Source organism: Lichenostomus cassidix, chromosome 6, assembly GCF_008360975.1.
Source record: "Lichenostomus cassidix isolate B80296 chromosome 6, HeHo_3.0, whole genome shotgun sequence".
NCBI classification, from domain to species: domain Eukaryota; kingdom Metazoa; phylum Chordata; class Aves; order Passeriformes; family Meliphagidae; genus Lichenostomus; species Lichenostomus cassidix.
The window spans coordinates 15,790,245-15,909,454 of NC_139487.1; the positions used below are offsets into that span (position 1 = coordinate 15,790,245).

The 119,210-nt window shown below is 41.0% G+C and overlaps 5 protein-coding genes and 1 long non-coding RNA gene across 9 annotated transcripts; 5 read left to right on the plus strand and 1 right to left on the minus strand.

The window, feature by feature from the left end:
• The first annotated feature begins 1,584 nt into the window (after positions 1-1,584).
• Positions 1,585-2,507, plus strand: LOC146435323 (RNA-binding motif protein, X-linked 2-like). The gene has a single exon (XM_085065245.1). It carries the CDS (start codon positions 1,593-1,595, stop codon positions 2,481-2,483), a length of 891 nt encoding a protein of 296 aa, XP_084921371.1. The 5' UTR covers positions 1,585-1,592; the 3' UTR covers positions 2,484-2,507.
• A 3,552-nt stretch (positions 2,508-6,059) lies between these two features.
• On the plus strand, positions 6,060-10,475 carry LOC146435324 (D(1)-like dopamine receptor). 2 transcript variants are annotated; one of them, XM_085065247.1, is made up of 3 exons: positions 6,060-7,641; positions 8,747-8,907; positions 9,022-10,475. In XM_085065247.1, the coding sequence occupies exon 1, from the start codon at positions 6,214-6,216 to the stop codon at positions 7,579-7,581; it is 1,368 nt and encodes a 455-aa protein (XP_084921373.1). In that variant the 5' UTR covers positions 6,060-6,213; the 3' UTR covers positions 7,582-7,641; positions 8,747-8,907; positions 9,022-10,475. The 2 variants fall into 2 exon arrangements, with proteins under 2 accessions (XP_084921373.1, XP_084921372.1); XM_085065246.1 differs by having other exon boundaries at positions 8,747-10,475.
• An 11,231-nt stretch (positions 10,476-21,706) lies between these two features.
• Positions 21,707-22,901, plus strand: FGFBP3 (fibroblast growth factor binding protein 3). 2 transcript variants are annotated; one of them, XM_085064513.1, is made up of 2 exons: positions 21,707-21,880; positions 22,184-22,901. In XM_085064513.1, exon 2 carries the CDS (start codon positions 22,251-22,253, stop codon positions 22,749-22,751), a length of 501 nt encoding a protein of 166 aa, XP_084920639.1. In that variant the 5' UTR covers positions 21,707-21,880; positions 22,184-22,250; the 3' UTR covers positions 22,752-22,901. The 2 variants fall into 2 exon arrangements, with proteins under 2 accessions (XP_084920639.1, XP_084920640.1); XM_085064514.1 differs by having other exon boundaries at positions 21,707-21,846.
• A 13,897-nt stretch (positions 22,902-36,798) lies between these two features.
• TNKS2 (tankyrase 2) lies at positions 36,799-66,682 on the minus strand. 2 transcript variants are annotated; one of them, XM_085065248.1, is made up of 27 exons: positions 66,384-66,682; positions 61,070-61,294; positions 59,996-60,091; positions 59,303-59,339; positions 58,926-59,001; positions 57,549-57,643; positions 56,946-57,012; positions 55,103-55,289; positions 54,053-54,174; positions 53,477-53,568; positions 53,314-53,392; positions 52,205-52,376; positions 51,496-51,575; positions 50,373-50,518; positions 49,822-49,987; positions 49,312-49,531; positions 48,801-48,910; positions 47,928-48,116; positions 46,903-47,155; positions 46,202-46,284; positions 45,492-45,612; positions 43,507-43,604; positions 42,778-42,852; positions 41,647-41,752; positions 40,839-41,025; positions 39,319-39,475; positions 36,799-39,020 (listed from the first exon to the last, which is right to left on the minus strand). In XM_085065248.1, the coding sequence occupies exons 1-27, from the start codon at positions 66,586-66,588 to the stop codon at positions 38,958-38,960; spliced, it is 3,507 nt and encodes a 1,168-aa protein (XP_084921374.1). In that variant the 5' UTR covers positions 66,589-66,682; the 3' UTR covers positions 36,799-38,957. The 2 variants fall into 2 exon arrangements, with proteins under 2 accessions (XP_084921374.1, XP_084921377.1); XM_085065251.1 differs by lacking the exon at positions 66,384-66,682 and adding an exon at positions 62,620-62,737.
• A 23,231-nt stretch (positions 66,683-89,913) lies between these two features.
• PPP1R3C (protein phosphatase 1 regulatory subunit 3C) lies at positions 89,914-94,053 on the plus strand. Its single transcript, XM_085065252.1, has 2 exons — positions 89,914-90,049; positions 91,549-94,053. Exon 2 carries the CDS (start codon positions 91,550-91,552, stop codon positions 92,489-92,491), a length of 942 nt encoding a protein of 313 aa, XP_084921378.1. The 5' UTR covers positions 89,914-90,049; position 91,549; the 3' UTR covers positions 92,492-94,053.
• A 10,559-nt stretch (positions 94,054-104,612) lies between these two features.
• LOC146435328 (uncharacterized) lies at positions 104,613-115,691 on the plus strand. Its single transcript, XR_014853201.1, has 2 exons — positions 104,613-104,765; positions 115,171-115,691. It is a non-coding gene; the product is annotated as an uncharacterized LOC146435328 (long non-coding RNA).
• Positions 115,692-119,210: the final 3,519 nt, after the last annotated feature.

Below are 119,210 nucleotides of genomic sequence, written 5' to 3' on the forward strand. Positions count from 1 at the left end.
CTGAGTAACACTGAAGAGGCTTAACTATATTTGGATTCAAAGTCAATGGAATTTAAAATTGATTTCACTCTAACAAACTTAACTCTAACAGAATTTAAAACTTAACAAAATTCAAATTAATATCACTTGATATTACTTAACAGAATTTAACTTTAAGAGAATCTAAAACTTAATAGAATTTAAATTCAATATTACTTAACTCTAACAGAATCTATACTTAACCAAAGGCACTTAACAGGTAACTTAAACTATTCAGTAGAACTTTACTCATAGGTTTCATTCACACATCAAAACTCTCAAGAAATAAAAACCACACTCTCAGCAGTTACAGGTTTCATCTACACATTAAAACACTCAAAAAGTAAAACAACATTCTCAGCAGTTCAACACTTTCAGCAGTTCAACACTCTCAGCAGCTCAACACTTTCAGCAGGCCTGCAACATACTCACAAACACTATCTTAAGCAACACTTTAGCAAAATTCAGCTTTCGTTCAGGCTTTAGCAATCAAGGTGTTATTTTTTATCAGGATAATATCTTGGTACAATGCTTCTTTATTAGTAAAACACTGGAAACAAGTACAAACTTGTCCTAGGTTGCAATATAGATGTATTTAAGTATTCTATTACCACCAGCTGTGGGCCGTTAGCTGTTATCACCTGCTAATGACCCACTCCGGATGACAGGCAATGGGCCATCCGTTAGCTGTTACCAGCTGCTAATGACCCACCCCGCATGACAGGCAATGGGCCATCAGGGGCCCACCGTGTGACTCATGGACTTATCTCATCCCATTGTGAGATGCTCTGCCCAGGAGGGAGGAGCCAGGTGTTCCCACCTGGATATAAGCTGGCCTTGGAACTGCCTGAGCTAGCCCTGTCTACTGGGTTCCCAGAGGACCAGAGCTACCACTGGATCTTCAGCTGGAGACTAGACCTTCACAGGATCACCGCTTCAACTGGACTACTTCAGTTGGACTGCTACTACCACCCTAACAGGGTGTCAGGTTGTATCTGACTTTGTCAGTGCTTTTTCCTTGTATTATTTCAATCTTGACTTGTGATCTCCCACTGGTTTGTTTTTCAAACCAATACAAAACTATAACTTGTTTGCACTAATTAATGGGGTACTCTGAAAACATGGATGCAGTTGGTGTTAGCTTGTAGAAGGTGCTGACACTGGTAATAGGTGTTTCATCTGGCAAAGCGAATAATTAGAGGTTTTGGGGAGAACAGCTGGAGAATGTGTTCAAAGATCTGCATCTGCCGCTCTGATTCGGGTATTAGACTGCTGTTTTTGCTGGCAACGCTGCTGGTTAGTTCTGGTTCGCTGCTGAAGCTGTCAATCATTTCCTCATCCTTGGGGAGGAGTAGAGTTTAGGGTCTCACCACAGATGTCACAGTTGGGGTAGTGAAGGAGGCGTGGGTGGCTCGTGGCTCCGCCTACCGGGGCACCCTCTGCAACCTCTGCTTTCGTTGCCGTTCGACCAGAAACTACGGTTGGAGCAACTTCTGCCACAGGTCTCTCTGTGTGGCATTCAGGCGGCGTGCGGTGGAGGGCAAGGGCCGTTGCAGTGCTGCGTGGCCGCCGCCATGAACCTCCTGACAAAGGTGAAGCTGATCCATGAGCTGAACGCACGGGAGGCGGAGCTGGGCATGCAGGAGGCGGTGTCGTGGCACGCGGAGTACAAGGACAGCGCTTGGATCTTTGTAGGCGGACTGCACTACGAGCTGACGGAGGGCGATGTCATTTGCGTGTTCTCGCAGTACGGCGAGGTTGTCAACATCAACCTCGTGCGGGACAAGAAGACCGGGAAGTCCAAGGGCTTCTGTTTCCTGTGCTATGAGGACCAGAGAAGCACCATCCTGGCTGTGGACAACTTCAATGGCATCAAGATCAAGGGACGGACCATCCGCGTGGACCACGTGGCCACCTACAGACCCCCCAAGAAGTCCGAGGACTGGGATGATGTGACCAAAGCCCTCCATGCCAAGGGCTGCGGGGTCAAAACACCATCTGACACCTTGTCTGACTCCCTCTCAGAGGATGAGGATGTGCCCATGAAAAAGCAGAAAGAGAAGCAGCGGAGCAGAGCAGAACAGTCAAAGTCAAGCCTGCCAGCTGGGAAGCGGGTGAGCACGGAGGAGCCACATCCCAAGATCAAGATCAAGAAGGAGAAGGAGGATCCTGGGTATGAGCGCTATGCTGGTGGGAGCTCCGACAGAAACCCCGGGACCAGGGCGCGGCGGGATGAGGAGCATCAGCGGCACCAGCGGCACTCAGAGAGGAGGGGGGACAAGAAGTGCCATAAGCAGAGGGGCCAGGGTGGCTCCTGGGAAGAGCTGGAGACGAGGGAGGAGGCTGGCAGGACGGGTGATAGGAACAGCAGTCGGCAAGATGTGTCCCCAAAGGGAGGCCGATCCCGGGAGCCCCATTCCAGGCACAGGGAGCGGAGCTCTGGCAGAGACTCTGGCCGCTGCTGAGCCCTGGGTGAGCATTTGGGCAAGTATGGCAGGACAAACACCCCCCCCCCTCTCTCTCTCCCTGATTGCTGGCCGAGATCAATGGCTCAGATTAAGTCATTAGCTTAATCCAGACTATCAATGCTGGTGTCTGGAACTCAGAGTGAGACACTGAGAGAATGTGAAGAATTTTCAAGTGAAAGCAAATACACACTTTTTCCCTATAAAACACCACAAAAAACTCAGCAAAAGTAGAAGCTTTCTACATGGACATTGGAACGTGAAAAAGCCTTCTCCCCAGGGTCTGGACGCAGCCCTGGGATTGAGTGAGGAAGTCTTAATGTATTCCAGCTCCAAATTGAGTATTGGTAAGATCATTGAGTTTCCTAAATTGTATTATTCCGGCTAACTTATAGGTACCTTTCTTGACTTGCATTTCAGCTAGCTCAAGCAAGCATCTCTTAACTTGCATTATAGTTCAAGCAAGCATTTCTTACATTTTTGACTATTTTTATAGTTCAAGCAAGGTTTTACCCCATAATTGCATTTTTAACTATTGTAGTGTTGCAATTATGTATTCATTGTGTGTTTATGTGTGTCAATCTGTTCTATGTTTGTATGTTTGTTATGTTCTGTGTCAAATAAATGGTATTTTTAGACAAATCGGCCAGATATCAAAGAATCTTGCGAACAGGACTAAGTCTTGGGGAACTAGCTATCTTAAAGTCTGTCAAACTGCACAAACACATAAAACTCCTCTCTCCCATGCAAGACAGCAAGTGAGGCCCTGAGTCTGCCCAAACTTGCTCCAAGCTCTCAGGCTGCCATGGCTCAACCATTCACCTGGGAGCTTCCCCTTGCCTCTCATCTTGCCCTGGCCCAGAGCTCTCCACTCTGCCTGTGCTACTGGCCGGGACAGGGGTTTGTCCTTTGACCGTGGAGGGTGTCAAGAGGTGGAGGCTTGGAGCAGCAGAGTGCTCCCTTTCCCTAAATCCCTGTGGCAGTGTCCCCTCTCCCCTGGGGGAAGAGGCAGCTAGGTGTTTCATCTGGCAAAGCGAATAATTAGAGGTTTTGGGGAGAACAGCTGGAGAATGTGTTCAAAGATCTGCATCTGCTGCTCTGATTCGGGTATCAGACTGCTGTTTTTGCTGGCAACGCTGCTGGTTAGTTCTGGTTCGCTGCTGAAGCTGTCAATCATTTCCTCATCCTTGGGGAGGAGTAGAGTTTAGGGTCTCACCACAGACGTCACAGTTGGGGTAGTGAAGGAGGCGTGGATGGCTCGTGGCTCCCCCTACCAGGGTACCCTCTGCGACCTCTGCTTTCGTTGTCATTCGACCAGAAACTACGGTTGGAGCAACTTCTGCCACAGGTCTCTCTGTGTGGCATTCAGGTGGCGTGCGGTGGAGGGCAAGGGCCGTTGCTGCTGCGTGGCCGCCGGTCGCTTTATGTTTGTCTTTTTTGTTTTTACAAGCTTCTGTGCTGTGAGTATCTCTGTTGCAGTGGGAACACCAAACCTTTTTGTTACAATTTTTTCGTATGTGTTCTTTGCTGCCACACCGATAACAACGGAGTGATTTCTGGCTACTTTGATGCTTTGCCCGTGATACTTGAGCCCTCTCTAGCATCGTATTCAGTTGTTCTGGCAAAAATTCAACGGTGGCACTCTCAAACAAAGCAGCTAAGATGTTTTTTGTTGTAAAGTTGCTAAGTTCTATGATACATTGACACAAGAATATTTTTTTCATCCAATCGGGTAACCTTGTATTTTCAGCTACCAGCAGCGGTGCGGAGCCAACAGCCACAAAATTCTGAGGTAGAGCACTCGTAGATATGCACACAAAACATCATCCGCACATACACCCTCCTTTATACTGCATGCTAAAAAGGAGCTAGAGATATTCATAGAGCATAATGTGATCGTGGGAGCAGGAGATTTGCAGAGTTGTTTTAATATGGAGAATGCTGGCTACCTTGTGCTACAGAGCCCTGCAGCACTACAGTCTGCTGAATATGCAAAAGCATTGCTCTTTCCTTTTCAGTGCTGTATCGCCTTAGGTCCATCTACTGTCCCACTTACAATCCTTCACAAATATATTCTGTCCTTTGGGGTCATTTTATTGATTGCTAAATAAAATCAAATGTATCAAGTCAAATTAATAAGTGTGTAGATCATTCTTACAAACTAAAATTTAGTCCTTAGTATTGGAATGAGCATCAGAGACCTACTGTGGTTTGCAGATGTTGGTAAAATCCATGTACGTGGAGTTACAGATGGCTCCAAATAAAACACGAGTGGAGTTGGTTCTTATCTCACAGCCCATATTATTAGTTAACTCCTGCTTTAATAGGGTATATATTTAAATAGAGAAAATTCTAGAGCAATTGTTTGACTTATGAGTTAGTCTTACAGATAAACATGTTACAAGAAATGTATTCCAATTTTCAGTGTCACAGCAGTAATAACACAGTGGGCTGCATTATGAAGACTGTGATGTCCAAGGCATGAAGGAAATAGGATCTTAAAAAACAGGACCAAATGTTAACAATCTGTTATGAAATTGTACAATCCAACTAGTTTAGCTTAAATATCCTGATTTTTTTACAGGGTAAGCTGCCAGCTATGCTGTTCAAAATTTATTTTAAAAATTTCCACTCTCTCTACTGATTACCAGAAATATCATAACAGTACAATGGAAAGCAAATACTTACTGGCCTGAAAATTATCTGTATTGGAATTAATGGCTAGAGTTATTTTAATTAAGAGGCAAAGAAATAAAAAATACTTAATGCAAAAATAAATACCTGCTTCCCAAGTTAATTAGTTACATTAATTGATATTTTCTATTCCCATCCCAATCTCTTTTTTCTCAGGACAGGATTACCATATAAATTCTTTGAAAATGAAGGATTATACCCTATTTGCCTTAGGGTACTTTATTGAATGCAGGCTGTCAATATATGCTGCAAATATATACATTTACATGAAAACATGCATATTATTATAATAGTAAATAATAGACTGTTGAAATACATCAGAAGACATCTTTGGCTGAAAAATAAAGATGCAGGGTTTGGTTGCCTTGAATAACTTTCTGTCAAAATGCAACAGATTTAAACTAGAGGTCTTAGGTTTCTGTGCTTTTGGTTTCATTGCGTAAAATTTCAGAACAAAAAATAAAGGGCACAGCACTGTTTTGGTGCAAACAGGTTCTGACAGCCAGATCTGAGGGCATTCTCAGTATGTATAAACCGCCACGAAGTGCCATCCTGCTCTCTACCAAACCTGTAAGAGATCGCGGTCTCCAGTCGGGGACCCTTGGACCGCGGGGTCGTGCCGAGCTCTGACACTTGGGCAAGTTCAGGGTGAGCACCGGCAAAGGGCTCTTCCCAGGGCGATGCTGTGCGAACAGCTCCCTGCGCCCGCTCGGGAAAGGCGCTCGATCCCTGCCCGGCCGGTCCCCGATCTCTGGGCAGCTCGGGGTGCAGCCGAGCACACAGCCCGGGGCTGCCGCTGCTCTGTCCGGCGCTGCCCCGGCCCCGCTCCGCCCGACGGACGGACGGCTCCTCCCTCCAGCCCCCGGGAGCGGCGGCGGCCAGGCGGGAGGCGAGAGGAGGGACGAGAGAGGAGGGAGGCGAGGCCCCGGCAGCCGGCGGGTGAGTAGCCCGAGCGGGACAGCCCTTGCGGGACAGCCCGAGCGGCCGCGGGGAGGCTGAGCGCGGCGCGCAGAGATGCGCCGGGGCGGCGCCGCTGATGGGGAGCGGGGCGCCGGGCGTGCTGCGGGCACTCACCGGGTGCCTGCTGGGCGCCCTGGTGCTGAGCACGCTGCTGGGCAACGCGCTGGTGTGCCTGGCCGTCCTGCGCTTCCGCCACCTGCGCAACAAGGTCACCAACTGGTTCGTACTGTCGCTGGCCGTCTCGGACCTCTGCGTGGCCCTCCTGGTGATGCCCTGGAAGGCGGTCACTGAGGTGGCTGGAGGCTCCTGGCTCTTTGGCAGCCACTTTTGTGACACATGGGTGGCCTTCGACATCATGTGCTCCACGGCCTCCATCCTGCACCTCTGCATCATCAGCCTGGACCGGTACTGGGCCATCGCCAGCCCCTTCCGCTACGAGCGCAGGATGACACGGCGCCTTGCTTGTGCCATGATAGCCGTGGCCTGGGCTCTCTCCATCCTCATCTCCTTCATCCCGGTGCAGCTACGCTGGCATAAAGCCAAGGACAATAGAGATCCAGGCTCCTGGGATCACCTACGTGGGACACCCCACTGCGATGTCAGGTTGAACCGCACTTATGCCATCACCTCCTCCCTAATCAGCTTCTACATCCCCGTGGCAGTAATGATCATCACCTATACCAGGATCTACAGAATTGCCCAGGCCCAGATCCGCCGTATCTCCACCCTTGAGAGAGCAGGAGGGCAGTGGCCAGCTCATGGCAAGGAGCCCACCTCCTCTTTGCGGAGCTCCTTGCACAAGGAAACCAAGGTGCTGCAGACCCTCTCTGTCATAATGGGAGTATTTGTTTGCTGCTGGCTGCCCTTCTTCCTGCTCAACTGTGTGCTGCCTTTCTGCCAGCCCAGCCTCGAGAAAGACTCTGAAGGACAGTCATCCTGCGTGGGCCAAACCACCTTCAACATCTTTGTGTGGTTTGGCTGGGCCAACTCTTCAGTGAATCCAGTGATCTATGCTTTCAATGCAGACTTCAGGAGGGCTTTCAGCACCCTCTTGTGCTGCCGGTGCTGCTGCTGTGGCACACCCAAATCCCCCGTGGAAAGGGTCAACTTCAGCAATGAGCTGGTTTCCTACCACCATGACACCACCTGCCAGAAGGAAGGAGCTGTGCCATCATCAGTACCTCCTGCTGCCATCACTGCCTGGGTGCAGCCCATGCCCCGTGCCATAAGCCTCCAGGGAGAGGGCAGCAGTGAGGAGATGTCCATGGAGCAGAGGCTTGTGACTTCTCAGACACAGACTGCCACCAGCAGCAGCCCCAACAGTTACCAGGTGCCAGATATTTTGCAATTGGGTTGCAAGGCAAAGCTGTCCCTGGAGACTGTTGCCCCCTGTCCAGGACTTGGTCAGTTGGAGGGATCTCATTGCCTTGTTTCAGAGGGATAAGTGATCAAATGCTTCTCACACACACAGCCACCACACAGGGAGAGTTCTCTCTGTCTCCAGGTAAGCTACATCTGTCCTCAGTAACAAAAGTCCCATGCCAGAGGGATGACTGGCATATGAAGTCCATTCCAAAGGCACACAGCTGCCACACATTAACCTCTTCCCATGGCCACCTTCACCCTTTGCTCTCACCGCCATTAGACATCTCCCATGCATTTGTTCACTCCCACTCATAGCAAACTTGAGGTATGTCTTAAAAGTAGTGAGATAATTAGATCAAAATAAAAACAACTCATAATTCAAGACTCCACAATATAATCTTATTTAGATTAATTTATCTTCAATGTAGCTTCATTGCTAAAATGCATTTCTCCCCACCTCATAGTTTTACACATGTTCATAGTCCTGATCTTAAAGGTTTGTGGGTTTACTTTTGTGTTTATTTCAAAGCCGTGTGTCTGGATTTATACATCTGAATCTCTTTGGGTTCTTTGATAAAAATTGCTCTGTTAAAACATTGCTATCTTATACTGACACAAAAGAGTGCTCAAAACACTGGAAAATTAAATTGTTTTTATGTAGGACCTCAAACACGTTTTCAGGTGTCTAACTTTGGTATACAGGCTTAATGATATTGAGTGAGGATCTTCCTCATCCTCAAATGTTAGCTATATATTATTGTATTAAGCTGAAGTTGCAGAAGGATGGTGATTGAGAGTGGGATTTAAGCTGCTATCGGCTGATGCAGCTGTTATCCATCCTTTCTCCTACTAGTCCAGGCAGCCAAACCCTCCCAGAGGTAGAAAAATAATATGATCCACAAAATAAAAAGCCACCAGGTCATCTGTTTCAACCCATTTCACTACTTGTAGATATGAAGAGCAGCAAAAGGCAGAGCAAAAAGGTGCTGGGTGGTTTGCAGGAGAGAGAACACTGGGAAAATTTTATGGTCATTTTTATGTTTGTAAAAGGCTTCAGCAGATGTTAAGGGAATACAGTGGCACCTCACTGCCCTCTTCTTCTCTGTCCACTACTTAAAGTTCTGCTGCTGACCATTTAATACTGGGTTCCACTATTATTAGGTTATTATTAGGTTGGTTCCACTAACCTCCATCCTTCCCCATTTTTTTTGTCCTTTGCCTATGATGGATTTTCTTTATCTCAGGAAGATGATGAAGATGCAACTGTCCAAAAGGAGACATCAAGAATGCTTACACTGCAAGAGTTTTCTCGGGTATTCAGTCTCACAGATTGCACAACTGATATCTTTCAGAACAGTGATCCATGCTGAAAGGACAGCAGCAGAAGAGACAGACTCTCCTCCCAGTAATCCTGCTCCCTGTGATTTTAAACCATGTGTAGTTCTTAAGTCCCTGTATGCATTTTCCCCATTATTAATTCTTATGGGAAAATACGCTTTTGCCATCCTGCTCTTTTCAGGAATGTGTCCTTGGGGAATACTTGGGTGTGACTGCAATCTGTTCTTCATGGGCAACAGTAGCAGGACAAGAGGCTTTACTGCAAGAAAGACCAAGGCAAGAATTTGGAAAAGCTTTCTAAGATTAAGGGTAATTAAGCACTGGAGTAGATTGCCTAGGTAAGTTATGACATCTCTCTCAGTAAAACGGGATTGTAAACATCTGTCAGATATGACAGTGACAATGTTAATCCTGTCTTGGGGCAGAGACACAGTGTAATTGTCTCCTGAGATAATTTCTAGTCCTGATTCATTATGACAACATGAATCCTTCATGTTGTCATATCCATTGATATTAAGATGTTTGGTTGTGGGGTTTTTTGCATGCAACTATCTGTAGATATTTTCATGAAGGCAAAAAAGATACAGATAAGAACTCTGAGATGCCATTGGTATACTTCTTTTCTCTTAGTGATCACCCATTTTTCTTAGCATTCAACAAGTATAATTTAACATACCTATGCCTCCTCTGGAGAGCAACCATGAAATAAAACTGGTGTTTCCTTAAAAGAGATATGTGATATGTGGGCTTTTTGTTTTGATTCCTATTGAATACTTTCTAGGTGATCATCTATGAACTGTACATGGACTCAGACATTAAAGATTCAATCCTCATCCTGGGGTGTACTGATACATCTGAAAAGACACTACTCTGAAGTGTGACTCCCTCACTGCCTGCTACTCCTCTGTTTCTGTTGCACAAGCTTCAGCTGGCTCCATCCCTGGCAGAGTGAACTGTCCCTGTGCACACAACTCTCCAGCTCATGGGCAGGCATCCTTCTGGCAGTCGAGGCCACACATGAAATTATTATGCACAGGAGATTTTTTTTTTTAAGTATGGGCACAGTCTCATTATGAGTGATACAAGATGTTATTTAATGGAAGAGAAATATTTACTCTCTCACAAGGTTTGCCCTGCTATGGAGGCTGTCTCGTGCAGGAATTAGGCTGGACTTACTATTTAGAATGGTGATGAAAACAGTGTAGGGCAGAGTGGGCAGCAGAAATTAAGCAATGGATATATTTGAATAATGTTTTCTCTTAAGAACAATCAATCATGCATGGTAGCTTCAACCTAAGAAACTATATTTGCATCAAGAAGGGAAAAAGCTATTTGTGTCAGTGCTTGTGGCTATAGTTTAAATATGTTTCATTAATAGGTCAGATTGTACCTGAAAATAAATATTTATTTTCCTGAAGAGAAACTCCTGGTCTTTACTGAAGCTTTTTAAAGTGACAACTTGAAATTCCTTTTTGTAAGTGATGCTGGAAATAATTGTTTGTACCTAATTGATACTGGTTATTGCTGATGTGCAGATGATACTCATTACAGGAGTTTACAGCTGTAAGGTCTGTTACAGTAAGTGCAGTGTAATGTTCACGACTGCAATAAATTTCAGAAACTGCATATTATAAACTCTTTATTCTTAGTTTCAGTAGAAACTACACCACATAGCTATTCAGACTACATCCGCTGTTGCTGATTTAATAACATATAAATATTGATACTGTATGTGGTTTTATTTTCCTAGACTGGGAAGCATACTACAGACCACCCACTTCTGTGAATAGTAAATGAGCAAGACTCATTTTCCCCAATAACTTTTTGTAATGATTAACTGTGATTTCTGACTGACATTTTTCTCATGACAGGGCAAGCTGCTGTGTTAGATTACACAAGATTCAATTAATATTGTTAGGTTCAAGTGTGATAAGAGATATTAAAATTATTATAATAAGCCAAGATTTACTTCAGCAGGAATTAAGAGGCAGAATTATTTCCTATTTAGACTGTTGCAGCCACTCAAAACAAGTATCTTTCAAAGCAAAAACTTGGCAGCACTTTTTAATATATTTTTGAGTCACAACTTGCTTGGCTTGGCAGGGCAAAATGAATCACAAAGTTATTTTTTTAGGGATATCTATGGCTATTCCTCAAACACACTTTTTATAACTCAGGTCATCAAATCCACATATCTCTTTATGGATTCACCACAGTAAACGTGAGGTATTTCACTGACTAAAAGCGGTTCATTTCCCTGCCACATAGTACCACATTCACAATACCATTAATGTCACAGTGACCTAAAAGATAACTTCTAAATAGCTCTGGTGTCAAAACAGTGCAACCTCACAGATACCTTATCTAAACACTCATATTAGCCAGTGCCTAAACATCTGAATCAAAACACAGTTCTCTTCAGCAAAGTACAAGTGATGGGGTTTAAAATGTATATCAAATGCCTTTTCTGTTCAAATAATTCCCACTCTCTTTCCTTCTGTCAACCTACAGAGTTCTCAACCAGCTGCAGGTCCTGTTTCTTTGTTATTAAACTGAGATAAAAAAAATTCTTCTGGTCATACAAAAGCTCAAGTGGCTGAAGTTATGGTTATGTGCAACTTTAACAAATGCAGAATCCAGGGGAAATATCAATGTAAGGCAAACAAGATGACACCTGAAGTGTATGTATCACACCTCCATTTTTTCTTATCTCTCTTATTAGTAGCTGATGCTTTGACAGTTCTGTTAAGCTTTCAGAGAAGAACAGCTGATCTAGGTAGCAAAAAGAGAATCTGTTACACGACGTGGCTGTCAGAAGCATCTGTTGCTTTGCTTTTGCCAAAATCATGCTTCTTGTGTTGGATTTGAGATGAGGCACCTACACACACTGCATCAAGCATATTTCAGTCAGTTGAATATCAGTAAAAATTCTTTTGTGAAGACATCTCGATTCTTCATGAACTGTTTTTTTCCCTTAACTTGAGAGGCTGAAGTGACTTTCTGGGTATTAACCACTATCAGTCCAGTCCCCCTGGCTGCTGATGCACCTGAGTAGTTTCATCACCATGGTTACTCTCACCACATAACTTTATCTCATTGTAAAACTTTGACTCACTTTCCTGAAACCTCTTGCCCTTCCTACAGTAAAGAGACACACAGGAGGATGTACCCCCTGGGCATGGGCTATTCCCTAGATATCTAGTTCTCTTAAGAACCAATTTGCATTTACACCAAAGAAAGACATGAAGATGTTAGAGATGATTTTTTTTTCCCTAGCATATTTGGCTTGAAAAAACTTACTGTAGTCCTATTCTGGCCTTGTTATTCCTTCCCAGTCCCTACTTGTGTCTGATCATTGAAGACATTTTAGAAAACCCAGGGCTTATGAATGGATTTCACATTTTTTCTAAGCTGACTAGCTACGTAATAGGAAAACTGCCAATCAGTGGAAATACTGACAGCGCTTAATGAAGTGTGGACCTGTACCCAAGGTATTTCTATTTCATTCATTTAATACTATGTGCATAGTATTAAATGAATGAATATGCTATGGAAAATGTAGGTTTATCTTCATCAACCAGAGGAGAAGAATTTAATCTTGAGACAGTTTTAGTTTAGCTTAAGTAGTGAGAAGACATCTCCATTTGTAAAATTTGCAGAAATGGTTGCTAGGTTCCCTTTTTCCTTTAAAGAAAATTTTCATAGAGTTCAACATTTTAATGTATTTTTTACTAATTAAATTCATCTTTGCACCCACCCTTATTGAGAACACAACCCTTCATTTTCCTCTTTTCATATTTCAATCTGAACTGGCTGAATGGAGTCTGTATACACTGTTTCATGGGCTCACATCTTGTGATGACTTTTGCATGGAACATGTGAGCAAGTTGTCTGAGCTTCTGTTACAATCAGGGGACATTTAGGCCAAAGAGTCCAACATGTCTAGAGAATTTACTGAATCAAGTGAAGATACCTGCTTCAGGGTGAGAGGAAAAACTGGCTAGACTGACTAGCTGAGAGGGGAAAAAGCCAGTGATGGAGGATAGTCAGAGAAAGGGAATATCATGATCCAGTGTGCAAACAAACTAGTTGCAATTTTTTGCTGTTGGTAGCAAAGCTAGATCAGTTAGACATCGTACTAAAAACCCAACAAGACATAATGATCTTTACTACGTATGCAGAGGTGGATTTGCTCTTTTGTTTGATGGTCAGTCTGAAAAGTCTCTCTAGCCTTACGAGTCAGGAAATTAAAAAATGTAATCAAAGTAATATGAACAATCAATTTTCCAAATTACTTTAAATAAATGTGTGGATAAAAGAATGCAGGATATAGAGTATTTACTAATGCCTAAGTCAATGGTATAATCATCAGAGATGACATCATGATGAATGTTCTTGATGCACATTTGCTAACAGAAGGTGAGAAACACACAATAGAGCTGAGTTTCAAGAGACCAAACTGATAATTAGACATTGCTTCTTATGTTTTGGATTATAACAGAATATTAGTGTTGCCAAACTACATTGTGACAATAAATTAATGGACGGTGATGATTAATAACCATAATTTCCAGTCTAAGGATGTTTATCTTGTAGTATCAGTGCATCCAAGCCATGAATTAGTTTCACCAGACAGGTATTTTCTTGGTGTGCTGCCAGCCTACAGTTTTTAAGCTCTTCAGGAGTTTAAAAGTCCCAAACATCTGTTACCATCACAAGTAACATATCAAAGAGCTCTTACTGGGAACAATAGGGCTTTGGGGACATGGCAGTTCACTGCAGGCTTCTTTCAAAAAGGGGCTAGATTTTCACTGTACTGCTGATATCTTACGTTGCTGAAGAAGTATATAGTAGTTTGAAAGATGTTTGTAGGAGAAACCATTTCCTTGAAATGGGGTGAAAGTTGCTATGATGATCCTCAGAGGCACAACCTCAGCACAGCTGGGACTAGTCCAGGGATAGGGGAAGAAAGATAAAGCACAATGCTTTTTATGCTGAGCTGATATCTGACAATGCAAACTGATTTTATTTGCAGCACAGGTCACTGCACTCACTACTACCATCATTTTTGGTTCCAGAAAATGCTCAATAGTTGCTTATCAGAATATGCACTACATTTTAATTTTTTTTATAGAAACAGCATTTTATTTTGCTTCTGAATAGCCCCCTTTGTGAATTTAAGCCTAACTTTCAGTGACAGGCAAGCTAGACAGGCACAAAATTTGAATTGTAAATGCTTTCTTGAGCCTTGACTGTTGTTTAGTATGTCTTACTTCATGAAGCTGAAACGTGTAATTTTGGGGTGGCAGAAGCTGAGTTCAAACAATGCCTGAAGTCATATGCTTCCAAATTTATATTTTCTCCTTAAGTGTTGCTATGCTCCTGCTCCCCTGCAGTCCAGTCATGAGAGTCATTCCTGGGAAACACACTGACAGTGCAAGAAGGAAATCTATATCCAATTAAAAAAAAAAAAAAAAATATAACCTTGGAGGTAGAAGAGTAATACAGGGGAAAGTTTTCACATAATACCATTGAGTATAGACACTAATATTTTTGCATTACTTAGAAAAAAAATCACAATCTCCTTTCCAGAAATGCTCACTGCTGTCCCTGAGCCCAGCTGTAGTGTGTTTTCAATGAAACATGCAGCTTTTAGCACCATATGCTGACATGCTAGAGCATTTTAGAGGCAGAAGACCCATCAGTCTTGGCAAGGGCATCACATGTGGTAAGAAAGGAGAAAAGCCCTGCATGGCATATTTCCCCAGGAACAAAGACTGTAATTTCAGTCTAGTGATACAGGTAAACATGGAAAATACAAAGAATTTCAGCACCCCCAAAGGGTTAACTGGGGAGAACTGGATGTGCTGAGCAGGAGGTGTCATTGTGATTTTGATAGCCCTTGGGCTGAGCATCTCACCTCATGCAATTTTGTCCAACAAAACAGATTTTCCCTAAATTTCAGCCTGCCTGCATGCAATCCCACTGCTCTGTAGTGTCTGCTACCATGCATCTCCCAAGCACTGCAAGCAGTTCCTTCCCTGCCTGATGCTGTGGTATTTGCTATGATTCTGTTTCTGCCTCGTCCAGTAATCCTAAAGCTCTCATCATTATGTTCTTCTAATCAGTCAGGGTGTGGAAAAACTATTTTCCATTTCTAAATGAGCCTCTTAGGCCCAGAGAGGCCAGAATGCAGAAAGGAGAAAGCAACTTTAACTTGCTAACAGAAGAAAAGGCAAATCTGACCACATGGATGTGGAAACTCAGTAGCCTCTGTAGAGACAAGGCAAATACAAATGAGCAAGAGTACAATAGTCAACTGCCTTAAGGAATGTTGAATTCTTAGTTCTCCTTTATTCAGGGGTTTTTTTTAATATTCCTTTGTTATGGCATGTGGTTTTTTAATTTATTTGATAACCATGCAGATTATAGTTCTATTTAAGAAACACAATATCAAACTCGTTTGAATTCTGTAATCAAGAGCCATCAATTGTATGTTGTCAGATTACACAAGGGTTCGTATAGCCTGTGTATTTCTGCCTCGTAAAAATCACTATAATTTATAGGACAAGACCAGCTTCATTGTTTGCTTGTATCTAATACACCAGCATTCTCCCCGCTGCCTCAGAACTTTAGACAAAACCACTGTACAAATAAACATAATCCATTAAAAAAGGGATTCCTTAAGAAAAATATCCACCTTTTAGGTACATGACATCTTTCACAATTATCTCTTTTGACATTTACTTTTCATTGTTATAGCCTACATATCAGCTCACAACATGGAAAGCCAGTCTCCAGCCTTCAGCAAGTGGTAAAAGGATTCAGTCCAAATAAACTGACTGTGTGGGCAAGTCAAATGTCTGAACTTGCTCCAGCTTCAGGGGAGGTGTTTCAGTGTGGAGATATACAGAAAGCACAATCCATGCCACATTTTTCTCAATTACAAAAGAATGGACTATTTCTAATATTTTTTATGAAATTAAATACACCAGGAGAGTTTATTGTTATAAATTTTATAAATTTGCTATTTGTGTTTTCTGGAATTTTAATTGGAATCTGGTAGTTCAGACCTTCTGTTTTAGAAGTCTTTTTTAAAAAACTTGTATTCCTACAGGCAGCCTTTGTACTCGATTCACAAGATATTTAAAAGAACTCAGTCTTTTTTTTACAGCTTGGTTGTCAAATCATTAGGATTTGTTTCCTCATTAAAAAGCTTTACAATTCCATTTTGTTAATGGAATCCTCACAATTTCCATTTTCAGAATGTGAAGTCTCCTTGCACTTCATGAGATGAAAAGAAAGAAGCAATCCCAATCCTGTGAGTTATCTCAGTACAATATTTCCTCCCCTACCTGGTGAGCAGGGGTTCAGTTCATGCCTAGTCCCAGGTTAGACATCCCCAGCTGTCTGCTCTCCTCACACTGGCCCTGCTGCTTCTTCAATAGGAATGTGCTTTCACAGCATCTGATACAAGCCTTCTCTGATAACATTTTAATAGATAATCTCCTGCATCACTTTAGCTCCCCACATCCGTCTGCTCTTTGGCTACTCTTGTTAATTTATGAAATAAGCCTTTCCTGGCATGTTGGTCACCTCTACCACACTGCAGCCAGGAAATAGTGTCAAGATGCATTCATTGTGCTAATTTTAACTCTTCACATTTCTAGAAATGTTCAGATTAAATGAGTTCTTCCAGTCCTTCTGTCTGTGTCTAAAATAAGGGGACAAGAGCAATTCAAAAGAGAGCTGATTTTCATTCTACAATACTTGCATGGGGTTTCAATTACATGTAGGTCTGCATGCACATTGCTGCAGCAACGAGGAATGCATTTCCTGCTTCTTTAAACCAACCATAGGATGACCAGCCAGTTCTATGAAAGGAAATTATCTTGACATTCTAATGGAGTCCTCTGTTTAGTACTAGCTGAAATAAATTCCTTCTGTGATTTTCTTCACTATTATTTTGAACGAGCTTGAAGAACAGAAGAGACAAAGCTGAAGTTCAGCCTTTCACAAGACTTAAAGCTCTGATCAGCTGATAGAAAAGCCTGGAGTTGTAGGGGTTGTAGGGAGCAGCTCCCATGCTCAGCTCAACAAGGGGCATTGTCAACACCAAGGTCAGTCCATTCATTACCCAGAGAAGAATGAAGGTAGGAAATAGTGGTCATGTGGGTTCTCTGCTAATGGAGACAACAATGACTCTTTGACAAACATTTGAGAAGCAGAAATGAAAAAAAATTCTGAAGTATTTTATGAAGGTAAAATATAAGCATGGCAACCTTTACATGACTGATAAAGCAACATCCTCACAGTGAAAAGCAGATTTTAGAAGAAAACATTGAAGAGGTGGCATTTTAAATATAAAAAATTACGTGCTTAGAAATATTAGCATGTAGTTACGCATCTCTAATCAGAACTCAGCAATCTGAGTTGAGAATATACAAATCAACTAAAGAAAGGAAAATACACATGTTTCAAGGAACAAAGCAGTTCCTGTGGAGCAAAGGAACCACTACCAAAAACTCAGTTCTCTAAGATTTCCTGACCTGGGAGGAAACACAGCCTTGGAGAACACAAGGTAAATGACTCAGACCAGCTCATGAAAAAGCTTACAGGGAATGCAAGACTGAAGAGGTGGTGGAAATATATGTGGAACATTTTCTGTTAAAGTAAATGAATTGAGGAGAAAAACATATGCTGGGATGATTCTGAAGCCTGCAATGTCCTGGCTTCCAAGAGAACATTCATCAGCAGCATGATCTGTTGACTTAAGGATGGGCATATAGATAATTTCTGCAACATGAGAAATTGATTTATAAATCTCTTGATCAATACTATGCAGTTTCTTTAACTTTTCCATCAGTTTGCAAAAAGCTACCTTTTGAATCAAAGGCTGGCTTGAATTTCAGTGGCACTGTATTGGCAAGGAAAGAAAGAATCAACACCCAAACATGTCAAAAACCTGGACAAAAGCATCAGTCTGACTGTAGAGAAGTGCTTAAACAGGATCTAGAAGGTGATTGAGAAGGTCAGTCTATCTCCCTGTAAGCACATTTAATATGATGTTATTCTCTTGAGCCAGTACCAAGAAATTGGAAGACTGACAGCTCAAACAAGTAGGTTAAACACAGCTATGGTCTTATGTATTTAAAACAATTTCAGTTTATGAATCATAAACATTGTTTACATTACCCTCTTCTCTGAAAAGGAATTTATAATGACAGGGCTGGAAACTCTGACTACTTTCCACTTGTAAAGCAAAACTGTTTTGCAATCATTTACAGTTCTTCCTGCAATCCTAGAGGCTTGAATAAGAGAAATAAATATCATCCTTTATAGTGACTGAAGTTTTTATAAAATACAAATGTTTAATTCAACTGAATTGTCAAAGATCAAAACCCTGAAGTCAAAGCCCTAATACAGTTTCCTGTGCAATATCTGCAAAGTCAGCAGAGTGGCATATAAACAGAATAGAAGTTTCTCAGTTCAGAGTTAAAACCTAATAGGATAATTTATTCATTGACCAATAAAAAGTGTGATTAAGGCTATGATCTGAACTTCTTAAAAGTAAAGATGCATAAGGAGATAGCTTTAATCAGTGATTCAATTTTTACCATTTGCCTTCTCAGTTCTTTTCTTTGTTAGGTTAGCAAGCCCCTTGTTCAAATCACCTCATCATAAATCAAGTTCTCTGTGTCTGTGGTGCTCTCATTGCTCATTTACAGACTCAGTTCAGTTGATTTTTATCTTTTTTTGAAGAGCAATGCTTAAATTGGATACAACACCCCACTCAAAGCCTGGCTTTAGCCCATGCCTTATTTCCTGTGTCTTTTAGGTGACATCTTTATTTCTGTGTTTGACATTTTTGCAATACGACAACAGTTTTCTCACATTCAGCTTGTGGTTCACTATAGCCCTTCATGCTTTCCTGCAGGCATATTACTCCACCTGCATCCATCATCTTGGATTTGTGCAAGAGTTTCAGACCTGTATGTATCTTGCACTTGTCTCCACTGAACTGAATCCCATGCTTTAGACTGGTCCTGATAAAGCAGCATCCTCACATTAAGTTTGGTTTAGAATCTGAAATCCAAATTCCTTCCAACATGGTACATCTGTAATTCCTTTCAGCTCAGTCTCCTTGTAGGGCTCACATAAAAGCACACTCTTTATTTCACTTGCTCGGATGGACAGGCACATTAACTCCCCAGGGATTTGTTTCAGGCTCTCTGCAGAGACAAGGGGAGTATCTCTGCCACAGGGCACACTGATCATGTTTTCAAAGATAACTCCTTAACCAGCTACTTGTGGGACTATAAAGGTTATTCTAAGGTAAGGAGGACAGTAGGGGAAGAGCAGTCAAAACCCAGCTACAACAGTAACACAAACCAGATTATCCTACAAACACAGAACAAAAGGATACAGTGATTTTAGTAACATAAGGAAGATCTTCCCCCCCCATCCCCATCAAATCTAAGAGATAAAATTGTAGCATACACAGGAAAATTCATATAAAAGCAATGAGCATCAAAGACTAACACCTGCTTTACTGCAAACAATGAGTCACAATCATGGAGGGAAATGTGTGTTTAAATATAGGCTAAGAATATTAAGGAAGATTAATTGTTATATGGGGAGGCTAGACAAGTTTCATTCTGTTTCATTTTCTTTCCTTAATTCCTGAAGAGTGATAACTTGTAGGAGATTTAAAGTAAACCCTCCAAAAAGTATAACAGCAATGTGCTCATTAAAGCACACAGTAATATTTTCCACCAAAGCTGATACACTTAGGATAATCTACTATAAAAGTGATCTCAAACATATTAGACAACTCCATTTCAGACTGCATAAATGGCAGCAAGAATGTGAAAAAGGGGCAAAGATCTCAGTGTAATAATATACAACAATTACAGGTGGTCAGAACTTACTTTGAAAGCAACTCCAAGGTTTGGTGGGCTAATAAGCTAAGGCACATGATGTGCCTTGTGTTCACTGGAGCCATAGGAGGCTTTAAAAGTCACAATGAAGTCCTTTATGATGCCTCATGGTACCCACAGCCCTCAGTCAGATGCCAAGATTTCTTCTATAGCCCATGGGGAGCCCTCAGCACCCATGAAAGTGATATACACAATCTGGCATGCTGAGAAAGGAACCACACAGCCTTGTCCTTCAGAGGTAGTCATGTATGTAACTCCAGCCCAGGAGGAGATACCAGCTTCCTCTTGAGATTCTTGGTTGTAAACCCTCTCTTATGGTTTGTTGCCTAAGACATTTTATTTCCTTCTCTGCTGTTTTCCCCCACAACTCCAAACAACCAACTATGGAGAGCTGTAAGTATGCAATGCAGTTAGGAAGTGGGAGAGCTACCTGAAAATGTTCCCTCTCCCCTGAATTAGAGATAGGACTCTGCATCTCACCTCTCCTCCAGCAGCCATTCTCTCAGTATCTGCAGAAGTCTTTCCTTTTTAGAACTTATTGCACAGAAAGAGAAATGAGTCAATATCAGCCTTTCTCCTCAATTGAGCCTTATGAGTGAGAATGGATTGGATTGGGAGGGATGTTTAAAGGTCTCCTAGTTAACCCCCCTTCAATAAACAGGGACACCTTCAAACAGATCATGCTGCTCAGAGCCTCAGTTAGCCTGGCCTCAAATGTTTCCAGGGAAACATTCCCTCCCCAGGAAACCTCACCATGCTCATTGTAAAATATCCTTTCTTATATCTATTCTAAATCTGCTCTCTTTTAGTTTAAATCAGTTACTCCTTGTCCTATCACAACAGGCCCTGCTAAAAGTTTGTCCCCATCTTTCTTATACGCCTCCTGTAAGTACCAAAAAGGCTGCAATAAGGTTTCCCCAGAGCCTTCTTATCTCAGGCTGAACAACTTGCACCCTCTGAGTCTTTTCTCACAGGAGAAGAGTTCCAGCCCCCTGACTATTTTATTGGCTCTCCTCTAGACCCACCCCAACAGGTCCATTTCTGTCCTGTGCTGAGGACCTCAGAGCTGATGCAGCACTGCAGGTGGGGTTTCACCAGAGCAGAGCAGAGGCAGAATCCCTTCCCTCACGCTGCTGGTCACACTGTTTTGGATGCAGCCCAGGGCACGTTTGGCTCTCCGGGCTGTCAGTGCACGTTGCTGGGGCATCTCCAGCCTCTCCTCCATCAGCACCCCCAGTCCTTCCCGCAGGGCTGCTCTGCATCTGTCCATCTAACACTGTGAGGGCAGCCGGGAGCTGCTGGTAACTTGGGGACATCTTGTCTTAGAGTGACAGGGTCAGAACAGCAAGGAGTTGGGAACAGATGTGCAAAGTCACCACCCATGCAACAGAAGCACCGGTAGATTTTGAGAGCCTAATTCTGAAAAGAGATTTCTGAAACTGGTGTCTGATCTCCCATCCCCTAATGTGCAGCAACATAAAGGTTATATCTGCATTCTCTTGGAGCTTCTGGCATTTTTCAAAACACATCCTGCAGAGAAGACTCTCACCACGTTAAAACAAACAAACAAACAAACAAAAAAACCTCAAAGAACCCCATATGCTAAATAATCCACACTGATATTCTGCTTCCGAAATGAGACTCTTTTAACTCCATCAGTTGCAAAGGAAAGTAAATGAATCGATTCCCATCCACCAGGCACACACCCATACTCCCCACGCCCCCGCACGGTCCCCGCACAGCCGCTGTCCAGCTCGGCTCCCAGGCTCCCGCGCCACCTCGGAAGGATGCCGGGGTTCCGGGATGGCTTTGGGGTACCGGCGTGCGGTTTCCTGGAGCAAAACGTGCGGTTTTCCTCCAAAGTGTCGGGCGATCCCGCGCCGTCGGGGCACGGCTCTCCCGGCGTGTCCCCCGCTGTCCCCCCGCGGGTGGCGGCCGGGGAGGGGCGTCGGCGGGGGCAGTCCCCGAGCATTGATAACCCCGTGCCCGCCCCGCCGCGGGCAGCCGGGCAGCGCGGAGCCGCCGCGCACAGCTGTCCCGCAGCGCCACGCACCGCACAGCGCACCGTGAGTGCCTCGGGACGGGGCGGAGAGCTCCGGGGTGCGTGGGGAAACGGGGTGCGGGGGGAAAGGACGGGGAGAGGGCTGCCCGCAGCCGGGTCCGATGCCGCTGTAGCTGTGATGCCACACCCGGCGGGCGCAGGCTCCGGGTGCTGCTGTCCAGTTACGGCTTCCCGGCCGGGTGGTCCCGGGGCGGAGCTGGGAGGTGGACGGACACGAACTACAAGTTCCGGGGGTTACGAGCCTGGAGGGGCAAGCCCGCTCCGCGGCCGGCTCGGGCCAGCGCGACCCCGGGGCTGCGCTCCCGCCGGGGCACCGCCCGCCACGGTCCGTGTGTCCGCAGGGCGCGGAGGATGCGCCGGGAGCGCGGGATCCGCGCCGGGACGCCCCGTCGCTGAGGCGCGCCGAGGATGAGGCTGCCGCTGGCGCTGCTGGCCCTGGCCGCCCTGGGGGCCGCCGGCGCGGGCCGGGAGGCGGCGGAGGAGGCGCGGGCGGGCCGGTTCTCCACGCCGGAGCAGCACCGGTGCCGCTGGGAGCTGCTCTCGGCGGCGGGGGCCAGCGAGCTGCGGCTGAGCTGCCGGGCTGCGGGCGGCGGGGCGGCGCGGAGCTGCGCCTACCGCGGGGAGCCGCGGCGCTGCCCGGCCTTCGGCGCCCGCAGCCGGCAGTACTGGCGGCAGATCCTGTCCCGGCTGCGGCGGCGAAGCCACCCCTGCGCCCCGGGAGCGCCGCTCAGCGCTCGGCTCTGCGGCCCGGGCCGGGCACCGCCCGAGGCTCAGCTGCGCCTGCTGCCCGAGCCCGGCCCGGCCGCGCCTGTCCCCGCCGCGGAGCCCACCGAGGACCCTGCGCGCACCTACTGCGCCGAGCGCTGGCACTCGCTGTGCAGCTTCTTCGTCGGCTTCTGGGAGGGCTGAGCCGCCCCGGCCCGAGGGAGGGAGCGCGGCCGCCCGGCCCCCGCACCAGGACACTGCCGGCCTCGCCTGCCCTCAGCTGCCAGTGCCCCCCGACTCTGTCCCCTCTCCTCTTTTACTCCCCAATAAAGCGGTAACTATTTTGTGACAAGAGCCTCGCGTAATTCTTTGTCTCGTCAAAGCCCTGTAACACCTGCAGCACTGTAACGCTGCCGAACAGTGTGTGTGACTGACCCGGGCGAGAGCACCTAGGCACAGCTCTCGCGTTCAAGCACATTAACGTTTTTCGAAGGACATAAATATGAAGAGATGGTCGTTCCCTCCCCAAAATAAATTCCTACGAGCCTAAAGTTTAAAGTTACTCTGTAATCACCCAACTAGAAAACCATACATTTATATCAGAATAAGAAACAACTGAGACCTCACTAAGCAATAAGTCCTAGAAAAACTTTTCCTGCTGACAGAGATTTCACCAGCTACATGAATCAGTCCTGTCCTGTTTCCCACAGAACAGCTGGTCAACCGACTGTCTCCAAACAGGAACTTGGACAGAGTGAAAGCTGTGAAAAGAAAGGTTGAGACACTCAGAAGCATCTAAGTACACGAACTGGATTTATGATATTTCACCCAGCTAATGGCTGGGTGTTGAAGTAGGCAAGTTGTTTTACCAAGGCAGAAGAGGTGTTTGAGATGTTAAATACTTTATCCACACAAAACGTGGTACATTTTGATAAGGAAAGCTAACATTTTCCTTGGCTGCCTGGGGTCCTACACAGCCCCAGACACCTGCCCATGACCAGGAACAGTTGCAGACTCTTTCTGTACACTTTTAATTATGGCCACCAAGAAGTAATAAGGGTCTGCCCAGGGACTCTAAGGAGGATCTGGACTGTTTTATGCATCTCACAGTGCCAAGGTTATTTCCTTTACAGCAAGTAGCTGGATAATGCTCATCAGCACTGTGCAATAGCTTCATCATCACTGTGTGTGACTTGGATGACTATTTTTTTAACGACTACTCACTTTTCCTTCATGTGCCTGCCACCCAAGCAGCCCCAGAGCATGCTGGCTGCTGGCCAGAGCATTGCACAGTACCTTGCAATAATGCTCAGCTTTGTTTTACTTCCATGGCCCTGGCACAGCAGCTTTGTGCAGTGCTGCTAGAGCTTGCATTTCTCACCATCAGATGCAAAGGTGGAACACCATGGCAACCAAGCTGATTACCCACATCACTCTGCATTTAAAAACCCAACTAGGAACTCTGAACAAATTAATTGTTTACCCAAGAAGAAAAAGAAAGAAGAGGATCCCTTTCTCTATGTTTAACCACAATATCCCCCTGATTCTCCAAAACAGATCAAAATCTTCCTTTTAGCAGCACCAACTAATGAAATACAACAACCCAAGGGAATATTAATTGCATTTACTGTGGTTAATAACACCAATGCCTAGTTCTGCATAGCAACAAATATTCAGTTTTTCTATTGAAAAACTGATCTGCAGATCCCAAAGGCTGGGAAATATAGCGACATCCTCAGATTTGTTTTTATGGGGGAAGACCATAGCTTTTTTCTTTATATCTCAACATTTTCATCCTCTCCCATGATTGGATAACAGCTGACACCACCAGATAAGGCAACCAAAACCAGAAATGCTTTGTAGCCAAGATCTTCACTTCCAACAGAAACTGTTCCTTTCTAGTTCTTTGGCAGCTCCACAAGATATACTTGTTACACTGCCCACAGCCACTTGCCACCCCCAGATTTAGTCCAGCCCCCCAAATCTGCACCCACCCTTTACCTCTGCTCTCCAGTTGCAGCTGTGGCAGCCCTTCACCACTCCTCTGGTTCCTGGCTTGGCTTGCTCCTGTCATCCCATCCTTCTCTCCTCAGCTCCTCTGGACTGTCCTCAGTGTGGCCAACTTGTCAGGCACAAACCCTGACTGCTTATCTCATCGGCCTGATAAACTCTTCCCTCCCAGAATAAGGTGGTCCTGGGCATAATTAACCTTTCCCACATGCAGCTGCTGCTTGGGTTGTCATCACAAGGGTGCTGCCAGCTGACAGTCGTATCTGGACACTAGGTGTGCTTCTCAAGGAAAAGTGTGAGCCACCTTAAAACAAAAACAAATGATTGACATTTTTGCTTCTGGAAAATGAATTCTAGAAGCTCTAACTCAGGAAGTTTTCAGAGGAAAGAAACCCAAAAAAACCCACTTTTTGCCATATTGTGCACAGCATTGTTTTCTTTCCTCTGGCCGCTAAGCTCATCTTGGTATCTGGAGGTTCCAACAGAATCGCAAAAGCTGACAATACCATTTCTCGATATTCCTTTGGAGTGCAATCAGTGGTGCTGAATCTGGGTGTGCAATTAGTGCATCTGGCTTCAATTGCTCTCTTTATACATAGAAAGCCCTTGATCCTATTAAAGAGCACTAATCTCTCTTTCACCACCTTCTGATTTTGAAGGAACAATTACAAGATGTTACTCTAGTTTGCAAGATTACAGAAGGCAGTAAGCTGTCTTGCTGTGTGTAGCAATCTTTTCCTATAAAGAGACAACAAAAGTTGTTACATTAATAAATTAATAACTCTTTCATCACTGTCTGAGCAGAGCTTCTCCCAGGATGGGTCTGGAGTTGCAGATCCCAAATTTTGAGTGGACCACAACAGGAATTGCTCTTTCCTAGGTTTTGCACTAGGAACTTCCTTCTCAAAAATGCTGATTTTCCCTCGAAGTCATGTCTTTGCAATTCCTCTGAATTCAAAGGTTCAACAAGTGAAGTCTGGTCAGGCTCTCATAGTTTGACCCTCAGCTGTACCAGCTGTACTTGCCTGTATTTAATGTTTCCAATGTGATCATTTGACATTGATGTTTCCTACCTGAGTTTATGGCCACCCTGTGCTGGTGGAACCTACAAAAGGTTGTAATGTTCTTGGAGATTTGTGGTGCAATTTAAAAGCCATCAGATGATGAACAAATAAGAGTAAGGCAGGGGCACTAAAAGAAAAAAATAGAAAAAAGAGAAAAAAAGCCTAAGAAAAAAGCAACTATTCAAGTTGGAGCTGGGTGGATAATGGAAGCTGAAATCTTTGGGAATCTCTCTTTAATTGCCTCTGACATATTTTAGGCCTCCCTTGTGCTGTGAGCCCTGTCTAAGATTTACTGTAAAGCCAAGCAGCACACGAGGTGAGTGAATGGCAGGCTTTGTCAATTTGCCAAACAACAAATCCCCTCCTTTGTAACAATCTGGATTTTTAAGAATTCCAAGCTCAGTTCATGAACACAGTTACATGAAAGAGGCTTTCAACCATACCGTATTACAGAGTTTAGATTAACTCTCCCAGCCCTCACACTCCTTCCTTATGTGGAAAGGATCTGCTAAGTACAACTATGTATAAAATATCTACAGCTTTAGAAATAATTCAGTCTTTTAGGGCTTAGCCTCGTCCGGTGTGTGCTGTGCCTTGTGAAGTGTGGACAGTCTGCACTGCCTCTCAGAAGGCAGATATTTTGCCCAATTTATTTCAAGCCTCAGCAGGTTAATGATGCGCATTTCTTGGAGGAGGAGGGCGTGAGAGGGGCGGCAGGAGCAGCCCGAGCTCAGCCTGCATTCCCGACGGCTGAATAGCGGCACGGCCCGAGCACCGGGCTCCATGGAGCTGCTGCTCCAGCCTTCCCACGGGACAGAGCCCCCTGGGCAGCCCAGCCAGCAGGGACAGACACTGCGGCTTGGCCCCTGGGAAACACCAGCACCCCAGGGAAACACACAGCTGCTTCACTGACAGGAAAGAAAAAATTATATATATACAAAATTATATCTCTCTACAGATATATTTCAGAGCCCTGTCCTTGCTGCTGGCCCTTGCACCCTGGGTGGGCACATGCATTTATTTAACAAGGGCTCTGCTGGGGCACACATAGCACCATCCCACACCAGCACCTGGGCATGCAGTTCACTCACCCATTTTACTCTAGAGCTGCTGCATCTGCTCAGGAAGCTTTTGTGTTAATCTCTTAGAGGGGATCTAGGAATAATTGCTCCATGTAAAATGAAATTTCTTGGGACTAACATTACATCATTTTCTATTTAGACTGGCATAAAATGAGAAAATGTTTGATGGAAGCATTGTGGTAAAACGCAAATAACTAATTTCTTATTACACGTTCACAAAGTACTAAAATATCTATTTAAAAAAGGAAATCCATGGGACAAAATCTGGTTCAATTATAGAGATCCAAATCCTAAAATGTAAAATTGTATGTAGTATCTCCTTCAGCACACATTTTTAATTTAATAAAAATGTCTTAAAGCACTTTATTCTCCAAATTATTTACAGATCCCCTATTTAATTTGACTACTGGACTCAGCAGCTATTCTCTCATAAGTAAATGAAAGTCTTAGGTACCAAAATGTCTATAGGGCTTGAATTCTTGGTTGAAAAAGAACAAAAGAATCCTACAGTGATTGCTTTTATTCAGACTGCAGTTGTAACTAGAAAATACATGAGATGTATCGTCCTCAGAGTTAGTTAAGCAAAAAGCAGGAGAAGAAAGTGTTGTGGCTAACTTTGTAAAGCTGTGTTTATTTTCAGTTTTAAAAAAGTACCATGCACCTCCCAAAGTCACCATCCTTAGCAGCAGCATGATTTGCCCTAACAGGAATAAATATAGCCTCAACTCCATGTGTTTGCTGCTTCTTTTTTAGTTTAAGCGCAAAACCTTCCAAAATTATGAATAAATTTATCACTAGTATTCTTTTGATGGAAAGAGTAACAAGACAGCCACACAAGAGAGTATTATTTTGTGTTAGTCGAGACAAGATGTTGAGGATTTAGAGCTGATCTTTTGTTTCTGCTCAAAGACAAATGGTATAAAATTTATATGCATGCTTCTGTCCTGACAGCAAAGAGCTTCAGCACGACTCTCGCTGAGAGCTAATGACTCTTGGGGATGCTTGCTCTCTGAAGTCCCTTGGCATGAAATGGTCTGTTGCAATTCATCTCCCGTTAATAGCAGCTCCAAGACTACAGTCTCTCTCTTTTTTTAAAATTCTTTTATCCCTGTCTGAAGCTGTCTGTGTTCTCATTGGAGCCGGGAGGGTGTAGTGTGAAGGTTTTCTCCGCTCTGCTCTATTCTCGCAGCCCTCAGCAGACGTGGGGACAAGCTGGAGGCCCTATGGAAAGCGGGGCCTGATGTCATCCCACCCAGCACGGGGCCAATGAGCGGCAGCAGCCCCCGCCCGCCGCACACGGACACACCGACAGCATCTCAATGGCCTGGGGCTCTTTAGAGCTTGATCGGGCCATGGCGAACGGCAGCTGCAGCGCCACGGCTTCTTTCAATGGGCATCTCTGAGCCGGGAGCGGTGCCGTGCCGCCGTCGTGTAGGAAAACCGCGGCAGAAAACAAAAAGTAGTTCGGTATAAGAAGTCATTATAGACGTAGCGGAGATAAAGCTCCTGTTTTCATTTCTGGGAGACAAGGTGGCCCTGGGGTGGGAGCAGCCATGTGCAGGGGCACCTATGGGGACAACACCTGGCTGGGACACCAACAGGCTCCATCTAGCCCTTTCTGCCAGCACCAGGCTGGTGGGGAGAGCAAATCACCTGCCATTGGTTGTCTTCTTCCTTCTAATGTGCCCATGTGGTAAACATGGCTTAGTAATGAAATGACATCACAAAATTAGGAATATATGCCTAATGCTACCACAATAGAATCTTACATAAGTCCTCCTCACCTGCCATGGTTGTGCAGACATTTAATTGCTTTCTTCATGCTCTTTGCTGCCTCAGGAGATCAGACTCTGATGCTCATGTAGGTTTCCACTTCTTTATTTCCTCTGCCCACAACTTGATGGAGTGGTAGGACTCTTAGAGGTGCTACTTCCTTTCAAATTATTCAAACTAAGGTGCCAGTGTGGAGTAGATTTCTTGTTAGAAATTTGGAGCTAACCCGTGGATGAGGTTAATGAAAATATTTCCATCACACATCAGTTGCAGTAGAAGTCATTTGCGCTTGAGAGGAAGCACCAGCTAATTTTAAATCAGTGGAAGTGATAGTAAAAAATTGGTGTAGGCAACTTGGAAAATAAGGCTGGAAAAGTCATAATTTCCTGTAAAAGATTAGCTCATTTATTTTTATTATTACCATCTAGGTAAGGAGTAAGTACATATAAATACTTTTCCTGAGTTTGAAACAGTGATTTATTGGATATCCTCTCCTTTCTAGGCACCTTGGGGATCCTGTTCAGCACATGCTTGTGCAGCTAACCCAGTTATCTGGCACAGGCACCCCGAGGCTGGGGAACATTGCTGACGCCACGACCTTCAGACAGCAGAAGGTGTCCTTGCAGCAGGAAAAGGCAGCCTTGTCCTTCTCCTTGTTTGCTGCTGCCCATGTTGCTGTGTCAGTGCAAGTGTTTATGCAGCCCCATCACAAATGAGATCAGGGAGCCAGGCTGGGTTGAAGCATTCTGGGGCAGGAGTTGTTTCAGCTGGACCAGAGCCCTCAGGTGCTCACATGAGCCCAAAGGAAGGATGGCACAGGAGCTGAAGAGGCTGCCCAAAGACAGCCAGGCCTGGCTCTTCCAGTGACAGGACTATAATGGTGCACCTAAGCTGCATTTTACATCCTCTGCTATCACTTCTACCCACCCCAATGGCTCAGAGCCACACTAGGGGCTTGAAGGGATGATGGTCACTCTTGGTGGCCTGTGTTCTTGTACAGCATCTTCCAGTGCTAGCCATACTCTTGCCCCACAACCTCTGCCATCCCACAGGGCCCCACAAGCCCCCTCTTCCTCCCCTGCTGTCAGCCTTGCCCTGATGCTGCCTGGGGCTCAGCGTCTCCAGCTCAGAGCCTTTGTCCCGTGCCACCACTCAGGCAGACCACTGGGAGCTTGTGAGGGGTGTGTGGCCATTGTCACTCAGCACACACAGCAAACTGAAGCCATTTCCAGCCTAGTAACAAGCACAAACTATATTTTAGCAACACTGGATGATCACCACTGAAAAAAAAAATCAAAAGAAATCATGTGGTCTAAGTCTTGTGTGGGGCAGGGGTGAAGGAACAGGGATTTAAGGCTAACAGAGTTTTTAGCTACATCTCTATTGATTAAATTAACCTTTACAACACCTTCAGTAATTGCTTGAGGCGGTAGAAAGATAGCTTCTGTCAGATCTTGTGTCTCTAACTCCTAGGGACAACTTTTGTGGACTCATGGAAATGCATTATCATCCAACTTCATGTGTGTGTCTGTGTGAGCTCACCCCTAGTGAAGAGCATCCTTTCCTGAGTGAAATGGCTCTCACAACTGCTGCTGCTCTTGAGTTGCATTAAGGTTGTCACTGGAAGAAGTCAGAGCAAGAAGTATGATTTTTGCTAAGTCTGTTAAACCAACACAGCTGTGTCACTGCCGAGACTGACTGGAAAAGGGTAGGATGTAAAGGGAGAAAGCCGCCACTGCCTCCCAGTCTATTAAAATGAGCCACAAACACAATAGTGATGTGGTAAGTCAGGGCAATATGCAAATGGCTGCATGTCCCAGAAACCTTAATCCTATCAAGAATGCAGAAGATGTTAATTTGACCATCTTTCACAGCTCATAAATCTATCTGTAGCAAAGCCAGGCTGCCAGATGTCATCCACTAGCACTGCTTTGAGGCTGGCAGTCTCTGCATAGACGCCCAATCATGCCTCAGTAAAGACCAATAAAGAGCATTGTTTGTGTGGCCTGAGAGCAGCTTCTCACATGTTGCTACAATAGAGGAAAACAGTGGGAAATGTGAATGACTGATTGGCAGAACTGGTGGTCTTGGTTGTCTTGCTTTCCACATACAGAGCTATGGATTTCACATGCATTTTTCATTATTAGCATGCAGATTAGTCTACCTTGTCCTCAACAGTTAATGGTGTATATCCTCCAACTTAATTTTTTGAATCCTAAACTACAAATACAAGCTGGATATAGTTCCTTTTCTCTCAGGCAGATATTCCTTATTTACTTAAAACTACTTAAAATGGTAAACAGCTTTATATTATGATGTGATCTTACTCCTAAGGTTTAACGTTGAGAACAGAAATATTCTATTTCAAAGCAAGCAAAAGTCTCTAAATAAAATACCTCCAGAACTACATACTCATTCTTCTCAAATACAAGGTTCAAAATTACCGGTTGCAATTTAGATTATTTAATATCAGACAGAATAATCTAATTTTTACAATGAGGGTGGTAAAACAGTGGCACATGTTGCTCAGAGAGGTGGTAATATTCTAGCTGGACAGGGCTCCGAGCAACCTGATGTAGTTGAAGATGTCTTTGCGCACTGCAGAGTTTGGACTAGATGAGCTTTAAGGGTCGCTTCCTATCCAAAGCCATTCCAGGATTCTATGATAATTTGCTTTTACAAGGTGTATGTTGAAAGAACCACAGCAGATATTTTTGTGTGAAGTTACCTGGGAGCAAAGTGGGTGAACCTCACTTTTACAAACTGAAATGTCTTTCAGCTTCTCAGTGGATATCTTGACTATCACAGAACTCCATGTCAAATCACTTTATTACAGAGCTGGGCTGAAAAAAGAAATGAGACAAAACTGAATGAACAATGCTGTAGAGAAACAGGAATTTCCAGCAATAAAAATGACACGTGACTGTCTGCTGTTACAGGTACACAGATCCCCACAGAAACTGCTGTTTATTTAGGATGTGTGCATTCCTGTCACAAGCCACCCACATCACTCCAAACATTCTAGATCATGAAGCTCCAGCCCCACAGAACAGATGTCTCATGCTTCCTCAGATCAGACAGAGGGTCTAGAGAGCAGCAGGCTCTGAACTGGGAAGCTGAGGTGCTTAATGCGGGCAAGTCCCTGCTCTCTGCAACCAGAGAGAAGGTGCAAAAGGCAGCCACAGTTAAATAAATAATTCTGATGGGTCTAAAGGGACAAAATGATGCAAAAAAGAAGAAATCAGTTTTGAAACTAAAGGACATAATGAATTTGCTTGGGAAATCCTGGTTGCATTTTACCTTTAGAATTAGAAATAATGGGGGAGAATGTATTGTGTCTGACTTTGACATGATAACTATTCTGCTTGATAACCTTAAAACACGTGTATTGCTAAATTAGGGTATAAATATAGTTCTGATTAATTTTCCTGAAAGTTACAGAATCATAATGCAAATACCTGTTTACATACATAATTCATTATGCTAAAACTAATAGGTCAGCGAGTCCAAACCCACTATTTGAACAGTACTTCAAGTAGATTAAAGATGCTGAACCACAAACTCCACAAAATCTGTACTGTGAAATCAGTCCAGTGAAGGAGACATACTAAGCATTACTTCGTACTTTTTTTAAAAGGAAAATATGTTATTTATTGAAATTGCAATAAAACTTCTGTAATACATAGCAATGCACCCTATTACACAATTAATAATATTTAAGCTATTAACTGTACAACGTCACACCACTATTCTTTCTTCTTTTCAAAAAACTAAACACAGCTGAAATTTGATACATGAAATACTCAGCTCATACATTTTGTTCAACTCCTCTACTGAAAAGCTAGTATTTCTGGGAATGGGGAGGGAAGTCTCAGAAGACAGAAAGCAGGCCTACCTAAACCCATGAGTTTATTGGACCATTTTGTATGAGTCCTTGGCTTTTAAAAGTTGCCACATGTACAAGGTTCTCATATCTCTTGCAAAGTATTGTCATGATTTCAGTGTTTCTGCTGGACTATGTCACTACAGAAGCCACATGGTACTTCTATGAATAAAACTACCCAAAACTTTAAAACATGTCCCTGAATAAATCTATTTACAGTAAGTGTGAAAATTTCCTTTTAAATAAAATATTCCACTTTGCTGCAGGTCTGGAATTAGTATTATTTCTTTCTCTATTTTATAAATATCTGTTCCTTTTATTAGTATTTTCAAATTTAAGAACACTTTTAATAGCAGGTGGTATTTCAAAGGTGCCTTGGCATATGGTCTAAGATACTATTACATTAAAAAAAAAAATCAAGTTTCCATATTTGTCCAGTCCTATCCATAATGGGTTATTTCCCTTATAATTCCCCCCTGGGACTTTTCTGCCTTGCACTACTATTGAGGATTGCTTGAAATGAGCTAGCTCATCATTCTGCCTCTCCATCTCATTTAGAGTATGATTATACAAATGCTAAGAGGCTTTTCAAGTTACTAAAATGCTTACATGGCAAATTTATATAGGGTAGAAGGTTCATTGCAGAAATTTTTTATTTCAGAAATTTAGCAATCTGACACACTTAAGAGCAACACGTTTCTCTAATTTTGCTTCTTTATCAAGACACTTTGCACCTTTTACTCTTAGTGTGGACTATTTTAGCCCTTCTGGTGTACCACTGACCAGATTTTCTCTTTTAATGTGGTTGCCACCACTTTGAGATGCTCAGTCAATTACACACATACAAATACACACACTCCTTTTTTTTAAAGCTCATTTTTTTCTCAAGGTCTGTTCTGCACCTTCAGAAATCCATCTTTCTAGCAATGTGCTAAATGGTTCTCCATTTACAGATTTATTCCCAATAGAAGGTTTTCTTAAAACCTATCTTTTTGCAGTTTCTAGTGCATTTTTACATTCCTAATCTTTTAAAATAAGCTTTAGCATTAGTCCATTTAGTTTGAAGTCAGATTTATTTCACTTTTTGATTATTGGTTTTAGAATCTTTGCATCAAATAACACCTTCTACACAATGTGCTTCGAGGGCCTCACGTTATTACTGGAACTATACTGTCTGTAAAGCTGTGCTTATTTGTGTATTTTTTTTGATTATTTATAGATCTTTAAGTTTTAGTATACAATTGCTAAGTAGGTTTTTCCCTAAATACTGAATTAGACTTTGTTTTATGAAAACACTGCTCTAATGAATGCTTACTATTCAAAGTACAGCCCTTTAATTTCAAATCTAATTAGTTAATTTCATGTTTGCAATGCTTCAGTAAAATAGTTTCAAATAGGGAACCACCATCAGACATTGGTCATCATATTCAGTTTTATTTAGAGATGACCCTTTTGGACTGCTTAGTAGCTCACTCTATGATTAATTAAAACAATACTTAGTGTAACTGCTTCATGCTTTAATGTCAGCTTCTACTTTGACTAATTCAATAATTAAAAGCCATTAGACACAATACCCTCCTCAGTCAGGTCAGAAATATTATATCCACTAATTCATTTACTGTAACTCGTTTTTGCAACAGAATCTCTTTTTTCCTTTTAAAGAACCACAAAATCAGTAAGCTTGGAAAAGACCTCTGAGGTCGAGTCTAACCTACTTGCCTAATCTATTTACCTGCTTAATTTACTTACCCTCTTCTTTACCAGGCTACTAAGAAATTCTACTTCTGTACCCACCAATTGATCTATGATGCCCACAGCCCCACAAACCAGAATACATTTCTTGTTGCGAAATAAGCTTTCAAATGCACTGCTAGAAAATGTTACCTTTTTGAAGGGCAGCTGGACAACACAAAGCCAGACACCTCTAGCCCTGAAACAAGTGACTACTTCAAAGTCCATTTCTCAGTCTATTTCTATCAGCTGCACTGCTCAGTATTAATCCTTCCCCACATGTACCACCCCAGATCTGTACACATTGGTAGCCGCTGACATGAAGCTGCTTTTCCAAATATAAAAGGCCTCAATCACACATTCTTAGGCACTGGTGTATCTTCTTTTGCTCCTTAAACAATTCACATTTATTTATATGTTAATATTTGCAAATACTACCACCATGATCTTATGGTCCTCATAAGGACCTAATGGTCCTAACTTAAAAACTTTGCAAGCAAGTGCTCCCCTGGCTGTGCCATTTCACAAGTCAGAAGCCACCCCAATCACCCTTGCTGCCACCCAGTAAGATCCCAGCTGAAACACACTGATACCAGTTTTATCAAGATTGTAGATGCAGAGATGGATCTGACCTCCACTTCCTTTGAATTTTCTGGCTGCATTAAAATCCCCACCCCCCCATATACATCCTACCACTATACAGAATCCAGATGGATAATTTAATGTGACATACTTTGCTCTTATGATGTCTACTGGGGGTTTTTGTCTTGTCTTTGACAATCAATGTTTCAAAATCAAAGCTTTGAAGAGCTATTGTGCAGGGCACTTACCGTTGGCATTTAAGTCCTATTTCTTTTCTTGCATACACTTTTCCCCAAGTCTAACATTAATGCTCTGAATTGGCTGCAACTTTCCCCTTCTAAAACATGTATTCTCAAGAGGAGCCCTTTTGAAATCCCTCTAATGTCTACACGTCAGTGTTTGTTTGCTTTTTCAAGTCAAGTGAGTCGGGAAGCTGATGTACCATGATTACCTTGGCCATTCCTAACAATTATATTTGTTACTCCTACCATACCTTTTCAGTGCTTCTAGAATTTGCCTTTCTTTTTTTGCAGGTTATTATTTCTTCTATTGCCTCTCTCCTGTCTGTCTTCTCTGCTACCAATCTCACCCTTTTTAGGGCAGAACTTGCTACCTCCAAACCAGTCATCTACATGCTTTTTCTTTTTATTTTGCGTTCTGTTCTGGCTCCCTGTGGCTTTTTCTGATCTAGTGAGCCACAGGGAGAGGGAAGAAAGCCCTTGATTCTCTCAGAAGTACCACTGCTTATGCCTGCTGGACAGGGGCAAGGAGAGGGAGACACTTCCCCTCATGCCCTCAACTGTAGCACTTCCCTTGCTGGTACCACCTCCACCTCCTACTGCAGCTTATGCACAGCTCCAAAACCCACAGAGGGGCAGAACTCACTCAGTCTCACTGCCAGGTCACTGAAAGCAAGAAAGATCAATACCAGTCAAGTCTCTAGACCATTTTTTTTTGTTTAACTGGAAGGCAGAGGGAGAGCCAACCACGGGGCTTTTCCGGTGAAAGAGAAAATCCATTTTATTATATTAAGTTCAGGAGGTGGGCCAAAGAAGGGGAGATGGCTCCTAGGCTGCAGCACCCTCCTTGACTGGTTTGCTGGAAAAGTCACTTTTAAAACTTCTTTTAATTTTTTTTTTCCAAGAGTGAGCAAGTATGTGTGTGTGTACTCCTAGATAGACACATGCATGGCTAAGGAGCCAGTTCAGGGTAGAAAAGACAGTGGCAACTCCTTTATGCATAGTCATTTGCATTCAAAATTAGTGCCAACACACCTCTTAAACATGCACTGTATGGATAATCTTAACTTTTTCAATTATATATGACAGAAGAGTCTGGCTGAATTTTTTGATTTCTAAGAACTAAAATCTAACTTACGAGTAAATTTTTTAAGACAAGACCCTAATATTTTCACTTTGTTCAGTTGTACCACTTGTTTTTATACTAATTATTTAATTAAACAAAAACAAATCTAATGCAGAATGGAAATTTAATGTTAATTTTTCATAGCCTAGGTAGGTGGGATTTTCAGGAGCAGAAGTTGTGCTAACGCCCCTCAAGATTTTCATTACCATTGATCTTACCAAACATTTGCTTTCCTGCCCTCTAGTGCTCATGTCTATTTAAGTCTTCTGTACAAACCTGGTTTTGGAAACCTACTACCATATAAATGGTCCTACTGAAATAAAATTACTTACTTATTGCAATACTACCAGTGATCTAAACAGTTCCTCCTTTTGTTGCCCATGTATGTATCACACTGCTATCCATGCAGTTATCTGAAAAATAAGACTTTCAAGGTTACGTTTCATTTTACGAAACCAATGTAAGCAAGTTTTCTTTCTCAGTTCTGGACCATATAATGGAGTTTTAAGTGTACAAATTGAAGGTTACTTGTGGATTTATTACTACAACACTTCCACTCCTAGCTAAAGCTGTTAGTTAGCCATATACCAAACTACAAGTTTCCACAGTATTTACAGGTTTTCATCCACATTAAAAGCTCTTCTACTTAATGCAGTTAATTTTGCCTCCAGTGATGCAGTTTGTTACAGCATTGTGCATGCTTACATTTAAAACAATGGGTTAACATACTACATCTGTAATTACTCCCATGCTACCAGAAAACCAGTGAATTAAATTTATTTAGTGTTAAATGGATATGGAATGTCATACAGTACATGTAAAGACACTTCAAGATGAGTAAAGCAGAACTAATTGCACAAGGGATTAAAGATTCACCTCAACAGTCAGTATTATCAAATCATTACAGCTTCCATCTTCAGAGTGCAAGGTATGTCATGCAAAAAAAAACAGCTCAAAAAATCCCCAAACAGACAAAACCAACATTGTGGTACCACTTAAAATGCTATCATACCACAATATTTTACAAGACATTAGGTGATCATTCATATAGAATGAAGCATTTTAGCAATAACAAAAAAGTTTTAAACATAATTAACAGATTTTGCATGAACACAAATTCCAGCATTACTATACCTAAGGAACAGGCAACATGCTGGGAGAAAGTACCTAAAAATCAAAGCCTTTTTTATTCATAGCCAATATTACTTTCTGCAAGAATTCTGCAATCTTATTATTCAGTTTCCTCACATAACTGGGTAAGGTTCAATACATTTTTACATAGAGCATAATCACATAACCACCACATCAGCAAGAGGATTTCATTATCTTGACCAGTTACTACATTTAAAACCATGGTAAGGTAACATGCCCTGCAAACAAATTGTCTTCTGGGACAGTGTTCTGTATGTAGAAATATGAAACAACTAAAATATACTCCTACCCACTTTAACCCCAAGTAAATGATAATCTGTATTTACATATTTTTGAAATATGTAGGTCAAAGCTGCAGATGAAGAAATGCAGAGTACACACAAGAGCTACGACAGCGCTGACTGAACTGGTGGGTGCAGTCAGGAATCCCAAATGAGATCTGGACAGGGGCTGTACCTTCTGCACTCTTCCTCTGTCAAAGGGGCCTCACCAGGGATACCACAGGCAGCTGCTGCTGTGGCAGAGCTGCTCCTCCCCTCCCAGCTGGCTGAGCTGGGAGCAGAACTGTGCAGCCCAACCAGTTCCACTCAGCTGAAAGCAGACAAACACACTCCTACACGCCTGCTTCAACTACAGCTTGAATGGTAATATGGAAGAGACACAGGAGATGACGGGATGGCTTTTAACATTTCCACCTTGCAATGCTCATATTCTGAGGGCATCAACAGGTAGATTAATCTACCAAAATAAGTATACAAAAAAGGCCAAGTTGTTTGCCCCCATATTAGGAATAAACTATTTAACTTCCTGGCTTAAATGTAAGCAAGAGAAACTCAAGAAAGAACTTCTTGAGGTTAATTTTCCATCTACATTCAAAGAAAATAATTTACTAAAACTGTAACTTGCAAGGTCTACTAGCCTTGAAGTGAGGATACAGGTTAACTATACCTATAGTTAAATAAAAAACTTCAAAAGACATTTTACAGAAATAAAATATGCAACTCTGGGAAGTAGGTGGAAAACCACTTTAGTATTTGTCTGGAACATTCTATTTTCATAGCCCATCATTCTCAGGAATGTATATTCCATAAATAAAAATACAGAACAAAAATTTGCGTATTCAATCTAAAGTTGGATATTTCTAAACTGCTTCAGATAAAATTTGCTTTCTCCCTCACAAGTAAGTGATAAAATCTGAAAAAAATTGACTGTTCAAATCTATCTTGCATGAGAAAACACAGATGAACAAACCAACATCTGGAAAGAACATTTTGTACAAGATTGCAGTTCTAAAACACTTATATTACAAAGCAATGTAAATAAATACCAGGCTAGTACAAAAGCTCTTATTTACAGTTTTACAAATGAAAACGTTTTCAGTGTAAATGCAGTGTTTTAAAGAACACAATATTAGTAAAATGAGTTCCTGTATAGACCATTACAATTTCTGCTAGATTTGAATGCAGTCTTGTATAAAACCATTGTTTCAAGTTAATTTTTTGTTTATAATTTAGTACAGCCAAACCCCAGTTTATGCCTGGAATGGTATCTGTTAAAGTGCTGAAAAAGAGGACATTTCTGAAATTTTAGAAAAACATACTGTACATTATTAAAGCTTTATCAAGTCAAAACTGGTATACTTTGTTCACATTTGCTACCACACCACCTGTGAATGGGAAGTTTTTCAACAAAAACTTATAATTAATGGGATGGCAGCCATTGGTATCGTCGCATCCAAAGTCTGATGGTTTCCCGCAAGTAACTTGTCTTAAGCTTCAGTGGTGGCTTCAGGTTTCATAATCTGGTAAGTAATCAAGTATTCTGGATAAGCCTGAAAGAGTGACACACATTTTTTTATTATTTAATTCTCTGGATAAATTCAGGATGTTTGTTAGAGAGGAGAAAATATTATTAATGCCAAAGGAAAAAAGGGCAAAACGTCAAAGGTAAAACCCCCTGGATCATTCAGGAAACATGCATCCTTTCACCCCCAGCCACAGCTGGAGTTTGTTCTAAGACAAAAGCAAGTTCTAGCACTTCAAACCTAGGAGAAGAACTCCCAATGCATTACATGCCTTCAAAAAAAAGACAAAAAAAGAGTCTGCAAAACCAACCCAAAAGCTGTTTACCTGCTCTCCCCTGTAAATCACGTATTCTGCCAATGCCAATCCATTCACACTGGGCCGTCCAGTAACCGAGTGATGTCCTGGGGGAGAATGAGCCATTTTCATAGCACTGAACTGCAGGAAGGACTTGCCCAATGTTACACGACAGAAGAGCAACTGCCTGTGTTGAAAGGGAGAAAGGACCATGAACACACAATGCTTATGACCTTGAACCTTGGAGCCACTTTAGTCAGTCTTGGTAGTTCATAAAATTCTCAAGTTCTGTTTTGCTGAACAAAAGTTACACTCACTTTAGAAAGCTGTTTAGCCCAAGGAAAGGTTGGTAGTAATGTGGAAAAATGTTTATGTTAGTTACTGGAAACAGCATGCTTAACAATGTACTCAGAGATTGCCACCACCTTTTCTTTATCTGTTACTTATTTTCATTTGTTTGGGTCTTTTAAAAAAAGTTTTCTATCTCCTCTCCCCATTACTCATCCTAACAACATAATTCAGAAGTGCTTTAATGCTAGATTTGTATCCAACAGCCAAGTCAACATCAAGGCCATGTGCAAACTCTAGGTCAATGCAAAATACCTCAGATTAGCATTTGTCGATATGTTACGCTGTTTTCACCACTGAAAGACTCAATAAGGGTTCTTATTTCTGTATATATGTACCTATTGCAATGACAATAGAATCTCGGCATTTTTATAGACCAAGGTTATGTACCAATTCACTCTGCTAAAACTGTTGTGTTTTGCAGAAGACATACTAAAAACCCCTTTTTATTAAAAACTTTAGAAAGCATGACAAGACTCTGATATCCTCTAAAACTCTAGATGATTCTCTTTATTTGACAGCACCAGAAAAGAGTAAGCAACATTAAAAGGGGCAGAGACTCATGGAAGGAAACTGGAAGGATGACCTCATCCTTTTATCCCAATGCAAAACAATATGCACACCCACAAACTATTCTTCTGGTTGAAATGACTGCCACTACCCAAACTGATTCCATGACCTAAGAGCTTATTCTGAACTGACAGTGTTGATAAGACAGAACAGGTGTTTCTGCTGAAAAGTGAGCTAAGAACTCAATTAGTGGCAGAATCCACAAATCAACATCTCTATTTCAATATGTGAAACAGCAGTGATGTGTGGGCTGGCCGTTACAAAGTACATCCTCCTCAAATACTGCATCTGAGTATCTCTGAATTCCTCCTTTCTAGGCAATGAACTAAACTCTCATATTGCTGCGTCTTTCATATTAGCATCTAGCAGTTCCTCTTCACTCTCTGGCTCCCTAAGACTGATTTTTGTTTTAAGTTAAGGGCAAACATACAGTCAAATGCATTGAAGATGGCAGAAAGTTCTTTAGGACTTAAATGTGAAAAGTTTTCTGAAAGTTCTAATTAGGCCCAGCACACAGAGAGTACTGAGAAGGTCTGGTTACCAAGTAAGTCTCTCTTCAGAGAGAGACTGCTGCATTGTTAGTCTGGGATAAAATATACAAAAGCAAAATCAGGTTCTTTTGAGGGACTTACCTGTGGCAAACATAACAAGATCTATCTTTGTGAATTGGGCATCCAGTGCCACCTCCAATTCCATACACATATTGATTGCTTTTGGAAGAATTTTCAGCAAAATAAATCCCAGCTCCAAACATGCCACCTATATAGGCATGTCTCTCATCAAAGCCTTTGTGAATGATTGCATTCACAAATGGGGAGCCTAAAAGAAAGGAAATCAAATACTGAGCATACAGTGCACAGATTTTTGTACGTGTCACAGTTCAATCATGTTTTCCCATTGTGTTGGGAGCTATACAGCATTCCTTATGAACATGTACTGTGAACTTTGCTCATCAGGACAAACTCTGCATTTGTGCACAGAAGAGCCTTCAATTGGCTTTAACTTGCTAATGATAAGCTATCTTTTCTGGAATAATGAACAAAACTAACTTATCAACTTATAAAATCAAGAAAAACAAAACAAATGCCACCCCAAAACAATCCATAACAGAATAAAATTTGACCTTTAATCATTTTGGTCATACAGCTGATAAAACAGACTCGAGAAGGCACACTACCTAATCTTAATTCACAATTGTTTAAATGTTCTCACTTAGATCTTTGAGAGCCAAGGAAATGCAAAATTCAAAAGAATGATACAGTATATTGTATCATCTCTTGTGAAATATACAAACAGTTGTTCATAAAAACTCATGCAAAACCTAGAACCAACTTCCACTGAGGAAATTTATTTTGAGGCAGTAGAAATATATAAATAATCCCTCCAATAAAGAGTGCTGCTAATGAAATGGTTTCATAAAGTGCATTTCAAAAATCTCACCATGAAACAGCATCCTTTCATTAGCATGGTTATGATTCTCTTCAGAGACCTCTTTCCTCCTGTGAGTGTATCTTTCCCACAGTTTTTTGTTGCACACTTTCTGAATCTGAAACAGTCAAAATGAAACTGAAAAATTCTGTTCACTTTATTGCACAGATGTATAACCTATAGACTATACTATACTAAAGTACATTTACACTGCCACTTGAACAAGAATGTTTTCCTTGGAACTCAATAAAACACAAATTGACTTATCCTGCACAAGTTGATTGTTGTAGCATGACAAATAAATAATACAACAATTCTGATGTACTTAAGAATCAATTCATTTGACACAGCTTCTTGTTAATAATCCTTAGACTAATTACTCCTTAATTTAAATTTAGCAGGCTCGGTAACAATTCTTCTTGATGCTGAATCACAAGTAAAAAGATCAATCAGTAAATTAAGAAATGCCTTCTATGAAGATTTGTGAAACACTTCTGAAAGAAAGCAAATTACATACTCCCTGCAGAGGTATGCTGGACATTGCAGAGTCTTGTGCACATGGATATATCATAGCAATTCTACTGAGAAAACTGTAACTTCAGAATAAAACTTAGCAGTGCTTACTTGCAAATCAAAATCTTTATGATATTAATGAAAATTACCATTACTTCAGATGGAAAAATACACAAATACAACCCAAAATTCCACTAGATTATTTAGTTGTCTACTGCCTGGCTTTTTACGCTTGTTTGAGGTTAAATCAAGCCAAAATAAGAGTTCAAAAATTTTGCTTTCACTTCTCATGTGTTTTTTCCTGCAATTCTCCCTCAACAGAAGCCCTCTTCTGCTTCCTATAAAACCTTCTACCTTTTTCTTTAAAAATTCTGCAGTTTTCTGTGAGGTCCTTCTCTGTCAAGTTCTTGTAAAATTTCTTCCTGACTATTAACCCATAAGCAGCTTTTCCGCATAAACTTATTCTTTGAATTTCCCTGGAAGCTGATCTTTATGCTGTGCGTGTCTCAGAATGGCACATCTTACTACATTGTGGAACTCAAACAAATGTAGAATATCTTATGGATAAGTTAATGTTAAACAAAACTCCAAAGGTGTAAAACCACTGGCTACAAAAAAAGCAACAGCCACCTTTAAGATGTTGTATCTATTGAAGACTCCACCAGCATGTCCTCCATCTCTGTGCTCTCGGACAGTACTCTGCATCTGAAGATTGAGAATTTAAGGAGGATTACATTTTTTCAGAACACATTCAACACACATTTCCTTTACACAAATAAATAATGAAAAGAACAAATTATGTATTAAAATAACTAAAAATCATAAGAGAAATTTTTAGGCAATGACTGTATGTAGACAATGTATGTATGCTAAATAATGCCAGGTTTTGTGGAGGCATATGAACAGGTGTAATGATTTTTTTAAAAAAAGCAACATATTTTGACTGGTCCATGGTCTAGTTTTCAACTTGGAGAAGATTGTCATTAATCTTTTTAAAACTGTGTTTCTTCAGAATTTAGCTTTGTGTGATTATGACACTTTGAAAGGAAGTGATTTAAAACTGTGCATGATAGGCAATTAATTGGTAGCATAAAATTTATGTTACACTGAAGAGATTTTATATATAGTAGAAGTTTTAAAAATACTACAAGCAACAATTTTAGTAAGAAAAACATTACAGACATCATGGGCACAGATTGTAAGTGATGCAGTCAAAGTTGGGAATCTGAAATATCCTTATGCAAGATTTTCTTAGACTTAGTGACATTTACTGCACTGTTAAATTGTCTAGCAATACTTTATCTACTTCTTTAGTAGCAATAACAAAAATACTGAGAGACTACAAAGAATGGCACATACCTCCTCCTCTACTGACTGAAATTCCTTGTCTTCAGTGGAAAGGTCTATGAGAATAGTTCCACTACCAGAAGTATTTAGAGTCAGGTATGGGTTAAGTCCTGTCAATGTAATAAAACACAGAAACAGTGTCAGAAACTGCAATAATTTTCTCTGCTCTGTGGACACTGATCAATCCTCTCAGCCAGAGTCATTTCAGATGCACTAACCCATTTGTCCGTGCTTAGCTCAGTATGTTAATGCAAACAACAGGGAAACTACTTGTAAGCACTTGCTTACTTCAGAATTCGTTTCAACTCCAGGCAGTGACACAGTGAGCAACCAGTCCCTGTACAAAGTCCACAGCTATTGATGGCAATGGCAGGAAAAGCAACTTGAAGCACTAATTCAGTAGGAGTATTCCTCCCACAGTCATGCAGAAAGAACTGACAAAAGAACTAAGTCTGTCAATCCTAAAGGCTTGAGCCTGGTACTGAAAGCTTAAAAGATATTGAATGGTTAAAGGAAACTTCTCTATCTTTCCAAATATGAAAAAAATGATTTGGAATTTTACACAGAATCCAATGTCAGTTTGCATTGGACAGACTGCAATCACAACTGGCAAATAATGGGAATGTAATTACTAGATATAAGTATATGAAGACAGTGTGCATCAAGTGTCTTTTTTGGCCATGGCCTTTCCAGACAACTAACAGGTGACCAGAATTAAACACTGAGTCTGTCATGAGCACTTTAGAAAGGAATCATGTGAGGAAAGTGGAAATTACAGATTTATCCACAGTCAGGAGCCTCATGTTAGCAGTGTGCAACTGGAACAGTGTTCAGGATAACAAACTGGCAAGAACCAAAATAAAGCTCTTCCACTACTAACCTCGAAACAATGGTTATACTATATTCAGGAAGAGATGCCAAAATACCAAGGAAAACAACTTGAGTGCAAGAGTCCAAGGGCAAGATATAGAAAATCAACAATAATCCTCCCCACCCCAAAAACATGCCCTAGAGATGTTGAAATATTGTTTGAGTACTTATGCTTGCGGTTAATATTATGTCTTTTATAGAAGGTAGTGGGAGTTTAGAAAGAACAAGGGTGGAGTGGTGAAGGATTTGGATGTTTGACATTCTGTCTGTATAAAGACTTACTGAAATATGTACAAATACATACATTCAAAAATACATCAGACCTACTTGGAAGACAAAGGCTATGGTCAGTGGCTATGTAAATTTTGAACTCAAACAAGACATGAGGCTGAAATCACACCTTAAAAAGTAACTTCTAGCAAATTACTCAATGCGTCTGTCTAGAAAGACCTGAGAAGAAAGATGTGGAGGGTTTTATTTGCCTTTTATGCAGCCACAGATAAATGAAGCATACTGAATTATGATGAATCAGGACTCCTGGGACTGAACTGGTATCAACAGTCCTGCACAAATAAAGAGACTTTAGCAGTAATTTCAATGTAAGCTGAAGCTGTTGAACAAAGCAATTATGTTAATTTTGGTTCACTGAAAGCACACCAACTCTATTTTTAAAGAAAAGTATAAATAAGAATTTCAGCTGGCTTTCTGAGTGAGCAAAGACAGTATCTGTGGCAGGACCCAATGGAACAGTACAGAACAGGCCTGAACTCATCAACAGAGAATGTGCTCTGCTCTTCAGCGTGCTTTGATGAAGATAAATACTCTCTATGTCAAGGAGCTTATGAGCATTTTGCACTAGATGGACACTACCTAAGTAAACACGAAACAGTGACCTCAGTGAAAAAATATAAATCAGAGAACTGAAAGGCAAGATTCACAGTAATTCACAGCATAAATAAACATATGTAAGTTTCAAGTCAGAAGACATTCTTACCATTTGAAGTGACATTTTCTAGGTCAGGTTTTATTACCAATTCTTTTTAATGAGATACAATTTGAAATAACTAATTTATAAAAATTGATTATGTAAAGGCAGTATTATGTGATTATTTAAAATGAGCATATACCTTGTTGTCCAGAAATAAGTCTTTCAACTCCTTTGATGATCTTATGCCTATGGCCATAAGCATTAATGCCAATTTCCTTCAATTCTTTGTGTCCCATTTCAACCAATACGTCCAATGTTATCTATAATGAAAGGAAGACCATGTTTTTTGTACTAGAACAACTGCCAGTGATAGTGAAAATATACCTCACAATTGCTGTGAGAAAAAGCAAGGGTGAAAAGAACAGCAACATTTGATGCTTCGGTGTATTATTCTCATATTTTATTTTTACTCAACTACTTTCTTCAAACTTTTTATTTTAAATAAACATGCTACAAACTACAATTGTGTAACTTGCATTGCTTGCAAGGACCATGTTTCTGATAGAGAAATACTCTTCTAGATGTATTCAAGCCAACACAAACAAAAACTGAAATTACTAATCAACACAGACTACTTTTTTACTCTATCATTTATACCACTGAAAGGAAACATTGCTACAACAGTTAAACTGACATAAACATTACTGCCCCCAGCTTTTTATATATACATATATTTTAATAAAAATTTATATTATATATCTATTAAAAAATCCAGTTACAGTCCTTTCCTTCATTCCACTTGTTTTGACAGCCAGTCATTTAAAATCTGTCTTACATTTTTCTAACCAGTCACTATTTAGTCCATTGCTTTCTAGCCCTGAGTATCTGGAAATAAATATAACCACTTACCTGTTCTCTCTCAAATATGTCAATCAGATGTTCAAGGCCAAGGTTCCACACAAACTGATTAATGCTAAAATCTACACCTGAAACTGGGTAAGAAGAAAAACTCACAATGAACATTCCTTCCTGAATTGTAAAACAAAGCATAAACATCTCACCCTGTCTGTGGCAACAATGAGAGACAGAAATTCCTGGTCTTTTGTAGATGGGGATTATATATCTATATCACTACCCAGCAGCAACTTAATCTGCTCTTCTACCTCCCTAAGAGCAGTCTTTGTGCATCCACAAAACAAGCCAACCAGCCATCAGAAATGCAAGTTCCAACAGAAAATATACTGACAACTAAAATGTCACAGAAGTAACCTTTTTAAGGTACCTGATCTAAGAATAGCCTCCTAGAAATTAGATAAAGTTTGTAGTAAACACTGCTTGGTATGGAGCCAAATTTCATCTGACTTCTCTTTTAAAACACAATTCACCATTTTGGTTCTGTACAGCAAAGAACATTTTAAAGGCTCTGTAAGGGAAAAACAGTAAAATCTTATACTTACAAGACTTTTGGACTTTTGTTCCTCATCAATGGCATCGTAAGGAATTCAAATATTGCACATACCATAATAACTCTATGAATGTATGGGAAACTTCACACTTTTGTGTTCTTACCATATGTTAAGGAATGTTATTCACTCCTGAAAAAGCCTCACCTTCTTTTTTCTCCAGAACAGTAGCTCCCTCTGCACAGTTTGTACCAACAACAGAGGGAAGTTCAGAAAAACTACCAGACAAGTTGTCAAGACTACTTGCAGCAGACAGGCTGGATGGACTGGATGGAACAGAAGACAGGGAATCAGCTGCAGAGCCTGTAGTCTGAGACACACTTATAACCTGAGGTTTGTAGCAAGTCGGTAAGGCAGAAGGAGGCATTGCTGCTGTCAGTAATGCACTGACATCGTCTGCCTAAAGAGCAGAAAACAACTCATTAAAACACAGGAACACTTCTGCACAATGTTTTTTCCTAGAATGCACTATCATTATTTCAGATTTCTTAAGTATGCTGCAAAATCTTGGGAAAACATGCATTTTATAGCACAGTTTACATATGGCCTTTTCTGCCAACAGCATACATGAAAGTGTAATATATTTATATGTATTAGGTATAAAAGGTAAAAATTTAAGACTTCAGTATCTCTAAAAAACCTTATTGACAGTTAAACAGAATTAATTTGCTATAAAAAAATTAACACAAGTTTCTACTGGCAAGCCAAATTTATGAAACAAATCAGTTACTCTGAGAGTAGTTTTGGATTACTTTATAATACTTAGAAAAAACACACCTAAAAATTTTACAGACAGATAGTTTCTTCAATTTATGTTGCTACAAGGTTTGCTTACATTTTACTGTCAAAATTTTTGTATTAATAAAACTATAAGCACTGAATTAAATGCATCAAATTATAACCATTAATTGATTTTATTAGTGTTTTGGGGTTTTTTTCTGCCACTCCTACTGAAATAAGATGCCTGAATCAAGAAATTATTTAAAGAAGGTTTATAAAGCTCTACTGACTTTCCTTGCCAGGCACATCCAAACACCACCAAAACCACAGTATTTGAAGTTCTACAGAAGTGGTTGTATTTCTGTTTTTTTTTTTTTTTTAAAGGACAGGTTTTGGACAAGCTATGACAAATTGATAAGTACAGATTTCCCAAGAAGAGCCCCATGACTTACAGAGACCAGGTCCAATGGAGTTTGTCCTTCTTGGTTTTTCAGTGTAGGATCAGCCCCATGTGCCAGCAACAAGGCACAAAGCTGAGTCCTTCCTTTCTGGGCTGCTTCATGAAGAGGTGTGAAAGCCCATTTGTCTGTAGCATTCACACATGCATTATACTTTATAAGTAAAGCTGCTACATCAACATGCTGGAAAAATAAAAACACCTGTTAAATTCCAAGGTACCACAGTGTATTAAAACAATTCAGAACTATTACTGCTATTTCTCTAATCAGAGTAATTCTGAATTTTCTTAGAATGCATTTAATTATGATTAAAAGAAGTATTAAATCAAGGTGTTTCCTTCTTTACCTATAACATACCAGTAAAAAATTAAGTAAGATTTGTTCTCTTGTGAAAAAGAGTCAGAGTAAAAGAAAATTCCAAATCGGGGGGAATCTGAAAGGAAAAAAGCCTGATTCTGAACTTCCAGTTTGGAAAGTACTCCAGCTGTTCTGGTTAAAGACTTGATTCAAGCCCAAAGATCCAGGAAGTCCACAAAAACAATTCTCAACAGCAGTCATGTAAGTGAAAGTGAGATCTTCCTGATAAAATTTGACTGGCACAGATAAGGAACAGCATTTTATAGAACACCTTTCAGCTGCTGGCTTTCTAGGTGTTCATGCTCAGAAAACTCCATCCCTGATTCTACAAATCTTAACAGTCTTTACCTATAACATAAGCTGTGATCTAATTATTCATTCTGTCTCACACATGAGATTACATTATAACTCAATAGCAAAAGCATTCTACAGAGTATTGGCTCAAAGTGCTGTCAATGAAATGTACCACTTTTTTTTTAAAAATAAATAAAGAAAGTCTGAGATATTTACCCCATAAGATGCTGCATTATGCAGAGGAATCAAGCCTCCTTTATCCTGTGCATTCACATCTGCTCCATGCTGTAACAGGTACTCTGCAACCTCCAAATTATTGTAACCAGCTGGAAGGTTGCAGAACAACAGAATAAACAGAATTAAAACACCACCCCCAATAGGCTGGAGAGAAGTAGTAATTCACTTAAATTACTTGAAAGTAAATTAAAATGTCAATCCCAGTGAAGACAGTGTAATACCTACTAGGGAGGACAGTGTCACCCTATTTAAGAATATTTGGTTTTAAAACCTGTCAATAGACAATAAAAGATCCTCTCTGACTAGAGAGAACAGGAAAACAATTTAATAGTTTGAAAAGCAATATAAGAGAAATAGGCATTAGATACTAATTTTTTTAAAGAGAAAGTACTGAATCCTCCAGCTTGAGGCTACACTCTAAACTTGCACTGACAAAAAGTTCAACCACAGTGATTTGTAAGTGATCAAACCAATCAATTAGAACACTGACCTGCTAAATGCAGTGGAGTTGAATGTCGTCCTTGCGTGTCCCGACAGTTGACATTGTCAGGTGAACAGAGCTTTTTTACTCGGGCCAAGCAACCTTTCTTTGCAGCATCTAGGAGAGCTGCGTCTCCTCTAAGTAGGTCTTGAATATCAGTATCACCATCTTTAACGAGGTCTAGAGGAGTATTTCCATCCCTGTTTTTCTTTGTAGGGTCAGCTCCATGCTGTGCACATCAAGAACAGGTGATAAGTACATCAGTAGAATAAACATGCTGCATCTTAGGCATCTTATGCCTTGTTGAGCAAATATTCTGACACATACTGGAATCCTGCAGAGAGCCTTCCATTTACTGTGTGAGAACGGACAACACAGGTGCTAACAGTATCTATTTTGCTGAAAATACTTAACTATAATCCTTTAGAAACCACAAATCAATTTCTCAAAGAAGTCCATTTACATTTCAGAGTGTACAAGAAAGAAAAGAAAGTAACCTCCTCCCAGCATATGTAGTACCTGTAACAGGAGCTTGCAAATCTCATATTTTCCTTTTGCTGCAGCTTCATGCAAGGGAGTGAATTTCCACAAGTCAGCTACATTGACAACTGCACCATGTTTAACCAGCAGTTCTGCAACTTCATAGTGACCATATGAGCAAGCGTTATGCAAAGGGACAAGTCCTCTGGAAATATTTAAAAGAAGTGAAAAATTCTCTTTAAAAATAGGGTATTTTTTCACCAAGTGATATAAACTCAATGCACTGTTGACAACCAAACCATAACAAAACCTCCCCCCACAACAGTCTAATATAGCAGGGATGCCTACTGCAGTAAAAACCTAATCAGCAGGGGCACTGAAAAGTAAAAACACTGGGCCAGAGAAATTCTTGATGCTTAAGTAGTGCAAAATGCTTTTGGATATTCTCAACATCTTCATTCTAACAGAAGTTTCCATGAAAAAAAAATAAAATTTCTGAAGAAAAATGAGATGCTTATCATCTAACAATATTCAAAAACTGATAGATATGACCAATTACAACTGCAAAGAATATATATTTGAGCATTTACCCCTTATCTTTTGCATGTACATCTGCTCCATGCTGAAGAAGATACTCCACAACGGATACTCTGTTATATCCAGCTGCAAAATGAAGTGGTGTAGACTGACGTCCTTCAATATCTCTGCAGTTCACACTCTGAACTGTACACAGCTTCTGTCAATTTTCCCAAACAAAATATATGTCACTACATACAGTGTTGACACTTCTAATTTAGTCACAGAATGTTATACACATCTAATTTTGCATAACTGTTTTCAATAAAAAAGTTTATTTTTACACTCTTTATTTTTCACAGACTGTGTCCTAAGAAAAAATTCCACCTGCTCCCAAATCCACATCTGTGACTTATTTATGCTTTTTATATAAGGCAAACATCTGGAGGTGATGAATATTGTACTTGTAATCTGTAGTAATTGTGGAATACAAAGGTTTTAGGACAAATCACAACTCTAAAGCAGCCAGTGAAGGGCTGTTTGATTGCTTTCTTTGAGAAATTATACACTGAGATTTAATTCTGTGCTAATTTAGCTGGGGTGGAGTTAATTGTCTTCATAGTGGCTGGTGTGGGAATGTGTTTTGGATTTATGCTGAGCACAGGGGTGATAATACAGAGATGTCACTGCTGAGCAGAGCTTGCACAGAGCCAAGGCCTTTTCATGTTGCCATGCTGGTGAGGAGACTGGAGGTGCACAGGAGGCTGGGGGGAGACATAGCCAGAACAGGTGACCTCAACTGAACAAAGGGATATTCCAGACCAGAGGACATCATGATCAGAACATAAAGTGGAGGAACAAGGAGGAAGGGGGGAACATTTGTAGTGATAGAGTTTGTCGTCCCAAGTCACCGACACCTGTGATGGGGCTCTGCTCTCCTGGGGATGGCTGAACACCTACCTGCCCGGGGGAAACAGTGAACTCATTCTTGTTCTGCTTTGCTTGCATGCGTGGCTTTTGCTTTCTCTATTAAACAGTTTTTATCTCAACCCACGAGTTTTCCAACTTTTACCCTTCCATTCCTCTCCCAATCCTGCTGGTGGGGGAGTGAGCAAGCAGCTGTGTGGGGCTTGGTTGCTGGCTGGGGTTAAACCATAACAAATTCCCCCCTGTTTTTAAGGAGAGGTTTAAGCTTACTTTTACAGTATCCACATCTCCAGCCTTTGCAGCCTCCAGCAACTGTCGATCTGCATCAGAATTACCTAATGGGATACCTTCTGCAAAATAAATGAGATTGAATGACAGATAAGTATAGGCAGTTGAAGAAATTTGTTAAGACAGGAAATAACTTGAGATTTTTTAAGGGAAATCCTTGAAATAAAGTTAACCAATTTTTGACAAGTTCTATCTCTGTTTGCTATCTACAACTATAGCTGCTAGAACTAATACTGTTCATGAAGCTGACTTTTGCAACATGCTCCCTGTAAGTTTTGGAATATTGTGGAACCAACGAAGCATTCTTACTTCAGTTTTAGAATTAGACTATATCAAGTTTATGTATGTGTACAATGTCCAAACCTTACTCCTGAGAATCCATTTACACTATTGCCTCCACTCACAAATGCAAACCAGACATTTTTTGTTTTAGAAATTTATTTTCTACTTTCAAGATTCCCCCCACCCTAGGTCAGGATTTTTATAAAATTATCCCAGGTGGCTATATCCCAAAATCTTCACCTCTGACGATCTAGACAGTAAATGATACTGTTAACTGGGGAATAAAACTCCACAACCTAGTACCGTCTTTTATAGAAATTTTTTTTGACCAGTCTTCATTATTATTTGACAGCACGTAAAATGCAAGTAAAACAAAGCACCACAGTGAATCTTGAATAACTCAGCAGACCTTGCAGTAGCTGTTGCACACTTTCAGTCCCCATTTGTAAGGCTGTAAAGCCCTGCAGAGACACGATGGAAGGATCACATCCAGAACTCAGCAGCAACCTGCACGTCTGAAGATGACCACAATGTGCTGCTCTATGAAGAGAGGTCTGGCCAAGATTATCTAATGCATTAACCTAAAAACAACACAAAGAATACCACCATCAAGCTAGTATTAAAGATGTTTTCATTACTGACTGGGAACATTTCACAAGTAGTATTCTTACTTTAATAAAAAGAACATCTTCAGCGCATTTCCAAAGGTGATGATATTTCAAGCATTTCATAAAGTAGCCCCCTTTTAGAGGCGTGTGAATAATCCAGTGCATTTTTACCACAAACAGGAGTAATCCATTATTTTGCTCCTGGCAGTACAGATCTTCAGTGTCAACATGTAGAACCATTTTTACCTGCATTGGCTTATTGTGGTTTTTCAGACTGAGGACTTCCTATGTGTTGGCTCAAAGTGTATTCAACAATTTAAAACTCTGCATCCAAACCTTATTTTTATTCTCTGCTCTTCCTCTGGTTTTAGAAACTTTACAGCAGTCAGGCTATAATTTCCATTGGAGACATTCAACTCACAATCTTGGAGGATTCAAGCAGTACAGGGAGTCTCTCCACATTTTCTTTTTGTGGAAGTCTGAACTAATCACTGTGTTATGACTCAACATTTTGCCTTCATTGTAATTTTTAGTGCACACGATATCATGTAAAGTGTACCTGTCACACAGTTCAGTTTAGCTTCTTGCTGTTATAAACACCCCCAACTTTTTTCCTTATGTATTTCATTATTTCTGCAGGACAATGAAGCGCTGAATAAGACACTTTAAAAGTTTTCTGTTCACAGAGAGAATTACACCTGCATGTCTTAAAAACAGGACCAAAGCAATAATGATTCTATAATGTATAGGGCTGTACTGATGGGATTGATGGCCCAGAGCTGGTCTATGAATCTAGAACCTTCCAAAACTAATTATTTTAGAAAGGCCTGTCTACTCAGCTGTCCATTCTCATGGCATGAACACCTATATAGTACAATAACGTCAACAAAAGAAAGTATGATACTCATACCTTAGCTTCATGTTTCACAACTACTTCAACAACATCATTATGAGCCTTTTCTGATGCCACATGCAGAGGAGTCAAGAAGCTTAAAAAAAAAGGAAAAATTCAAAACATGTTTTGCAAAATTTTCTGAACAAATACTTAGAAGTATTCATTTGTAACTACTCACTCTTTTGTTTTTTCATTGATATTGGCTCCTTTCCTCAGCAGCAATTCGCATACTTGTTTCCTCTTAGGATAGGGAGATGCAGCAGCACAGTGCTGTGAACATTAAAAGATTTAGGATTAATCACTAGCTAGCAATATATAGGTTTTACTACTTGCTGATCAGCTAGCTGTTAAGAGGTGGTGGTATACAAAGTCAAGAGAAAAAAAAGCCCAAACATGTAGAAGCTTATTCATTGGGAAGATTCCACATGGGCTTTTGGATTTATTCTGTTATTTTCCAGAACTCACTTTCCAATAACTGCTGGAAACCATCAAAACAAAGCTAACATACATAACTTGCTGTTGCTTAAAATAGACTATTCTACAAAAATCCGTCATTTAGACAACCTAGAAAGGCAATTTAAGTTAGTCTTAACTTTAAGAGCAAAATATTAATCAGTGTTACTTGTTTAGCTAGACACTGGTTATTCCAGGTTGGTCTGAATTACACCATTTGACACTGCAATTTTTATTGTTAAACTATTACATAGTTTAGCCACAATATATGCAAAATCATCAATAAATCCTGAGATATTACCAATGCTGTCTCATGTGTCTGAGGATGCTTGAAGTTCACTGTTTCCAAAGAAAGATGTTTCTTTATACGAGCTACATCTGATTCTCTTGCAGCCTGTAGCAGTGAGTGACCTTTGAATTCATCTTTAAAAAAACAAAGAAATACACAGCAGAGGGTTACACTCCTTAGCTCAAGAAGGATCAAGAGATTTGCTTCTTTCAGTTAGAAATAAATATTCATTTTATCCAGCAGACCATGGTGCACACATTTCCAAGTCTGACTCAAGCTTTTACATCACTTGACAGAACTAGTTAGTTAAGTCAAAACACAACACAAATTTGGCTTTGTTTCTAAAACAAAGCCAGAGACATCCCAACTGGCTGCACAAGATCTATTTCACTCAACACTTTGTAGGTTCTACTGTTCACATATGTACCAACTCAAGCATATATAAATCTCTACTTCTGACCTATTTTTGGAAAACCATTTCTAGATGCTAGCATGAAGCCTAGTGTAATATTTACTGACAGTTTTTGTAAATATCCCAGAAGGTTATTGCTTGACCACGCAAGGACAGAAACAGGTCACTCTTTTCAACTCTTTTTTTGTTTGCTGGACAAAAAAATCAATGCCCTTCATCGATTTCTTTCAGTGATTGTGGCAGACTCAAATGTATTCAGCATTCTAAATAGTTATTTTTTCTTTTCTTCAAATAAAACACTGTGGAATAAAAATTAATATTTCAACAATCTTGATGCAATGACAGAAGCAAGCATGGAAAATGAAAAGTGTATTGGCAAGGTCATGAGGGAAAGCATGTAACTGGGGAAAAGCTACAAAACCCATCACAACCACTTCACTATAAAACTGACAGTAAAATTATGTTAAATGTCTACATTCAGAAAATCTAGCAATCTCAAATTACAAAAGTGAAACGTACTGCACAATACTGCACAGTTGCTTTTGAAGTGTAAGCATTTTCAAAATCTGGTTTCTCGCAGGTTGCTGTCTAGGGAATGGAATCACACATTACAAGCTGTAACTGTAGAACTGATCTCACTTTATACTCACATGCTAATCGTTCTTTTAATTGGGGTGTTGGAGCCAAATCAATGGTGCTTTTGTTGTGACAGTTCAACAGTGTTGGGTCAGCACCATAACTTAACAAAAGAGAACATACTTCCACCCTGTTCTTAGAAGCTGCTTCATGCAGAGGGGTGAATTGCCACAGATCCATTGCATTCACACATGCTCCATGCTTGAAAGGGAAATGGGTAAAAAAAGATTCAATCAAAACCAGAACGTTAGAAAAACTATGTTATTAGTTTTAACACAGTAGACTGTTAAAATAAAAATCAATGCTTATTACAAACTGTTTCCAAGACACTAATTTTCAATCTAACACATTTCAGCATATCGCGGTTTTTAATGCTCTGGTGTCCCACAGGTACATTCAAAGAAGCCAAAGGCTGGCTAGTCTTTTCAGGCTTTTTCCAGCATCTCTGAAAGGAAAGGAGCTCTGCTACACATCAAATCAGAGAAAGAGAAATATTTATATTCTCCAAATCACCTGTGAATAAGCTCCTGCTCCTTGCAGCTCTAGAAAATGTCTAGAGTGAACAGCTGCACTAAGATAAATACATGTTCTGTGAATAATCCCCAAGATATGAGTACCATGGTATCTAAAAGGAGATGGGCACTCAAAGTTAACTTCATTTCAAAAAATTTAAGCACAAAATTCTACAAGTAGTGTTCTTGGATGAATAACATATGTGTAATTCTTCTCCAGTAACATTCTGATTGCACTTCAAGTTCAGTCTGTAAGCAAGTATATGCTCTTTCCCATTGCTTTTCTTAAAACTCTATGGCTTTGCAAAAAGTAATTCAGAATTCTCTGGAGCAGAAATCCAATATGGAATACAACTCTAGCTTAATAGTTAAGACACACAGTAGTGTATAGGCAGAAGTTCACTTGTGGGTTTTTTTGTATCTAGTACTACCCTTGTAAAAATTCAATTTACAACTGTCCCCTGAAGTAAAAAAAAAATCATGACTATTTATACTTACTACAATATAAGCTTATTTCAATAGGGTTTTTTACTTAATTTTTTGCTAAACAAATAGACAGAGCATCAGTGGGGAGCTGAAACATACAGAACAAGAGCTATTCCCTGAGCAGCCAAATGTCTGGAGTTAAATAACAGAACACCCTTAGTTGTTATAATCTTGATTTGCTGTGGCAGCTGAGAATAGGCACAGCTCAAAACTTCTTTGGTGGAAAACTCGTATTATTTTGCAGGTCACATCTTCAAGCTACTAGTTTAACGTGCATCATACTTATCTTCAAGATTAATATAATCCAGATAAACCACTTCGGTTCCAAAAGTTAACTTATGTTAGGAAAACTGACACGTTTCTCTTTCTTTAGGGTGAAGGCTACAATTCAGGGCCAGAACTGATGGTGTAAAGTTCATTTCCTCAAAAGACTGATTGCTCCTTAATTTTAAAACAGTTATTACCTTTACCAGTATTCTTTTTAAACACCTCTTACTGCTTTGTCTTCTAAAATATTTTTCTACTGTCAAACTCAAAATATCACTCAGCTTTTAGGGTTTTTTTGGTGGAGTGTTTTTGGGTGAGTGTAGAAAGATTGAGACAAGCAGTATTTACTTGGTGGTACGAAAATATTCAACTTCAGAGCAGAGAGTTAAAAACAGAAAGCACACTGATAAAGTTTCCTTGCAAGCAGAAGAGTCTATAGCACCAGCTTAATAATCACAAACATGTAGAGCAAAAGCAATTTATAATTAAGTTTTGTAAATCTATGTAAAAATTAAAAAATATAGAACTTGTATTAGTCTATTACTAACTGTTCTTATTTAATAATACACAATTTCATCTTTCAAAGACCAACCTTTACTAGAAGCTCTGTTACTTCGTAATGACCATAGGAACAGGCATTGTGAAGTGGTACCAGATCTCTACACAGAAGAAAAAGTAGAAGGATGATTATTTTAGTACACCTATTTCTATTTCAAATGCATCTATTACACTGCAAATGGTACTATGCTTCACCTTGAACATTTTACAAAAATATGACAAATGTTTAAATGAAGCTGAGAGGAAACAAGAAGCTGAAAAAGAAACTGAAAATCCCATCAGCATTTATGAGAACAGTGAACATCTAATGCAATCAGAAGATGAGAAATGAATCACATTGTCTCGCTGCAGATGAAATAGTTCCATTCAGACTTGGAACCCTAAGCAGGAAGAACTATCTGCAGGGGATGTTCAGGAGTGACTCTAATAATATACACTTTTTCATGAGAACAATGCTATAATATCTTCTCCCTTGAAAACTAATCAAGTTGCATTTTTGTCATAACAGCAAGGTTAAAGGTGACAGAAGAGTCTCAAGTTGGAAATTCTTCATGGTTAAAACAGCATTACTGCTCTTTACTTCATCTCGATTTTTAACAAATTCTATTTATTCTGAACAAAGGGAAGAGGAACTTACCCTTTATCCTTAGCGTGTACATCAGCCCCATGCTGCAGTAAGAGCTGTACTATTTTTACACGGTTATACCCAGCTGCTAAATGTAATGGAGTAGACTGAAATGACAGAATGTAGAATAAATCAGTAATGCAAAATCAAGGCTGATTTTATATTTCTTTTTTCACAACTTGTTAACAGTACTAAATACTGAAGAGCTTCAAGACTTACAAGATTAAAAAAACCCCAGAGTGCTTGAATCAGACGTTTTATAACTATGTTTATTGTTCACTGACTACTCTTAAAATCAACATAAACACAAATCCCAAAATTTATTCCATCACTAATACAAAGGCCATTTTTGGTTTTCAGCCTACCATAGCTATAAACAGTTTGCTGGCACAAACTATGTCCTTGTGAAAGGGAAGTAGGAAGGCCATTAGAAACAATGACTGGTAAACTATGAAGAAGTCTTTCTGCCAATCAGTGAAATAAGCTTAGAAATTATCAAGAGTGATTGTTATCTATATTTGTGAGTGCAGTAAATGAGTGGGGTGTGGGGGAAATTTCATCTCTTCTAAACTCTCACCTTCCACAGAGCAGACAGATAACTGCTCTACAACCTTTTCTAAAAAATGCATTCAAGCATCAGCAGCACTAAGGCCAGAGCTACAAATTAGTGAGGAGAAATCTTATCCTCTGCACTTACAAACCCATCCACTGAACCAGATTTCTACAACTCCTAGAGGATGAACCTCATAACCAGATGAGAAAACAGAGATGCATCAGTGTTTTAGAGATGCCAGTACCTTACCACAAAGCCTTAAAAAGGGGAAGTAACTAGATCAAAACTTAGGTGAATGAGTATACACATACTTAACAAGAACAAGGATGCTAAGTGATACTCAATAACCTGAACCTTCCTAGGCTAGGGGCTGAATCAAAAAGACTCAGGATTTTTCAGAATGGAGATTTTGAATAGTTGACATGTATTTCTTTGCCATTACTTACAGCAATGAACAGCTCGCTCCTGAAAGAGGAGCAGTAACTTGCCTAAGGGTGCATGTCAAATAAAGGGCCTGTGTGTTTCTCCCTGAGAGTGACAAGAATCTGTGAAAAGGCTTTGCTCCTTTATCACTGCAGATATGAAGGTCAAGCAGAAGTTTCAATTGAAAAGGTGTTTGTTTATTGTTCCTATATAGAACTACCTACATAGTCCTTTTAAGACTACAAAACAAACACACAAAACATCAGTTGGCTGCTAGAGAGGTCGAATCTTATTTTCCCACATACAGTGAAAAAAATAGATTTTATGTTTAACATTTTAAAAATCTGGTTAAACAGTAACTGTGAATCATGTAAGAGATAACTAATTTTACATTAGGTTTTAAACAAAAATACCTTTCTGCCATCACTTGCATGACAGTTAACATTTAATGGTGTAAGAAGAGACATCATCTTTTCCTCGTTTCCACTCCTGAAAAACAAGATATTAAATGGGCAGAAATATTCTTATCCCAATTTTTAGTAGCTTATAGCAATGAAAAATACAAAGCCAGAATAACATTCAGCAGATTTGAAGCAACACATTCCCCTCTGTATTGTCCCTAGTAAAGAGAAAATAAAAATGCATTTATGAAACTACTTTTGGAGCTTCATTCACAGAAAACAGCCAAAGCTTAGCATCTAGATGGAATGCAGGCTCAAAAGACTATATATCTAATTAGATACAATTCTGATAATATAACTAGTTCCAGTTATTTTCCAAACATACATACCTGGCACTTTCTAAGAGTTCATCTTTCTTGTATTCACCTAGAAGACAAAAGAGCTTTCTTTAGCAATGAAATAAATATCTATATATGTGAAGTTCACTACTTATACTCCTCTTCTAACACTTTAGAGAACGTAAGTGCTAGAACTACTTAAAAGTACTCTTTTCAGTTGTTAAAGGGAGCTTTGATAAAGAGGAAGGGTGATTTTTACACAGGCAGGTATTGATAGGACAAAGGGAAATGGTTTTAAACTGAAAGAAGAGAGATGAAGATTAAAAGTTAGGAAGAAATTCTTTACTCAGAGGATAGTAAGTTACTGGAACAGGCTACCCAGAAAAGTTGTGGATGCCCCATCCCTGGATGTGCTTAAGGCCATGTTGGATGGGGTCTGGGCAACCTGGTCTAATAAATGTTCCTGCCCATGACAGGGGGTTGGAACTACGTGATCTTTAAGGTTCCCTCCAACCTAAGCCATTCTATGATTCTAAAAGTTTCACAGTTCCTTACTGAACTAGCACAATAAACTATCCAGAACACATGCCGTGACTGAAATGATGAAAGCCATAAGGGAATTTCTATTTAGAATTATACACCAGAGACAAGTTAAAGTAGTATCAAAAAGACAACCCCCAAACTACTGTATTACATTAGTTCAACTGTTACTAGTCATACAGTAATCTAAAGATTATCACTTACCAGTCAGCACTGCTTTTGCAGACGGGTCTGCTAAATCCAAAGCTGTTCTTCCATCTGTGTTCCGGATGGTTGGTTCAGCACCATGCTGCAACAGTACTACAAAAATGCCAAAATTTTCCATGAGAAAACAATTCTACAAGACAAGGCTTATGAGACATATCATTACTGTAATCTGCAAGCAACAAAAGAAACATCCAGATACTTCTGAAGATCCTAATTTCCTGTCTCAAACTTTTAATGTCAGACGTTTGCAGTGTCATCTGTGACCAGTGTATTTAGCGAAACACGTCTAGACACATTTTAAGAGAAAAAAGCAGAGCAGATAGAGAACAACCACAGACTGACAAGAGGCAATCTCAGTTGAAAGCTTGTGACTGACGCACTACAAAAACTCAGCAACTATTTTCCATCAGCTCCAGATCATGCTGCCCCAAATCCCCAAGTGCTTATGTCCTGACCAGTAGACAACAGTGCAGGCTGTGCATATTTCACTCATATTCATGCCAAACAGGCAAAGTTTGGCCTCTCACAGCTCTCTAGATGTGTTCCTTAAAATAAATGACAGCAAACCACACAATCAAGAAATGCTTCTTGACCACATATCTAACTTTCTACCTCTTCCTTAAAACGTTCCTCTTAAGAACTGTGTAGGTAAAACAAGTAGCCAATATAATTGAAGTTTTCCTGTCCTTAACTAATTTAACATGGCTGCTACACATAAGACAGAATGAACTTATTGTTAAGATCACTTTTGCTTGTTCCACTGCACTGTGGTCAGCAGAAGAAGGCAGCATAAGAGTCTAGGCTGAAATAGAATTTAGCTCCATCATGTCAATCTAAAGCATTTTCCCCATGATGTCAGTGTGAACCTTTATAGGTATGTAATTATAAAAAGTAGACCCAAAAACTTGTTTCTTGTAACAGTGACAAGTGAACTGAAATTTATGAAAGATTTTTACTTTTAACCCTTGTATAAGCCATAGCCTCACAGAGTAAAAATGGTCTTTAAAAGGTTCTTGATTTTTCACAGTGAAAACAAGTGAGTCAGTCACAGGAAGAGTGGGAGAAAATTACCAATGCAGACATCTGTCTTCCCCTTAATGGCAGCTTCATGAAGAGGAGTGTAATTCCAATTATCCCGAGCATTAGGATCTGCACCGTGCCGCAAGAGAAGGTTGACAACTTCAGCATGGCCAAAAGAGCAAGCGTTGTGAAGAGGAATAAGGCCTCCATCATCTCGGGCGTGGACATTGGCACCACTTTGAAGTAAATATTCAACTACATCCTTCCGACCAAAACCTGGAAGAGGAAAAAGGAGAAAATGTGTCAGGGTGGGGTAAGAGGAATCCCTGCAGCACACATGCAGATTGAAGCAACAAACTCAAATTACAGTAACTAATCCTAAGGACAATCACAACTGGTTTACTAAAGGAACCTTTACACACTAATGATGTTTTTGAACACTCAAAAATTACATTAAAATCAGTAGAAAAATAATATTCAAGATTACTGAAACAATGTCTATCTTAATACAGCTCTCTTGAATTTCAGCTGTCTCTTGCATATTTATATAATGGCAAATGAACTAGGACATCAAACTGTATCTATATTTGCTCTACTATTTCCACATTGAGCCAGAATGCTTTAGGATTTCTGCTTATAGCCATTATACCCATCTGGTCGTGTTCCAAAGGCCACCTCAAAGGTTCCATGAATGTTTCCATGGGACTCAGCAATTAATAGGGCAGGTAAGAGCCATATTTTAGTATGTGTCAGTCTTCTGCCATGTATCTTCTGGGAAACAACTTGTGTGTGCAGGACTTTGCCATCCTTGCTTTAAATACCTGAGTTACAAACTCTTTTCCTGAACAGATCAAGATCTCGATGAAGTCTTGAGCTTGCCCCTCAGAGGGAATAACCGTACAATTGCCAAAACCACTGATATCCAGATTGTAGCAAAGATAAACTTTGTTACAGGTAACCCATAGAATGTCCATGGTAGGTTTAAGTCCCAACCATAACCAAGAAATTATGTATATTCCTGGTAACAGGAAAGCATTTCAGTGACAAAGTCATCAAAGCACACAAGAAGTATCAGCATTTCAGTTATAACTGAACTTCTGGTTTTAGCTTAGCTGTGACTCAACCTTTTCAGAGCACGTTCTTCACTAAACCTGACTTCAGTAAATCCCTCTCTGGGAGCAAGAAGCACTTTCACCATCTGGAGCTCCAGAAAAACCACTGCCATTGTTAAGCAATTTTTGGATCCCACTTGCTAAGAGAAAACCTTGTAGAAAAGCTGTGTGTGTTAGAGAAAGAGGCCAGGACAAGTATTCAGAAAAACTTTAGTTAAATTCTAACTTTTCTCTTCTTCCCTCAAAAGTCTGGTATGGAACCACATTCAACACAGATTTGTCATTATTATAACAATCATTTGATGTCAAACTTTTAAATCCCAGAATGAACTTCAAGGCATTTTCAAGTAAGTCACAAGGCTATACTGGTGATGTGCTTCTTCAAAATACAATACTAATGATACAAATGTTAGCTTACTAGCACCTTGCCTACGACAGAACCACAGACCCTACAGCAAATTCACTTTTGAGTCTCAACATGACACTTACCTGCCTTGCCTGTCCTAACAAGAGAACAGGAGCTCAGCACACTTGGGATGAGAACTGGATCAGACACATGGTCCATGCAAAACCAATTTATCTGCACAGGCACAGTAAGTCATATTCACTGCACATGCATGCATATTTCTGCTGCCAAAAAAAAATATTAGTAGCTATACCTATGCAGCCTTGTCTATATTACATTATATGCATCATATTTCTCATTCTTAAATACATTCAGCTATTCTAACTGTTATAAATACTGTTATTTTCTTAAATGTGTCCTGATATTTTTCTTGATTCTTCATGCTTTCAAAAAAATTCTGTTTCTGGTTTGAATGTATACTCAAAACTTACTAAATTATTTTGAGAATCTGTTCAAAAGAGACTTTCATAAGTGCCAGAGTCCTGCAAACATGCAATCAAAACTATTATTTGAAGACAAACTGCTTGGTATTTTCTTCTCTGAGTACCAAAAAATGTTTTCCAGAACTACTGCAATTACGTTAGAAAAGTCTTTGATCAAATTCTTCATCCAGAAGCTACATATCTGGGAGCTAAACCACTCATTCTTGTACAGAAGGCATTCCTATCTCTCAAAATATTGACGTATAGCCATGTTTTTGTGGGTAAAATTCCTTAGCAGGAATCCACATTATAATTGAAAATCAGCTGTAGTAAACCTTACTATAGGCATAGAGAACTCCCTCAGATCCCTCTATTTAGCACACAGGTTCAATCAGATACAATTCATAAGCAATCCATAGTTTCTCTCTGAGCAAAGCCTGCATCCATTCCGAAAGTGCCTTAAGTACAGCAACACCCCTCAACAACCTGTAGGTAATTTAATGTTGCTGAAAATAACTAATTTGTATCACATCAATTTTTGTAACTTTTCTCCAGCACTGAGTGCACAGCAGGGATTCCTTACTTCCTCGGGGAAGCATCGTTACAAGAGGGCACCATATATGGAAGGAGAATTATTTTCCCATTGCTTTCTAAAGGATGCATGAGCACAGAGGAAGTGACCAAACTGCACCACAAACTGCCTCTGTTGCTTTCCCTCAGAGTGGAAAGAGGGGACAGCCTTTGCTGACACAGGGAAGGCAGCCACAACCTGTTCTAACAGCTCCTCTTTACCATTATTTGGCAGCAGTAAAAACTATTTCAACACTTTAAAACCCCCCAACATCATAATTTTAAGGGGTAGGGAGTTTTTATGGCTCTTGAGCTTTTATCAATAGACTGCCTAAATGGGATCGCAGCTCACAACTGTGCAAGGTAACGCCCTCATCATCATGAACACTTTTTTATTGCAAAGAAGAAGGGCTAGTTACTCAGGACCTCGAGCTGACACTACCACCTGTGACAGCCGAGCACCTCACTGCACTTCTTCCCTTTAAAGTTGCAAATTTTAAGCTGACAATTCCCAATTATTAATCATCGTAGAAATGTGCAACTGTATATAATTAAAAAAGGTATTTATTTACAGCCACTGGGTGTCATAATTGACATTCAGCTACTTTTGATAAGATAAAAAGCTAACAGAAAGAACTAAGCTCAAATTCTTCTACCCTACCCTGGGTGTTCGTATTTTTGATGAATTTTAGATTGCAGGAAGGGCATTTTGGTACATGCAAAGTCCTTAAAACCTTGTTATACTTTGAAGTTTGACACACGCTGTCATGAAAAAGACTGACTTGAAGTCTATACAGCTTATGATGGGAGAGGATGGAACCTATTTTATTGTGAAGGGTGGTGGGCTCCTGACTAAAGCTTCAGGATAACTTAGCTATCACATGCACAGCTGTGTACTACAAAAACCAAAGAGCAACCTCTAGGAAAACTCCAATGTGTTACTTCTGATAATGACACATTCCCAGGGAGAGCCTGAAGTATTTTTAGGATTTTTTACGTTAAAACCACCTTTACAAACTGATACATGGAAAAGGAGGATTTTTTTTTTAATTGTTAGATAAGATCTGGCAAAATACTTAAAAATAGAACCCAAGTTCAGACCCAGAATGCCACTAAAAAAGGAAAAAAGGGCAGTACAAAACATGGTGTATTTCAGCTCCAACTCCTCCAAAAAAGAAGTCTCGAAACTGAATGAAACTAGTCAGAGAAGTTTTGTAATGTATTTTCTAAGAACACCCAGACAACTAGGATAAACAAAGCAGGAATACAACAGATTCTTGCTTTTACTTCCTGGAATGTGACTCCTTTAGAGGCAGAAGACAAAAGGGGTTAGTATTACTGCAACTGTGAATAATAGGGGAGTAAGTATTACTGCAACTGTGAATAATAGGGGAAAGGCAAACCCAAACAACACCAGTAAGCCCCAAGTCCAAGAGATACTTATGTCCACCTTTCACACAGAGTCTACTGCAGGTGGGCTGACAACAGCAGAGTTCGACTCGAGGCAGTAAAAAGAGTTCCATCGAGAAATCACACAAGTGTTTTCTATCACATGTTAACCAGAAACTCTCAGCATCTCCTACAGGCCCGTGAGAGGAGCAATTCATTTCTCTGTACCGAGTCTGAAGAAGACTCTGGCATGGCAACAGTGTCTCCCATTTACACACCAACCTGTTTAAATTAGAAATCTAACAACTACATGAACTTAAAGCTAAGTATTTTTTAAAGAAAATTCTTTCTACAGATCAGGATTCAACAGATCATTCCTGTCCACAGAGAGAAACCAGATCACTATAGTGAATAAGAAACATCTTAGGCAAAAAAACCCCAAACTTACAAAAAGCAAATAAGTAAAAACCACCCCTCACTTCTCCAAAACGCTCTAAAGCACACACAGTTGTTGAGAAGTTCAGAGTTTATTAGTACAAAGGCAGGATTGCTGCACATAAAAAATAGCTACAAAAACCACTTTCCTCTGATAGGATATTTTAAGTTGTCTCCAGGGCTCTCTTGTCAATCAAGCTTCTCTAAATTTATTAAATACTGCTGTCCTGAGCAAGCTTTCAAGAACTTAGATCTCTTAAGTCTGAGTCGTGACCTCTTAACATCTACAACCTTAAGCAGAAACCTTTTCCAAGACAGTCTAATAAGAAACAAACATCTTTGTTACTATCCATATTGTGTAGCTGAAAAGAAGCTGCTGTCTTCTGCAGCCGCTCAGCCTTGGGGTCCTACATCTGAGGCTGTAATGAAACCAAAACAACCAACATGAAAACAACAGTCACAGTCAGGTCTTTGTCTGAAAAGGTGGGATACAATCTTCTGGCCTGTTGCCAGTGAAAGCAGTTGTCTTGTGACGTCAGTTATTTGCTTACTTACGTCCTGAATTAACAAAGTCCATTTGTTAAAGATAAGAAGGCAAAAAGCTTAGAAACGGTTTCATCTGACAAGTACCTTCCTGGGTTCAATTCTAAAAAAGCGCAGGCCTGCAGAAACCCGTGAGAACTGTCAGAGCTCACGTGTCACAACACGAACAGTACAAACCCCACTCCAGATGTGTCCTCAAACCCAACCGAGGTTTGTTTCCAAAAAAAGGGGAAAGATTAAAAAAAAAAAAAGAAAAAGGAAGTAAGAGACCAGACGAGCTGTACCGTTCGGCGACCCGCACGGCGTGGGTGACACCGAACGGCCCCGGGCCGGGCAGGGGCGATGCGATGCTCGGGGCCGGCGGAGCGCTCGAACCCCGCACTGCGCCCGGCCCGACAGGCGAGGCCCGAGCGGCCCTGCGCTCCCCCGCGGCCCGGCCCGACGCCCCGGGGAGGCGGCGCTGCCCCCAGCTACCCCCGCTCCGGTACCTGCGGCGAAGTGCAGCGGGCTGGACTTCCTGCCCGCCGTGTCCCGGCTGTTCACGTTCTCGGGCCGCACCAGCCGCTTGACCCGCTCCACGTCCCCGTTCCTGCAGGCCTCGAACAGCTCCCGGGCCGGCTCCGCCGCCGCCGCGCCGCAGCCCGGCGCCTCGGCCAGAGCGGCCGCGCCGCCCGCGCACCTTCGCCCCGCCATGGCCGGGCCGGCTCCCCGCGCAGCCCCGCCGCCCCTCACGGCCCCGGGGCCTGCACGCGCTCCGGGCGGGCGCTGCGCCCGGCGGAGGGATCCGGGCAGCGCCGGCTAGTGCGCAGGCGCGCGCGGCGGGAGCCTCCTAGCGCCGGGCCTTGGTGCTGCGGCTCCATCCCACAGCGATCCTGTCCCACAGCGATCCCGTCCCACAGCGATCCCGTCCCACAGCGATCCCGTCCCACAGCGATCCCGTTCCACAGCGATCCCGTTCCACAGCGATCCCATCCCACAGCGATCCCGTCCCACAGCGATCCCGTCCCACAGCGATCCCAACCCGGAGCGATCCCGTCCCACAGCGATCCCGTCCCACAGCGATCCCGTCCCACAGCGATCCCGTCCCGCAGCGATCCCATCCCACAGCGATCCCGTCCCACAGCGATCCCATCCCACAGCGATCCCGTCCCGCAGCGATCCCGTCCCGCAGCGATCCCATCCCGCAGCGATCCCAACCCGGAGCGATCCCAACCCGGAGCGATCCCACCCTGGAGCGATCCCATCCCACAGCGATCCCATACCGGAGTCATCCTATCCCGGGTGCAATCCTGTCCCACAGCGATCCCATCCTACAGCGATCCCATCCCTCAGCGATCCCATCCTTCAGAGATCCCATCCGGCAGCGACCCCATCCCAGGCGCCATCCCCTTCCGCAGCGATCCCATCCCTGCCCCATCCCCGTGAGTGCCCAGGAGCGCCTCAGCGCTGGAGCCTAGGGGGTGCTGGTATAGCGACATAAGGGACACAACTCACACAGCCTGCCCCTAACCTGCCCCTGCTCCCGTGTAAGGGATGGTGAGGAGCACAATAGCGCTAGCGATTCGTCCAAGAAGAACAAATGAGCCTCTGATGCTTTCAGGAATTGAATGTAGACTAGGAGATGACAACTGTTCAGGGATGTTTTTCCCCTTGCAAAATATGAGAAAATATCAAAATATGCATTTTGATGCTAATGACTTTGTGATCCTTGCGCAGTTAACATACATAGCAAAATACCGCGATTCCAAGGAAATTGAGTGCTTGCATAACAACTATGAAATGGAAATTATACAAAATAGATGACTTGGTTTTCTTTATTAATCTCGAAAAACAGATATCAGAAAATACTGTTAGCTGATTTTGCCAATTCAAGGTTTTGGAAGATAACAGAGTCTCCCCCTCCCTCTAGGAAGCCTTATTGGCTTGATGGGGAAGCCTGAGCCTAGATGGGACTGACTGGAAGAGGATGCAGTTGATAATTTAAATTTTTTTCTCACTCCATATTAAAACACTTAGTTTGGAAAAGGTAGTTAAATAGGGTCAGCAGCTTCCTGTTGCAAAGGCAGAGATAAGTGCCTCCAAACTCAACTGAACTCACAGACTACTATTATATTAGGAAATTAAATTACTTAAGTAAAAAGAAAGAGATTCAGCACATTTCTGCAGTCTAGTCACTTCCATTCTGTCAAATATCCATGTCCCTGAAACAATGCAGTTACACACAAATTTTCTTTCCCTGGTTTAGGCGACTGCCTAAACTGTGCCCAGGAATTTTTTTGGGGCAGGCTGTGAGCTGTACCAGGCCCACACAATGCTGCAGGGACAGACCAAGGTCTGATACTTGTGTCTGTGTCCAGTTTAGTAATTTACACATAGCCACAGTAGCAGTGTGACAGAAGAATGCAGCCAGCACTGGGGCAGAAACCACATACTTTGACAAACATGTGATTCCCTGGTCATGTGTGTTTTCTGTAATCCCACTGGCTTTTCTCCATGTCTCCATTTAAATTTCAAGCTGTGCTTAGTAGGCAGGGAATAGTCAGGCTATGGCCAGAGTCCCACACATACATAATTCATCTGCTGCTTTGCATGGGGCCATAATGTTGCTTCATAAACTGTCATCAAATGTGGCTCACCTTCCTGACTTCTCCAAAGTATGCATGATGAAAACTTCCCTTCCTACCTGTAGGCTCCACAGAGTGAAAACAAGACCTGCAATGCTGCCATTTGTATATTTTATTATCACCACTAGCATAGCTGGAAAAACTATACCAGCTTTTGGGTTCATAAACCCTTCTCTGGGCCTACAGCAGAAGTAGCAAATGCACTAACTTGGCTGCTTTCATTTCAAAACTGAAGAAGGGACAGTGTAGCTAGAAGTCTCTGGAAGTGTATTTACCTGTGTAAATGCAAACACATCCTGCTCCTCGGGTCTTCTAAGAAAGTTTAAACCCAGAACAATATTTCACTATTTTGCTGGAGCACAATTATAAAGAGCATGGACTAAAATAAACTCGACATTCTCTCCACATCTCTACACCCAAAAGATACTATTATTCTAAATTACTATAGCCTGGTTTCCTTTTCTAGTATGTCTTCGTGATAGCTTGAGTGTCAAACTACGGCACGTCTTTATGAATGGAAACAAAAATAATTATATTGTAAAAGCAGGATTCAATTAGCCTTGAAGTCAAGGAGTCAAATACTCTCAGCATATTTTAGGACTGGTGTATTAATAACCTTCACAGTGACTTTTGAGATTCACCATACATAACCCCCTCACCCCCCACTTTTTGTACGTTTATTTATTTTATGAGAAAATAATCTGTGAAATCCAATATTTTTCTTCTGTCTTCTGTACAGTAGTATGGTTAGAAAACCATAGCTGAAACATATGCCACATCCCACCCAATACATGTACAGGGATTTTTCTAGAGACAGCAGGGGGTTTGTAACACACCTGTTATTAACACAACCTGAGAGGCTCAGCCATTAACAGCTCGGAAACATTTCACTGTTATTCCTTTTAGTGTAATTTGTGCTATATCAATGGCCTCTACCTTTGGAGTGCATTTATGCTGGTGCCATAACCTGGCATGATAGAAACATAAAGTATTTTGCAAGCGTGCTCAGTTTGTTTAGAAACATGCTTGGTTGGTCGCTAGAGGGCAGGAAAGGAAAGGCGATAAAAAGGAAGGAAAAAAAGAAAAAAAAAATAAGATGGAAAAAATAAAAATAAAAACAGAAAAAGAAACAGAAAAGAAAGAAAAAGAGAGACTGTTGAGTATGGAAAGACTAAGGCTGCCTTAAAAATACATCCTTTTCGTTTCTGCTTAGGAGATTAAGGTTTATTTATGGGGAGAGACACTGTTCAGGCCGATCTACAAGACAGTCCATAAGATTTAGGATTTCCAGTTAAATCTGGAAATCTTTCCATGTCAGCCCTTCATGTTATAAGGATTTTTCTGTTCTTTCTGATTGGTCCCTGCAGTGCTTTGCCTTGCTCTTGGAAGCAAAGTAAAAGGCTAGAATAAATATAACATTTCAAGAGTTCACAAATGTAGCTTATTCCAAAAGCAGAATTATTTTAACTTTATTCCATTTGAAGTATTTCCAGATGAGACCAAAGCAGTGGTAAATAATGTTTACATCAGGAAATAATACAACATTCCTATAAAGGAAAGAATATATTTTGGAGAGAAACAGAAATGATCTATTGTTTATTACTAAATTCTTATAACTATAAATAAAAACTTTCTCAGTGCAAGCTACTTTTTCTAAATGAAAAGAGAGTACAGTCAATTTAAGAAATTCACTGCAAATTTAAAGCAATACAGGCTGTACATCAGCGAATATGTGTAATATTGGATCCTTAAAGAAACTTTCTCCCTTCCCTTTTATTTGATACAGCAAGTAGTTTGGCTGTGCATCTCAAACAAGCAAGGAGCTAGTTCTTTTTCTCTGCCAGTCACTCATCTGTAGTTAGTGGTATTTTATATGTGCCACCTTTGTTTTACCAGCAGATGGGGGTAAAGTGGAATAATTATAAAATGTTGTTCTGGAATAATAAAGAGATTAAAAAAAAAAGAAAAAAGGACACATGGAGATGGTGAAATGTTGAGAGACTGAGCTTTGCAGAGAGGAGCAAACACAAAGCCCAGTGGTCCCTCTAGGAGATGGGGATACATCTGAGTTGTTAACAAGCTGTAATAGCAGGCCATTTAGTTATCAAAATACTGTATTTGTGTGTGCAGCAACCAAGATAATTTTTCAGCACCTTCCTGACCAGCTGTGGTGACAGCAGTTAGAGAAGATTCTGTTTAGTGGTAGGGAGAAGCTTGTGATCCAGACACCAGCAGCACAGATAAGTGTATGAGAGTTCATGGAAACTAGATTACACAGAAAAAAATAGCCCTTGGTCCAGGATGCTTGTGATTTATTTAAAAATTTTCCAGTTCTGCTGTCAAAAACTGCCAGGCAGAAACATGTCTAGAGGGCTTAAAGGGAGCTCTTGTTTGTTTTTCTGTAGTGCCTGGAACACTCTGAGATGACAGAGAGCTTTTTTTAAAAGCATAGACTCCTTGCATGCAAAGCAGAATTACATGGGATGCCAGCATGGGAACATGGCAGAGGCCTGGGAAGTTATTTGTTATTAGGAAGAAACCACAAGCAGCAGAGGAGCAGTAGAACCAAAGATCAGCATTGACTGGAGATGCCAGCAAAACAGATCCATCTGTATCTCAAATAGGTGTAATAATATGGGAATGCTAAAAGCAATTAAAGGCAAACTAGAATGTCTGTCCAACCATGAAATTCTTTTTTTTTTTTAAGCCTACCAAAAGAATAAAAATTGGGAGCTAATTAGGTTATATCTGTGTAGAACTGATTGAGATAGTAATAGCAATTCTCTTGAAAGTTCCTCTTAGAGGGACAATATTTCAGAGGAGCAACCAACAACCAGCAACAGACTCTCCATGCATTAAAATTGTAGTTCAAGTGACATTTTATTAACAAATTTTAGTGTTTGTTTCCTGTCCCAATTAAAAGGAAAAAAATTAAAAAAGGCTCTGTGGAGGTTCAGACATTTTCACAATCTATCCTGGGCATTTAAGAGAAGTGTCCTCCAAGCAATTGACAAAGCAGGCAAGTTTCTCAGTGTTGTAGTCTTAATTGCTCTCTGAAGCACTGTACCTCTTTCCACTGATGGCATAAGGAGCACACTTTTAATTTGGATAGTTAAATTGGTTGCCTATAGTATATAAGTACCATACAGAGCAGGCAGTGTGAAGAAAAGCAAAGAAGAAACTAAATGTAATTTTTTTTAGAAAGTGGTAATGTACTATTCCAAATAGTTGAACATAGATTGTCAAGTTGTTATTTCAGGATAGATCTTTGAGAGGCAATTTCTCAACAACTCAAATTATGACTCCTTGGAACAGCTAGTTCCACAGTCCAGGAGAAAAAAAAGATAGGAAAATAAAAAGAACAGGCTTTTCTTGACTTAAGCCTAAGAAGAAAAGTTACCTTGTTTAAGAAGTTTTTGTAGTTTCACCATGAAGTAATAATTGTCAAATCCAGTGAATTTCAGTATTTCTAATGGACCTCTCCTGCTGAAAAGTAGTCCATGGCGGTGATTCAGAAGAGAAACTGTGATGAGAAGAAGGAATGTCATTACAGTAGTATTAAAATCAGATATAAAACTATTAAAATCCTAAGACACACTGTGAAGAACATATTTGTGCATATTTTTAACTGAGTGACAGAAAGTGGGAAACGTTCAAATGGTTATTTGAGTCACACTCTAATGGCCACAAATTTTTAGTAAAAACATATAAAAATAAATACAGGGTTTTTTTTTAAAGGAGGATTGTGAGAAGTGAACACAGTTATGTATATGTCCTACTAAGCATAAGTTATCACAGAGCTAAACCAACACAGCAGCTAGAAACTTCTCAGTTGGGGGGGATTTTTCCCACACCTTAAAATTCGCTGTAACCAGTAATGCCTCAAGAAGGGTAGAGTACATTTTGTGAGGGATACTCTTGTAGAAAAAAGCTCCATTAAGACAATTCCTATCTTCCTGCAAGCAAGGTTTAAAATCTCCATCCAAAGATGCTTTGTCTTTAACAGAAAAATCTCATAATACTCAGACATTTACCAAGTAAAGGTATTCACATTGCTACCTGAATGCAGAGTAGTTAGCCACATTGCATATAAGTGGTTAATCCTCACTTAAGGGATGTCTATTTCATTGATATGTTCCATGAGTAAATTGAACACAGAATCTCTTTATGAGACTGCTGAGACCAAAACAAAGCAACACAACAGCTGGTTATACCTTAAATTTAATGAAGAATTGCATTAAAAAAAGGTAGATGCAATTCTTGAAACAGTCTTGAAAGCAAACTAAATTGCAAAACTAAATTAAAAGCCCTTAATTTGGCAACATTTTGAGACTCTGCTACATAGGTCTCTATTTTTGTATGCATTGCCTGACTAAATATGTGCAACAAAAAAAAATCTTGCACCAGTTTCACTGATTCTTTACAAATGGTTTGTTGAATTTTACACTGGAGTTTATTAAAATATTTTAAAAGCAAAATGTCTTGAGCATCATTGCCACACACACACACACACACACACACAGAGAAAACTCATGAGTAAAGCTTGGGTTGGCTTGCCAAAAGAATTGGTTGGCTTTGTCTATTGTCAATATATATTTAAAGGATGGGAAAATATGAGCAAATTAAGTATTGTTGGTTTCCATCACAGTTGAGTGACATAAATACATGGCAATGTACCATTCATTTCTGTATGTACAAAGCCTTTCTCCGAATTTTGTATTTTTTAACAAGAAAGAGGAAATTTTAAGCACTTTATTCAGGCAGTTTATTCTAGGATTTTTTCTGTGATCCACTTTTTTCTGTAATTATTATAATCAACTGAGATGTTTGTTCTATATAATTTAAAAGAAAGCCTTATAGCTGTAATTTATGTCTTTATTTGTCCATGGAAACTAATTTTTCTATTCATTCCAGAAAATTACTCATTTTCTTCTTGTATCAAACATGCCTTGATTGCTGAAACGTTGCCTTACGGTCACTCTCAAGATCATGGGTACAGAGTGATGTTATCTGACTGCCCAAAAATAGCAAGTAGTGCTTGTATTTCACCTGGGACTGCTATTATTTCACATGGCATGGTGTACTTGGCCAGTACAGCAAATACCTAACACCTGATAGATTCCTCTTTAAATGGCAATATTTTTTAGTGTATAGGGTAAGTCTATGTCATGAGGATTTTAGCTATCTGGGAAATATATTTAAAAGTTATCCTTTTGTATTTTAGAGGTTATGGAATACATTTATAATTAAAAAGTAGGTCATTTTTTCTCGACATTATTGCATAAATGCTAAATATTGCTGCGAAGATGAAGTTACACAAGATGTCATTTCAACAGCAAGGTTACTTGTGGGTAGAACTAAATATATCTCAAGTTCAATCTGTCTGGAATTGTTCCAGGAGTGTGAGTGGTCATCCTCCTCTCTTGCCTTTTCAATTCTTTGCCTCATCTGGCCAGACCCTTTGGTCTTCAAGATGAGGAATACTTAACTGAGTGTCCTACCCCACTTCACCAGAAAATGCCCAGTGGGAGCCTGTTTTACTTCCAGGTCTACCTTGTGACTTGAACAATTTCAAGACTGGAAACAGAACAGCTGAATGGAAGATTAGACAGGTGTGGAGAACTGGGCATGATTAAGATCTTAAAACCAGATCTTAAAGACACCTGAAATGCTATCACTGCACACAATGTCTGTGCACAAATAAATGCCCCACAGGCATTTAACAGGGAAATAGCTTTCTCACATTAGGTTACCAACTGGTTTTCTTCAGAAATAATTTCACGGTTGATCCTTTCTCTGCTGTCTGGACAGAACATGAAGCAGAGCTACTGCTGTCTTCCTCAACACTGTCCTTGCATGGAAACTATTCCGTGTGGACCAGAATAGCCCTTGCAATTTAGATGACACAGTTCCCAGATGTTTGCGTGGCCTCTCATCTTGTAAACAGAAGTCCTGTGCAACAGATAAACACTGGATGCAAGTTGACCTAATTCGCACTTGATCCAAGAGAAATGGTATTCCTTGGAAAAAATACACGGAATGCAAGCTAGTTACTAGGAATCTTAAATTGTAGGCAAACAAATTATCATTCGAGTCAGGCTGACACAACCAGCAAAGTCAGCCATGCATTCAGATGGGTACAGAGCTCTGGAGAACTGATGACAGCACATGCACAAATGGCTCCGGGTTTTCTTCTCTATTCAGGCACTTTACATTGTAACAGTATTTAGTAATGCTATTAGGAATATCAGTTTCCCTTTTTATAGCTACATGGAATGGTCCAAAAGCAGTCTCTGTGCTGTAGCAAAGATCTGAGAGGCCACAGTGCAGATTCACCAGAACAACTGATACATGCCTGTCTTAATTTTTTCCAAGGCAGAGCAACTACAGTTCAGGAAAAATCAGGAGGTATTAGGTAGCCTCCAATTTAGCCAAAAGAGTTTTTAGCGAAACAAACTTGGAATAAAATAAAGTTTTACTTTTTCTGAACAATTCTCACTTGGCATCTCCTCAGGCAAAGCAGAGAGAGCAATTCTGGAAATTTGGATTTGTCTTACAGACAGTATGAAGTAGAAACTGCCCCTTGCATCTAACAGGAAAGTAACATAATCTGGGGTAGAATTGGCCTGCTTTTAGCAAAGATCTCACAGAGTCCTGTAGGTGTAGCCCACCTTGGCTAAGAGCTGAATCAATTATTTTTTCCCCATGTGGCCTAGTTCTGGCTAGCAAGTGTTGGAATATTTGGAGTAGTCATGTTGACTTACATAGAGAGACCTGTTTATGGGGAGTTCAGTAATATACCTAAATGCTTTGCTTATTAAGCTGGTCAGCTGCCAGGCTCTTTATGATAGGAGAAGAATCTGAAGGCTTTGCTTCTGCATAAGAGAGGGAGAGAAAGAAATAAATCTGCTATAGATTCCCTTAGCTAACATTCCTCAGCACTGTGTTATTTATTTCTGGATAGATTTATAATGTACTTTGGTGCTGAGCTCATGCCATTCTTAAAAGGAATATTTAATAAATCCCTGAAGAGAAGAACCAGAAATCAGGAGACACTATGTTTCCACATAGTAAGAAATTAAACGAGTATTCATGCTACTTGCATTGCTCAAAAAAGCTATGGGAAACCATACTGCTTAAACCTGAATTATGCATTAATGGCTACTCTGAGACCACTCTCTAAAGCAGAACCCTTGTCCAGCAGATGCTGACTTGGAAGCTTGGGCTAAGACATGGTGTGAGCTTGTGCCTCCCAGTGCACAGGGCCACTAAGGCTGCAGGCTGCAAGGAACTTGTGAGGCAGCAGGATGGATGGAAGATGGGCAGGGAATACCACTCCTGTGTGAACTCTTGCAAAACAGCATATATACAGCTATCTTGTCTCTTTTATCGAGGTAATTACCAACTTGGGATGGTAGAAAAGTTCACTGTAAGTGTGGTAAGAGTTAATTCAAGAATGAAAAAGGAGTGAAGTAAAAGCAGATGCTCTGCAAAGTGATATTAGAGCCAACCAAATGGCTCTATCGGCAGAATGGAGCAGCCAGAGCCTTGCTATTATTATTACCTGATCAGAAATGTGTGAACTCTGAGCTATGCTCCCACACAGGCCAAGCTCACAGTGTTACTCAAGATAGAGAACAGTATGGACAGAAGTCAGCTTGGCACAGCACTGGAACTTTTCCTTTAGGAAAGCAGCCTAAAGAACCAGATTTAACCTTTAGTTACTGAATTACTGTGGAAATATACTTTGTCTTGACAAAGAAACAAGGAATCCAGGACTGTGTGTTTATATTTTGAAATTGCCTGGTTACTGATTCTTTTTAATTTCTAAGTTTGGACACTTTGTCTAAATACTTTAGAGAGAAGATTTATTGGCAGCTTTTTTTTTTTTTAGGCAAACTGCCAGTGTCCTCTTTTAAACCCCTGCTTCTGCTCTTGCTGTTCCCAGCAAAAATGTGAAGGCTTAGATTGCTTTACACTCTTTGGACAGGGGTTCCAAATTTAAGTTGTGACAAGGCTTGATATAGCCCCTCCGTGTCTATATTGGGAGGACTTGTGTAATGCAGCTGGGTATGTGGTTATTGTGAGCTCTGGCAAAGTCTGCTGTTCTTTTTATTTCTGATGCCAAGCACCCTGATAAGTCTCAGAACATGGTGCCATTTGGAAACCCGGCCTTCTGTCCATTGTTTAAGGAAAAAGAATTTGAGTGAAGAGAAACTACCATAAACATATGAATAATGTGTCAAAATTTTCAAACTAGAGATTTAAAATCAGTGAAAGACCTTGATTTTTCAGGCCAAAATGGTGATTTTGTTATGCTAAAAGCTGCCTTAGAAATATGGCTAACAAATTAAATTGTAATTCTGCACACAGGCAATTTTATACCTATTTTGTACCCTGTTCTTTTACAAAACACTGAAGCACTTAAAATTACTAAATGGAACTATTAATATAAATGTTAAACAAGAATCCTAAACATCAAAAAATGCCACATAAAAAGAAGGTATAAGAATTTTTGGAAGTTTGGGAGGTGGAGGGGAAATATTTTCACCAGTGTATGACAATTATCTGCACTTTGTGGCTACTTAATAGGAAAAGTAACATGCCTTCTCTTGTAGGAAAAAGTATGGTTGCAAGAAAAAGTCCCAAACAATAACAACTTTCCCAGGGACTAGTCACAGAGAAAGATCTTCCGTAATTTCTTGGTACCTTGATTGGTGCTCATTTCACATGCTGTCTTTCAATTCATGGATCTCTAAACAAGTTCTTACCTAGCAAATTTTCTGTCAGCTATTGGAGGGTTTTAAGTTATCAAGTGATTAACAAGGAAAAATATGACAGAGATAAGGGAATTTGGTTTTCTGTTTTAAGCTTAGCTTGGACAGGTAGTGTACAAACAACGACTTGACATGGGCATGGACACTCCAAGCTAAATTCAGATGGGATCCAAAGCAGAGCCACAGTGATCTGCAGGGATTTGTTTGAATGTTATTTTCCCTTGCTGTGTGCCTTTTATTATCTCCTATCAGTCTCCCAAGTTTGTCTATATGAAACTAACACTCTCCTATTTTTAAGTTGCTGCTGAATATGGTGAAGAGCCTTTCCTTTAAAATATGTATTAATAGTTGTGCATTTGTGCTGCCTAACTGGCACGTGTGCAGCAGACCCACTGACATACTAACCTTGTTTTTGCACCTGGTGTGTTGGCATATGGTAGGACTAATTCACTGATTTTGTGAGGCACCACTTTGCAGCTCACAGGCTGCTCACCTTGTAAGCTGCCTCTTGGCTGCAATTGAGAACAAGGCTGCTCCTAGTCATTTTTTAGGACAAAGGTGTTCCTCTCGGGTCCTGCTCTGTCTTTAGCAAACTCCTGATATGACCCTAAATTACCTAGAAAGACTCACTGAGTCAATTCTTGACAGTCTTCTGTTAGCTACAAGGGAGAGGAGGCAAGGATGAATCTGATCCCTTCCCCTCGTGTCCTCTTGGGCAGGAATGGCACATTGAGTCCCCTCCTATATTCCCTCCAGTAACCTGCCTTGCCTCAGTCCAGGGATGAGTTTTCCACCTTGGAGAGTTTGTTGTGCAGATATGTGAGCCCAGCCCCAAGACAGGCACATGAAGCAGTTAGACACTTGTGACTAGCACAGCTCCTCTAACTGCAGGGACAAAATTTAAAAAAAAAAAAAAAAAAAACGGTAGGAGGACAAATGGGATGTCAGGAAAACATGCCTCTTAAAATGTCATGGATCATTTAACTGTCACCTTTTTCCTAAATTTTGTGCTGCAACACCTTATGTTGAGGCACAAGGCAAAGGAAACAGAGCAAAGGAAGGGCAGTGACCAGCATCATCTCTGAATTAGAGACCCTGTGCTTAGCACTGCTCAAGGACACTAAAGGTTTTTTTTTTAATAACACCCAACATTGAAATTCAGTCAGACTAATGATATTTAGATAAAATCAAATGAGCCTACAAAACATCAGAAATGAAAATACAGAATTGATGAAGACTTAGAATTTCCCTTCATATTTAGACAATGTATCTAAATTGTTTTTGCTTAGTTCTTTCTTGGCACGTTATGTTTAAATGATGACATTCGTGATGAGAGAAAGGGACCAATATGAACTGGCAGTGCTCCCTTCTGGGTCCCCTTTGAAGAAAGCCCCATAAAATAGGGCTGTGTCAGTAGCCATTCCAGGACTCTGCTCAGAGACAGAAGAAAGCCTCTGAGATACAGAGCCATTAGCCCAACTTTTTCCTAGCCTGACATCCATTTCTTTCCATGATAATTTCCTCCCTCTCTCTGCCTTCTACTCCAAGTTAAACTAAATTTAGTAGGTAATTCCAGACATTCCTAATCAAAAGTGTCCCCTTGCAGGAAATCAGTGCCTGTTTTTCAGATTAAGAAAGAGCAAGCAAACTAAGAATTTTCTCAGGAAGTATGCCTATATCTCTATTACCCACTCTAAATCCATGCATGTGCTTTTTGCATCAGCCATCCTATCATCTGCCTTCTGAGCCAGGCTACCAAAGCCTACCACCTATCATTAAGGGGGATGAGTAGTCAATTATCTGCAAGAGTGAAGTCTCAGAGGGTAATTGAACTCATCTACTTAGACTTAGGAAGAAAACTGGGTTTAGATATGATACTGTGTATCAATAATGGAGCCACAATACATTTTGGTAGTAATTAACTCTGTGACATGACAGTGGCTCAAGGAGTTCTATGGTAGTTTGACTACAGGTTGTTGGGGCATACATTGTCTGGTTTATCTGTAAGTCATGTTTCTTCCCTGCTACAAAGTCTTGCTCTAATTCAGATCTTTGGACATCTAACTCTTTTGGTAAGCCATGGAAACATCATTATTCAACTGCTAAACTTATACCAATATGAATCTGCAGGGAAAGTAGGTTTGCTCAGGTGGTCTGCTGAACCACTCCTTCCATAAAAAATACAGACAAATGAAATGAATGTGAGGCAATGCTTCATAAAACTAAGTTTTCAATGGCATTTCTTTTCAGCATTATATAGGATTTGAGCTGGTTTTCGTCATTCAATCGGATTAAATTATACTGGTACTGAAGTAGAGAAACCCATGGATTCAAAGGAACCCCGTGCTCTGTTAAATTTCTGCAAACTATGGTGGCTGTGGGGATGATGCACAGTGAAAGTATAATTGTCCCTCAACTCGGAACACATCCCACGGAATGCCTTTGTAAGCATCATCTTGCCCCATCAAGAGAAGACCAGTAGGAGTTTCAAGTGGGAGTTCCCACCTTTGTTATTAGCTGCATTGTAAGGGTTACACACCGAGTGTGGTAATGTTGTTCAGGGAAAGATCCTAGGGAGTATAATTACTCTTTCAAATTCATATGGATAAAGAAAGGAAATGATCCTAAGAACAGAGGACCTCAAAGACCCATGAAAGCAAGAGAAAATATCTCTATTGACTTAGCTGAGAACATATCATTAGGAATGTCAGCCAGAGAATCATGGCAGGGCCTTTTTATATTTACATGGTAGATTTTATTAATCACTTCACACCATTTTGATGTTCTTACACTGGAGTAGGCCTCATGCAGTTTCATTAAGAACAGCTGTTTTTAATCAACTTTTCATCCAACTCTAATAGGTTTATGCAGTTTAAACAAAATAGAGATTAATGTCTTATTTTGATAAAAATGGTAGGAAGAACGTTTTGGTAACTTTGGCAAACTGATGTAAAAGTAAAAAACAGAAATGTCTGAGTCCAGGGAGCTCACTGTCTAAGACAGAATGACATTTTTTGCAAGAAGATTATTTTGCCTTCATTTTTGTATACAGCTATCATAAAAAACAGTGCACAAACATAAGCCTGGAATAAAAATGCTATCGACTATATTATGTATTTTTAGAGTTCCAAATGCTGCTTGAAAACACAGAGGAAAAAACAAGTACTATATCACTTGCAAAACTTATAACAAGGGCTGGCAAAAGTAGGACATACGAGAAGAGATATTAAATGCTAATGGCTCTAAGGCTGATCTAGACCTTTTGATTTAGAACAAGATCAGTGACAGAAAGCATTGTCAAGCTCCTGTGCACAGCATCTAGAAAGATGATTTGACAACAGTCAAGAATATGTTTATACTTGTGAAGCTTTAGGATGTAGTATGTGAATCAGCATTCTTGGTTTTTGGATGAACAGATAATGAATCATCAGTTCCCTTCCTCTATCTGTACTTACATTGTGTTACATAAAAGGGCCAGGTATACTATTTTATTTTCTGGTATTATACCTGCAGGGCATGCATAACCTGATTTTGAAGTTACCAGCCCTGATAATAGGGTGTAATTTCTAAACCAGAGACATTCCATTGACCAACACCCCATCCTGCTTTCAACATTGCTGTGCTATGACTAGTAGAGAAGTTTCGCCTCAAATACCTTCTTCATGGGATATTCAAACATAAACTGCATAAATAATGAATAAGGCTATTATCTGGAAAAGCCAAATGTGTAATATATGATGGCAGTAACAAAATGAATGCATCATTTCTGTGCCACCTTCTTTATACAGAGGTAGAATTTATTTTCTTTCATGCTCACTGTCTTTATTACTGCCGTGAGAAAAAGAAGCTACAAATGGAGCAACTTTTCTTTCCCTTGGGCTACAGAGAGATTAAAAATGTTAGTAAATGAAATGGAATGGAGAAAGATTTATTGTGTAAATATTTTACTTCCCTCCATTCCCTCACTTGCTCCCAAAGGACAGAACCACAACTTCCTCTCCCATAATAGCCAGTTGATATGGCCAGGCCCTGGCTTGGTGACAGTGCTCCTGTCCTATGAATAGGCCGAAAACTGCCTTGATTGGACTCCAGCTCTCTGAGCCTCTCCTTTTGAGCTATGCATCTTTGCATACATAAATATACTGCAAAGAAATACATGGAGGTATGAAAAAGGATCAAGAACTTCAGGATGGGTTTTCCCTAACTTAGGAGAAGGATATGAATGCCATGCCACTGATGCCGTGTGTTATTTTGAGTCACATCTCATTTTCTGCAAAGGGATCCTTGTTAGAACTCTTTGCTCAAGGCAAAGAGAAAGGTTGGCTTTGCTGAGTTCAGTTTTTCAAATGTTATATTTCCAAGAAACATTCTGTTGGACATTTATTCCTTTAAACATTAGAACTTCATTAAAAAGAAAAATTTCTTACTACCTCCAGTTGAGAGAAGCTTTTTCCTTTTTCCTAGTCTGGGAATAAAAACAGAATTCCTTTTCCTCCCCAATACACTTAGTGCTTTCCTCTTCAGATGAAAGCCCTCAAATAACTTCTCATACCCTTAAAGCATATATTATGACTGGGAAAGGCATATCAGTGTCACCAAGGTGAGATCTCTGCCTTTGCAGCAGAGTGAAGGGTAGGTGAAGTTAGTGCATGAGCTGTGTTTTGCTCAATGAACAAAGTCCATCCAGTTGCCTGGTTAACACAAAGTGGCTAAAAAGAACTAACCAGGAAGGATGTGTAGGGGTTGGGGTTGCATTGAAGAACCTTAAGTGATTTGAAGCAAATTTTGGTTGGTATGGTGTTGGAACAGCATGGTAAAAGAGCAACTGTGATTTTTTGTGTTAAATGTCTTTTTAAGGGGTTTCAGAAAGAAAAAATATAATTTCAGAAAGAAATGTCTTTTTAACAGGTTTCAGAAAGATTTTTTTGCATTAAATGTCTTTTTAAGGGGTTTCAGAAAGAAAAATGTAAAGGTTGCCAGCCTGAATGCTTAAGTGAGATGGGGAAAAGTAGTAATGAAAATCTTAATGGCTTTTGCTAAGCTAACAGGGCAATAACACTTAGGTAATAGATTAAGGGACATAAGGGTGAAGTGTGGTGAGAAGGTGAAATGTAAATCAACATCATGAGAAGTCACCCAACCAAAATTAATTAGAAGAAGACATAGGAATATAGATACAGCAACATGTGAACATAGAGCTGTGGAAGACTTTAAGATGTAGTATCAGAGCAAAAACCCCAAAGAGGTTTGAAGTCAGCCTGACAGTGACAGCAAGCAAAAAGAATGGTTTGTGTATCAGCATTTTGGTGAAATCTCTTCTTCAGTTTAACAAAGAAGTGTGAATAGTTGTAATTTGGAAATGGAGGCAGATATTAAATCAAAAGTCCTGATAGCCTGAGAGAAAGATTGCAATAGACTATTAGAGAAGTGAAATATCCTTTTTATGACTGACTGAAGTCACATAAGAGAATGATTTCCAAAACTACTGCACTTGAAACAAGGAATGATTAAAGAGGACTCTCACAACCCACAAATAAAATGGAACTTATTGTATGTCAAAATTTCAGTGGGATGACTGCTGTTTCCCAAGCAAATCAAACAGCCCTGAAGAGATTGTACCAATTTCTGTGTACCAATTTCTACAGAGCCTTTGCCACAGCAAACAAAGTTCTGCTCCATGTATGAGAGAACGCCATGGATCTTGTTTTAAAGTCCTGAAATAAAGGCTAAGTGAAATGCATATTCCCCTCCATAGCTCATATATGAGGTTGCATCTGGAGATCTGAGTCCTGTTTTCGGTCCCTCAATAAGAAAGCCTCATGGATTAACTGGGGTGAAGGCAGTGGAAAGGCAGTGGAAGGTCACCAAGATGGTTAGTGGCCTAGAATGTGCTGCAGAGGGTGAGACTGAGCAAGCTGATTTTGCTTAACTTGCAAAAGAAGAGCTAAGTTAGAGTAGGTCAGAGTGCAGCCTTGCACCATTATGAGGGAATAGAGAGAGGATGGAGCCAAACTTTCCCTTGAGATGTACAGCAAAAAAGGAAGCATTCTTGTGTTGCAGAAAAGGAATTACAGACAGATACACAGAAAAAATTACAAGAGTGGTTAGCACTGGCATAGGCTGTCTAGAGAAGCTGTGGACTCTCTGTCCTTAAAGCTATTAAAAGCTCAGCTGGACTAGCAACCTGAGCAGCTAGATCTAACTTTGAAGTCAGTCCTGCTTTGAGGAGGAGACTGGATTTGTGACCTCAAAAGGCCCCTTGCAATCTCCATTATTCTGTGACTGCAATTCTCCCGAGAAGCATGCAAGATTATTCTCATTGATTAAAACCATTTTAAAGCTTGCAAAACTCACTGTAAGCATTGTTGCATATATGGAGCAAGCACATTTTGACAGTAAACCATCTGTATTCTGAGAAGCAGTATCCAAGAATAACTCAAACAAACCAATTTATTGGAAATATGTTTTTAGGCCACAAATCTTTCTACACTCAGGACCATAACTACTTCCCCTTCCACTGGTGGAGGAAAGAGAACAGATAATGTGACAGCACTTGAATTAAAGAGCTTCATTCTTTCCAGCAAATCTAAAAATGAAGTGAATGCCTGCATGAAATTTGACCCCTGTGAAACTGGGGAAACATACATTCATATGCATATGTATGGTGCATCCAAAAAAAGATATCTAGGTCAGATCCTAGGAAACTCTTTTTTTGTCTGAAGTGGTTAAAAATTAAACTAAATCTGAAAGAGAAAAGATTCATTCATTCATCTCTTAGACCTATGCCATAGGGGAGCTTTTTCCCCACATAGAAGATCCAAGAAAAACTTGACACAGAATTTCACTGTACTGATTTCCAAGCCCCCTTCTTCCCTTGTGATATACAAGACAAAAAGGACCTTGTAAGAGAACCTAAAATACAGGAATGGATCATGTCTCCTGGGTGGCAGAACAAGAAAAGGAGTGTTATTCAGACCCTTCAAGAGCTTCTAAACACTCTGTGTGAACACCTTGCAGCTGTTAGTTGGGTCGCTGTCAGATATAGCAATGCTCATTCAGGATGAAGGTTTTATTCAACATAAGTCTTATGGGCATGGTAATCATATTGAATAATCATGTGGCTCCTGCAAGTCTGTAGGGAATTGGGCACATGTGAATAAAAAAATCATGTTTTTCCTTGAGAGGTTGCAAAGAATGAAACATTTCCCACATAGCTGATGGAAGTGTCTTCTCAACCAACATTTGCTTGTTCACACAGCATTAAACATAAACCAAATTGCACAAAGCAGCATTTCACTTACTGTTTTCTTTGGAAAAGACTATTCATCTGCAGAGGTAATTCCTCCTCCTGGGCCTCGGAAAAAAAAGACAGAATAAATACTGATTACCTATACACACCAACATGATTTACATTTATAAAATGTTTGGCCACAGTTTATCAAGGTTCAACTGTCTTGGGTGTGTGGTTAAAAATAAAACCCACAAAAAATTGAGAAAAAGAATGTTGTAATATTGAAATACTGCATTTATTTCAGACATCTATAAGAGCCTTTGCATTCTCAAAAGTGAATCTGGTCTGTATTTATACTCATGCATAAAATATGTGTTTTGTTTTCTGCACTCTTGTAAAAAACTTTATGGAAAGTTCAGGTTATTCCAGAAGTGAATACCTACATTTATGCTCTTCCTTCTTTCAGTTGTCTTTTCCTTTTTACTCTGTCTTGCAACAATTTATAAGTAGTGTGGCATCATATTTACTTCATCTTACTACATACTAGCAAAGCAGTTATACTTCTAAAAGGCTGCATTTTGCATAAAAGTGGTTTAAGGAATTTTGCTCAAAATATCCTGAATTTAATATAATCACATTACATTAAACATTCAAGCAGCCTGAAATATGCTTTCTTGTTTTTTCTATATCACTTGCTTCAGAAAGCAATGCACTTCTCTTCCACTACACATTTCAAAGTGATGACTCATCTACAATTGACTAATTTATCATTAATCAGCCTTAACAAGATTAGAGATTTTAAACAAATTTCTAGCTTCTAGTTCAGCCCAAAGCTTTCAGTTTCAAGGAATTTAAATGCCTTAAATTTAAATGTCTTTGAATTTAAACTTACAAAGTTATAAGAGTGGCAAAAATTTCCACTCTTGACTGAAATAGGATCAGACTTAGACCCCCTACCAATGCCCAAAGAGTTAGACCCATGTCCTGTTGCTGTAAGAAAACATAAACCCCATCCATCTTTGCATGTGCATTTGGCTGCATGTTGCTTGCCCCACTCTCTAGGGGGTGGTTGTGGCAGTATTGCAGTGGGAGCATTACAATAGTTTTTTCCAGCCTTTCTCTGATTTGCCTGTTAACAAGTGATCACAATTTATGGGTATCTCAGTGAGGGGTTCCCAAAGGCTGGAGCATGTTAGATCTGGATGAACCATGAGAAATGGACTAAAAAAATTCTAAAAATATAAAAATATAAAAAATATAAAAACATTTGTTTTTTCCTTGTATGGACTGTGCCAATGCTGAAGAAATCCCTAAAACAATAACAGAGTTTCCCAGGACAAGTTTCCCCGGTATATATTTGCAACCATTAGTAATTTTCAAAGTTTACCGAAGGGTTCTAAGAAGCAAGTAAACAATATAGCCTTCTTTTAAGACTAAATAGGACTTCTGCTCACTGTATTTAATCAGATAAAAAATTTAAAGTGATTTTAAATTTTCAAAGGCTTACAGGCTCAACTGGCTTGCTATGTACCTGAAAAATTACCATTTACCTCATGGTCACATTTGTAGAAAGCTGCAACCCAATTTCATAGACAGTACACATTAACAAAGATTAGCCTCAGTCGCAGAGAACAAATACTGAACAGAAGAGCTTGATTTAAGGGGGGAAAAAAAGGCTGCTGTAAACCTTGTGTGACAGAATTGTCCCTGTCTATTGTCACAGATGTTCTTTAAATTCATTAAAGCTGTCTCACTCAGAGGTGTTGTGTGATCCTGCAGGAACAAAATACGTGCCAGTCAAAATAAGGTGGACATTTTCTGTTTTCTAATAACCCCAGTGCAGTGCCTGTGCCTAGCAATTGATTTTAGTTTCAAGCCCAAAATCAAATCAAAACCTTCCCTGCTCAATTGCATACTGTAACTGCATTGAGCTAGCATTGCTCTCCCACCCAGCAAACAGCAAAGATTTCTCAAGAGAGGCATTACTATGCAAGTGAAATGGAGATAATTTTTTTTGTCTCTGGACTCTTTTACCTATAAATGTGGTCATGACTTAACTTTGCTCTGAGGAAATATTTGCTTATCTTTGCTTCAAAAGGCTTTAATTAAATGCTAAATGCTTCTCTGCTCTTTCTATATCCTCCAGTGCAACACATTTCATTTCTTCCCTCCTGAAGCTGTGGGGGAGGACAGCAAAGAAGCAGAGTGACCTGAAAGTAATAAAGTCAGAGTAAACCACAAAAACCTTGCTCAATTACTCAGTTTCAGAACAAACACTGAAAAAAAAGCAGTTTTTTCATTCTCATAAATTGACAAGAGCCAGCAAACAGATGACCAGAGCAGCTCATTGCAGTGTGATAGCTGACAGGAAGGCACAATCACTCATTATTTGTTCCCAGAACTGCTGATTTAAAGGCCTTGGTTAGTTCAGGTGAGGTGAAGGATGGCAGGACCCAGAGGACCACCTGCACATAAAACTATTCACTGTGGAGCTCATGCCATATATTTGTCTTTGAACAGATCAGTGTGAACTCAATTGCCTGTTTGTCACTGAACAACCTCAGTGAGCTCCTTGCAAAGCAAGCCTGTGCCTTACATTGCATCTGGATCATTTAGGATGGAAACTGTTTTTAAAAACACACATTTAAAGTTTAGTGAAACTATGGTAGCTATAATAAAACTGTATTTTCTATAGATAACTTGTTGCAATTAACCTTATGTTCAACTTTTCAGGAAAAAACAAAGAACTAGTCTGGGTGATCGAATTGGGTTTCCTTCTTACAGAAGCAGTTGGAGGCACAACCCCCTGTGATGGGGCTTGATTTTATAATCAGCCATGCCTCTTCCAGTAATACATTTCTGCCATTGTGCACCTGCAAATGTCAGAAAAGCTGATATGCTACAAAGTGCTGTCAAATGCACAGTAAGACAATAATTTTTTTCCTCTGGTGCTCCCGTTTTAGCAGCCCTATTTGAAAGTTAAGACAGACAGACAGATCTACATTTTAAGCTGCCAAATCGAAGCATCTGGAAATCTGAGTCCTCTATAAAAAGCACAGCTAGGGAGCCATCCCTGACAGGACAAACTGGTGTGCCAACTCAGATAACCCTGTCAATTTGCCTTGATGTAGGGAGGCTGCCTTGGATGAGGAAAGAGTTACCCTGGCTCTGCACAGCACTCTCTGCTTGTATTGGCAGCTAGGAACTGGGACACCAGTCCACGGCCATGAATGTGATCCAGATTACCAATTAGGCACAAAGTTACTCTATCCAGTCCATATTTACTGACTTGAGCAATGATCTGCCTGTGAAAGGCTCTGGATCTCACTACTGGCTTTTTGCTAAACATGTCACTTTAAACAATCCTTCATATATTTTCCAAGTTGGGTAAAATAGATATTTTACACAGCAGGAACAAAATATACTATAGCACCAACAGTGCAACAAGCAATTTCATAGCAACAGAAATATGTGTAGCAAAGCCTTGAGGTGACTCCTTTTTTACAGGCTTCAAGCAGATCTTATTTAGTGCCTGCAGATAGTGTGGTGGAGCAGCCTGAGCTGCTGCATGTGATCCCTGATAACACAGCAGCCCAGCTAAGCAGTGTGTGTGGGAAGCTGCATGGACAAAGGTTCACATAGCACAGGCTCATAAAACTTCTCCAGAAGTTTTATATACTTCTTTGTAAAAAATGTACTCATTTTTTTATAATGGGTAAATAGAAGAGATTGAGTTAGTGCCAGCCATGTGTCCAGTCCTCCCTTATACCCACGGGGGATGTTTGGCCTGGCTTACTGCAGGGACGCAGCTGGGGCTGAAAGTATTTGTAGCTTCTCCAAAAGAAGAATAAACCACTCGCAGCTAGTAAGATGGCTAGTGAGGATTCCAACACACAGGTGCTGTTTTCTATCACTTTCCATTTACAAACAATTAGAAAATATCATTGGCCTTTGAGAGGGAGCCAGCAGTCACAAAAAGGTAAGAGAAGAGAAAGGAGAGGAAGAGTAATGTGAGCAGGGGGGATGCAACTTGAGAAGCTGAGGAGCAGGGAAGGTCGTCCTGAGTGACTGGCTCTGGAGAACAAAGCCTTATCTGCATTGCCAGTTACTGCTTCAGGCTTCATCTGTGTGACACTTAATGCCATGTACTGTCATGAAAGGTAGGAACTTCAGAAACCAAGGGACAGAACTGAGAAACTGAAGTGTTACAGTCCTGTGAATACTCTCATTATATGTACAGAGACAGCAGACTGATCCATGTGCCATGCATCCATCAGCAGGAGCCTCTAGCCTTTCTTGAGTGTTTGTCCCCTTTGTTTATATGTAGCCTGAATCCAAGATGGAAATGTCCTTATCATCTGCTGTTTGTCATCCTATCTTCCAATAAATTCTCCCATATAAGCAGTGGACCTTTTCACTTCTCTTGCTAAAAAAACCAAGAACAGAAAAATCCTGTATTGTCTGTTCATCACTGTAAGCCCCCTTTGCTTCATGTAGAGCACAGGACTTCCTGCTGTTCATTTGTATGGTCTCATCTTGTGGTAAAGGGTGTGAACTCAGAAAATCACAGTTCACAGGCTCCCTATCACATCTTGTAGGGTGACTACAAATCATCTGCTGCCCTTGGGGAAGAGCAGCTGGGCAGCAAGAAGGTGACAGTGAAACTGTTGATCCACAGAAGACCCACAGAGTCAGTTAGCAAACAGGACATGGTCTTTGTAGAGCAGTTACTCAGGGACAGACCTTCTCTAGAAGAACCTGCAAAAGACAGCACATTGTCACCTGTGAGCTGCCCACAGCCTCTGCAAGGGCTTGTCTGCCACGGGGCCTCTGGGAGGTGGGACACCAGCAGTGCCGCAGTATCGCTGTGTCTAATGCCGCGGGAGCTGCCCTACACCAGTTTTTGTCCCTTTCCTCCAGAAAAAGGCAGTCGATAAAATGTGGGACCTATAGCAGGGCCTGTCATTCTCACACAGTGCACAGATCATCAGGTGTGGGAGATGAAAAGCCATCAGCACCATTCACATTAAAAGATTGAAAGTACTTTTTCAGTGAGGGAGAAGGCAGTTATATTCCAGGATGACAGATTTCTGGCCCTGGTAGCATTACCTTACAACCTAGGGTCCCAGTAACATGTTCCCCTAGGTAACGTCCTTTAGCAGCGCCCTGCAGCTACACCGGCATGTGAAACGCCCGCCGCACATGGAAAGCGCGTGGATGGAGCGAATCCCCGCTTGCTGCCCGGCTGCTGCCGCAGCGTGCCCTCCTGGGAGCCCTGCCTGCCCGCAGCTGCTGCTGCCCTTCCCGCGGGACGGCAGAGCAGGGCACCCTTCCCGTGCAGGAGGGAGGAGGGAGCGGCCGGGCTCCCCGCAGCCCCGCGGCAGCCGCAGCCCCCCCGCCCGCCCGGAGCCGCCCCTTGGGCGCGGGCCGCGCTCGGCCCCATAAAGGCGGCGGCGCGGCGGGCGCGGCCCGGGAGCGGCGGCGCTGGCGGTGGTGTTGGTGTTGGCCCTGCACTGCACCAGGTAAGCGCCGGCAGGGCCCCGCTGCCCGCCCGGGGCTCAGAGCGGTGCCCGGGGCTCGCTGCGCTCCGCGGGTGCGGCCAGCGCGCTGCCCGCTGCTGCCCTGCGCTCCCCCTGCAGCCCGCAGCTGCTCCGCTTCTGCCCTGGGGGTGCGTGCTTGGCTGTTCTTTGCTTTCTTTGGTGGGTTTTTCTCCCCCCCCCCCCTCTTTTTTTTTCCCCCTGACACTGCAAAAGCTTCGGTCACAAAACTTGCAGAGAGGGTATTTTTGAGCCCTTAGTTCTTTTCCTAATAAAGCAAAGCCAAACTTGGTTAATTTGATTGGAGTACTCTCCTCCTACTGCTTATTATGGTGAATGCCTCCACAATAAAAAAAAAAAAAAGCAAGGAGATGAGGCCAGGACAGCTTCTCCTTTATTTTTGGCTGGGCTCTGGAATACCAGTGAGAGCTCTGGGAAGCAGAAAGTCATTTATTTAAGTGACAAAGTAAATGCCTTTCTGTGACTCAACAAAATTCTGCTTTTCCAGCAAGGACTGCTGCATCCATCTCAGCAGGGATATGCTGTGGTTGAAGCCCCTTTTTACAAATATTCAAGCTATCTGGGCTTGAGTGGGCCATGTCCTTGCATAGTAATTGTGATATCCATCATCTGAGAGGGAGGGTTATGAGTAAGTCTTTATTAATAAAGCTGTAGCATTCATACTGAATACTTGCACCAGACTTTCAGCATGGTCGTTGGGGATTATAAAAAGTTGTTTTTAAGCCAATTCTTGAAGCCTAATGAGGAGAAGAAGTAGTATGTACCTCCCTTCTCCCACTTTTCCCCCCTGCGTCACTCAGCAGTTAACATTAACAGTGCAAAGTGCCCTATTACTTAGACCTGAGTTAATAGCTCATTAAAAATATTTCTAAAGGTGCTTTAGTATTTTTTTCAAACAAAAAAGTGCCTAAAAAGATTGACTAAGGGTTGTTCAGAGCCACAGAATGATGGTTCTACATCACGATACATAGAACCTCATTTGATGCTCTGATGGGATAGGCAACTTGCTTAATATAGTACTGTCTGTGCTCAGAGATGCAGCAGCTGATCCAGCTTGTAGGAATTTTAAGACCTGGCTCAGGGCCTCTGAGAGGGAAATTCAAGTGGATGAGCACTTCTACTTTAATTGTACCTGTTTTACTCATTACTAAATGGTTGTTATCTGTATTTTCAAGAAAATGTGTTTAATTAGTTGCCACTAAAATCTGTTTTTCAGAGGTTTGGATGAAGGAAGGAGAGTAGATTTGAATTGAAGAAGTTCAGGATTTGCAAGAAATGACTGACTTGTCTCACCCTAGTTCTTTAGGTAGAACTGTCAATTTTGATTTAGGCTGCATTGTTTAAAGTTGTGTGTAGAAGAGGCCATGAATAATTAAGACAATGGATGAAGCAAATATGCATTCTTAAGAAGCTTCTTATCTGATGTAATAGATAATAACACACTGTGTTCCTTCTCCATTGAGAATGATGCAGGTCTTGGACCCGAGACCCCTGCCCAACTCCATCATGCCTCTGGATATGGCTGTGAGAATTTGCCTAGCCCATTCTCCACCGCTGAAGGGCTTCCTCAGCCCCCTCGAGGACTGCCAAAGAAACTTTGCCAACAGACTCAAACCTCTCAGGCCGTGCCTTCATGTGAAACGTGACTCAGAAGCTCAGCAGAGCGACTGGAGCCACTCGCCAGCCCGAGCCAAGAAGCGCGTGGTGTTTGCAGACTCCAAAGGACTGTCCCTGACGGCGATCCACACCTTCTCCGAGTTCCAGGAGAACACTGAGTGGGATCTGCAGTTTGATCTCCTAGGCATTAAGGACATGAAAACTGACTTAAAACGACATGAGGAGAAAAGCTTGATCCTGGGTTTCCCTCAGCCCTCAGCTGACTATTTGGACTTCAGGAACCTTCTGCAGAAGAACCTGGTCTGCCTGGAGAGCTGCACCCTGCTAGAGAAGGTGCTGTCGGGCACTGTGAAAGTAAAAAATGTGAGTTTCGAAAAGAAAGTACAGGTTCGTATTACTTTCGATACGTGGAAAACCTACACAGATGTTGAGTGTGTGTACATGAACAATGTTTACAGTGATTTTGAAAATGATACCTTCTCATTTTCCATTGATTTGCCTCCTGCCATTTCCTCTGAAGAGAAGATAGAGTTTTGCATTTTTTACCAAAGTGGAGGACATACCTTCTGGGACAATAATGAGGGTCAGAATTACAAGATTGTACATGCAGAGTGGAAGCCTGATGGTGTTCAGATACCATCTGCCAAGGAAGAATATGTAGATCTTCAGACTCCAAGGAGAGGACGAGAGAGAGAACTTGATCAGCTAGGCAGTCCAAGGCTATCCCGTGGCCTCTTTCCCCGGTGGCAGAGCCTGGGTCAGATTGAAAATTCATCACCATATTGGTGATCCACCCTACCAAGGAAGCATCCTTTCATTTGGCAACAGAACAGTGCTAGTTTTCTGGTTCTCATTCTGCATGGTGAAACCACCTGGCAGGTTTTGTTTGCTGTCCAAACAAATCCAAGTTCATTAGTCTGGAGGACTTGTTAAACCATATTAAGCTACTGAAGTTCTTATCCAAATCTTATCCTTGGAAGGAAAGAGAACTAAGGTGCAAGTCATGTGTATGCTACCTACTGCAGGAATAGCTTGCCCGTATCTCAAGTATTTGCTGCTTTCAGCTCTCCTGGGTCACTAGGAGGGAGACTTGCTAAGTAGTATGGAAGGCAATGGTACCTTAGCAAGCTGTAGTAACTGTGTGAGAGTATGTGTGTGTGCACAGGGATGGGAACAGAATGCCACAGCTTATTCTGCACCTGTTAGCAGGGCAGTAGATGCTGTTAGGAGCCTTGCTGGGACCCTCTGTGTGCTTGTAGCAAAGGAAGATGGGGATGCATGGTAAAGATTTGTGGCTTCAATGCATGTTGAGAAACTTGAGCAGGATAACGGAAAAGTGGGAAAAGGGGAAGAGGTAGAATGTTCTACATAACTTGGAGATGTGCAATGTTCTGATTACTTCTTTCCAAAGCTGTTTTTCTAAATCTTAGAGAAAGATCTATGGGATAAAAAAGGAGACTAAAGAAAATGATGCAAAGTGAATAATAGAAGTGACCACTGCTTTAAGAAGGCATCTCTGTCCTCACTGTCTTTGTGAAGCCTTGCATTTGATAACAACTGTAACCTTGACTTCACCACCCTACTTATTTAGCAGGCAGATGGTTACCTTTCAATGTTAAAAGAAAAATGTGCCTTTAAAATAAAGCCACCCTAATATGCCAAAAATACGGTTAGGTGACAAAACAAAGCGATTTGTGAATTTCCTAGTCTACAGTAGCATTAGGTGATTCCACTCACCACCTGATCTAATCTTACAGCATCTGATGGTTGAGTATCCTGCTCCTTATTGCAACGTTAGCCATGACTTTTCACACGTAACATAGGCAAGGTCCTTCATATTGAAGACAGTGAATTAGCTGCACTTTGCGAGAGCTAATGTCTTTAGAAGAGCTGGGTTGTTACTAGTTTTTTCTAGACTGAATATAGGCTTGCTCAGAGAAATCTGTTCTGTTTTATTTTGCCTCATTTTTGAAGCTTTTTTTAGACTTTAGTAAACTAATATATATTTTTTATCTGTATGCTTATAATTTAGCTTCCTGAGCTGTCAGACTCTAAATGTTATCTGGGTTTTGTGCAAGACTTGTGTGAGAAATGGTCCAGCAGACATTCAGCAGGTGTGAATACTGGCACACCTTTTAGCTATGCAGAAACAGTGTTAACACCAAAATATAAGTCACATTTTTGTCCACAGCTAAGAAGTACAATAGCCTGAGTGTGAAGCTACTTGCAGCGCAGCGAGATGTTAAATACTAAGGTGAAATAAGCCTCCTCCACTAATTGCACTTTTCCTATATAACCTTTTCTGTTATGTGGAAACCTGCTATTTTAAGAATAAATTTTATTTTGATACACCTGGTTCTTGCTGTGTCAGCTCAATCTATCTATTTTCTCAACTTCTTTAAAACTTAGTTGTGATACAAGGTACAACCAGTTTGTTCTGTGCCATGAAACCTGTTAGAGCTGGCTGTGGTATGGCATCTCAGGTCAGTAGCTGGCATCAACCTGAAGGTGAAAGCCAAGCTCTTCACTGAATGAGAGATCCTCAAAACTATTCACCTTGCAAGCTGTATAATTTTAAAAACCATGATATCTCACTAAATTTACCTGGAATATTTTGGTTTGACAGATTCTGTCAAGGATCTTGCTGTGCTGTGGGCAAGTCTGGAAGGAGTCTGTCTTAATCCAAGGGCCAGACTTACCTGCTGAGCTAGAGCATATGTGAAGCTCAGAGGGGTGAATCTAGACAGCAGCACTTAATGTTTTCTGGCTTGGTTTCACCTTAACTTGGCTAGTTGTGCTGTCTCCTGCAGCTATGCTGCTGTTTAGGGCAGGGGGAGGTTGTACCCAGCAATCCACACAACTGCCATCAGCACCAAAGCACTCCCTGCAAAATAAAGTGTCTGCACCTCTGACACTGCAGCCTGGCCCCAGCCTCACAGGCACTGAGAATGGAGAGAAGGGTCAGTGTTGTTTCCAAGAGCTCTCATTCCCTGGGGAGTGGGCAGAGGGCTTTGATGCAACCCTGCTCCTCCATGGCCGTGGAGAGCTGCACAGAGGGAAGGATTTCTCAGTACATTAACTCACTGACAAGATGCAGTTTAATTCAGTCTGCTGCACACAAAGTCAAGGGTTTCCAGCAAGAAACCTAGCTTTAATTGTGAATCAATTCCCAAAAGGCAGAAGACATGAAGCTAAGAGCAAGTTGCTGACCTGAGGAGTTAATTTAGTGATTCCACATGGCTGGACAGAACCCATCTACCAATCTCAGGCTCAGTTTCTAAGTACTCAGGGTCTTAGCGGGCAGGAGCTCTTATATGCTGCACCACCAGGACCCTGCTCTAGGAAAAAAAGGTGAACTGAAGCGAGATTTGTAACTAGAATGTCTTGAAGGCTGCTCTGCCTCAGTGTGAAACTTGGCTTCAACAAACCACATAGAAGGCTACTGAGTAAAGCAGAAGCCTCTAGCATGAGGAAAAGCAGCAGTTTTTATCCTCCAGCCAGGCTTTGTGACCAGCCAGCCCAACTGCCTGGCTCTTGACTGAGACATAAATCACTTATAAATACCAGAAGACAGATTCCTTTGACTGAGCCTTGGCTTTAATCCAGCTGCTTTGCAAAGATGCCTTGCAAGGTCCTACTTGCCCAGCAGAGAGTCAATGTGGTGCTGCAGTGTCGCTCAACAGCTTCAAAGCCCTCCCTCAGCTGAAAGGGCAAAGGATTTCTCCTTTCTTCACTCCCTACCAAAGCAACAGTTTCACTCCTTTGCCTTTTGAAACAGCTTGTGTTTAACACTAAAGCTCACATCCATGAGAAAGGTAACAGGCTCCCTGAGAAAGTTGTTAGCAACACTAAGGTATATTAACTGAGAAAAATACTAGTCTTACAAATCTTTTTATCAAGCACTGAGAAAAACATCACCATTGGAAAACTGTCTCAGCTTCTTAGCTGCTGCCCTTTCAGACATATCTGTTCTGAAACCTGAAGGTATAAAGCAGATTTGGCCCTTCAAAAATGCTTGCAACTTGTGGCATCATCTCATTCTCTTAGGAGGTCACTTTTTCAGCTGCACTGTAGGTCTGTATTTTCACCACCAGTGTGACAGCAGTGAATAACTGGATTCACTCCTATACCTTTGCTGTGTCTGACTTTCAGTTATAGCCTATGGGTGGCACAGTATTTACAGACTTTATTCTTCAAAAATGGGTGTTTCAAGCTGGGTTCTGAATAGCTGTGCTCACTTTTGGGAAGCTAAATCTAATTTTGCCATGCAAAATTAAATTAAAATTTGCTGGTGTTTTATATTAACAAAGATCTATCACCCTGGAAGATCAGAGTCTGAACATTTCCTGAGAACATAATTAGAATTTTCATGGGCAATTAGTAAACATCTTTTTCTGTAGTTATATATAGCTAAGCAAATTACCACAATTTATATGGTAAATCTGGTATATTAATGGTAATGTGGTAGATGTTAAGGTATTAAATATGCATAAAGCAGCAACTCCCATCTTTCTCAGACACTTCTGAGATTTAAAATGAAATGTAATCAAGAACAAAATATTTCAGTATGGCTAAAATAAAAGAAAGTCAGAAAGTGCTAAATCCTCTTGAAAGGTCTCTGCTCCTGTTTCAACAACCACCTGTACTTCAGCCTCTCCTGGCTGGCATTCACTCATCCTGTTCCTACAGCACTTCAGTGATGGTGGCTTCCAATTATTCTTTCCTTATCTTGTTTTAAGAGTCTCCTCAGGTCTTAGCCTAGTTAAAATTAAGCTCTTAGCTCCTTGTTTTATTCTGCATAGGCAAGAAGAAACACTACTTCTTTCTTTTTGCAATAGCCTGCAATGGCTTGAGAGCAAAGAACAGCTTTCCCCCCCCCTCCCCACATCCCTTCTCTAGGCTATGTAACACTTAATTTCATGAAAATGAATATTTTGACTTTCCATCCTTGTTTGGAAAGAGCCCATTAGAGCTTTGGATGTTCCTTCATGTAGACATACCACTCTTGATTAGCTCTGGCAAAAACCTCATGGTATAGTCCTCAACTTCACCAGTGAGAACTTAGCACAGCTCAGTACCCATTTTTCATTGCTCAACTGACTTCATCCATCTCGTTCAGAAAGGCCTGGGGAGTGCACAGCTCATTTCAGTGCTCGAGAGCCTGGCTGTGAAGCTTCTGACAGCTGGGCAGATTGAATCACTGATGCACTTCACTGTCCATTTATTCTAATGATGGCATTCCCTCCATTAAAAATATCTGTCTTTTTCCTGCTCCTCCTCCCTGTATTGCAAATTGCTTCTAACACTCTGTGTTTACTGCTTTTCTGGAACAGTCATTAAGTTGGTGACCTTTCCTTTCTTCTGTGTGAGGTGCAGCATTCTCTGCTCCAGTGACAAAATTCGTGTGAGCTCAATAGGATTGATGCAGAGAAGGCTGACTGACATTTGCTTTTGCAGTGTTTGCTGCAGGTGGCCCAGTGTGGATCTGGCTAAGTGCACTTTCAAACAGAGGCAGAAAATACCAGGGTTAATTCTGGTAAGGCAGAGCCTGAACTGGCACAGTGGAGCTGCCCTTAGGCACTGCAGCCTGGACACACAGCAGCTGGGTACCTGGGTTACACCCCAGGGCTCTGTGAGCACAGGGGGAAAAACAAGGCTGCTCAACAGCTAAATACTTAGCTTTCTGACAGCAGGGACTGTCAGTAAGATCATGGTTACAATAAGTTAACAACCAGATTCAGAGGAAAGCAGTGAGTATCAAACAAGAAAGCATAGCATAGCAGAAATTACAAGGGTGCAAGACAAAGAAATCTGTCTACAGTTTACTGTAAAAGTAATAAATGGGAAAGAATAAAATAAAAATTGTTTGCCTTAAAGGTGTTATTGGGGAAAAGCCTCTGCTATCTCTTCATATTTCAGGTCATTGTAATGTTTTATATGCTTTTGGACTTGCAGCACCTTGAACCTTACTTTTAGAAATAACATGAAAGTGGCTGTTGCTACACACTTTGTGGCAATGAGAGTGATAGGACAATTCCCCTTGCTTGCCGAAATGGGAAAACAAAACAAAAACCTTCACACAGCAAAACTTCTGCCCTAAATAGTCCCCTCATCCCTGACTCACACACACAACTATAGTCAAACATGAAGTCAAATCTGTGAAATTGTTATACCAAAAACAAATATCTCAACATTTTTTTCAGGAAGTGCCTCTTACCGATATCCCTTTGAGAAAATAACATTTTAACAGATGAATGCAGAGTATGTAGCAAGTATCATTAACTAAAATCAGGGGAAGGTCAGGGTGAGGTGTTTTTTTGGGTGAGTTCCTTTGGTTTTGTTTTTTTCTGTGGTTTTTTTAAGTGCTTTTTTTTTTTTTTTTTCCCCCACGAAACTTTGTCTTTTTCTCCTGCCTTCCCACACACAATTTCCCTCCAGTTTTCCTTGCCTGGAGCTAATTCCATACTGAACCATGAAACAGATAGATTCTCAAAGCTGCCTTACTTTAGCCCAAAAGTGAATAGAATTTATAGAGGTATATAAAAACCTCACCAACCCTTAAACACAAACCCACAACATGCCAACAAAGCAAAAAAACCCAAACAAGCAAAACCCCTGATGCTTGTTCTCAATTTAAAGCTAATTACACACTGCAGGTCTATCAGGTATCAAGAATATTATGGTACAGCACAGAGATCTCTGAGCAGCATAGCAAAGCCACTGATCCCAGGAAAACAGATCTGTCCACAAAGTCAGAGTTCAGCCACAACCATTACCAGCCACTCCTCCTCTACCCATCAGAAGCTCAGGTCACATACTGAAACAGCACAGAAACACACAAGAGCTGCAGATTTGGATGGGGAGTGTTGAAGATGATTTTTGTGTTCAGGTGACACAGTTGTGTGTCAACTATCAATACCCTTCAGACTCTCCATCTAGCAGAGGCAAGTGATGGAAGACCTCCTAATATTTTCTGCTCCACTTTACTGTTTTCTTGGAAGAGTCACACTCTTCCCTAGTCCAAACCAGCTCATGGTCTCTGTGTCTGTGACTATCATCTCAGCAGCTGCACCACCAAAAGCTTTTACCCTTGCTCTGCATTGGGAAGTCAGAAAAATTTAACTTCTAAACCACCCTCCCCAGCCCCCCCAGCCCTAGAGTTTTTTTATGGTTTGTTTTTGGGTTTTTTTTGTCTAAAAGGCTGTAAAATCCTGCATTTCTTACCTGTCAAAGTCTTCTGAAAGACCACGGTTGCCTGAATTTCTGGACAACATCACTTTCAGAGGTCTGTCATTATCTTTGTTCAGGGAGGACACCAGGCAGGATTTAATCCCAGTAGAAAGGAACTGTCCACTGGTGCAAAGGAGACCCCAGCAACTGAGATAGGTTGAGTTAAGATCAGTCCTAAGTCCAAAGGACAAGAGCTTAGAGACACTTCAGGCAGTAGGAGATGGAGATGATGCTTTAGGGATAAGTGTTATTGCTGAGGAAAATCTCTGGCAAGCCTGATGTGGTCCTGGGGGTGGTGGGTGAGTGCTGCACTGGCAGCACCTGAGACAATGGGCATAGCAGGTGCTGCTTGTGTGGCACACATGGTGGTTATTTGCTAAATCACAGGATTACATTCCTTCCCCTCCAAATCAAGCCTTTATCATGCTGAAGAAAAACAAAAAGGATGTTTCACAAGCCCCTATCTCTGCATTCCAGGTGTAGCAGGGCCAGTTGCCCAACTCTGCATTGGGTCATGGGGAAAGCATGAGGTCAAGTCACCACTGGAGAAGGGCTGGGGCTGTGCTGAATGTGGTGCAGACCCTGCTGGAGGAGCAGCTGTGGTACAGAGCATCTCTGCTCAGCTGGAAGAGAGCAATCAGGCAGTAGACTCCATGATAACAGTCTGCTCTTCTATAGCAAAATCCATGAGCAGCTGAATAATGAACAACTCAACTCTGATATTCATTTTAGCTAGTAATTAGAAAAACATAATGTTTTTTATTTTCAGTGAACTGCAAATGTCAATTATTGTATTACCATTCTCAAGATCAGTTACATAAATAACATTGCATTTTATTCTACACAGTGAAAAATATGCCACCTCAAATACAAAATATCATACAAATGCTACAAGTGCACATTCTGGGCATGTGCAGGTTTTCAGTTACAGCCTCAAGCAGCAGACTGACAGAGGAGGTTGTGCTGGATTTCTCCCCCTCATGCTTCAGCCATTATTCAGAAAGGGGAACAAAAGGGCTGTAAAGTGTTTCTGAGATCACGTCTTGCTAGCTGGTTATTAGAGCTCCCATCTTACTCCTGCCAGCTCCAGGAGAATGCCCAGGGCAGGGTCATGGTGGCTGTGAAGCCATGCACTCTGTAGTCTTGTCTCCTGTGGCAGTATGGGAAAGAATTGCTTTCTGTCAGCATGGAAGGGATGAAGAATCAGAATCAGAGAGGTGATTCTGAATCACAGAATGGCAAAGAGAAGTGCGTGTTGCCATTTTATATAATCAGTCACCTTTCCTGGACTAAAAGCTCCTTAGAGAAGGCAAAATTTTACCCTTTAGGAACTATGGTTCAGAGGCCTGTACTAATGCCTTCTTCAGCCACTGGTGAACATATTGCAATGCCTTTACAAGAATAATTAGGCAGAGACATATAGTTATAGATATTATGGTTATAGTTTAAACTATCATGTTAGGGCAGCATGAGCAGAGTGAATTCCAAATGCAAAATATTGCCTCCCCCTTCCTTTCCATATGGATTATATTAGCCCCTCTGGTGTTCACTTATCCCTCCTGGGAGCCTTTTCAAAGAGTTCTCAGCTCTGAGATTTAATGCCTGGCATTGCTGACGTGCAGAATTAAAAATGTAAAGCGTATTTGCTGCCTTCTGTTTTTAGATTAGCAACAGAGAAAACAGTCCTTGACCTGCACATAAAGCCAGAAGGGCCCAAGGGACACAGCTGCAGTGTGAGCAGAGTGGGGAGAAGAAAGCCCCTTGCAGGGCAGCCCAGAGGGACAGGGGCAGAAAAGGCCCTCTGGAGCTACAGGAGCAACTGGAGGAGAGGGAAGCTGTGGATAAAAGCCCTGTCAAATGCTCTCTGCTGGCATGGAGACCTGTTGAAGTGTTATTTCGGGAGACAAGAGAAGAGTGGTTTTGTCTCTAGGCCAGGGAAAGGATTGGGTCACAGCCTAACTGGTATCTGCAGTTGCTAGAAATCAGGTTGATTTACTATTTGAGGAAATAGTAAAACCCCCATGATTATCCCTGCATATTTCTGATGTAAAAACCCAAAAATCTTTAATTAAAACAATAAAGAGAATAAGAAGTGTGTTTTTCCACTCTTGGTGGAACATTATTAATAGCTCTAGTGTTCACTTTTTGAAGTGGGCTACAGATATTTTCCAGACACCATTCTACCTCTTTTCCAATTTGTCTTGTTTACTGAATATTTTTTAAACCCTCAAGGCATAACTATTGTAGCAGTACTTACAAAAAACATCTCTCATGACATTTTTGAAGGATTTTCTCAGACAACAGGGTTACCACATCACTCTTGCATGACTAGAAACCATCATAAATTCCTAGAATTTTAACTTTATTTTTATACTGCTTTTTTGGTAAATAGAGCTGTGTCATTCACAGGTACATAGTCTGAGGCTTAAGTGCCAGAGTCTTATTTGCCACAGTTTTAAAATAATCTTGGGACAGTGGTGGCTTTTCTTCATCTATGGTTTCAACTTTTGTCAGAGCAATTTCTTGCCTCTCCTACTCTGAGTCACCAGTTTGTGAGAACATAAAGCATCTCCTGAAGTAATTTATGTAAGGATTTATTACTGTGCCTTCCTAGAGACAAATCTGCCCAGTGGTTTGGGATGCATTTTTTCCCAGTTGAAGTTCTGGCCTCCCACAAATAAGCTCTGATGTTACTATGAATTTGCTGGGTTTGGGACTACACTGGTGAGGGAGAAGTGCCAGTAGGGCAGTTCCTCTCAAGCTCATGCCAGTCCTGCTGGAAGTGACTTTGGCTCCTTGTGTTCAAGATCTTTTGTTCTCCAAAGGGCATTCCTTTTCAACACAATGAGCCCACATGATTTCTTGGACAGTTTGGATTTCCCTTCACATAATGGTGCAAATTAAGTGTCTCTGGCCTTCAATAAAATTGGGATATGTGTGACTGCCTCTCAAACTGGCAAGGAGCACAAAAGTGGCAAAGGGACAGCTCGTGGACTGAAGCCCCTGGATATTTTCCACCATCCGGCTGTTAATGCTTGCCATAGCTCCTCACTTCCCACACTGGCTGCCAAGCAGAGCCCCTCAGCTCCAGACATGGAGTTAGGGGACAGGCTGAGTAAGGGAGGGCTGGGTTGCAGCTCAGTGCTTCTCGAGGAAATATTCCTCTGCTCTAAGGAGATGCTGAAATAGTTGTGCTGCTTCTGCTTCCTCTTAGACATCTATTTTACTCCTACATTTGACAGATGGACCAGTGATGGGGAGATGAGTGCTGAGAGCCTCCAGCTAATTTCACTGATTTGGAAACATAACTGAGAAATACATATATTTTTATCCCTCACTTTTTTCACAGGCATTGTACTCCTTCATTCAGCACGGCCTGAGCTACAAATCTGACTTGGATTTGGTTTAGCAAGGGGTGGAGCAGAAGATGGAGGTGTGGCTGATCTAAACCATTTCACCTGTTTTCATGTTTCTGCAGGCCTATTTCAAACAAAACAATATACTCTCTTGCAAAGACTGCTTCCAAAGTGAGAAGGAGCTATTTTTAAATTTCCAGCTGACTTTCCAACTCTATTCTGAACATACAGTAAATAGTTAAGATTTCTCTTGGATAGGTCTCAGTTCTTTTGGTCAGGTGACACAATAATTCTGCCTTTGTACTTGCCCCTGTTCTTGGGCTTCCTGCAATTTGTCCTGTCATGCATCCCCGATTCCCAAACTTGCAGTGGAGCTATTCTCACCTCCTGCCCTGCCTGAAATTCACAGGCTGTATGTGCTAGTGTGAGTCAGCAGTGATTACACTTCATCTGTAGGTAAGACAGTGGTGAAGGAGCTGGAGGTGATTCAGCAGAACACTTCGTTGGCAATATCACACTGGAAACCACTGCACCTGGGTCCTCAGGTCTAGGGCTTCACAATCACAGCCCATTGTGTAACAGACAGCCACCCTAAAGGCTTTCTGCAGCTGTCTGAAATATGCTATCCCATTCTATTTAGACTGCAAATCAAAGCACTGTGGAAGGGCAGCAATAGCACCTAAGTGCTGTGAGCAATTTCCCATTTGTTCTCCCTGTCAAACGTTCTCTCGATCCTCACACAACACAGCACTGTAGTTAGAAATCATTTGAATCTGATGAGTCAGTGCATGTAGCATTATTCTGGCACAACTGAGGCACTAGCAATTAAACCTTATTCTCCAGTTGTTCTGCCTTGTTAATCACTGCCATTTCTCATGTGTTTCTGGCTTACTGCTAACTTTGAAGGAGCTGGAGGCAGAAGGCTGATCAGGTATCACAGAGATGTGCCACACTGATGTCAGTCTAACCACAGAGCTAAGATCTACTGATGAAAAATGACTGGATTTATAGAATGATTTTATAACCATGGGGTTATGCTGCAACATCCATTAGAAGAAGAGCAAAACAGCACTGCATACCAGCATCCTAAAAGGAACCAGCAGTTAGTTGTGTGTTTGGCTTAGTTAGTGTTTGCTATAAATTATAATAACTAGGAGTGCAAACTAAAGTCAAAGTAATTTCTTCCAAAATGTAACTATTTCTAATTTCTTTTTAACACTTTTTGGCTGGGAATAGTCATTCATGAGGCTGAGGGTTAACCCTCACTGGGCTGGGCTGCACAGAGTAGACAGTTCTGTGGGGTGTGTAGGTCTGCACATTCCTCTCCAGCCCTGCCAGCACTCTGACCCTGGGTGGGGTATCTTCCCTTCTGGTCTTGCCTTCCAAACAAAACCACGAATTACATGATATTTTATACAAGAAGAATCAGTAAAGGGTCAACATGAGAACAAGAAACTCCTAGTTTGTGGCTTAAGGAATGCAGTGCTTAACATTTTTCCTGTAAGTATTTTACAGCAATGACATGCTGTCCTCACAGTGCTTTATAAGGCTAAGATAATCTTTCCTTATCTCCTAAATATGTGTAATACCCTGAACAGCATTTCCAGATGCAAATAAAGACAGTATATTTTATGGATGTTCTAATTTTAAAAAACCACATTTCATTATTTGTTTACTTAGTATAAAGATATTCTCCAAATATTCTCTTTAGGGTTGACATTATTTTGAGGACATCAGAACTGAAGGGCTGGGGTTTTAATGTAAGCAGAAGAGACTGTCTGCAGGCCAAGTAGGGAAAGATGTGAGTGGAATGAAAATGCTGTGGCCATGCAGGGGGGGTCATATTTGAGAGCAGATGTGAAAGCTGCTAAGCCTATTACTGGATCTTAAATATGCAACAACTTTCCCCTAAATTCAGAACTGAGGCTGCCTGTGCTCTTCCTAAGGGGAAATGAGGCATATCGGGAATAATTCTGTAAAAGCTACATGGTTATGGAAACAATTCAAGTTAGCCAATATGAGAATGTGTGTCAAGTCTTGCTCCTCTTAATAATTTATTTTGCACTTTACTAAATTGTAAATTAAAAATTTCTGTTAATTCACTATTGCCAAATATTTTGCTGCTTGTGGTTTTCCCTCTTGATTTTTTTTCATTAAAGCCTGAATTAAAACCTACTTGTCTCCTTTCAAGATTCCCATTTCTGTCAAATAAAAGAAACAGAAAGAGGGATATAAAGCTAGCAGAGAGAGACTAAGATTAAATGGAAATTGGGTTTTGGTAGCTTGGCTCTGATAACTCCATCATTTCTCTTTGCCTCTCAGGAACTGCAGCACAAACAGGTCCTTCTGCAACCCCAGAGTTACAGAGATTTCTGCTCAGTGCTTTTCCTTCCTCCAGCACTCTGACAGCACTGCAGGCGCAGAATGCTGTAAGGAGCATCCACAGGTTTGGATCATCACCATGCCCTCATCACCAGGTCAGTGTTACTTCACTGAGACCACATGGAATGGTGGACAATTCAGACGGCAAATGTACCTTGTGGAGCACAGGCTGAGGGAGCTTCTGCAGCTACTGGTGCCTTACATCCTCATCTTTAGATTGGCACTAGCTACCTCAGCCCCAAGAGGGGACATGCAGTTTGACTCCCTTTCAAGTCTGAGAAAACTAATAAATATTTTCTAGGAGCATCTCCTGCCCATGAGTTAATGTTCCTTTTGGGTCTAGGCAAAAATGCTTGAAAATAACTTTTTTAGGGTATTCCACTGTGCACAATAGACAGAAAGCTGCCTTGCGTATAATAAACAAATGAATATATCTAAACAGTCTAATATTTAAAGTATTAGTCTGACTTGCTCTGACCTATGAACACTTAAGGATTTTTAAATTGCCATTGGATAATGCCCAAGCAATTCCTGAAGCTGTCCAAGAGGGAATGCATTCCTCCACTTACCTGCAACAGGAGAAAAATGGCAGCATCTCTCTCGGAAATGCATACAATATTTGCCTTTTCCAGAAAAAATCTGAGCTAATTTCTTTATATGGTTTTGCAGAGTTCCTATATGGTTCTTAGCTGTGAAAAGTTACGTATTTTCCAAGTATCTACAGATTTACCAAGCATTTAACAATGGCTAGAAACAGTCTACACTGAAACATGTATCTAAGCTCTTGATAAATACCTTATTTAAATGTATTTGAAGTGCCACAAAATATTTTCCCTAATAGGAATTAAAACACAGCCATGTGTTTTTCTGATTTCAGTGACACTGATGTAGCAAAATACGTATTCACAAATTCACTTTACCAGAGAGTATCATAAGGACAAGACTACCACATTTCCAAGAGATCCCACAGCAGATCACATTTAAACAATGTTTCAGCTTCATTTTCAATGAACAGGATTTTCTTTTTAATTTAGAAACGAGACGTCACCTGAAATGTGCATACGCTTACTCAAGCTGTGGGTTAATGAGGCTCTGCCTCCAGCTGATGCTTCTATTGTGGAGCTCATCACAGAAAGTGTTTTATGCCCACCTTTGGGATAATATACACAGCTTTGTCTACTTTTGGTTAAAGCTCTTCTTTTTAGAGAGCTGACGGCAAAGGTGAACACAGTATCTTCTTATAACTTCATTTACATATTTTTTATGTCACGATTCTTTATCTAGGTTATCCCACCTCACCCTTTTTCTGGATGATTGAGCAGTGAATATACAGCAGAATTGGGTAATGAAGGAAAAATAGCTCAGGAAAAGATTGTACCCCTGGTAGCTTCCCAGGGACCTCCAGGGAGGCTGAAGGGAACTAAAAGTGCACTAAGTCAGGTTTGCACCTTCTGGATCTGACCTCAGTGTGAGAGTGGCTCAGCTCAGCGAGGAGCTGCTCTTGTTCATCATGGCTTTGAGCAGCAGGGTGGGCTGCCCTGAAGTTTCAAGTTGCTGGTCCACAGAGCAATTCGGCCTGATTTTATTTCTGACTACCCAGCTTGTCCTCCAGAGCTTTCCTGGGGTCAGTCTGACTCAATGACTTACATGTGGGACAGCAGGGGCAATGCAGACAGGCAGACTCTTGGGCACCACAGCCACATAAATCTTCACAAACAGAAGGATAAGGGGCTGTGTATCTCCTGCCAGGCCACTTTATAGCACAAAGACTACTAAATCCTCAAAATGTGCAGGGTCAGGTTGTGGGTTTAAAAGCATAGATATGAAGAGCACAAGAAGGAACCACAATTTTAACTTATTGCAGAGTCAGAAGACAGATGTACTTCTAGCCATAAATCTTCAAAAAATGAAGGACACGAGGCCTCATAGTCTGCCCTCTGGACTCTGTGTGCTTTTGGGATCTAATAGCCATATCATATCATATCTCTCAGAAACTAGAACTAAATGAACCTTTAAAAAAATGGAAGAGCAATTTAAGAGGTGAGGAGAAATGCCAGAAGTGTCAGTGGTAGACATTCTTTCCTACCCCAGCCCACCAGCCATGCTCAGTGGGGATTTTTCCTTGCTGGAGCTGCATTAAAAACACTTTGTCCTGGACTTGATTTCCACGAGGAGAAGTATTCACATGTCCATGCTAGAGCTTGACCCCAAGCTCACATTCCTACTGTCAGAAGGTACTCTTATGCTCAACACAACAACTTGGTTTCAACCTGCAAACCACAGACAGTTTCAAAGTAAAACAGGGTAGATTTACACTAGATATAGGGAAGAAACTTTTGTGATGAGAGTGGTGAAACACTGGATCAGGTTGCCCAGAGGGGTGGTTGTGTCACTGTCCCCAGAGGTATCAAAAATTGTGTAGCTGTGTCACTAGGGGACATGGTTTAGTGGTGGACTAGACTGTCAGGTTTATGGTTGGACTCAATGACATTAATGTTAATTTCCAACCTAAATGATTCTATGATTACTCTTGAAATCCACTGTAGACAGTGAGACTTGATTGTTCCACATGCTCCTCTCCCCTTCTAGAAAATTCCCCTGTAAACAAGTCCGAACACTTTCCCCCCTCCTTTGGATGCCAGATACACTGCTTTCAGAATCCATTTTTTCTTTTTTTTGTTTTCTTTTAATAAGGGAAGAAGTTTATGTGAAGACAACATGCCATGATATAAGAAACATTCATTCTCTTGACAGAAAATCAAGAAAGGGCCAGTGAAACAGCAGCACTCAAGAAGTGCTTTTTTACAACCCAGTGCTAGCCTCATTGCTTCTTGAGAAACATCTTTTTGGGTAGTTCTCTGAAGAATTAATTATTCCACCCAGTGACTTCAATTTATTCCATATAAAGCAGATATATTTAGAAAAGTTGCAGTCAAAACCCTATGATGCTATCATTGATTTATGTGCACAGCAGCAACAATGAGTAATAAAGTTAAAAAGCAATAAGAGAGGTCTAGCAGATGGGCAAAACACCAAAAGAAACATTCTGATAAAAACACAGATTCAGCAAACCACCAAACCCAGCAGATTCTTGGGAGTTTGCCTTTATTTGGGTTAACTAAGTAAATTTGCTAAGAATGTTTTAACACTACTCTAATATTAAGGCACAGAGCATGACCAAGGACAGTTCAACATAATTTGGATATCAGAGTGTGAGGCTATCAGAGAGAAAATGCAGAACATACTGTAGCTCAGTTGCACTTTGCCCCATCACACAAACTTACAAATCCTTCTAGAAGAGCTGCCCTTTCCCACAACCCGCGTCACTAAAACTAGATGCAGCAATGGTATTTGTGTACTGAGAGCCCTCAGCTATAGTTCCTCATATCATGCCTTCACATTTTGTATGAAATGCCTTATTTCAGGAAACCGGGCTCAAACTCAGGGAAAAAAAAAGGTATAATAATGCAAGTGTATAAAAGACTGAGCCATCTCAATGGGACATATAAATCTGATAAATAACTTCTCATTAACAAGGTTTTGGGTCAACTGAGTTCCTGTTTCCTGCACCAGGACAGGAAATATTAGATTAATAATACTTTTGGGTCAGGGAAAGTGGCTTCATTACCACTGAGGAATCCAGGGCCAATACCAGTAGTGGGTTGGGTGAAGACTCTGAAACTCAGCAACTCCCTTATTTCCCATGTCTGAGAGCTTTGAACCTGCTCACAGATGGGTAAAGGTAAAAGGTGGTACCACAGATGGTAAAAGATAGTCACAGGCTTTACTCTGTCATAATAAAAGATGATTTTTAAGTGGACAACTCTAATGCACAACCCATTGCAATCTGAAAATGAAATAGAAGGATTATCAGCAGCATGGTTTTCTTAAATACACAGCCTCTGTACAGATCTAACATTTAATTACATCTTTTTGAGCTAAGAAGATCTGAAAGTAGCCTCTAACTGCAATTATAACCCGTGGATGGCAGAACATATTTCCAGAGATAATCATCTGTTCTGGGCAGATAATGAGATTTTCATGGCCTGAGACCAAGATTAAAGTTCAGAAGCACTTAGAGAAATAATTTCTAGCATGATGATTTCTCAACAACTCTAAATCTATCCAGCTGTAGGGTGCCAAAAAAATTTGCCCTGCCCTCCTCCAGTGCCTTTATGTTTCCTTCCTCCTGCTGTACCTGTGGGACCAGACAGGAATGACAGGAACAGGACATTGTAAAACAGAGCTGTAAACTGGGCTTACTCTTTGCTGGGTTCAGTTTTCAGCAGAACAATGGTTCTGGTTACAGCAGTGCTGTTGAACCATGTACAATCCAGTAATCTTCTGAGTGCTGTACATGAATAACCTGGTTTGTGCTGCACCAGCAGCAGGGTGCTGCAGTGTGCTCAGCCTCCAGCCCTGCATGGTCCTTGGTGTCCAGAGCTTGCAGCCTGGAGCCCTCATCCCCCGAGGGACTGCTGGCCTGGGGCAGAAACCCTCTGCACGACTGGGAGCAGGGCTGGAAGGGTCTGTCTGTTTGCTGCCAGCCATGACCTCTGGGCCAGAGCAAAGCTTCTAGCGTGAAAACTCCCAATGAATGGAGTGTTCATAAAAACATGGCAGGCAACTCATATAAGTATTTTTGTCAGAAACAAAAGCTGACTACTGTATGAAATTTTGGTCACAGGAGACTGTAGAGGAGTTTGCTCAAATATGCATTTGTTGGCTATGGCTGTCTCGGTCTATCAATTCAACATTTTCTAAATTAAGAGGCATTTATATAAACAGACCATGGTCTCTAAGGTGCTGTTTATGGTCTGTCTGGTATAAATATTTATGATCATTCTAAAATTAGTGATTTTGTAAAGTGTGCTTCTGTTAATATAGCTCCTGACAGTTTCTATGGTAAATATGCAGTTTTGTTTCTTGAGAGAGAAATGGAGGCAACAGGGAAACTCACTGTAAATAGTCCTACAATGGTGGCTAATCAATGGAAAGTTCTCAGCTGTGAGCTGCAGACTCTCTGCTGTCTGAGAAGAATTCCCTCCTACACACTTTTCCCCGGGGCATGCAGTCTATTTCCCATGTGACCATGCAAACCTATCCATGCCAGGCAGGAATATATATAGGAACAGAGTGCTGGGAGGAAGTGCTGGAGCTGCTGCCTCCTGCAATAGAACACGTGTGATCACATGCAGTGCATCTGCTTACTCAGATCTGGTGTCAGAAGGATAATTCATGTCCTCTCTGCAGAAATAAAAATAAAGTGGGTTCAGGTTGAGTTCAACGATCGAATGTTGCATATTAGCAGCTACCAGTTTTCCTGGGAGGTGAGGCACTTTTCAAGTTCCCACTAGGAGGAAAGGAACCAGATGAAAGCCTGGTGCATGATGAGGGGCATGGTGCTCACTCTGCTGTGACTCACACTCACTGGTCGTGACTTCAGTGGGCTTTTGTCAGCCATGACTACAGCATCTTTTAGCAGAATTTCCTTGAGTCACTGGCCTGTCTATTCTAGATTTGTAGATCTGTGGAACCCGAGGAAGTTTATAGAATAGACCATTCCTGTTCGTGTACTGCATTATGAATTGTAAAGTGCAACTGTGGGTAGACTGTCAATTAATTTCTATCTTCATCTCTCTTCTGAATAACAAAGCTGTATTAATAAATTGTAACCATCTCATCACCAGCTCTTGCAAGTAAAATCTGCTCTTAGTATAGAATCACCAAATAAGAATAATAAGTGACTGAAACTTACTACAAACTTTCAAGTTCCTCATGAAATTCACTCACCCAAAGACTGTCCCTGCTTCCTCTGCCTTTTCCCATTCCCACTCTTCTCTCTTGTTACACTGCTAGGAACATGGATTTCAGAGCAAGAGTTAAGCAAGTTTGCTACGGTCCTCCACCTGAACCATTTCAGCAAATCTCAAACACAGAAAAAAATTAAATTAATTTATGACAATTTACCAGAAAGATGGAAAGTTGGCAAACTGTAAAGAGGACAACCCACTGTTACAATTCAATCTGCATGAGCTGACAAGCTGAATGATTAATGTACTTCTGCAAATGGGAATTAATTTGTCCAAAGTGGAAGAAACCAGGCAGTAGTCATCGAAGGGGAAAAAAACAGACCTTAAAAAGAATTTGAGATCACAGGGAATAATTAACTGAATATTGTATTATTGCTGATAAATACCTGATAGTTGTAGTGAGAAATAAAGAAGAATGAGCCTGACTTCTCTCTGCAGTGACAGGCTGTGACAGCACCAGAGGCAATGGGCAAAGCCTGAAGCACAGGAAATTCCCCTTGAACACAAGAAAACACTTTTTCACTGGGGTGTAGTGAAACACTGCAACAGGCTAGCCAGGGCAGTTTTGGCTTATCCACTCTTTAAGATATTCAAAGCTCACCAGGCAGAGCCCTGAGCAGCAGCCCTGGCTGCAGCTGCTCAGAGCAGAGGACTTCTTCTGGACAACTTCCAGAGGTCCCTGCCAACATCCTGTGATTCTTCAGTACCCACATGGAGATCAGAAATATGAGAATAGAAAGATCAGGAACTTATCCATGGAACAAGTTTCGAGAAATAGGAGCTGATCATAAATGCCAGTAGACTGCCAAGTTTTGGCCATTTAACTTCCTGGAGCAATTTGCTAAGGACTATTGTAGGCATTCCATCAATGCCAGCTTTGAAATAAAATTTTAGACCTAATTCTAAATAAAGTGATAGAATGAAGTGTAATGGCTTTAAACAGAAAGAGGGTCTTTTAGTAAACATTCTATTCTATATAAAATATATTCTTATACTTCATAAAACCACATTCCTGAATGGGACCAATGTTCCAGTGTATTTAAACAGCTTGGTGCATCTTTCAGCTCATGATTTTCACTACATTCTTCTGGCCTCAGAAAATTGAAAAAATGCAAAATACAGTTTTTTGCATAGCCTTGTCACCATGTAGAAAAATCCTGCAGTGAGAAGACCAGTGGGTATGCTTTTTGAACTCCATAACTATGTTTCTAAAGAAATAAAAATACCTTTGAAAAAGGAAATGTAACACAAGAGAGCACTGTACAAGTCACCTTTCTCCCTAGGTTGCTCTGCAGGATTGGTCTTCACTGGGAGAAGGTATAAGGTTATCTCTTAGGCTGTGATTTTAAAAGGTTTTTAAGAAGAAATCTCCTGAAGTATAACCATAACCATGATGCCCAACTTGGGCAATACTTGTAAGTTTGTGGAAAATGTGCCTACTTCCTTCTGGCTACAGAGGATGATCAGGTGTCACAGGCATGGAACTGAAGCTCACAAAGATCTTTTGTGTTCCAAGCCAGCTCAGAACACATGAGCATGAGCACCTGAGCAGTGCAATTTCCAGTTTGCTATATCACTGGGACAGCTGCCAGGGCATGTAGTGTGTGGCACATGAACAGAGAGACTTAAGAACCTGCTTCAATTCAAATATTTACCTTGTAGACAGCACACTGATTAGGTCTGTGCAGCCTCTTTGTCCAGCCATAGTGTGCTGCAAGCATTCAGGTTACATTGCCCAGTTTGCTGCATGTCCAGCTTCTATGAAAAGCAGAATATCCTGCCCATCTCTCCCTCTGACTGTGGCAATTTTCAGAAGTGAAGGTGGCACAGCTTGTCAGCATCTTCTCTGGGATGCCTGAGTATTGACAGCCTGGGCTCCACACTGGCATGAGACAGACCAAAAGAGAGCTGGAGGCTGTTTTCAGCAGACTTCAGCCCAAATCCCTTCAGACACAAAGAGGGCATTTTTAGAATAACTAATGTTCAATCAGTGACAGGCCAGACAGAGTGATGTGTTTCAGAAAACTGATGCTCAGGAAGGAAGATTGGAGATATCAGGGAAAGAGGATTCTCAGCTTTACAGAGACATATTAAATATGTGCTAAATCTCTTCAAAAAGAAAAGAAATAAAAGTAAGTTGGCTAAAACTACCAAGTATGTCTGACTTTTCTTCACTATAAGCAAAATCTCAGAGTTGAGCTGAGGCCTCTCTCATGCAAAAGGAATAAAAAGATCTTGCTCCATCTGGTACATTATTCCTTTCTAGAGATGGGGAAGATGCTATTTGTAATCTATGTGATTCCAGCCTTTCCCCCTCATCAGTGTGGCCAGAGACCTCCCCACGAGATGGAACTGCATGGCACATCCACCTCCCCACAGAAGCAAGGCTGTGCCAATGCCTTGGAGCACCCAGGAACAGACCTTTGGATCTGCAAGGATCAGGGCTCAGAAGTGCCAAAGGCACCTCACCAGCCTTCCCCTCTACCCTTCACTCAGATTTCTTTAACAGAAAACCAAACAAAGATATCACATGCACACACACAGAGAAATATAAAGAACATTTCTCGCTGTTAGAATTGCATTGAGTCCCAGATCTTCCCCACCCCAGGCTCCCCAGCCCCCAAGGAACAGTCACTGGGGAGGCTGCAGCAGCCCTGGCGCAAGAGTGCAGAAAGGGCACAGCTCAGTCTCTCACATGAGCAGATTTCTAAATACCCACTGTGAGTAAATTAAATACCAACATTATTTGCTGCGACTGGTGCTTTGTTTATGTGATTCACCCGCAGAGTCCATTTTGTAAAAGAAGTGCAAATAAGCACTGCCATTTCTTTTTTTTAAATCTGAATCTGATGACTGGCAGAGTCTGTACCAGTTTCCTGGGCTGCTGAACAGTGGGTCCCCTGCCCAGCACAGAGTCAAAAGAGTTCCTCACAATTTGTACAAAATAATTGGTGGGTTTTTAAAGTTTTTCATTCCTTCAAGGAAAGGAGAGGAGCAGAGTGGAGAGGAGATGAAAAAGAAAAAGAATTTCTAACTTGTAACATTTGCTGATTTTTTAAAAATGCACCAGCATCTTACAATCCATTAAAGATTAAATAATTCAATTTTTTTACTAAAAATGCTGCATTTAAGCTGCAGGGGAGGTGAACTTTTTTGATCAGCCTCCATGTGTTTGCTAACATGCAGACGTCTAAAAATACGTATTTACCAATCAGAAATTACCCAAGTTTAATAGATCAGACAGAAACTGCAATGTCTGTTAAAATTTAACAATCATCTTCTAGCTGGTGTGGCTGCAGACCCTGAAGCCATGGCCAGAATCAAGTAGGAGTTCTCTTTGGGACCCACCTGATTTGAGCATGGTTAGAGGGTACCCTTTGAAGGACTGCCAATACAAATGATCCTTCTTGATAACACTTGAGCATGATGAAATGTCTCTTGGATCCAACTCACTAAACAATTCTGTCCTCTTTGAGCACCTTTCAAGTTAAAAAAAAAATAAAACCACACTAAAACAATCAACAAAAACCCCACAGACCTTCAGTGAAGAGTTTACTCTAATGATGAGTAGATTAGACCTAAAATGGGATTGTCAAAGCCCTTTTTATGTTTTACTAAATGAAGATATTTACTCTAGAATGATGCTAATTAATAAATGTCTGTTGGGTTGATTTGGAGACTTCATGATGGGACTGAACAATCAACAGCAGAGTCTTTTCTCATTTAGTTTGCATGTGCTGCCAAAGTCAGACTTCTGCCTAGCTCTCCTAGGATGAATTTGGAGTAATGAAGGTTGTTTGCAAAAATAGTTGGATTTTCTTGCTGGAGCTGGGATGTAAAGGCACTGGTATTGTCATTCCCTCTTCTCCTTCCCTCCTTCCCTCCCCAATACACTAGTACCATTTTTAGGTATGCAGCTTACTCTGAAAGTACCACAGAGCCCAGATGTGGGTAGCTACAACTATGCAATAGAGAATTTTGGTTGACACTGAGCTTCAAAATCTTATTTAGGTAGTACTTTGATAAATGGGAGCCTGAATATGCACTGTACACACCTTTCTTTGCATCTGGGAAGGCAAAGGGAAACACTAGGTACATCTTTTTGGTCCACTTTTCTCAGTTCCAATATGGAGATTTGAGATTCTAGAAGCTAGATCTAGATTTGAGATCTAGAAGCTCAGTATAATTATTTCTCTTCATTTGTGGCAGGATCTCCTAAACTTCCAAAGTCTGATCCTCCTGCTTCAGGAAAAGGAGCAAGGTCCTGGCACTTGGCAGTTTTCCTGTGTGCCCTGTGTGCTCCCTCTCCATCCCCATCCTGACCCACTTTGGATAACCCTGATGCACGTCACCATTGTGTTCTCCTTTGTTTTTCAAAAACACCACGTCAGACTGTCCTTTAAAAAAATAATCACCTGACAGTTTCTCTTTCATGCCAGTATTTTAAGAGGTTACTTGTGGCCACTGTGGATGTCAGCATTCACCCCACCTATGGGGTGTATACACCCTTGTGCATGACACAGATCTCTCCTGCTATCCTGCTAGCAAAGTGTTATCACATTTAAATCCAGTTATCATTAATTCAAAAGACAGCCAGCAGTGAAAGCTCTTCTACGGTTTTAGAGGCTGGAGATAAGTGTCAGTGCTTCAAATTTATGTTTGTTTATTTATCATTATTTATCATTAGGTGCTGACTTTATTCCCAGGACTGAGAGGATGGATTCCACTAGCTCAGGCACAGGGTACCCCTGGGCATCACCAAAATGTCACAGAGATCTGTGAAGCTCTGCAGCAAATATCAGACTCTGTGTTGGAGAAGCCATGGAGCAAAATTCCAGCAGAATGAAGAACCTCTGCTTTCAGCAAAACTAAGAGCCACCACCAAAGTGTGTTAGCACATACACAGTGCTTCAATTCCATCTGCCTTGGTTCAGTAGCCTGTGTAAATTTGGATTTTGGGATATAACACTTACAGAAATAATGTAGGCCTGTAAGGAGATGGTAATAATGCTGTAAGCTTTTGTTGTGATCTCTGCAGTGGAAAGCAGAGATTACTTTTTTGGTTATGGGAGAAATACAACTTGCAACAAAATCCTGTGCCATATATGAACTACACAAAACACTTCTGAAATATGAGAGCCTCCTTTTCCTTAATATATTTCAGAACAGGTTCTCCCACTAATATCTTCCATAAATACACAGGACAACTCTGCTGCAGAACAATAAGCCATTTCTTGCCTCTATGCTTTTTGTATTTCAACACTCTTTCCTGGATTCTACTCCTAGCTAAAAGAGATAGGCTGTTTCTGCATTTAGCAAACAAAAATGTAAATACTCTGCAGTTTATTGAACTAAAACCATGTCATGAACTGGAGGCCTTCCCTTCCTCTCCTGCCTCCCCAAGCAAACTTTTCAACTGGTCTCTAAGCAAGTTTTTAAACTTCTTTAAAAGCAATATTACCAAAAAATTAAATGAAAGTAGCTTTCACTCTATTTTCATACCTACTAGCTATTAAATATGGAAATGCCTTGGGACTCATTATCTGACAGGCAGCCCTATTGTCATTTCAGTCCCCTAAGAATCTGTTCAGTTTTTTCAATTTAACAACAGTAAAAAAAAGGTAACAGATTTTGTTTAGGAAAGATATTTGTATGTTGCTTAAAACATTCATAGCAAGTATAGGAAAATATGGACAGACAATCCCATTCATGTGATACAAACACACAGGTCTCATCCACCAGCACTGGAACCAATGACAACCCTGGGTATTTACACTAAATAGTAATTTTTCAATTACGTTTCAATGAATATTTATATCCCAGAGCTGCAAAGCTGTGATAAAAACTCAGACACAGAGAGGATCCAGACCACCACAAACACAAACCACAGACACTAGGAGTGAAACTGCTCTTCCATGCAGCCCCGAATTTTGAAGGGCTTCAGCCAGAATCTCTCTGCTGACTTTGGATTTGATTTGAGCTGTAAGTGCTCCTGGTTAAGTGTTCACCTTCTGAAAGCAAGTGCCTTACTATTTTCTTCCTGAAGGGTTAGGAATAAGAAAATTGTATGAAGTGTTTTGCTTTCAGTGGCCAAAATCCTCATTCTGTGTAATCCACAATTCCAGCAGTGGATTAATGTAGCTCTGACTGGGAATAATTGAATGTGTTGAAAAGATAAAACATTGCTAAGGTTTATGTTATCTAAACAAATGGTTTAGTATATTTATTGTGATGTAAATGTATATTGCTGAAAGAAAGGAGAAGACAGCTAAGGCAAATGCTCAGCCATTTCATGCAAAGAAAAGCCAGCTGAGAGTACCTATGCCATACCTTTGTTATCAAAATGCCTTCACTTTCAGCAGCCCCCCTCTGATCTGGGGCTGAGCCAACCTGCTTGTGCATTGCTTCTGGTTCACAATGTCTCTTGCTTTCCCCTCATCACCAAGGGTATGGAAAGCATAGAAATCTGGGGCAAGTTGTCAATGCAGAAAGTCCAGGTGAGCTCCTGGCTAAGTGGGTATGGCCCCCAAGAACTGAACTCTTTCCTGGCCACAGCCTTTTACTTTTGAAGCAGCTTCAGCATTTTGTTCCTGCTTGCCCTTTGCTGCCTTTGCCAGCATTGTTTTCTGGTTCTGTTAAACCCTCCTTAGGGAATTTCAAAGAGGGAATTTCATGGTGTCAATGTTCCTAGCAGCAGCTCGGGGGCCACAGCAAGTGGGATGTAAAACAGTGCAGACCTGACTGCACCTCACCAGTGGTTGAAGAGCAGGAGGGGCTGTTGTGGTAAGGAAGTGGTGGCAGACAAAAGGCAACTTGGTAGAAAGGAAGAAGAGCAAACTCTGGCACCCCAGCACCTTGCTTTAACCTGGGAATAACAGAAGTTGAGGCTGGCTGTAAGTTTGTGCTGTCCTTCATAGACTCAGGATATCATCCTATTCGCCCTCTGCAAAGTGTCCCATGAAGAAACAGAACAGTCCTGAGATAATAATAGTTTGTAGCAAAAACCAACCATCATATATAGAGACATAGGCTGAACTTTCTTACTGTACAAAGTACAAGTCATTAGCACAGAGATGTGTATCCCAGCATCCAGACTTATTCTGCCAATGCAATCACAGAACCACAGAATCACAGGGTTGGAAGAGGCCTCCAAGATCAGAGTCCAACCCATGCTCTAACACCCCCTCAACAAACTATGGCAATGCTAATAGTCCTGGAGACTTGTCCTGGGGAAAACTTTCTTTGGAAATGTGAGAACACCCTTCTGCTTAAATATAGTGAACATTTCAGTACATAATTATTCCATGCATAAATGAAGTCTAACATTTAAGAGCACTTTTTCAGAAGCTGATTATGGATCACTCTTGGGGGAAAGTGATCAAGAACAACATAATTCTTGTGAAGGAAAGTGGGCTCCTCTAATACTTATCAGCATCATTCTTTATTGATGCTATCAGCTTTCACCAACTGACTAGAAGCTGTGGGTTTAGCACCCCTTAAGCATAAAAGCATCAGTGCCACACTATTTCAAGAAATCGCAAAGGATGCCCAGAAAAACAAATTTTTTTCTTAGGCTGTGACGACATAATTGGGAGTAGGCTGAACTAGATGCAGAGAAACATGAAACAACCATATAAAGGCAAAGAAAGTCTGTTGTAATCACTGGCTGAGTTGAATCTGTGTTTGCAAGAAGTGTGTCAACTCAGCCAACAGAAGCTGGCAGCTATGTGTGTGCAGCTAGTTCTTCCAAAGGAAGGCCAAAGTAAAACCAGAGCGTGTTTATTCTGGCACCAAGGCACTCTCATCCCAGCTGAAATCTCAGCTATGTTCATTCTAGGTTCAGCATTATCTTCATTCTACTCAGTGTGTTATTATTCCTTTCAGATACATAGATATTCTTAAATGATAATCTCCATCCAGAGGCAATGGTTTTGGGGAAGGTTGGTTCTGCTGAGGTTACCTGAGCAGTCAGCAAGCAACAAGGCAGCTGCTAACTGCTGTGCTTCAGTATCAGGAGCTTTTATAAAACCCTGCATTGCTCTCATTTTTCATATGGAAAAACCAAAGCCTAGGGAGATTATCTGATGTACCGCAGGGTCAATAATTACCAATATCGTTCAGCCTCATTTGAGAAAATTGACAACACCCCATAATTTCCAGGCAAAGGCTGTTTGTTTTCAAACCAGAGCAGTAACAAAGCACACCAATGTTTGCAAAAGTCACATCACACGCAAACTATGCAGCTCAGGGAATGAGTTGGCTACACTAAACCCAAAAGCAAAATAATCATTTTTACTTTACCAGAGAGAAGTCTGTGGCTGCCTCCATTTACGCAGGTGTTATCTGGAGGAGCTGTCGGGGAGCTGCAATGAGATGGGAAGAGCACCACTGGAGCCTTGGAAAAAGCTATGGAGAGTGAATGGAATATTGCTGTGGTTGGGATGAATTCCCAGGAAAGGGACAGAGCCAGAGGGACCCCCATGTTCTACTGAAGGTGGGTGGGTGCTGTGGGTGGGGGAGGTGACACCTGCCCCAGGAGCTGTGGGTCAGCTCACCAGACAAACAGGAGCTGGGCAGATCTGTGGGATGCTGCTGAGGCTGCCCAAACCTGGGTGAGCATCAGCTGTGGTCACACCAGGAACATCTTGGTGTCTCCAGGCTTGACCAGGACTGCTCCTGCACCTCCTGGCTGGCAGGGAGGGAGAGTGCAGAGCCACCAAGCTCTGC

Coding starts and splice junctions, on each gene's coding strand:
- LOC146435323 (XM_085065245.1), top strand. CDS start 1,593: ATGAACCTCCTGACAAAGGTGAAGCTGATCCATGAGCTGAACGCACGG.
- LOC146435324 (XM_085065246.1), top strand. CDS start 6,214: ATGGGGAGCGGGGCGCCGGGCGTGCTGCGGGCACTCACCGGGTGCCTG.
- FGFBP3 (XM_085064513.1), top strand. CDS start 22,251: ATGAGGCTGCCGCTGGCGCTGCTGGCCCTGGCCGCCCTGGGGGCCGCC.
- TNKS2 (XM_085065248.1), bottom strand. CDS start 66,588: ATGGCGGGGCGAAGGTGCGCGGGCGGCGCGGCCGCTCTGGCCGAGGCG. Junction 59,002..59,302: donor GAACTCTTAGAAAGTGCCAG/GTATGTATGTTT, acceptor CTTGTTTTTCAG/GAGTGGAAACGAGGAAAAGA. Junction 57,013..57,548: donor GTACACGCTAAGGATAAAGG/GTAAGTTCCTCT, acceptor TCTTCTGTGTAG/AGATCTGGTACCACTTCACA.
- PPP1R3C (XM_085065252.1), top strand. CDS start 91,550: ATGATGCAGGTCTTGGACCCGAGACCCCTGCCCAACTCCATCATGCCT.